Source organism: Papaver somniferum, chromosome 7 (genome assembly GCF_003573695.1).
Source record: "Papaver somniferum cultivar HN1 chromosome 7, ASM357369v1, whole genome shotgun sequence".
NCBI classification, from domain to species: Eukaryota; Viridiplantae; Streptophyta; class Magnoliopsida; order Ranunculales; family Papaveraceae; genus Papaver; species Papaver somniferum.
In genome coordinates, this window is record NC_039364.1 from 110,338,488 (window position 1) to 110,482,666 (window position 144,179).

General features: G+C 36.7%; 7 protein-coding genes, 1 long non-coding RNA gene and 1 pseudogene across 22 annotated transcripts; 4 read left to right on the plus strand and 5 right to left on the minus strand.

Annotated features, from left to right (window-relative positions):
- The first annotated feature begins 29,704 nt into the window (after positions 1-29,704).
- On the plus strand, positions 29,705-32,142 carry LOC113298113 (protein NRT1/ PTR FAMILY 5.6-like). 2 transcript variants are annotated; one of them, XM_026546787.1, is made up of 4 exons: positions 29,705-30,198; positions 30,307-30,524; positions 30,635-31,161; positions 31,248-32,142. In XM_026546787.1, exons 1-4 carry the CDS (start codon positions 30,075-30,077, stop codon positions 32,104-32,106), a joined length of 1,728 nt encoding a protein of 575 aa, XP_026402572.1. In that variant the 5' UTR covers positions 29,705-30,074; the 3' UTR covers positions 32,107-32,142. The 2 variants fall into 2 exon arrangements, with proteins under 2 accessions (XP_026402572.1, XP_026402573.1); XM_026546788.1 differs by having other exon boundaries at positions 30,324-30,524.
- Positions 32,143-32,232: 90 nt separating this feature from the next.
- LOC113298114 (probable signal peptidase complex subunit 1) lies at positions 32,233-32,796 on the minus strand. The gene is made up of 2 exons (XM_026546789.1): positions 32,723-32,796; positions 32,233-32,632 (listed from the first exon to the last, which is right to left on the minus strand). Exon 2 carries the CDS (start codon positions 32,630-32,632, stop codon positions 32,351-32,353), a length of 282 nt encoding a protein of 93 aa, XP_026402574.1. The 5' UTR covers positions 32,723-32,796; the 3' UTR covers positions 32,233-32,350.
- A 143-nt stretch (positions 32,797-32,939) lies between these two features.
- On the plus strand, positions 32,940-36,099 carry LOC113298115 (UPF0235 protein At5g63440). 2 transcript variants are annotated; one of them, XM_026546790.1, is made up of 7 exons: positions 32,940-33,149; positions 33,892-34,006; positions 34,141-34,294; positions 34,382-34,478; positions 35,202-35,290; positions 35,420-35,488; positions 35,769-36,099. In XM_026546790.1, the coding sequence occupies exons 1-7, from the start codon at positions 33,035-33,037 to the stop codon at positions 35,826-35,828; spliced, it is 699 nt and encodes a 232-aa protein (XP_026402575.1). In that variant the 5' UTR covers positions 32,940-33,034; the 3' UTR covers positions 35,829-36,099. The 2 variants fall into 2 exon arrangements, with proteins under 2 accessions (XP_026402575.1, XP_026402576.1); XM_026546791.1 differs by having other exon boundaries at positions 33,010-33,149; positions 33,900-34,006.
- Positions 36,100-38,412: 2,313 nt separating this feature from the next.
- Positions 38,413-40,657, plus strand: LOC113298116 (annotated as a pseudogene).
- Positions 40,430-41,939, minus strand: LOC113298117 (factor of DNA methylation 1-like). The gene is made up of 2 exons (XM_026546792.1): positions 41,375-41,939; positions 40,430-41,243 (listed from the first exon to the last, which is right to left on the minus strand). Exons 1-2 carry the CDS (start codon positions 41,838-41,840, stop codon positions 41,113-41,115), a joined length of 597 nt encoding a protein of 198 aa, XP_026402577.1. The 5' UTR covers positions 41,841-41,939; the 3' UTR covers positions 40,430-41,112.
- A 30,403-nt stretch (positions 41,940-72,342) lies between these two features.
- LOC113298119 lies at positions 72,343-76,558 on the minus strand. 13 transcript variants are annotated; one of them, XR_003334007.1, is made up of 10 exons: positions 76,151-76,558; positions 75,662-75,746; positions 75,037-75,112; positions 74,843-74,913; positions 74,581-74,703; positions 74,452-74,486; positions 73,415-73,482; positions 73,032-73,109; positions 72,761-72,948; positions 72,343-72,654 (listed from the first exon to the last, which is right to left on the minus strand). It is a non-coding gene; the product is annotated as an uncharacterized LOC113298119 (long non-coding RNA). The 13 variants fall into 13 exon arrangements; XR_003333999.1 differs by having other exon boundaries at positions 74,807-74,913; XR_003334005.1 differs by having other exon boundaries at positions 74,628-74,703; positions 74,843-74,947.
- Positions 76,559-77,014: 456 nt separating this feature from the next.
- On the minus strand, positions 77,015-78,814 carry LOC113293326. The gene is made up of 5 exons (XM_026541994.1): positions 78,698-78,814; positions 78,197-78,310; positions 78,040-78,111; positions 77,395-77,619; positions 77,015-77,304 (listed from the first exon to the last, which is right to left on the minus strand). The coding sequence occupies exons 2-5, from the start codon at positions 78,263-78,265 to the stop codon at positions 77,041-77,043; spliced, it is 630 nt and encodes a 209-aa protein (XP_026397779.1). The 5' UTR covers positions 78,266-78,310; positions 78,698-78,814; the 3' UTR covers positions 77,015-77,040.
- A 28,260-nt stretch (positions 78,815-107,074) lies between these two features.
- LOC113298120 (truncated transcription factor CAULIFLOWER A-like) lies at positions 107,075-115,549 on the minus strand. The gene is made up of 8 exons (XM_026546794.1): positions 115,054-115,549; positions 108,960-109,035; positions 108,776-108,840; positions 108,328-108,427; positions 108,155-108,196; positions 107,901-107,942; positions 107,696-107,811; positions 107,075-107,551 (listed from the first exon to the last, which is right to left on the minus strand). Exons 1-8 carry the CDS (start codon positions 115,236-115,238, stop codon positions 107,428-107,430), a joined length of 750 nt encoding a protein of 249 aa, XP_026402579.1. The 5' UTR covers positions 115,239-115,549; the 3' UTR covers positions 107,075-107,427.
- A 26,595-nt stretch (positions 115,550-142,144) lies between these two features.
- On the plus strand, positions 142,145-142,750 carry LOC113295071. The gene has a single exon (XM_026543429.1). The coding sequence runs from the start codon at positions 142,145-142,147 to the stop codon at positions 142,748-142,750; it is 606 nt and encodes a 201-aa protein (XP_026399214.1).
- The last annotated feature ends 1,429 nt before the right edge of the window (positions 142,751-144,179 follow it).

Here is a 144,179-nt window from a genome sequence, read left to right on the forward strand (position 1 = left end):
ATCCAACTATGAAGCGCCGATAATAGTTAGCTAAACCCAAGAAAGAACGAAGCTCTCCAAGATTCTTTGGCCCAGGCCAATCCATAATGGCCTCTACCTTTTTCTGGTCCATATGCACGCACCCTTGCGATATCACATGACCAAGGAAGTATTTGTGGTCTGGGAAAACTTACACTTTTCCTTCTTCACATACAAACTTGCTTCTCTAATCTTTGCAAACACTTTGCGAAGATGCATTGCATGCTCTTCCAAAGTCTCACTGTAAATGAGTATGTCATCCAAGTATACCACTACAAAGCGGTCAATGTACTCAGCAAACACATCATTCAGCAGGTTGCAAAATATTGCTGGAGCATTTTTTCAAGCCGAATGGCATTACACGGTACTCAAATGAGCCATACCTTGTTACCATTGCAGTCTTAGGATAATCTCCTTCTGTTATGCGCACTTGGTAATAACCTGAGCGCAAATCCATGAAGAATTTAGCCTTGGCCAACCGATCAAACAAGTCTGCCACTAGCGGAATTGGGTACTTGTTCTTCAGAGTTAGCTTGTTCAAAGCTCTATAATCAACACACATACTAAGCGATCCATCTTGCTTCTTTTGGAACAGAACCGGAGCACCAGATGGAGCTTTAGACGGTTGTATGTAACCTGCCTCCAGCAGTTCAGAAATATGCTTGCGCATCTCCCCAAGTTCTAGCGGAGACAAATATGGCTTAAATATTTTGTCTGGTTCACCATAGGGACAAAACATGGGTATTGAGGGTGTTGTATCAATATCCAATTTCTATGAGGTAATGGCGACGCCTTCGCCGCGCAAAAGAAATTCATGCCCAAAATCAGGTCATAATCATCCATGACCATTACTAGAAAATCTAGTTTTCCTTTCCATTCCCCAACTTGCACATCTGCATTGCGAACTTTCCCTCGACTGGCTTGTGGTTCCGCGTTAACAGTTTTGATGGTGCTAGCCGCGCTAGTAACTGTTAATTTCAATGCCATGGAAACGTTTGGATGAATGAAAGACTTTGTATCACCAGTATCAGCCATCACTAATACCCACTCTCCATTGGTCTTCAAATCAATGCACATCAGTCCATAAGACATTTTCTTCCTTGTGTGTGCTTTGCTCCCTAGCAAACGACTGATGTTACGATATTGGCCCCCGCCAACATCGTGCTAAGCCTTCCCAGCATTGTGTTGTTTCTCATCAGCACTTGCAGCGTCTCCGGTACCCTTAGTGCAGTTCTGATATGTAGAACAACTTGTTTTACCCTCATCAAGTTGTTCTGAGGACATTCTTCGTGTATGATTATTGCTTAAAGATTGTTGAAGATTAAATTCACATACCGTTAATGCAAACTTCTGGAGTGATCTTCGTCCCTTCCTTATCATGCCTCCGGCCATGCCTTACACTCTCAGTGTGGATCCTTCACTTCAAATGCAATTTGAGACAAACTTTAAGAACAACTACAAACTTAATCAGCCCTCAATATCTCAACGTGAACAGAGAGACCCATAACCTGGCACTGATACCTGAATTGTCACAGGTTCGCAACACCCAAATGCAAAACCAACTCTGACAATGGCAAATATGCTCCACAACACAATTTCAGCCAACTCGCACTTAGCCAATACTTCAACTTCTTGACTAATTCTCTATTAAGCCCATACTAAATAGAGGTTCTGCTCACAAATCTTCCAAGATTTCAACCAAATACGCACACTCCGCTTGATGCATAAACATAAGCCAAAACAAGGGACAAATGCACCAACAGAACTTAGCTTTAAACTAGGCCGTATCCTTTTATTTATTGCACACTTAGGGTTACAAACTCTTCTTGTTCCGGATTACCCAATCTCTTCACAAGATCAGGATTATATAGCCTTACAAAAGCTATTTACAAGTAACTGTCAGGCAGTTACAGATTTACTTTATGCCAGGCGGTTAGCCAACTGTGCCAACTGACGCCACTACTCTCTAAAGCTAGCCAAACAAGTCATAGCCTTCAGTTATGCATAAAGCAACTCTACTTCCGTGTAACCAACTCGAAACCGTCAAGTCCATGTGCCCGACACATGTCATCCATCCTTGTTGCATAATGATTGCGTCTGCCAGCTAAAGTAGCGCAATCATTGCTGAGCATCATTCTCATAATGATGCAAGTGTGCCAATGCAAGTCTTGCTTGCATGCCTGCGCGCCTCATTCATACAGTTTACTTGTCAAACTCATTTGGCATCTCTTGATGCTAATCTTGCATCTTTGGCCATGTCCAAACCCTGTTTGGCACATGTAATTGTCTAGCCGCAACTAAGACATGCACTCCGCATATCTGACACTTTGGCCAAGCCACTGATAATGCGCCACAGTGTCGCATTTTTACTTGGCCACTTGACAGCCATGTCATAGTAGACCACTTCATTAAAAGGGATTCAGAATTGAAAAATGCCAATATGATCAAGAACTCTAACTCTTTTGATTATGCCGCAGGTACAAGAGATGACAACTATTGTTCTGAGATGATTCAGTAACACCTTTTTGCTCACCCAACTTCTTAATCAAGAAAATGGAATCACCCCATCATGTACATAATATGAGGTGGGGAAAGCAACTGATAAGTAGTTTCTTTTATTTGTGTTTTTGGTTTTGCTTGTGATCTCTCTGTCATATGTCTTATCTATTTTTTATGTAATATTTGATAACCTTAAAAGATTTTTTCTTATTATGTTGAGTTTTACTCCATAGTTTTGAAATTGCATGTACATGAGTAAATCCGTCAGGGGTATCATAGTTGTCTCTTAAAGATACTTTTGGGTAACATGTATTTCAATATATAATACATCAGAGTATGTATCAATCAATCAAAGTATCACAAATTTTGGTAAAATACTTATCAGTACATCTCAGTTGTCGTATCTAATCAAGTGTTGGATATCTACTTTGTTGATAGTTTTTCGGGAATGATCCAAGCCCACTTAGCTTTTAAAAGGTATGTGTTCATGAACCTTCTTTATCTTCTCAAACTGTTCGCGAACGACAATTGGGAAAAAGCTAGAGTTACCGAACCAATTATTTTTCTTGTGCTTTTTGGTAAAGTTTTTCCTTTATATAGTTCTTAGATTCAAGGTTATTCCATGAATAAGGGCTTCAATTGAGGAAAGGGTTATCATACAAGGGTGCTTTCAAGTAAGTTTTATCCCTCATCTTCTTCATTTTGCTATTTTTAGTAAAAGATTATGAGAGTAAGAGGTAATGGATTATCTAAGAAAAACTCTTAGGAATCTTATCAAGTAATGCATTATCACAAGAAGAAAAATTAATCTAGTAATCAATCTTCTTATACACTAGCCTTTGTAAATGATGATTGTTCTAATGCTTACAACAAAATTCTATCAAGAGGGTTTCTTCTTGAAAAGAAGTTGGTTAATGATCAATTGCATGCTAGTGAACTATCTTGTTTTGAAAAGTATAATCTTGGTGACATCTTTGATGATCATGGTAAAGGATTTGATGTTCTAACAAAAGTGTTTTATAAAAATGTCCATGATGTTAATCTTGATAAATTCTCCTTCAAAAACATGGTTGGAAGAAGAGTTCTTGAAGTAAATAAAGAAGTTTTGGCTACTATTACTAGTATTTTTACCTTTCCTAGACCAAGGGAAGAAAAGCCATCCTGTGAAAATATTTCTCTTCAACTTGGTGGAAGATACCTTAGTTGGAAGAATTGGAAATTTTCAACCAAAGATCTCTCTATGGCATTATGATTTTTTGAGCAATCTGGGATTCCAAATCTTTGTCCATCTACTATTGAAAATGACCGTTGGGGCCGGGATTTTGCGGATTTGGTTTATTTTCTTGATGTGGGAGATCAAGGACTTGATGTATGTGGATGGATTATACAAGTAATGGTCACCATTAAGCTCTATGAAAAGAAGCTAGGTTTTCTTGCCTTGTTCGTAAAATTTGTCAACACTTTGAAGTCGCACCAATTGGAATCTCAATTGGATCTCCCTCTCCCATTCTCAATACCTCATATAATCGTATGAGATGCAATGATCTCAAAAGAAGAAAACGTTCTTCTCCATCCTCATTCGGTACTTGTGATCCTACTTCCTAGGGACTTTTACACAAAAATCTTAAATGGGTTAAAAAGGTAGACAACAAGGTAAAATATGTACGTGAACAAATTGAAAACGCGAGGGTACCAAAATACACCACCAACTTTTGCTTAGGAAATCTGTATGGACAAACTCAATACGACTCCGAGAGTTCAACTCAATCGAGGAATAATATCTATAGTTATATCTCTCTCTCTCTTCCGATTAGAATGTTTACAGAATCATATCCGTGAACCTGATCACAAAGAGATTACTTGGACGGTACCAAAGACCAATGTCCAAGAAGCAATCAAGTCGTATCCAACAAACTAGGTCGGATGTATCTACTATGATTGATCACACAACTTATAATATTTCTATTATAAAAAATCAAAGATAAAAATATAATGTGGAAAAAAAAATAACACAAACGCCATAAGTTTTGTTGACGAGGAAACCGCAATTGCAGAAAAACCCTTGGGACCTAGTTCATATTGAATACCAAACTGTATTAAGCCGCTACAGACACTAGCCTACTACCAATTAGCTTCGATCTGGAATGTAGTTGAGCCCTAAAAGGCATCCCACCGATTAAGGTATAGTAGTGCTCTTTACGCCTCTTGAATACCAGCAAGACTCCGCGCAATTGATTCCCTAAGATGACGTCACACCGACTAAGAGTTTCTTCAACTCAATTGAAGACTTTAAACCAAATCTGCCTCCCACATATTAAGCCTATATATGATTTCCTTTTACAATAAATTTTTTTGATCAAAGGTGATGGAAATCGATAGCAATAGACAAAGTCTAGCTAACCTCAAAATCCGGACTTATGCAACCCGAAGTACAACCTAGATTATTATTCACCTCACAAGTATAAAACTTTTAGAATCAACAAAGTTTGAGACGAAGAGAATTTTGATGATTTCTATCTATCTTTATCGAGTGAGCATCTCAAAAATCGATCAAGATCAGGATACTCGAGTTATCAAGGAAAGATATCTTGACATGGCTTCACGAATCCCTATGAATTCTTTATAGTCGCTAAACCCTAAAAGGGTTAGGAAGAGGACGACACTAGTTACAACTAGGACACACCAAAAAGTAGTGTCGGGATTCAAAGATCCCAGTTGCTTGAAGTTCCACTTTTATAGACATTCAAAGCATAGATTGCTTTAGGTTTAAGCTAAGATATCTTTGGAACAAAGCAAACAATATCCACTGTTATATGAATCTTTGAATCTGATTTACATAAACAAGATATACACTCTGGTTAGGTGAAACCGTAACCGAACCGTGTACAAAGACTATGTTCAAGGTGGTTATCCAAAACTAGACGATTTGAACTTAAAAGCTTAATATTCATTTTCATGAACACTTAAGACATTAACCTTGAGTCACAATCATGTGATCAAATAAGTCTAGTATTTTGGAGAATTAATCAAATGCTAATTATCTCTTAGAATTAATTACACTTGAAAATAATCGATATGGTTAGTAAGTGTACAATTTACAAAGTACAAATACCATAGACGTTCGTGAGTCGGTTCAATCACAGTACGTGCACCGGTTTGTAAGCTAACGAGCCAAACCAAGTTCCGGAATTAACAAACAATTTAGGTATGCCTACCGGTATGGATACCTTAAGACTATCACCGGTTTCGGAGTCCACAAAACTATTTTGGTTTCCGTACCGTTTCGGATACACAACCGAGTTCAGGAACACATAACTATTTTGGTACGTGTACCAGTTTGGATACCAACCCCGTTCTGTGACCACAGTACCTAATACGAGTATGCGTACCGATGCGATTCACGATTTTAACAGATTTTTCACATGGTGTACATAAGAATATGCATACCACAAATATGTAAGTCGATATATATCTACTCCGCTACGTGTACGAGTAAATGTAACACGGCTTCAGAAATATAACAGTTTTCCCCAGTTTGTAAGACCGATAACACTGTCTTGTATCCGAATATGTAGTAGTTTTATGTTTTTCACTAAATCGATACGAAACATTCCCGGATAACATTAATGACACAAATATATCGCTGTTCCAGGCTATTTTCAAATGATAAAACTTGAATCATGATTTTGATTTCGAGCAATAAATTGTCCTTAACCGAAATTCATCAAGTATGAACAAATGTTCATTAAGCTTAGTCATTATATTTCGAGAACTAATTATCAAGATAAACTTGACTCGAAATTCTTGTATATGCATAATAGTCTAATTAGTCGACATCGTCTCAATGATAGAAAATTGAATATAACTTGAGAAATAGGTGGTTCAGTCTTCACTTACCTTTTGTTGATGAAGTTCTCCAAAAGCTTCGATTAATCTTCGCCTTCAAACGGTAGAATGCAATGATGTCTGTCGTGATCCACTGTTTCTCAACTACATTTATATCATAGTCCAAGACTTAACTAATTGTGACTGGAAATCAAGATATAGTTTTGACAACTAAATTTGACAACAAGCTTGAGATAGCAATACTTGTGAGTTCGACCGACCAATGTGCTCTAACAATCCCCCCCTTTGTCAATTTTAGTGACAAAACTAGCAATATATATGGATAGAAAATAAAGCTTTGAAAAATCCTCGAATCCATCATGCTTGATTTCCTTGGTTTCTTTAACTCCGTGAACTCTTCGTAATTTCAAGTTGCAATGATACTGAACGTGTTCAACTAAACATCATTGTTGTTGAAGATCTGTAGTGATAACAACATTGAAAACAAATATTCTCAAACGTCGTTATACAGAAATATAATATTATTAATTTCTCCAAAGTTCAACTATATCCCAACTCTGAAGTAATACTACGGTGATATGTTTTCCCCATAATCAATACTTACATCTTTTGCATAATAGGTGTAACCTATAGATTATTGATTCACTTCCCCTTACATAATGATCCGTAAACCATATGTATATAGTATGAAACTACTAAAAAATTCTCCCCCTTTTTATCAATAAAATTAACAAATTAAGGTACAAAATTGTGGATCGTTATGAATACAACCAAAAGATATGTCAAGTTTTAAGGAAGTTTGAGATTCTACATTATAACATAGTTAAAATGCAACTCCTCATATCAACTTTTTTAGATGATATCACATAATAAGAAATACTTAGAGCTCATCTAGGAGATTTAAGATGCAATCATCCCCTCCAAATTCTACAACCACAGTCCCCACAAAGATATAGCAATTAAGCACAAGTTCATTTAAGAACTCTCACTTGTTAGATGTAATTCCCAAGAGAACAACATGAGTGACCCTTCTTTATGAAAAAGAAGGATTTTGTTGGACATTAACAAATCACATGGATTTGTATCCGAAAATCAACTTAAATTAATCTCTACGGAGTGTGTCAAGCAGTAAAAGCACGAGTAAATAAAAACAAACAAAGAAATAAACACGCAAATCAAGGATATAAAGATATTGGTTAAGGATTCGTTTCATTCACAAACATGTTCTTGTCTTAATAACTAAAATTGATATTTAATCTCTCATTATCAAAATCCCTAAGATATCTAGTCGAAACAATATCTCGCATTTTCCTGATTTTATCACAGATACATGTTAACCGATGCAAGTATGAATTCTACCAAAAGAATAACCTAACACCTTGCGCTAATCAAGTTCAATTTCTATGGAGCATTAAGATTCATGAAATTAGGCTAATAAATGCAATTGAAATACATTGCGCAAACAATCGAACAAAGATCATGGTTCACATATGATTACAAGGATATATCACTATAAGCTATAACTATATTTATGATACTTGTGTTCAAGGATTATCGCTCGATGATCAACCCTAAACTAGCAATAGATGTAATTACAAGTTCTACCAATTTGCAACTTGACAAAACAAACAATCAATCGTGTTGCAATACGTCAATCATACAACTATATTTTTAGAGAATCATGAACGATAAATATGAGACAAAACTAATATATTGACTCAAAGAACAATGTTTGCAAAATCCGACTCAAACCTTAAACCAATAATAAAACTAGGTAAACATAATGGAGTTCATCACAAGAAGAAAGAGAAAATCTATCATGTTGTAAACCCTAGATCAAAAGTAGAAGAAGAGATAAAATCCTAAGATAAAGAGCCCTCCCCTTTTTATATACTCTCTTAAATTCCTATGTTTAGGTCACGGCCAACCTTGCTGGTTGTTCTCTCGAGCAGATTTAGTCCAAATAAAGCTCAAAGCTCTTCTCAAACTGGTCTACAAGAAATTAAGCCCAGAGCCCATTAACTTGATATACTTGTTCAATGGTCAGTTCTCTGGAACTGACAGTGCATTCTATCCTTCATTCCACCTCCAGGCCACGACAATTTTAACCAACTCATTCCTTGCTGCTGCTTCCTAACAACCATTGCAACACATCCTGCACTTCAGTTCATACACCAAGAAACTGCATCAGTCCCAGTTCTCCTTTTACTGCTTCCTATGGCCTTCAACAACAATAGATCGTACTCCTCTGCCAACACAGATTAACTCCAGCCAATTTCTTCCATTCTATGACCACCAGCAACATGGCTAACTGACTGCACAAGACCAAGGCTTGGCGACCATAACAAGTTCATCTCAATTATCTCACTGTTGCTTTCAAATCTCAGCTACCTCCATCATCGCAACAACATCACCTTCCGTCTTGCATCATCTGTAACAATAGCAACTCAAACTTCATTCACCTGCAATATTTCAGCTCCTTCCTTGGGATCCAACTACAGGCAACAACACCATCAGCTTCATTATTCTCCAGTCCCATAACACCACAAACCCAGTTCAAGCCATTCTTTACATTGCAGCAACACAATCACTCCTTTCCTGCAATACAACAAAACCACCTCAAGACCATTTGCATTCTTTTGCACACATACAAGCATCACTTCCATGTACCATTTGGCATTCAACCCAACGCTCAACTCCTTCTCCATATCAACAACATCAAACCCTCCTACTGCAGTTCCATTCTCAGCTTACCCTAACTGCAATTCCAGCACACTGCACCATTTCCTACTCTCCCTGCATATTCGCAACCGCCGATGCCAATCTCAAGTTCTGATCTCTTGTTTTCTGCATTGCACAATCACCTCTTCAGTTCACCTGCAGCAATCAGAAATCATATTCCTTATCTGCTTACAGGCTTCAGTTTAAGTCCTTCGCATTTGTGTTACACAGCCAATACAATCACCAGCTGCACAACCCGAACATAACTGCAGAAACCCATCTGTGCTACTGCTTCACCTGTGCCTCAGACTTGTTCTCACTGAATCATCTGTTGGAATATTTTCAACGCCGCTAACCAAAGGGGGGTCCTGGAACAACCTGAAGGTTTCATATTACCAGGCCAAGAGAAGAAAGTTTGCAAGTTAGTGAAATCTCTCTATGGTTTGAAGCAAGCCCCTATGCAATGGCATGAGAAGTTTGATAAAGTAGTTTTGTCATATGGTTTTGTGGTGAATGATGCGGACAAATGTATCTATAGTAAGCATGATAGTTCTGGTTGTGTGATTCTCTGTTTGTATGTTGATGATATGTTAATCTTTGGGTCTGACATATCTGTTGTGGAAGAAACAAAGAAGTTTCTTAGTTCTAACTTTGATATGAAGGATTTAGGAGAGGCTGATGTAATCTTGGGAATTAAGATCCTAAGAAAGGGAGATGAGTTGGTTTTAACTCAATCTCATTATATTGAGAAATTTCTCAAGAAATATGGTCACTTTGATGACAATCCAGCACCTACTCCTTTAGACCATACTATCAAGTTAATAAAGAACACCGGCCGTACTCATGCTCAACTTGAGTATTCTAGTGTTATTGGGAGTCTTATGTACGCTATGCATTGCACAAGACCGGACATAGCCCAAGCCGTGGGAATATTATGTCGTTTCTCAAGTAATCCAGGATATGAACACTGGAAAGCAGTTTCAAGAGTTATGGCGTACTTGAAAGGAACAATAAATTTTGGTTTGCATTACCAAGGCTATCCCGCTGCACTAGAGGGGTACAGCGATGCTAACTGGAACAATGTAGAATCAAATTCCAAGTCAACTTCTGGATGGATTTTTACATTAGGGGGTGCTGCTGTGTCTTGGAGTTCCAAGAAGCAGACTTGTATTTCTGATTCAACAATGTTGTCAGAATTGATAGCTTTAACTGATGCATGTAAGGAGGCAGATTGGTTTAGAAACCTACTTATGGAAATTCCTTTTTGGAAGAAGCCAACTCCGGCGGTCTTGATTAATTGTGATAATCAAGCTACAATCTATAATGTCTCTAATAAGACTTATAATGGAAAGTCTAGACATGCAAGTCTTAGACACTACATGGTTAGGCAACTACTCAAGAGGGGAGTAGTTACGGTTAACTTTATTGAATCAAAGAGGAATTTGGCAGACCCATTTACGAAAAGTCTACCAAGTTCAGTGGTTTCAATAAAAAGGAAAGAAATGGGACTAAGGTCTGTGAAGGAAGTTTGATCTCCCATAGCAGAAACCCAACCTATGTTTTGAAAAGGATAAACAAGGTTCAATGTGGTACCAACAAGTTATGGATGTGGATTATGGAGCACTAATATAAAAACTTCCCATTTCTTATTAGTGCTGGTTTCTGCAAGAAAATAGGATGGATGTAAATCCTTAATGAGTCTATGATTAGTAAAAGGTGTATCGCAGAAACACCTTCGAGACTTACCTATATGAGTATGGAAATAATGCCGTTTCCTAAGAGAAGAAGACCGTTCTCTAAAGAAGACTCATGAACAAGGATATAAGCACATGGCCATTAACGTGCTTGGCTACAGAACACATGATTTTATGAAATCAATATGTGTGGAGACTCCGGTTTTATCATAGGGGGTACTTGGTTCAAGACTGGTTTCACCATAGAACCTCGATAAGGCTTTGAGTTTCTTACACTAAGTGAAGGTTCAAATCCAAAAAATACCTATCATTTATGTGTTGATTTCAACGATGATGCTTAGTCTCAATTGTGCTTGAACTACGTTGGCTTGATCCCACTCGGGTACGTAGGCAGTCACTTCGGTGATGCAGTCACTCTGATTTAAAAATTTTAACTTTGTTTTATGGTTTTTGAAAATAGGGGGAGAATGTTGGAATATTTTCAACGCCGCTAACCAAAGGGGGCGATAAAAGCCTGTTCGAAAATTTCGAATCCAAAAGACACCATTGATGTCTGTTGATGAAGGAACCTGACGTTTCGTGAATAGAAACCTGTTGGCGAATAAAAAACCTATTCCCAACAGGTGCAAAACCCTTTATAAATAGCTTCTCCAAGTTTCGTTTAACATATAAGAAAAATCAATCTGTTTTCTCTATTTCAAAAAAGCATCATCAGTAATCAGAAATCTCTTTGTGTGTTCTTGATTGAATCAAGGGGTACAAACCTTGAATTCAGTTTTCGTTGCAGGGCTTTCATTGTATCCTGAAGGCAATATTTTGCATACCTGTTGTAATCGCCAATTGTTATTGGGAGGGTAGAAATATTTGTCTAAAAGAAATTTATACAAGCCTTGAAAGTTTTGGAGTGCAACAATTTCTTCTCTGTGTCATTCATCCTTTGTGAAACCCATTTTTTTTCCAACATCATCACAAACCCATTCTTTCCTATCGAATTCTTGATTGTAATCACACCAGAACCCATTATTCCTTCAGTCAGAAACAACAACTCTTCATAACATTTCTCTGCCATACCCGGAATCACATCAACCCCTCAATTTTTGTTTCCACCAAACCCTAATTGACATTAATCTTCACTGAATCGACTTGATTTCTTTAGTTTCTTGCTTTTAGAGATAAAGTCAGCAGCAACCCCATCTCTTCTATCCATTACCAACCCTAAATTTCCATTAATCTTCATCAAATCCTCCATCTGATTTCTCCCCAAATCAACAGAAAGAAACCATCTTCATTTGCAGTAACAACCTAGCCTTCCATGATGTTTCAATGCATAAATCCACTTCTAACACAGTCAAACCTACTTTGTTCTTCATCACAGGTTCGTCTGAGTCTCCATCTCCAACACCACTCCCAGACAGTCGTCTAACTTTCAGGTGAAAAATACTGAATTGGAATGAGAGAATTCTCACCATCTCTCGAATTTAGGGCAAGCCAATCATTGGGTTTACTAGAGCACCCAGTTTCTGGATACTGGAAGCCAAAGATGTCTGCCCCTTTGATACTTTTATGAGGATTCCAGCTGATAACCCCCTATCCGTGGATGAGCTCCATATAGCTTTCTCCAGCGAAATGAAAAAAACTCCCTTTATGCTCTAAATGGCTCCAAGGTACCTAAAAACTCAAAATCAAACATAAGAATACATAATTTACAAGAAAAATAACAAAGAAAGCATAAATACTAGATATAAAATTAAGTGTTTTAGACACCTATCAGATTCCCCCACACTTAGACTTTGCTAGTCCTCGAGCAAATCAAACAAAATAATTCTAAAACATACATACAACTCCGTGTCGTCGAGGCTACGGTCACACTTAGCACGTATAACAAGCCTTTAAACCCCTAGATGTCCCTAGTGGACGAGTTTTAGTCACGTGAAGGTTTACAAGAGGTATATCTACAAAACCTATATTTCTAACTCCAGCCACATGTGACAATTTAAGAATGACACTAAATATTTTTATTAATTGGCATACTATCAATGATTACAAGAGGAAGTACCCACTTTCAAATCCAATTCATAAATTAGTGATATAACTTCATTAAGAAAGTTGAACACAACCACAATACTCGGAATCTAATCAACCACAATCACATGAAAAGATTAAGAAGATGGATATAAAAATTAGATGGTGGCGGACTGTTGACTAAGGTGAACGGTGCTTCCCATATCTGTCTGAAGGTCACTTCCAAAACAAACCTAAAAATCATATTGGATTGAGCTACTGGTCTGAATACTAATATCAACACGACTGGACAAGGGAACCAGTGGTCGACAAATTTAATTACAGGTCAATTCACTGACATATACAAGGGAACCAGTGATCGATTTTATTCAACACAATAATAATAATATTTTTTTTCAAATCAGCAACATGATTGGATCTTTTGTATCCAAGCGCATGATTCTTGTCAGTAGATTACATGGTAATTCCCATGGATCCTGCATTCCACGCTTGTTTAGGCGACAGAGATAGGGAGAACACACACATATTGCTATCCAAGTGTCAATCTTTTTTTTTTATTGATATATATGTGTACACCGTTTGGTCAAATTGGTCTGGTCTTTTTTCTTTTAATATATATATATTAACTCAATCACTCTATTTCATCCTAGCAGTGATAACAATTCGATGTTGGTGCCCCACCAAATCACTTAGAGAAACAATAGATAAATATGGAAAAATAAAAACAGAACGTGATATGGTGAAGACTCCGAGATATGGTGACAACTATCATGTTATTTGTTTTTATATTTTATTTATTTTTATATGAATATACTCTACTAATGGGTTCCTCAACTCCTACAGCCACGATGTTTCCATCAGTGTAAGGCACAAGTTTCTAGACTTAGGAGTTTATCATCTTTTTCTTTTCTTTCTTTTTTTAGTTTTTCTACTTTTTTTTTCTTCTTATAAGCACAAGGGAAAACTAAAAAGGCTAAAAACTCTATGTGAGAACACTCCCCTACACTTAAACTTTACATTGTCCTCAATGTAAAATTTAGTCAATCAAAGTAAAGTTCAAGATGGGAAATTCATAACATGATATATATACACGATAAGAAAATAAAATGCATAATAAAAACTGATACTCTAACTCATAGCTATTTATGAACAATAGAGGATAAACACTAAACAAGCTATTTAGTTGGCATCTAATCCCAACTCAGCCAATATATACCTCATCGTCAAGAAAAAATTCCATCTACTTAGAAAGGCTAGTGTTTATTCTAAATTGTTCAAAAATCTCTAAAAGTTGGAGTTTTGATATGCAAATATCCAAAATAAGAAAATAAATATAAAAGACTTGAGAAATAAAAAGATAGAGATAGATACACAAAATCAGTGGGTTGCCTCCCATTTAGTGCTTGGTTTAAAGTCGTCATTCCGACTTGCAAGACAAATTCCCCATACACCAATAATCTGAAAAGTTGGGGATCCATTCATAGCATCTGGTTCGCAAACACTAGCTTCACACAAATATTAGTAATATAAAACAGAAATGAAGCTATTAACCGATAAAAATTTCCCTCACACTTATTCTTGTCCACACTTAAAGTAAGTAAAGAATATATAATTCAAGAACTTCCACGGTTTCTTGTTCCAAAACCTGCATAGTATGAGAATCTAATGTTTCTAATGGTGGATGCCGAGAAACAAAGTCATTTAACAATGTTTCCGAAGTACATACATTCAAACCAATAAGAGGTAAAGGAGAAGAATCAATATGTAAAGGGTTAGACAAACATCGCACAATCTCTTGTAGCACGGAATCCTCTTCATCCTTGAAAAACTCAACTGAATTACTTACCTCTTGTATATCATGGTCCTCTATCAAACTTTGCAACCATTCTTCGTCCGTTTCTGCCTTAACCAAAGTCTCGACATTAACATCATCGTTACAATCATATGCAAGCTCAATTGGGTCTTCCACAATATGGATCAAATTGGTTTCATTCTCAACACACTCCTCTTTGTTGCAAGGTACATACTCCATTGCGGATTCAAGTCTCACCATAAGGAACTTTTTTAGAACACTCATTGCATCATCCTCAAGCTATACCTTTTGAATAGGTTCTTGATCGTTATAAAGATCAATGCTCGAGTAAGATACACTGGTGTCATCATACTCCTTTTCAACTTCACCTTGATCGCAAAAAGACTCCATTGTACACTCCTCGGGGATGTCACCATAAATTGGTTCAAGCGATGTATTTTCATAGTCATCATCACTATCATAGTTAACATAAGATTGGCTACCACTTCCCAAAGATTGGTCATTCGCATAATTTTGCATGTCCTCTTTGCATTCTTCAATACCTTGTCTTAAATTGGAAACACCTTTTCGAAGCTCTTGGAGTGATCCATCCAAATTCTGAATATAATGTTCCATTTGTTTGTAAAGCTCGTTCGACAAGGAAAAAGTAGAATCACTTACTTCAGTATTGCTAGGCAAATTATCTTCCCTTTGAATGGGTGAATGATCATAACTACGATCAGAAATTAGGCCAAACATACTATGAGCATATTCGGTCGATGAAACTGGCTCCATGCTTGGTTGTCTACAAACTGACTCCATGCTGACCATAAATTGTTGCATCTCATCTACCAAACTCGGAGAATATGAATAGGAGTACAACTAGTCTCCCCTCCTTGTGGTTGCTCACTTACATACCTACCATAAGAAGGTTGATATGTATGAGAATAAGACAAAGGGTACGTAGAATATTGACCATAACCAAAAGAATTGGTTTTGATTGTATTCCCCGCAAGGGTGATAGTTGTCATAATTTGTTGAGGTTGATAACCGTACCCATTGTTCCAATATGCTTCGTCCATAAAAATTGGTACCTGAAACAAGATTCTCAAAATAAGGTTAAAACCAGAAAACAAGAAAAAAAATAAAAACAAAACAAAAATAAAAATAAAATAAAATAAAATAAAATAAGAAACCAAAAACAAATGACAACCGCTGCTCCCCGGCAGCGGCGCCAAAATTTGATCGTTGTCGTAGGCGTCAAAAATAATTTCACTTTCTTACTACTCAAAATATATAATGAAGCAAGGGCAAGAAAGGATCGTTCCCACATAGAGGAGTAGGTTGTCAATATGTTTCGGTTTCTTATGTAAAGCAAGGGGGGATTTTTCTGATTTATGTAAACTAAAATAAAATAAAAACAAACAAAGAAATAAACACGCAAAACAAGGATATAAAGATATTGGTTAAGGATTCGTTTTCATTCACAAACATGTTCTTATCTTAATAACTAAAATTGATATTTAATCTCTCATTATCAAAAGCCCTAAGATATCTAGTCGAAAGAATATCCCGCAATTTCCTGATTTCGTCACACATACATAAAACGATGCAAGTATGAATTCTACCAAAAGAATAACCTAACGCCTTGCGCTAATCAATTTCAATTCCCATGGAGCATTAAGATTTATGAAATTAGGCTAATCAATGCAATTGAAATACATTGCGCAAACAATTCAAACAAAGATCATGGTTCACATATGATTACAAGGATGTATCACTATAAGCTATAACTATATTTATGATACTTGTGTTCAAGGATTATCGCTCGATGATCAACCCTAAACTAGCAATAAATGTAATTACAAGTTCTACCAATTTGCAACTTGACAAAACAAACAATCAATCGTGTTGCAATACGTCAATCATACAACTATATTTTTAGAGAATCATGAACGACAAATATGAGACAAAACTAATATATTGAATCAAAGAACAATGTTTGCAAAATCCGACTCAAACCTTAAACCAATAATAAAACTAGGTAAACATAATGGAGTTCATCACAAGAAAAAAGAGAAAATCTATCATGTTGTAAACCCTAGATCAAAAGTAGAAGAAGAGATAAAATCCTAAGATAAAGAGCCCTCCCCTTTTTATATACTCTCTCAAATTCCTATGTTTAGGTCACGGTCAACCTTGCTGGTTGTTCTCTCGATCAGATTTAGTCCAAATAAAGCTCAAAGCTCTTCTCAAACTGGTCTACAAGAAATTAAGCCCAGAGCCCATTAACTTGATATACTTGTTCAATAGTCAGTTCTCTGGAACTGACAGTGCATTCTATCCTTCATTCCACCTCCAGGCCACGACAATTTTAACCAACTCATTCCTTGCTGCTGCTTCCTAACAACCATTGAAACACATCCTGCACTTTAGTTCATACACCAAGAAACTGCATCAGTCCCAGTGCTCCTTTTACTGCTTCCTATGGCCTTCAACAACAATAGCTCGTACTCCTCTGCCAACACAGATTAACTCCAGCCAATTTCTTCCATTCTATGACCACCAGAAACATGGCTAACTGACTGCACAAGACCAAGGCTTAGCGACCATAACAAGTTCATCTCATTTATCTCACTATTGCTTTCACATCCCAGCTATCTCCATCATCGCAACAACATCACCTTCCGTCTTGCATCATCTGTAACAATAGCAACTCAAACTTCATTCACCTGCAATATTTCAGCTCCTGCCTTGGGATCCAACTACAGGCAACAACACCATCAGCTTCATTATTCTCCAGTCCCATAACACCACAAAACCAGTTCAAGCCATTCTTTACATTGCAGCAACACAAACTCTCCTTTCCTGCAATACAACAAAACCACCTCAAGACCATTTGCATTCTTTTGCACACATACAAGCATCACTTCCATGTACCATTTGGCATTCAACCCAAGGCTCAACTCCTTCTCCATATCAACAACATCAAACCCTCCTACTGCAGTTCCATTCTCAGCTTACCCTAACTGCAATTCCAGCACACTGCACCATTTCCTACTCTCCCTGCATATTCGCAACCGCCAATGCCAATCTCAAGTTCTGCTCTCTTGTTTTCTGCATTGCACAATCACCTCTTCAGTTCACCTGCAGTAATCAGAAATCATATTCCTTATCTGCTTACAGGCTTCAGTTTAAGTCCTTCGCATCTGTGTTACACAGCCAATACAATCACCAGCTGCACAACCCGAACATAACTGCAGAAACCCATCTGTGCTACTGCTTCACCTGTGCCTCAGACTTGTTCTCACTAAATCATCACAAACCCATTCTTTCCTATAGAATTCTTGATTGTAATCACACCAGAACCCATTATTCCTTCAGTCAGAAACAACAACTCTTCATAACATTTCTCTGTCATACTCGGAATCACATCAAACCCTCAATTTCTGTTTCCACCAAACCCTAATTGACATTAATCTTCACTGAATCGACTTGATTTCTTTAGTTTCTTGCTTTTAGAGATAAATTCAGCAGCAACCCAATCTCTTCTATCCATTACCAACCCTAAATTTCCATCAATCTTCATCAAATCCTCCATCTGATTTCTCCCCAAATCAACAGAAAGAAACCATCTTCATTTGCAGTAACAACCTAGCCTTCCATGATGTTTCAGTGCATAAATCCTCTTCTAACACAGTCGAACCTACTTTGTTCTTCATCACAGCTTCCTCTGAGTCTCCATCTCCAACACCACTCCCAGACAGCCGTCTAACTTTCAGGTGAAAAATACTGAATTGGAATGAGAGAATTCTCACCATCTATCGAATTTAGGGCAAGCCAATCATTGGGTTTACTAGAGCACCCAGTTTCTGGATACAGGAAGCCAAAGATGTCTGCCCCTTTGATACTTCTATGAGGATTCCAGCTGATAACCCCTTATCCGTGGACGAGCTCCATATAGCTTTCTCCAGCGAAATGACAAAAACTCCCTTTATGCTCTAAATGGCTCCAAGGTACCTAAAAACTCAAATCAAACATAAGAATACATAATTTACAAGATAAATAGCAAAGAAAGCATAAATACTAGATATAAAATTAGGTGTTTTAGACACCTATCAGATACTAAACCGTTGGTAATTAAGGGAAGGATATTATCAGAAACTGACAACACGTGTTCTTTTCCTATGGATTTGGAAGAATCAACTAAGGAGTTATCCTTTGAGGTAAGTCTCAGACACTTGGTGTAATCAAAATCGGCAGTAGACATTTTTTTTACGTGACTACAAATTCCACGAGATTTCCAAACACAGACTTATCAAGTCTTAACGTGTTTGACTGCTCTGATACCAATTGAAAACGAGGGGGGTACCAAAATTCACCACCAACTTTTTCTTAAGAAATCTGTATGGACAAACTAAATACGACTTCGAGAGTTCAACTCAATCAAGGAATAATATCCAGATTTATATCTCCCTTTCTCTTGCGATTAGAACGTTTACAAAATCAAATGCATGAACCTAATCACAAAGAAATACTTGGACGGTACCAAAGACCAATGTCCAAGAATCAATCAAGTCGTATCCAACAAACTAGGTCGTGTGTATCTACTATGATTGATAAACGCACAACTTGTGATATTTCAATAATAAAGATAAACAATATAATGCGGAAAAAGAAATAACACAGACACCATAAGTTTTGTTAACGAGGAAACCACTAATGTAGAAAAAACCCGAGACCTAGTCCAGATTGAACACCAAACTCTAGCCTACTACCAATTAACTTCGAACTGGAATGTAGTTGTGCCTTAAAATGTATCCCACCTATCAAGGTAAAGTCGCGCTCCTTACGCCTCTTGAATCCGAGCAGGACTCCGCGTAATTGATTCCCTTAGCTTACCTCACATTAACTAAGAGTTTCTTCAACTCAATTGAAGACCTTAAACCAAATCCGCCTCCCATAGATTAATCATATATATGATTTCCTTTTGCAATCAAAAAGTTTGATCAAAGGTGATGGAAATCGATAGCAATACACAAAGTCTAGCTAACCTCAAAATTCGGACTTATGCAACCCGAATTGCATCATATATTATTATTCACCTCTCAAATATAAAAATTGTGGAATCAACAAAGTTTGATACGAAGAGAACTTTGATGATTTCTATTTATCTTGATCGAGTGAGCAGCTCAAAAATCAATCAAGATCAGAATACTCGAGTTATCAAGGAAAGATAACTGGACCTGGCTTCACGAATTCCTATGAAGTCTTTGTAGTCGCTAAACCCTAAAAGGATTGGGAAGAGGACGACTCTAGTTAAAACTAGGACACACCAAAAAATAGTGTCGAGATTCAAAGATCCCGGTTACTTGAAGTTCCCCTTTTATAGACATTCAAAGCATAGGTTGCTTTAGGTTTAAGCTAAGATAGCTTTGGAACCAAACAAACAATATCCACCGTTATATGAATCTTTGAATATGATTTACATAAACAAGATATACACTTTGGTTAGGTGAAATCGTAACCGAACCATGTACAAAGACTATGTTCAAGGTGGTTAGCCGAAAGCCGATTTGAACTTAAAAGCTTAATATTCATTTTCATGAACACTTAAAACATTAATCTTAAGTCACAATCATGTGATCAAATAAGTATAGTGTTTTATAGAATTAATCAAATGCTAATTATCTCGTAGAAATAATTTAATCACACTTGAAAATAATCGACATGGTTAGTAGGTGTACAAAGTACAAATACCATAGCCGTTCGTGAGTCGTTTCAGTCACAGTACGTGTACCGGTTTGTAAGCTAATTAACGAGCCAAACCAAGTTCCGGAATTAAGAGTACTTTATGGTATGCGTGCCAGTATGATACCTTAAAACTATCACCGGTTTCGGAGTCCACAAAAATATTTTTGTTTGCGTACCGGTATGGATACACAATCGAGTTCGGGAACACATAACTATTTTGGTACGTGTACCGGTTTGGATACTAACCCGGCTCCGTGACCACAATTCCTAAAATGGGTTGCATACGAGTGTGCGTACCGATCCGGTTCACGAGTTGAACCGATTTTTCACATGGTGTGCAAAAGAATATGCATACCACAAATCTGTAAGTCGATATGTAGCTACTCCGCTACGTGTACGAGTACATGCAATACGTCTTCAAACATATAACAGTTTTCCCAGTTTGTAAGACTGATAACATTGTCTTGTATCCAAATTTATAATAGTTCTATATTTTTCTCTAAATCGATTCGAAACATTCCTGAATAACATCAATGACACATATCACTATTCCAGGCTATTTTAGAATGATAAAACTTGAATCATGATTTTGATTCCGAACAATAAATTGTCATTAACCTAAATTCATCAAGTATGAAAAAATGTTCATTAAGCTTAGTTATTATATTTCGAGAACTAATTATCAAGATAAACTTGACTCAAAATTCTTGTATATTCATAATAGTCTAATTAGCTATGCAACATCGTCTCAATGATAGAAAAGTGAATATAACTTGAGAAATGGGTGGCTCAGTTTTCACTTACCTTTTGTTGATGAAGTTTTCCAAAAACTTTGGTTGATCTTCGCCTTCAAACGATAGAACGTAATGATGGCTGCCGTGATCCACTGTTTCTCAACTACATTTCTATCCTAGTCCGAGACTTAACTAATTTTAGATTAGAAATCAAGATATAGTTTTGACAACTAAATTTGACAACAAGCTTAAGATAACAACATTTGTGAGTTCGACCAAGCAATGCTCTAACACAAATGTATTTACTTGGTACAAAATTTCCCGAGATTAAGGATGATACAGAGAAGATTCAAGCTTAATGGAGTGAAGATGAAGATGATGCTTAGATCCTTCATATATTTTTACTAGTTAACTCCTTGTAGTTCTTATTTTCTAAGGAGGAATACTAGTTTTGGAGTAGTGCTGATATATTACATTGGTTTTTCCAAATACAATCATCTTGCATGTTTAAAGTTTATTTATTTAAATTTTATCTTGGAAGATGACTTGCGATACCTAATCTTCATGTAATATATATATTTCCTATTTTGTGAGATTTGTTCTTCGCTATCATATTCTGGTGATTAGAACATATATCTCATATTTTCTCAGAGGTTAAGATTTTAATTCTTGCAAAAGAGGAGTAAATTATTTTGAAAATGGCAGTATTGATATCTCCATGTTTACACTCCATGATTACACTTTTGTGAATATAGTGCTACAGGAGTCCATAAGATGTTATATATGAATATACTTACTTCCTTGATTGCATAACCGCCAGGGAATAATTAGTGAACTTTAATCTCTACGTTCGTACATAGCTAGAGAAGTTATAATTCTTATGTTGAGTCATATCGCACAAATATTCTCTTGTTCGTAACTGACGTAGAGAATAGTTTTTTTCGATGATTATTTTTCTCACGAAAATCTTGTATCTTAGTGCCTATAACATTAAGATCGTTATTTTTAACTTCTTTGTTCGTAACTGGCAAGATGAGAGAAAAATTGGAATACTTATTTACTTTGTTCGTAACTGGAAAATAAATTTGTATATACAAGGAAAATCCTTATCTTGTAACTAGAGTTAAGGTCACTCATGTTGTTCTTTCGAGAATGACATCAAATGGGAGAGAGTTCTTTTGAACTTGTGCTTTTATGGTAATATCTTTGTGGGGAGAGTGGATGCGGAATTGTAGGAGATTCTTGTACCTTTATATCTCCTTGACGCGAACCGAAGTTTCTTGGTGAAATCCTATAAACTAAATGTTGGTATGTGTTCTCTAGTCTTGTATACTCTTTTGTTTAATTCATATTGATCCCTATATTTCGCCTTTGCTAATTTTGTTGACAAAAAGGGGGAGAACTATTCAGTAATATCTTATTACATTACATATATATTTTCGGAGCATCATGTAAGGGGGAGTGGATTATTATCATTGGGTTTTACCTATTTTGTAAAAGAAGTACGTTTGAATAAGGGGGAGAACGTATCACCATAGTATTGCTTCGAAGTTGTGGTGCAATTGAACTTTGAGGAAGGTAACAATAATATGTTTTTTTTATAATAACTGATGAGTAGAGTGTGGTTACCTCATTCTAACAGAGCTCTTTTTGAGAATTATCATAAGTTGTTATCTCTACGGATCTTCAATAACAAAGGTGCTAAATGAATACACGCAGAACCACAGAAGAACTTGAAGTCCGAAGAATTCAAGACGCTTAATGAAGAACCAAGGAAATCAAGCATAGTGGATTAACTTGAAAAGTTTATTTATTCGGAATCCATATGTATTGAATAGTTTTGTCACTAAAATTGACGAAGGAGGGGAGATTGTTAGAGCAATGCTCGGTTGAACCCACAAGTTTTGCTATCTCAAGCTTGTTGTTAATGTTAGATGATCAAAACTATATCTTGATTTGTAGTCGATTAAGCCAAGTCTCAGACTAGATTAAAATGTTGTAGTTGATTTTCAAACATCAACCTTGAAGACTGAAGATTGACGAAGACATTTGGAGAACTTCTGTATCAGGTATGTGAAGACTGAACCATTCTATTTTACTCACTATTTTACGATTATATTTTTTTGAGACGATGTCGTATGATTTCTAGTAGATTTACAAAGAAGAAATTTTGAGTCAAGCTTTTCTTGTTAAAAATCTCGAAATATGATTCTAGCTTTTCTTGTTTAAAAATATCTAAACAATTTATTATGTGAATTAATTTGTGGATCAATTGAAAATTTCCTATTTAAATGATTTTATCACGTGGGTATGTTTCAAACATCATAAGAGAGAAATATTGAACTATCTTATATTTCTTCTCAAGGTAGGTTGGCGATCCAGTTCGCAAACAATAGATATCTGAGTTTCAGAAATACAGGAGGGTTGGCGAACCAGTTCGTAAACTGTAAGTTCAGATGGGAACAATTTACGAACCCAGTTCACGAAGTGTTGTGAGCTGATTTATAAATTTGGTATTATAGCTTAACACTTGGAAAACCCGGTTCACGTACCGTAATCAAATGATTTCAGTAATCTAGTAGGGTTTGCGAACCCAGTTCATGAACCGTTGTACCCTGACTCGTGAATAATCCTAACGGTTCGCGAACTGTTATACCAACTGTCCTAGTATATTTTAGCAGATTCTCAAAGACTTATTTTTTTTTTTGATATGTTTAGCATTGATAGAACATTTTCAAACACTTCTAAGACTTCATTGATCATTCAAACACTTATGTTTGTGCATCAAGATTGAATTCTTAGGTGTTTAAATGAACATCAAATTGATTTAGTTCTTTGGCATACTTTCCAAACCGAAAAATTATTATACACGGTTCCAGAATCGGTTCCTAGTGTATATTCTTCTATTGTATTTCAAGACCTAAAAGTGTTTGCTTGATTCTCAAATTATCTTAGGTTAAAATCTAAGCAACCCATAGTCTTTGAAAACTATAAATAGAGACGCTCTTTCAACTGGAAAATTCATCCCTAACACTATATGTCCCAGTTGATTCTAGAGTCGTCCTCTATAAACGTAGGTTTCCTCTGAGAAACATAATTAGGTCCACGACTAAAAGACTTCACTTTGGGGATTCGTGAAGCCAGGTGCGACTATCTTTACCTTGATAGATCGTGTATCATGATCTTACTTTTCTGTTATCAAGGTTTTCGTAATCTCTTTCAGGATAGATAGATAGTAATCGCAAAATTCTCGTCGTCTCAGACTTTGTGATTCCTCAATATAAATATCTGAAAACTGATCTTAGTTGATCTTTTGAAGATTGTTTTTGAGAGGTGGTCGAGAATCTAGGCTGCTCCTTGGGAGTCGTATGCTCCGGATTTGTGATGTTTGCTAGCTTTGTCTATTGCAAACAGATTTCTCACCTTGATCTTTGATCTAAACGAAAATCAAATATGCTTATCTATTAGAGACATATATGTATATATATCAAAATCCTTCACTTCGATCGGCTGAAACAACCGTTAGGATGTAAAGGACATCAGCTAAGGGAGTCAATTGCGTATAACCTTGCGAGGTTAAAGAGACGTAAGAGCACGACTATAACTGAATTGCTTAGAGGATGGATTTGGTCTTAACTACATTCCAGTCCGAAGTCTGATAGTAGGATAGTGTCTATAGAAACTTAATACAGTTTGATGTTAAAATCTGTACGAGGTCTCGGGGTTTTTCTGAAGTTGCGGTTTCCTCGTTAGCAACACTTATGGTGTATTGTGTTTTTCCTTTTCTGCATTATATTATTTATCTTTATAATTTGATTTACGCAAGTTGTACGTATTCAACCTTAGTAGATATTTTTATCTAATTGTGATCGATTACGAGACTCGTTCATGTAGATTCGTATCATGAAAGATAACAAGTTTAATTACTTGGCAGAAATCTGATTGGATTATTTGGATTTCACTAGATTGATCTTGGATACTGATTTTTGAGATCTTCCAAGTACCCTTCTTAACAACCAGGTTCACGGACTCCTTGTCTACACACTAATTGAGAAGAGGTTAGAGATATAAACTATATAGTGTGTGAATAAGGTTATGATTATTTCAAGTACACATACCGCTACACCAATCCTTTGGTGTAGACTTGGAATGTTTCGTTATGATTATTTCAATAACTTGAAAATTGCTTTGATGCTAATAGTGTGTGAAAACGGTTATTGTCATCCTCTAAGAAAGTTTCAATGATTGAAATAAGAGATTAGAATACTTAACCATCATTGGATTTTAAACATATTGTGCATTCTTGCATGTATGTGATCCATGATCGGAACTAAAGTATGCATACGTATGCGTACTTGAAGTTGTGAAATTCCGTGTACCAAGTACACATACCGGTATGCGTACTTGCGTAAGGTATAGGTCTGGGAATTTCTGATGGGATTTGGAAGTGTACTAAGTATGCGTACCCGTTTGCATAATGGCGAACCCAAACTCAGACCGGTTACTTAAGTATGCGTACCCGTTTGCATACTTGAGTGGTTAAAGTTCTAAAATTGGTTGGCTCATAAACTAATACATTTATATATAACGAAAGCATTCTTTGCAAACCTTGGCTATAATGTTCAAGAATTGATTCGAGTGAATCCAACCGATTTTGCTTCAATTGTGTTCTTGTATACTTCTATGAGAATATAGCAATTGAATAACTCTTTAACTAGGTTCATTTGAGTCATTTGAACTAGTTATTGGTTAAGATGAATAAGGTTGATATGAGAGTGTTCATACAGCTAACCTCAGTTAACTGCGGTTGAGCCAACATGGTGTACACGTTTAGGTACAGTTAATAAACCTAAATGAGGGTACATTTCATTTGTGTATAAAAAGCTAAGTTCGATCTAACGGTTGAAAGACATTAGCTTGAATCTAATCAGGTTTTCATCTAACGGTAAATATTGAATGCTTTGTTACCAAGGTAACTTAGATTGTAAACCCTGATTTGAAAACTATATAAAGAAGAAATCTAGCAACTGGGAAATCTAATCTCCACACCTCCTGTGTGATACTAGTTGCATAAGCTAGAGTTGATTCTCCTTTAACCTTAGGTTTTTCAAGAAACCCTGTAGGTTAACTACTTGAAGACTTTATTGGGATTGTGAAGACAGACCCAACTATTTTCTCTGTAGTTGCGTGATCTGATCTTGTTGTTTCTATCGTGTTTGAGTACTATCTTCTTTAAGATTGGCTCGAGATTTAATCTCCGATAGGCAAGATAAAAAGTAATCAGAAACATCTTTGTCTCATCGTTTATGATTCCACAATATCTTGTTTCGCTACCATATGATTAAGATTATTGTGAGGTGATTGATATTTCTAGGCTGTTCTTCGATAACATAAGTCCGGTATATCAATTGGTTCCACCTTGATTTATCAAAAGACGGAACAAAACTCGTAGGTATTTCTGTGGGAGACAAATTTATCTATTCCTATAGACTTTTCTGTGTGAGACCGTTTTTTTTATCAAGTCTTCGACTTTGGGTCGTAGCAACTCTTGGTTGTGGGTGAGATCAACTAAGGGTATCAAGTGCGTAGTATCCTGCTGGGATCATAGACATAAGGAGCGCAACTGTACCTTGAATCAGTGTGAGATTGATTAGGGTTCAACTACAGTCCAGTCTGAAGTTCACTGGTAGTAGGCTAGTGTCTGTAGCGGCTTAATACAGTGTGGTGTTCAAATCTGGACTAGGTCCCGGGGTTTTTCCTGTATTTGCGGTTTTCTCGCTAACAACATTTCTGGTGTCTGTGTTATTTATTTTCCGCATTATATTTTGTTATATAATTGAATATCACAGGTTGTGCGTTGAAGCGATCAATTGGGAAATCCAACCTCTGGTTGTTGATTGAAATTGATTGATCCTTGAACATTGGTATTTGGTACCGTTCAAGTTAATTCTCTTATATTCAATCGGGCTCGCAAATTCCTATTTGCTGATTGCAGATTGAATTGAGAAAGAGAGATACAAAACTTTTTGATATACTTTTCTCTAGATTGAGTCTGACTGTCTAGTTGATTCTCTTGAAAGTATATTGGAGTTTGTCTATTCAGATTGCCAAACGAATTGTTGGGTGTGGTTATTAGACCCCCGCTTTTTCACAGTTGTTCTGTATGAGGTGCACCTCTTTACTTACAAAAAAAAGAAAAGAAAATAAAGTGAATAAAGACGAAGGGCCTTTTTATGCCTTCCTAGCTTGGGGCCTAGTGTGATTATTTGGGGCCTATAGTTTTCTTCAACCAACCTAGAGTGGGGGATATGGGGTGTCCAAAATATAATAAAATACTACAATACCCTTTAAAGAAACATTAATAATTTCTAAAAAATACAAAATCATAATAATTTCTATTAACAAATTATTCCCTGGAGAAAAGAGATCATAAAAATATTTAATCAAAACAAATACAATAATCTTTAATCAAAACCCATTTTTTTTCAATTTCCATCAAAATCAAAAACTAAAACCTAATCACAAACAACAATCGAATTCTCATTTTTTTTGGTTTTTGAAGGAATATTCGTCGACAAACAATTCAAGTGATTGATCCCTTTAATATGTTCCTTTTAAGAGGTATATATCAATGATTTAACTATGAATCTCTAAAATTTCCTCATCAAATTTTCTAAAATCAATCCAGAATTGGTTTATGTGTGCATTAGCGTAAACCAATCGTGGTTGATATTACCATGAATCGGTATTTGTTGTACACATACATAAACTGATTCTGGGTTGACGTGATGAACATCAACAATAATCGGTTTATGCTAATGCACACATAAACTGATTATGGGTTCAAGTTTGGATTTGTAGAGAAATCTAGAATCGGTCTTTATATGCCTCACATATAAACCGATGATGGAAAGATAGATATTTCCCATTATTCCAAATTCACAATTGGACTATTCATGCGTCTATATAATCCGATTATTACTGTAAACGACTATTTATTTATTTTGAAATTATAGCCATTGGTCCCTTATGTATATAAAGATGATAACCTATTCTTTACCATACACTACCTTATTCAAAGAAAGTTTTCTCCATCCATCATCATCAACTACCAACTCATTTGAACACATACTTAGAAGATGCAAACGAACTACTCCATCATCATCAACTACCAATTCATTTGAAGACATACTATAATCTTAAACGGGCATCCAAACTTCTTTGATTTACTCATGTATTCCCTTGTCGTCTTCTTCACGTACAGTCTGTCCTTTGCCCATTGACTTTCTTGCTTTCCACCTCTCTCACAACCAAATTCCGAACTATCACGATTTGAATGACGACCTAAAACTAATGCGCATTTGATGTCTATGACCTTGTTAACCATTGCTTTGCATCGTTCCTATCTTCCCATTTCAAATCGGTGTAATAGTGGGCAGAGGTATCAGGACCCAGCAGAGATACGGGTTCGGGCTGATCTTCGTCGAGCACCACAACACTGTACACCATATATCGACAAGTTATTGATTTATAATCGGTTTATGTGTCACAATCGAGACAACTGATTGTCAAGAATCGGTTTATATGTACAATTATAAAATCCGATTAAGGACTTGATGATTTCAGAGAAAAATCCCCAAAGTTCACAATCGGTTCACGTTGCGTAACATGTAATCCGATTTATCTCCTCATTTTCCTATAACATTTCATATGCACAATCAGATTACATATACACGTAAATAACCTGATTGTGAGCTTTGTGTATTTACGTAAATATCCAAGTAAAGGAATCGACATATGTGCATCACCAACAAAAAACGATTTTTGTCACGTACCTATCGCACCAAAAGTGTACTACAGTCGGTTTGTATGGCGATAAACAACGACCGGTTGTCGTTCTCAATTAGGGGATTAAACCCAGAGTAGGTTTACGTGGTGCTACTGAATAAACTGATTCTGGGTTGAAAATTTGAATTTTTCCCCTTTTTGGGCGATTGTGACATGCAAATACATGTTTGTAGATCATTACAACTCATACCTGCCCATTGGAAGCATTATCACCTTCTTCTTCCCGACGATATTGTTCTTGTACTACAATAATATCCACAAGCATGCTTTGGTTGACATGCTCTTCTTCATTCAACAAATAATCCAAATCGGCAAGATTGAAATCAAGATTATCTGTTGCACCCACTTCGTCATTACTACTAGAGTCTTCATCGTCACTATAAAGTTTCATTTTTGCTAAGAAAATCACAAACCCTTATTTTTCCTTTTTCCTCACTATTTCTTCTTCTTCTCCAAATCTTAGAAGAGGAAATGAATTTCTACTCATTAGCCATTAACATAAATAGGTAGATAAAGATTTCTAGAGATTACTTCTTGACACCATTTTTTTCTTTTAGTAACAGACACCAAATCACTAGACCCCACACTCGAAAGGTTTTATGGCATTTTATTAAGGGTCCATAACTCTTTCTATTCTGCACTTCTTTCTAATAAATTAAGGCATTTTATTAAGGGTCCATAACTCTTTCTATTCTACACTTCTTTCTAAGTTTGTCGGTTCAATAGGCTTTGTTGCAAAATAAGGTAAAGAATAAAATCAGTCTTTAGATGCCCAAACTTTATTCAGTTGCTTCTCGAGCAGTTATAAGGCACTTTTAGCTGAATGCCGAAACTTTACTCGGTTGCTTCTTGACCAGTTGCAAGGCACTTTAAGCTAACCAAGAAATAAGAACACTATTCACATGGCCAATTTGGTCTATATAAAAACTGTTTGAGCTCTTTATAGGTTGCTTCAAACACAAAATTGGAATCTAAGAGGTACTTGCTTTTGACAAGTTGGTTCTCCTTCTTCACAAAAGATCTCTGCTTATCTATGGTGTTCTTTCTTTCAAGTAATGATGGGCCTTCCTTCCAAGCTGCTTTGCTTATTACAACAATCTGTACAAACAACGACAATCCTGTCAATACACGATGATTACAGACTAGATGTTAGCCAACTACACATTCAGGATTGTAAATGGTCTGATACCGATGAGACTTCCATTTTTCTACATATGCTGGAAATTTTTTCGGTTGTTCCAAGGATGGAAAGTTGCTTCCTTTGTCTTAGGTAACTAATTTCGCTGATAAAGAACAATGAAAATTTCTCTTAAATCTATATATACAAGTAACCTGATGTAACATATCTATTCGTAATAGTGTGTTTGTTTTCTAACAGGTTTAGTATTTTCTCAGAGTCTATCTCATATCGTAGCCATCTCCAACTTGATGCCCTACCTTATAAATGTATTGGAAGAGAAGCTCCCACTAGCTGCAGCAACTGCAAACTTAAGAACAGGAATCACAGCCATAATGGCGATCTTTGGAGCCCATCTTTCTGACGCTTATACTGGGTTCTACCGATTGATATTTTACTCCACAATAATATATATAACAGTAAGTTCCCAATCTCAGAAATAACTCAACCTTCTCTACAACTGAACTTTGAGTTCTCTAGTTTGGTCTCTGACATATGTATTGTTCCCTTTGAATGCCTTTGCATAAAGGGATTGTTGCTATTAACAATTTCAGCTTTTAAACTACATCCGGAAGCCACAAGTGCATATGGAAGCTCGGATAGGCTCTGGGTTTTCCGAATGGCATTGTTACTAGTGGCACTTGGCAAAGCTGGCCATACACCAATGTTAAAAGCCTTTGGAGCTTGTCAGCTGAAGTCTAGAGGAGCAGAAGATGATGAAAGTGATGATAAAGTTCATGCTAGGTTAAACTGTTGGTGGTGCATAGGTGTGAATGCTGGTGCCTTTTGTGGCATTCTGCTACTTGCCATTGTTGAAGGTAGGCAGTACTGGGTAGCTGGTTATGGTGTATTGACACTGACAATGTGCATCGCCTTCTGTATATTTGTTCTTGGTAAACCGTTATACAAATGTGTTGAACCACGTGGGAGTCTTCTCTCACGTGCATCACGTGTTTTGGTGGCTGCATTCTTCAAAAGACATCTTGATGTTCCTACAGATGCCAGTCAGCTGTACCATGGAGACAGTAATCAGTTACTTCACACAGATAGCTTAAGGTATGTGTAAGGGTTTTTGTTTCCGTGTCTGTGTGTGTCACTATATGAGCCTCTACTGTAAAACCCTAAGTTTACATGTACTGCAGGTGCTTGGACAAGGCTGCCATTGTAGAATCACAGAGTTCTGAACTCAACGAAGACAGAACCAAAAGGAGACTTTGCACAGTTATGGAAGTAGAAGAAACTAAGCTTCTCTTGAGGATGTTTCCAATATGGACTACCTTCCTTAACTATGGCCTAGTGAAATCCCTGGGGAGCACTTTCTTTCTTCAGCAAGGAAGCAACATGGACCGAAAATACAGCCTAGGAAACGTTCCACTTCCATTCCTCTTAATATTTACCAGATATGTAAGTGGACAAATAATTTGGCTAAATAAGAGACTATCAAAAGCATACCCAGAATTGGAACAAGTGATGACACCGCTGGTAAGAATAGGAATAGGGTTGATCTTTGGCATACTTTGTTGCAGTATCGCCTCATCAGTGGAGGCTAAAAGGTTCGATATCGTTAAGAGACATGATTTACAAGACAGACCTAAAGAGACTCTACCCATCAATGTCTTTTGGCTAACTCCTCAGTTCATGTTATTAGGTGCTATGGATGGATTCACTTATCCAGGCATCAAAGATTTCTATTACAACCAAGTTCCTAAGTCAATGTGGTCGTTTGGACCTTCGTTTACCTTAAGTGTGATTGGATTCGGAAGTCTACTCAGTGTAATTGACATAGCTGCAACAGATAAAGCAAGTAAACAAGGAGGACGAACAAGTTGGTTTGCTGATTCCATCAATAAGAGTCGTCTAGATATTTTCTATCTATCACTAGTGATATTAAGCTGTATCAACCTAGTTTTCTATGGTTTTCTAGCACGCAAATATACCTACAAGAAAGCTGTTTCTGAAGATGACCCAGATTCTGGCGTCATCGATACAATGAGTTTTTAACATCCAAATCATATAGAGAACTTCATTCTTCCTTCTATAACATCTCCTACATTACAAAATTCATAAATTATCCTGTATCATTCTATTTTAACAATTCAGTTAACCAAAATCAATACAGAAAATGTATTAAAAATTCAAAACCAACAAAAAAAACCTCAGATTTCAAAATATAGAAATGAACGAGAATTATCTGAATTTTCAGTCTAACAACATTATTAAAGCATCAAAAGCTAACAAATTTCTACTATTTCTTAACAGATTTAGTGACCTTTTTCTTGGAAACTAAGATCTCAGGTTTAGGGCTGTTTTCAAATTCAATTGGATCCAACCATTTCAAAGGATGGCGATTATAAAAACCCCAATTAGGAACTGAAATCAAAGTAGTAATAACAACACCAGCAGCATAAACAAGAAGCATCATTTGATAAGAACCTTTTGAATAACCAGCAATGAACCCCAAAATTGAGAAACCTAATAACATGATCATCATCAATTGCTCGCACAGTTTTTGCCCTTGCCAATCCATCTACACAAACAAAAACAATAAAATTCAAGTAATCAGACAAAACCAACTGAACCCCAAATACTCTAATTCCAGTCAAGACTAGTTGCTTACGCTGTTGAAGTTCGATGTCCGAAAGAGAGAGTGAGAGCTGTGAGAGGTGAGAAAAGTGAAAAACGCGAAGTAAATCTTTCTGTCTCTCTTTTCCAACTAATAAGAACACGCCACCTGTATCTAAAAAGTCATCGAACCGGAAAAGAAGATAAGTGGGACCCGTTTAGTGGGAGTACGCTAGGATTCATATGTACGTGTTGTGTGGAATCATCCTGCTCAACTGCTAAGCGGAAAAGGGTTCTTGAGTGTGTTTTCTATCTTCTCTTCTGGAGTTTAACTGAGAAGTGAATTGGAGGTGTAGAGAAAAAAGAGATGCCGAAGAGAACAACACACACGTACTCAAGTGAAGATGCAGCACCAGATGGTCCAGAATCTGATCTCTTTGTTTATTACTGTAAACATTGTGGTTCTCATGTTCTAATCACTGGTGATCTCTCTCTCTCTCTCTCTGTTTATTATTAGGGTTTTGTTTATTTTCTTCTCTTTGTTATAGCTGTAAATTCGATTTGTTATCAACTGTTATTGTGATTTTCAAATAAATTTGCTTCCTTTTGTCAATTTGATGATATTTCAGATTAATCAGATAAATTGGGGATTTTAGTTTGTTTTATTGGATGGGTTGTTTTGGTTTGTGAGATTATTATTTTCTTGAAAAAAGTGGGTAAAAGCCCCTTTGTTAAGATTTATAGATTGTTCAAGTTGTAGTCTTGTTGTTCAGGTCTTGACTAATTTTCCATGTGGTCTTGGATGGTCTTGAGTTCTATCTGGCTAAGCTAACTAAGACCGTAATGCTGGATTTTCTTACAAACATAAAGAAACTGAAATAATCTTAGTGCATGATTTTGGATGTTGTCGTCGTTGTTGTTTATTAACCTTATGAGAATACACCCAACACTTCATCTTTTAATATTCTGCCAAACTTGGTGTGCTTTTTAAGTCCAAGCTGGTTCCTTTATTGGTTTCTTTGATCTCTAGCTTATACAGATTTGTTAGTGGCACAACCTTGAGATGGTTGTCTAACTGGAATCACACAATTTAATAGTTTCATTGTGCAACCATCACTCATTGATGTTTGAAAGAGTACTGTTTCTTATAATAATGTTTTCATTTTGAAAGAGTTATCTGCTTTTTAGTTGTGGTTCTTCTTACTGAAATGTGTTTGCTCTAAGATACGCAGTTACAGAAGATGCCAAGGCGGAAGACAGACAGATCATCTGTGTTGGATAAACAGAAATATCTCGCTAGGCTCAACATTAGCGAGGCAGGAAAGGTTCTTCTAAAGCGGTAAGGCTATTCACTTTTATACACTTTATCACAGCTCTTCCCTGATACAACCAGTGTAATTATATTTTATAGAATATCACTTTAACTAATTGTTTTCAAACTCATGAACAAATACTGTATCTTATCTTGTCCAGTGGCGAAGGAAAATTGGAAAAGCAATTCCGTATGGCTTGTATTGGTTGCGGACTTTTTGTTTGCTATCGCTCAGAAGAAGATTTGGAATCAGCTACTTTCATTTATGTGGTTGATGCTGCACTTAGTTCAGTTGCAGCTGAAACCAATCCTCAGGTACTTTGTACTTTTCTTTATTCATGTATCTTTCTTTTACTGCAAAGTGATTAGAAATTCATTATCTTAATCTGACATATGATGTAGGATGCTCCTGTTCCACCCTGCATATCACAATTAGAAGGTGGTCTTGTTCAAGTGGCAATAGAAGTAGAAGACCGTGCTCAACGTTCTGCCATTACAAGTAAATCGTTTAATTGTTTATTAAATTTACAAAATCAACTCTTACTTCAGTTCACTTGATGTATACTAGCTAGTTGCACACGTTGCTCGCCTGATCAAAGCATTTCAAGAATTCCAACCTTAATTTGATATAAGTAGTTTTGCTACAGTGATCCCATCCACATAATGTTTTGAGACCCATGGAGAAACTTGTGTTATTTCCGGTTACCTTCTTTTCTAGTTCCTCCTTTTACTTCTGCGGTTTGATCCAATGGATGCTGATGCCACAGATGAGTAACCTCTAGAGCTGTTTAAGAACATAAAAGTATGATGCTAAGATAACATAGTAAATTTGATACCTAGTCGTACTGTAAAAATAAACGTATTAAAATGATAGGTGTGGTTTATCTTAATAGTAGAGATTGAGATGTTGACCCCGTAAAATGCTAACTTGAATAGGATTTTAAGCTTGCTTTGTGGAAGGATTAGCCGGTAATTTCACTCCTGTCCAAAAGAGTATGGTCGAAAGTTCCTTCTTCTTGATCATTACGGATGTTGAATGTTAAATAGTGATAATTCCTGGACATCCTGGTTATCAAAAATGAATTAAATTGATCATTATGGATATTGTCCGTTAATTTTTTTATTAGCTTTATTCCCCATTATTGTCTAAATTGAATATACAATTGTAGGATTTGAATGTTTCTTGAACAATGCAACTTAATGGTTGTAATTCGTATCTCAGGGGTAAATGCTGATGATGTTCGGGTAGCTGTTGCTGCACCAGCTGCTCGTGGAGAAGCAAACAACGAGCTGTTAGAATTTATGGGCAAGGTACGTTACAGTCTGTCACTGTGTGGTTTTAATGTTGATAGTACCTCTTTTTTAGGAACGAAGGTAGTATCATTTATTGTTGAAAAGCTTCTAACTTATTGTGATCCTCCATGCGCTATGATGGAACAGGTGCTAAGTCTTAGGTTAAGCCAGATGACTCTTCAGAGAGGATGGAATAGTAAATCCAAACTTCTTGTGGTGAGTTTGCCTTCATAAACTCTTTGAGTTTTTTAACTGTTTCTTTGTTTTTACCACTTAGACACAGAGTCAACATTATACCTGTACCATGTCATTGATTATCAAGTTTCGAGCAAACTAAGTGTCTATTTACAGTCTTTAATTTATAGTACCTAAATGACTGGTTTCAGACTTTGAGTCGTGAACCACATGTGGAGTCCTGTTTTAAGGTAGTGTCTAATTCGTGAAATTTGTCCGAGTATTATGGCCAAGTAGAGTTAATACTTGATGCTTGAATCAGGTGGAGGACTTGTCTGCCAGAGAGGTATATGAGAAGCTTCTCGAGGCTGTGCAACCTTGAAGCTTTTCTCCACATAATCAGTACGGCATCCAACCTTGCTTGTGGAATATGACGGGTATCAACCTTCTACGTTATTCCCTACTCTACTGCTACTTGTGGTCATGCCGTCAACTAGGTTCTACAACACCAATTTATCGTGTGCAACTAATTGTAGCATGCGGTCTATTAGAGCTCTGCTGAAATTGTATTTTGATAATGACCCTAATTTGTAACCAACAGACATGATAATTCATTTGATCTGAAGAAGCACTTTGTTTACTTTTCAAGGTTTAAAGACGGGTACAAGTGAGGCAAATCACCTAATTTTTGGTAGGTACCTGACAAGTTGCTTTCCGTTGAGAAACTTACAATGGCAGGGAGTACTGTGGAAGTCTTCCCGTAAATCCCTGAGAAGCAAGTAGTACCATGGCAAAAGCACCTGTCTAGAGAACTTTTCATGCTTGGTTCCAGGGAGGCTGGCTTTGGTAGGTATCCAAGAGCTACCAAAGCCTTGGCTTCTGGAGATATCCAAGCCTTGGTTCCAGGGAGGCTGGCAAAAATACCCGAATGATTATTTTCCTGGAATGACCATGGAGCTTGGCTTCTGGAGATATCCAAGAGGGATTTCCATGTTGATCTTTGGTAGTAGGTATGCCGTATTTCTAAGTTGCTGTACTAGCAGCATCTAACACACAGAATAAGAAGATTGGTAGTAGGTATGCCGCATGCAATTGGATACTAGCAGGCAAGAAACATTATGTCATGAAAATCTTCATGGATGGGGTGAAAATCTCGAAAGCAACTTTCGGAAAGAAAAAAAAAAAGTCCTTTGAAATAGCAAAACCAGAACTTCAAAAGCAAACTTGAGGCTATACTACAAAACCCAAATTTGTCAAAAAGTTGGTACGTTAACAACACTTAGCGCACAGTTTTGAAATTCCCTAACTAGTAGAATACAACCCTTAAGTAGAGAGTCTTAAAGCAAACCGTGGTATGGAAAATCAGAAAATGAAAAACAAGAAAAACCATTACCATAAATAATCAAATTTAGAGCGCTACATCCTAGAGTGTCATAAACTCAAGTTTTCTTAATTAAACTATAATCAAACCCTTAATTGGAGATATAAAGTTGATTAAGTAAACTAATCAAACCCTAAGTAGATACCTAATCACACCCTTAATCTGTTCTCTCACAAATTTAAGACAACACTTTTCTGTGATTGGCAGATTGTTCAAGAAAAAGGTTTGGTGACTCTATGACATTGAAGCTTGGGTTTTATACTAGTTTAAAGAATAAAAAGGCAATCCCACCACCACCACAAATCAGTGGAGAGACAGACATGTGTGCACCATACTTTCACTCTTTTTCTACTCTTCACGTCCTTTGAGAAAAGCAAAGAAAAAACAAGAAAAATGGTTAACTTAACAAGGTCTTATCCAATAGACAAAGCACTTTCTAGGTTTGAGCTTCCTTTGTCATTTGTCTGTGCTTAATTAAGCATTTCTTTTAACCATGAAATTAGTTAAAAATGGTTTGATTAAGATGTGGGTTGTTGTGATCTATGAATCTATTATGATCACATAGATTAGATTAGATATAGGTTTATGAGCTTAAACTAGTGGCATTTCTTAATTGGTTACCATACCCTAGGAGCTACACATAGTCCACTAGGTTTACGCCAAATGTCGCCACACCATACGATGATAGCACTTGTATTAAACAACTACTAATTTTGATTAAAAATGAATTAGGACAGATTTGATTGTATTTGTCATATACTAGTATGTTTCTTTGATTAAGATTACTTTGGGGGTAATGCAAGTTACAACCCATTGGAATGCAAAGTTTCAGGCCCTGTTTCTTTGTTAAAATATTTGCAACTAGCCGCTAATTAGACATTACTTTGTCGTTTTGCACTAAGTTTTCGGATAGTTGTTTTCGGGCAAAGCCAATTTCATTAACTCCAAGCAAAGGAAACAATGCATATGCTCGAAAGATACCAAATTGCAACAGGGGACAGTATCGTAATCCATCGATTAGGTTAATACATTCCATTGGAATGCAAAGTCTCCAAACATCTTTTCCTTTGGAAGTGATTGTGAAAAACAACAGCTGTTTTTTGCCCTACATTACCAACTAGTACTAAGTAATGGTACCAGTTGGTGCTTCAAATCTTGTTTCTTTAGACCTAAAATGTGTGTGTGAGGATTGCTTTATGCACCCATTCTGGTTATAAGCTATAATAATGCCGAGAATTTAAGCACATGGAATAATGGCACTCATTAATAGAACAAGTGTTTTATTGGCCGGTAGGTAATAGTTGCTAGTAAATCTTGAATTATGGTGTATTCATCTCAAATAAATCGCTTGGGTGTTTCCATGCTGGAGCACTCCAGTCCGGTAGTTGCGATTACAAATGCTCAAGAGTGCAGGTGAGTGTATATGCACTCGGGAAGTTTATTTTTTCCCGTCTGTCGACATCCAGTAACGGTACCTTTCAGGAAATTCTCGTTATTAGTTCGCCACATCATCTACTTACATTGTTAACAGAAAGCCACATTCCAGTAACCAACTTTGCATTGCAGCTCCTGAAAAGGATATTTGTTGGTTACTCAACGATTTCCTAAATTCTTAGATTGACACAGTAGAGTTCCTCTCTCTTTCTCTCTATTGTGAACCTTTTCTGAATCTAAAAATGTCTTCTCCTTCAATTAATAATTTAATAAAACTTTAACGTATATTTTAATCCACAAATTGCTGAGACTAATTTATTCAGCGATAAATAAAATCCATGGGAAATCAAATTCAAACCCTCACAATTGTTATTACATTTCCACAAAACTCATTTCAATTCTCTCCTCCTCTTCTCACTATTTCTTCTTCTTCTTCTTCTTCCTTTCATGGCCGCCTCCTCCTTATGTTTAAATCTAAGGTTTTTCGTTTCTCTCTAGAAAAGAATCTCCCCATATACATTTGGAATAACAACAAGAGTCAACAGCCGTATTAATCAACCTCTATGAACATTATTCTCAATCATTCATTGCTTATTTGGTAAGCTTCTGTTTCTGTCTCTGATTGTAAAATGGGCTTGTTTGTATCTTCATTTTAGAACAACCTACAAATTGAAAATCTAATCTTCTTCTGGTTTGATTTAAGGTTTTATTTATTTTTGTATTTGGTGATTTGGGTATACTGTGAATTGGGGGTCTTGGGTATTTTCATTTTTGAAGCTTTTATTGATTGAGGATTGACAAGAATTCCGCTATCATTGAGGAAATTGATTAGTCAGTAAACTAAAGTTTTGATTTTTATCTATTTCTAAATCTGAGTTTTAAAATTTTGGATTTTGCTTTAGTATGTCTAAAGAGGAGGAATTTAGTAGTAGTAGGAAGAATGTTGATGATGCGGGTTGTAGTAATCCATCTAAATTGATTAGGTATAGTGAGAATCCTTTGGGTTTCAACAAGAACTTATCAGAAATATCAGTTTCAAATGAGGGTGAAATTGGTGGTTCTTCAAATGTAGTACCTCAAGATGATGTAGATTATACTTGTGTTCCGTCCCTCAGTGATGAACTTGTTCTTCACATACTAGCTAGGTTTCCAAGATCAGAATACTGGAAACTCAGTTTCGTAAACAAATGGTTTTTATCGGTACTCAAAAGCGGGGAGCTATACAAGTTAAGGAAAGAGTATAGAGCAACAGAGCCATCTGTTTTTATACTGCCATTAGCGACTGGGGATCCTCAATGGTGGTCACTTGATCAGAAATTCAGGTCTTGTAGGAAACTACCTGTATTACCGTCAGACTCGTGTTTTGCAGCTGGAGATAAGGAATCACTTTGTGCAGGAACTCATCTTCTTGTTTCCGGTAAAGAGATTGATGGTGTTGTTATTTGGAGGTACGAGTTAGCAATGAATAGATGGTACAAAGGTCCTTCGATGAATAATCCTAGATGCTTATTTGCCTCGGCTAGTGGAGGTGATGTTGCTTATGTTGCTGGTGGGATTGGGTTGAGGAATAATATGGAGATTTTAAATACAGCTGAGCTTTATAACCCGGAAACTAAGTCATGGGAGCCACTGCCGAGGATGCAAAACAGACGAGAAAGCTATGTGCTGGCTGTTATCTTGATAACAAGTTTTATGTCATTGGGGGGCAAGGTGTAGATGGTGGTGATCTAACTTGTGGGGAGTGTTTTGATGCTGAAAAGAACACATGGGAGTTGATACCAGACATGATTAAAGATGTTCCAATTCCGGCGTCAAGGTCTCCTCTTGTTGCTGTAGTAAATAATGAACTCTACACACTCGAAGCGTCTTCAAACAAGCTGAAAGTTTACATGAAGAAGAGTAATTGTTGGAAAGAGTTGGGGACAGTACCGGTAAGAGCTGATCATAGTAGAGGATGGGGGGTAGCTTTTAAGACTTTGGGGAATGAATTGCTTGTTATTGGTGGAACTTCAACGGCAGGACAAAGGATGATTATATGCACTTGTTCGCCAGATCCTGAAGTCAAGGATTTGAATTGGAGGAATGTTGGTGCAGGTCGTAATAGAATGAGCCACTTCATTTTAAATTGTTCTGTTATGATAGCTTGAAGTTTGAGGCCCCCCCCCCCCCCCCCCGGAAATAGCTTATAGATGACATAATAGCTTAGTGGAAATAAAAACAGTCTTGGGGAAGCACTGGGGATGGATCCGAAATGACTGCAAGCTTGCATTTGCTGCTGGATTACATATATGATATACTTCTTTTATTTGTAAGAAACTAGGTTTTTACTCAGAAAAGCAAACACATGGTTGGATACTTTAATTGTCTTAATGCATTTGCAGATCTTTGTTATTGGTTTATATGCTCTCTGATCTGAGCTTTCTCATACTTAGTTGTGGTTGAGTCACAAAAATTCTTTACTTTGTGGGAACTAATGTGTTCAACAATGACAGTATTGGATTTTGTTAATGCCAGTTGACCACTTTCATTCGTTACTTGATTAATCTCAACAGTAATTGCTTATGAATCACAGATGATGCATTCTTACAAGCACAGTAATCAATTGCCTTACAAATGTTGCCCAACAGAAAAAAAAAATAATCTCATAAGCTAAAGCTACTACATGACTTGAATTCTGTATACAGTTTTTTATGTTTCTGGCGGTTTCACAGTGCGTTAATGGCAAAGCGTAGCTTCATATCTTGATCGGTGCCGGTAACAGCTTCGGAGCACCAAAATCTGCAACCTGGTTTTAGCATTCAATTCCAACTCCTCAACCAACTAATTTCAGTTCATTTCTGTGAAGGTATACCTAAAAATACTTCCTCCGTTTGTATTTGCTCAACCTTTGAATACCCTCCTTTAGCGTTGCCCTTCTTTCCTCTTTGAAGTTCCATAGTTCCGGAACTATATACCTCCCACTCCCATTATAATCATTCATCTCTGTTAGTGCAGTTGTTACAGCTTTAAAAACGTCATCACCCAGGTCGTTATCTCATTTATAATTTCCTTATAGTTATTACTCTCAACCTCAATGTTTACGAATGGAAACCAATTTGAGTCTCTAACATTACCTTCCCATAAGCTGCAGAGCTCAGTAGCTTTGACATCTGCTTCTTCACCCCTGAATCGCTTCTTACATTCCTTCTGGAAAGGTTTAGAATCAAGTTCTCCCATTCTCTTATAGCGGATGCTAGCACGAGTATTACCAGTTGCTTTCAGTTGATTAACCAATTCTTTACGGGCTTCCTGCAATTCATCATTACTTCTGCGTTCTTTGATAATAAGAGTCTGATTAAGATCTTCCAGACTTTCCAATTTTTCCTCCTTGTCCTCCAATTTCTGAGTCAGTTCCTCTATCTTACATTTTGATGCTTTAACTTGTAATTTCAGTTCATCTAGACTGGCTTCCAACTCTTTCTCACGCTTCTCAAATTCTTTCTCGCGCATCTCAATTTTATTTCCGTCAGTTTGATTTTGTGGTGATCCACGGAGATATTGGAAAGCAATGTGAATCACCTGGCTCAAAGATTTCACCATATCTGTAATACCTCTGGAAAAATTTGATGATGAAGAGTCTAATTGAAGAATGAAGCCCTAGGTTTGTTTACGGCGAATATTTTATATTTGCAGAGATTATTTTTTTGTTTGTTTCTTGTAAGTAGGATACAGAGGGTCCTGTCATCAGCGCGTAATAACCCAACAACACAATGATCATGACTTCCATACCGTTAGATTCCACATCTATGTATATTAGCAAATCTGACGATTCAAAGATTGATGCACATGGGATGGGCCTATGAAGGGGCTAGCTCAGGCTCCAGCCCGTTCCTCCATTAGCCTTACTTTTTCATTTATTTCTTTAGCAAATATGAACTATTAAGCTTGTCAATGCACCTGAAGAAGAAAACAGACTTCTTGTAGCTGTCCCTACTAATGAAGAGATCTTCTCAGTTCTTAAGAGTATGGAAAACTGGTCTGCACCTGGTCCTGAGGGTTTTCAAGCAGGTTTCTATAAATCCCAATGGAGTATAGTTGGAGAGGATGTCTGTGATATGGTTAAAAGTTTTTTCACCTCTAAGCACATGTGTCTTGCACTCAAAAAAACTTATATCTCCTTAATTACCAAGACAAAAAAACCCTCTTCACCATCTGAATTCAGACCAATAAGCCTATGTAATACTTCATACAAGATTCTTTCTAAAATACTAGTTGCTAGAATGAAGCCCTTAATGGACAGAATTGTCTCACCCTATCAAGCAGCTTATGTTTCTGGAAGACTTATCAATGATAACACAATTATCGCTCATGAATTGATTCATTCCATGAAGAAAAAGGAGGGAGAGAGTGGTTGGTTGGCTCTAAAAGTAGACATGTCAAAAGCTTTTGATAGATTGGAATGGTGTTTTATTTTGAAGGTTATGAAAAGTTTTGGCTTTTGTGATGAATGGATACAGCTTGTTGAGCAGTGTATCAGTACTACTTCTCTTTCAGTTTTACTTAATGGCTCTCCATGTGAGGAATTCAAGCCTACAAGAGGTATCAGACAAGGGGATCCATTGTCTCCTTATCTTTTTATTTTGGCAATGGAATGGTTTTCAAGGTCTCTATCTGAAGCTCATAAATCCAAGAAAATCCCAGGCATTAAAGCAGCTAGAAATGCCCCTCCTGTTAATCATCTCCTCTTTGCTGATGATTGTCTTATCTTTACTCATGCCAAATTAACCAGTTTGAATAATCTCCTTCAACTTATTGAAGGTTTTAGCTCACAATATGGTCAAGTCATTAATTTTGACAAATCTTCCATTTTATTTAGCAGTAATATGGATCCTTCTAAGTGTGATGATCTTAGTCACATTCTTGGAGTAAAGAACATGGACAACAAAGAGAAGTATCTAGGTTCTTCTTTGCTTATTGGTAAATCTAAAGTTAACTCATTTGAAGACATTAACTTGGCTTTTGAAAGAAGATTAGATAATTGGCAGGGAGGTACTATGTGTCAAGCAGGGAGGGGCACCATGGTTAAAGTTGTTCTAAATGTTGTGCCTATGTACCAGATGAGTACTTTCAAGATACCAGGAAAACTAATTAAGAAGCTTGACTCTCAGCAAAGGAAATTTTTCTGGGGTTTTAAATCCAATAGAGGTAATAATCCTGTTTCTTGGAGTAGTCTATGTGTTCCAAAATAAATTGGAGGTTTAGCTTTCAGAAATCTTGAAAAACTTAATCATTCTCTTCTCACCAAGGTTGCATGGAGAATAAGTACTCATCCTGACTTATTATGCGTTAAGATTCTGAAATCCAAGTACTTCAAGGATGAGGAATTCCTACATATTCAAAAAGAGAAGAACAACTCTAGTTGGATTTGGAAGGGTGTGGAAATTGGGCTTCAAAATCTACAACAGAATGTTTGTATGGAAATAAAAAATTAGAGGAAAACTAGAATCTGGTATGATAACTGGATTATTAATCTTGAGTCTAAGCCTACTCCATCTTGTCCTATGCATCTTGGTTTTGAGTTTGTTTCTGAACTGCTACAACCCAATACTGCAGAATGGAATACAGACTTGCTCTATATTCTCTTCTCTTCTGATGTTGTGGATTTTTTTTTAAAAATGCAAGTTCATTTGGAGGAGGAAGACATAATCAGATGGAGGCATACAAGAGATGGGTCATTCACAGTTAAGAGTGCATATAACAAGCTGGTTGAAAGTAATTTTCTGCAACAAGAAGCCATCAATACAGTTCCCAAGGATGTTTGGAAAGCACTGTGGAAGATGGAAATTCCTCACAGGGTCAAACTATTTATATGGAAGTGTCTTAAAGAAATTGTGCAAACAAAAGATAAGGTTTCAAGATATAATAATGTCGTGGAAACTACTTGCACAATCTGCAATCAACAAGATGAATCCATCTTTCATCTATTGCTACAATGTCAGCATGCAAGGATAGTCTGGAGACACTTGGGTATTAATGTGGACCAGGTTGCCCTAAACTTCGGTAGCATAAAAAATCGGATTATCTCTTGGTTCAATGCTCCCCACACAAATGGAAGAGATGAAAACCAAATTTGGCTAATTACTTTGATGGTTGGTTGTTGGGTTATATGGAAGGAAAGATGTGAACATGTCTTTCAACAAAAACTTCTAAATCCTCTTTCTACTGTTTCTAGAATTAATCTCCATCTTCATAATTTCTCTCTTGCAACCAAGAATAACATGCCTGTCCAGCCAGTCCCTTCTAATAAACCTGTGAACTTAGATCATATTACAAAGATTTTTGTAGATGCTTCTTTTGACTATCTGACACTCACTTCTGGCACTGGCATGGTGCTATTGTCTTCTGCAGGTACTTTTGATGGAGTTAAGGGATCGTATGCAGACGGAGTAATCGACTCAGAAGCTGCAGAATGCATGGCTATCCTGGAGGCTCTTAGTTGGATCAAGTCTCTTAACATCTCTAAAGTCCAACTCATGGCAAGGCGGAAATGGTTGTGCGGTCTATTTCCTCCAATAATATGTTAGTCAGATGGGAGAATAACCAATTGATTAAAGACATGAAATCTCTTATTTCTTCTTTCAAAGTTTGTAAAATCTCTCATGTAAAGAGAGATTTCAATAGTTTAGCTGATAGTGTAGCTAAAAAAGTTAGGAAGGACAAACTTCATCTAGAGGAATATGTGGTCTACTCTCCATGGATTTCCTCTTTGTTTCATAGGCTTGCAGTGCCTGAAACTGCTTAAGTAATACTACTCTCTGTTTATCAAAAAAAAAAAAGCCTGTCAATGCTAATTTTAGCCATAATTAGGTTCATCCCACACAAGTTTGTTTCAGTAGATTAAAACTAGTCAAGCTTAATAGTTCATATATATGTTAGGATTGAGTAAATCAGTAATTGAGTTAGTCAATACTAGACGCGAGTTATGCCTCGTTTCAAAAAAGAAATAAAAAAATCGAGACCTTCAACAACCTACCTAATCAATGAACTTCCAGCCCTATCTAAACAGAATTCATGAGTCTGTTCCTGTGGTACATTCGAGTGTGTGATAGCACTAGTCTAAGATTTAGATTTTAGTTTTTTACGAAAACATTAGCGGAGCTATCTAATAATGGATAGTCCACTCTCCCCTCATATTGGATCTACAATCTAATACAGTTTAGAGAAACGTTAACTTTATTTTACTATATTACAGTAAGTTTTAGTTTCTTTTATAGTTAGCATCCAAAAATGTAGGGAATTAAGAAGTATGTTTTAGAGTGAATGACAAGTGATAATGAAGATTAAAAATGTCCCACCTAAAGTTTCTTTTATGATCGGGGTAACTGTACGGAAATTTTCATCAATTCTTGGTATATTTAAGGCTCGTGGAAATAACTAGGGATGTACATAAATCGTGACAGGGAAACCGAACCGATTAGTCATAACCGAATCAAAACCATTGACTTAGTTTCTAAATTATTAGGAAAATATAAACCCCCAAGTATAATTACTAGATTATACACAACTAGGAATTATATGGAACTGATTCCAAAGATTATCATTGATGAAGAAAATGAAAAGCTAAAAACAGTACCTACTGTTAGAGCGAATGCTCGATTGAACCTACATACTTTGGTATGTCAAGTATGTTATCATATTTTAGGTGCCAAAACTATCTCTTAATATTAGTTTACTAGAGTCAGCTTCAGTTTGGAACAAATTAGGTAGTAGAGTCTTAGTATTTTCCAAGTTACTTAATACATATGAAAAATTAAAGATCAAACGAAGACATTAATTTGAGGAAGCTCAATCGAGGTAAGTAATGGAGACTATTCTTTTCCTATTGAACTCGTTTCCATATATCTATCTATAAATCATATAAAAGTCGAAGACTTTAATAGTTGATCATAATTCAAATAAGATCATATCACGGATTAGGTTTTCTCTAAGTCTACCGATGTTTCGACTATCAAGCACTTTCTTGTCTAGAACTGAAAACTAAGCCTGAAAGAAAAGGGCAAGCGTTATTGAAAATTTCAAGACTTACGAAATCATTCTTGAGCTTATAAGATTTTGTTTTGGTAGTTTACTATTAACGATCTTCATTCAGTTGAGTTTAAAAACCTAAGAACTTAGTTTGTGAACCTAAGGCTTATTGGACTCAAAGCTCAAGGAAAATAAGGTCTTTGAATTTGTGAACCTATCACGGAGAGTTCACGAACTTATTTTGGAGAAATTCTCTGAGAAATTTTGTCTTTTGAGTTAGTGAACCTATTACGGTAAGCTTGAAAACTTAAGAATAAATTTTTTTATGAGATTTTAATGTATTTGAGTTCGCGAACCATATAGTGAGTTCGTGAGCTTCTCATGAGACTTATAGAATATTTGAGTTCGCTAACCTAATATGGTGAGTTCGCAAACCTAATAAAGAAATAACGCTTCTGAAACTTATTTGCGTTTGAGTTCGCGAACCTAACAAGTTTTGGTTTCTCCTGTAATTTAATTTTCCTTTGAGTTCGTGAACCTACCTATTTGAGGTTGCGAACCTACAATCCTAATAAATTATATTTTATCTCTTTCGATCCAAATACTTAACTGTGAGTTCATGGACCTGAAAGCATAATGAGCCAAACCCATAACACATGTCTCTTCGGGCTCATTGGTTCTTTTTTGTATTTCAATGAGAACTTTCTACACTCTTACGAACTGATATTCATTAGCTAATTCCTTTGTTTAGAAAGTTTATTTTTTCTTGAAAGTTTGAAGTTATCTTTAGTAGTAATTTTTGTCATGATGATTAACTTGGGCCGACAATTATCTACAAACTTTAAACCATAAAGATAAGGTCATTACAAGCCCAGTCCTTTCCAATAAAACAAATTTAGAAACCGACTTTGATTTATTAATTGAAATTAAATTGTGTTGTAAGAAATTCATTTCTTACATATCTTTACAACCCAACCTTGATTGATTGTTATAAATAGGAGACACTAGTGACACGTAAAACCCAATCCTTAGGCCCCTTCCTATGGGTGTGGCAAACATGATTGTTTGCCATTTAAGCACCCACTATGGAGGGGGCAAACTGGACAACTGGCCTGGATAAGTGGAAAATTTGCCACTTAGTCTCCTTGTGTAGCCTACTTTCATTGCATCGCCTTGAATCCATATCCACGGGATTTGATATAAGCTTATTGTACTCTTCTGGATGTGTTGCTGGGATGCACATGGACGAAATATTCTGGACAGCGAAGAGATAGGAATGAAAGAGTTATGTTGTTTATCGCGGCTCCCTATGTTTCTTCAGAAAAATGTTTCAGCCGAATCTCTGGGGTTATCTCATGACTCTTTGATGGTCATCGGGATGGACTGCGACGAGCAGGCCCCAGTCGCACTATTCTTTAGTTTCTGAAGTTGTTTCTTCTGAGTAGGCTTGGGATCTACCGCGGCCTCGTAAAGTGTTGCAGGTGTCTTCTAGACAGAGAGGTGATGATATTCTTATGCTACACCCTTGAAGAGTAAATGACCTCGTCGTGACTATGACTTTTTGGTTGACCGTGTCTTCTAAGCTTTGACAGTGAAGGGAGTCCGTGTAGATCCTCAGTCCCAAATGCGGTTTACATGTTTCCATCTTTGTAGTGATCGTGTTTTGGTGAAACTCTCGCTGGTACCAACAAACGAGCGACACTGGTTCTTGGCAGCAGATGTGATCAAAAGAGACTACATTGTCATGGCAACAAAGTAGGTTGGCTGGATGCTTAAGCGAGCAAACTGTCCATGACCACGAGCTTTGGAGAGAAGGAGGCGTTGAAGCGGCTTCGGTTCTTGGAGAAGACATTGAAACTTATAGAACAAAATCGCTGAAGATTCGTCTTCGGATCCTGGAGCAGCTTATGGAGAGAATGCTGAAGCGGAGAGACTGCTAGAGTGAACGTCAAAGCGGAGCGGCTGATGAAGCGAACGTTGAAGCGGAGCGGATGCTGAAGCTAACGTTGAAGAGGAGAAGCTTCGTCGATCAGTATGCTTTCAAACTGGACACCCTTCAAGCAAACATTGATTAAGAGTCCCCAGTTCCATCTATCAATCGTGCTTTCCAAAAGAGGTTGGGGTTTGGGAACGACTTCCTGGTTGGAAACAGTTGTTTTCCTGATGCAGTGCGGTTGAGGGCTGCAATTATGTCTTGACGATGCGCCTTGGAGAAATATAGAATCTCACATAAATGTTTCATCATAGACTGTACGATTTTGAGGGAGAAGTCCCCAGAAATCATGCATTTCCTGATAGGAAAAGAGTCTTTGAGAACTCAGGGGGGTTGCTGATTTTTTTTGCTTCGATTTTGGAGAAGTCGTTCTTTATCTTCACGTGTGATGAAATTGGATTGCTGATTCCCTTCTACTGGGCTTTCAAGAGAAACGCTGGAAGGATGCAAGCTGCTGATGCTGGGAAGATGCAAGCTGTTAGCGATGGAAGGATGCAAGCTGCTGGCACCGGAAAGGATGCAAGCTGGCGCTGGAAAGGTGCAAGCTGTTAGCGCTGGAAGGATGCAAGCTGCTGGCGCTGGAAAGGTGCAAGCTGTTAGCGCTGGAAGGATGCAAGCTGCTGGCGCTGGATCGGCTTGGAATGGGCGCTGGCTTGGAATGGGCGCTGGCTTGGCATGGACGCTGGCTTGGCGTGGACGCTGGCTTGGCATGGACGCTGACTGTTGTCTTGGCGTGGCATTGGCTTGGCACAGCGCTGGCTTGGCGTGGAGCGACTTGTTCTTACGGGCCCAGTTGCCTCTTTCCATACATAGCTCAAATAGGAAATGATTTCCTTACTCAAATTCCAAAAGTGTTATGCATATGAAAGGGGTTGGCTCTCCTTTTTTATCTCGTATCTTTGTTCTCACGTCCTGGTGTTAGCGGTAGCAATAGGGTGGGCAAGCATATTCCATCTATGTACTCCAGCGTTTCTCTTTCAATTTGTTTTCTTGTTTTCTTGTGTTGGTGCAAACCCTAGCCATGGGTATGCCTTCCATAAATCTGTAAAAATATTGTTCTTCTGAACTGGTGTAAAACCTAGCCATGGGTATGCCTTTCATAAACTTGTAGAAATACTTAATCATAAACAATTCCTCTTCGAATATCACCGTAGTAACATCGGCTACCTCATGAATAGTGACGGGTAATCATTATTATGCAAAGTGGGCACGTACGGGTAGGTGAACCCTTTTTTTTGAAAGGAAAACAAAGTGCCTGGTTTATGGGTTGATTTGAATTGATAGATAACTGTTATCTATGAAGGTTTTGGATTATTCTGTTGTAATGAATTGTTTTTAGAATAATGTTTTCTTGGTTACGATTGCAAGTGACGCAAACATCCAAGGAAAACCATGGGACCGTGAGCGTTGCGCGACGGTAGAGAGCATGGGATGAAACATAACATGGCTATTGGTTTTTATTTCCCCTGTGAAGACTTGAGGTAGTAGACCATGTATTTTGTCTAGCAAGACTTACTCGGTTTTTCAGATCTTCTGGTGAAAAAGGAATCTCCCGGATGTAAGACCGAGTTTTTTGGGAAACATCGCCATGACTGTGGAAAGTCCCTAGTCATTCCTTGTCGTGCCTCCGATACCTGGTTGGATCATTTGCTTTTAACCCCTCGGAAGTCCCTAGTCGTCCCTTGCCGTGTTACGACTGGTAATCGAGCCGTCTGGTAGCTGAGTCGTCGATTCCTGAGCAGATCGTTTGATTCTACTGTCCTGACGTCCGGGTCGAGGTATGAGATCGAGGATTGAAAACTGACGTCGTGACCGAAAGATCAGTCTCCCACTGCGGTCGCCAATTGTTTGAGGGTGAAAACGGTTTCTGCTGATTTTGGTAATTTCGGGTATGTGGGTGAGATACAAATTTAAACCCTAAACAATGTACTGCAAGGGAGTACTTTAGATTCGAGAGATCAATCTGTACAAATCCAGCCTAAACCAAGAAATGGCTGTTTCAGACTTGCTTCGGTCACAAAGTTGTTGATGGTGGATTTTTGTTCAAGGCTAAAATTGTAAAAGCCGAACTTAATACGCTGACATCCTGCAGAGGATAAAGCTATCCGAGTGATGAATACTTCTTCACTTTACAAATTCACCTAGAATGGAGCATGTGGCAACAATCCCAGTATTCTGTGAATTAAATACACCCAGAACGGAGCATGTAGCAACAATCCCGATATTCTGTGGATTTATAGCATTATTAATTAATGCATGATTAGCCTTGTATTTCATGTGTTGTTCCCGCAGAACTCTCATTATTGGTGCGGCATGACGACTGTGTGTTTATCTTAACATAGAAACACGAATCTCCAAGTGTCGATAGTGAGGCATGCACGAAATATCCGTACAAGATACATCTCTCGGTGTGTTATACTAGCCCGATTGAGCATACATCTCTCAATGTGTTATACTAGCCCGATTGAGCATATTTCTCTCGGTGTGTTATACTATCCCAATTGAGCATATTTATCTCGGTGTGTTATACTAGCCCGATTGAGCATATTTCTCTCGGTGTGTTATACTAGCCCGATTGAGCATATTTCCTAAGGGAAATCTGGGCTGTCCATGTCAGTCTCAGAAACAATCACGACCACGCAAGTTGGCCGCATGATTTAACCAGCCTAGACGATCCTCAGTAGGAGAAGGCTACCACCTTAATGACCACCAGCGGGCACGTTTTTTCCCTGGTCGGTCGAATACATACCACGCCTCCAAAACAACCACCGAACGCCAGCCTAAAGTAGGATGGTTGGGCTGGTGTGGAGAAGCTTAGAAAAGCTTGTACGCACAAGACTGCCAATGTCGGTCTCAAAACAGATCGCGGCCATCCAACTTCGCTCGCATGGTTGGACGACATAGATCGTCCCATGACCGGTTGGACAAGCGTTGTCCTGCACATCGGCGGGCCCTCTTTTTACTTACTTGAACGACCTTCTCACGACCTAGCCAGGAAGGAGCAAACGCTTGCTCGAAGTTCGGCTGGCGTGATGCTTTAAGGGTCACAGGAAAGTCCACTAGTGTCTTTAATTGATCACAACCATCCAACTTCACCGGCATGTTTGGATGGCTTAGATCAAGCCTATGACCGTTAGGTTGAAGTCGTGCACACACGACCGATCCAAAACCCTAATTAGGGTTTGCGGCATGTTACATGTGTCGCTAATTGATCACGAGCGTCCATCTTCGCAAGCATGGATTGAGGGTGTATATGTAGACTTATAAGGTCCCGAGCATGTCAACATGATCACCGTGGGACCGTCTACATGCATGACGGATCGACCAAGCCCAATCATGGATGAACGTCTGTAAACGCGCGTCCGAAGTAGGCATGTCGCGGGGCTTCCAACTCCTTTGCGGTAACGGATTTCTGCCGCAAACCGATCTTAACCACTCAACTTTTCCGGACAAATTGAGTGGATTAGATCACATCTTCATGGGACGGTGAGGTGACCAAGCTGAAGAGTGATGCTTGCGCACCTCTTCAAAACCCTAAAACTTCATCAACGGTCGCAGATGAGCGTCATATATCATCTCGTCCGTCCAACTCTACCAGCTTGGTTAGGCAGCCCAGGCTAGGAGTTAGTTGGCCAATAATGTGTCTTGGTGATCACCATCCATCACTCTACCACATCATGTGATCGGCCAAGGGAGGGATTGCCTACGCAGCCTCCAAACGATCACTTGAAGGTAGCTATGCGTGCAACTGTTTTGAGACGCTTAATCCGCGGCTTACTCCGATAAGATTTAAAACAACGATGCTTCATGCATATTGAATATATTCGATGCATTACATGCATAGAATACACACGATATTTCATAAATATCGGTTTCCCAAATAACTTAGTTATCTAACTTAGCACCGTATGCTACCTTCTGTGGGTCCCACGATCCACACAATCGAGACATCAAGCATGTCACAAACTGGGGGATGCATACCGGGGTATTGGTCTGGCGGTTTACAGCGTGCAGCGTGCAACGCGCCATCACAAGAACGTGTCGGGATGACATGGACGGTTAGTAATGATTGGAGAAGTGGGCAAAGACTGATCGTGTGACACTAACACGACTCCACTACTCCATCACTCCACTTCCTCCACTTCCCACGAGAGATGAGGGTTAGGCTCAATGACTTGTATAAATAGGTTCTCCTCCCTATTTCCAAAAAAGGGACAAGGCAGAAACCAAGTGTTGATACAACGTATTCAAACACACAAAGCTTTGCTTAAATTATTGCAAGCCAGTTCGGTATTCTGATAGAAGTCATAAACAGCCAACACCTTCACGATCTCAACACATTCTTCGCTTCCCTTCCTAAGATCAACCCCATCTCCTTCACTTTGTGACCGAAGCAAGTCTGGAACGACCATTTCTTGGTTTAGGCCAGAATTGTATAGATTGATCTCTAGAATCAAAAGCACTCCCGTGCAGTGCATTTGTTTAGGGTTTGGATTCATTTCTCATCCACACATCCCAAATTACCAAAACCAGCAGAAATAGTTTTCACCCATAAACAATTGGCGACCACAGTGGGAGATTAATCTCTCAGTTGTGAAGTCAATTTCTTCAATACCAATTCAATTTTACTGATTTCGAAAATGGTGGATCTTAGGTCTGGATCAGCAACCAATCCTGACGGGACTAGCGCTGACAACACTCTCGGTGTTGATATCCCAGGTGTCACCGTGCAGCCAGTCAATACCATCAATGTATCTCGTGGAATTACTTCCTCTACTACCAGCACCAGCGGAGCAGGAGGAGATATTCCATTGGGCGCGACACCTCCTATCACCAGAGCCAGAGCAGCTGCAAACCCTGGCATCTCCTCAAGTGTAACGCCTCCAGCCGTCACCAGAGTAACTGCCACTCCTCCATCGGGACGAGGAGATGGAGGAGCCAGAGGAGGACAACCCCCTATTACCATAGTGGATTTGATGGAGAGACGAGAAATCCTTTCTAAGGCATAGACATACATGGCTACAACTCAGGAAGAGGTACTCACTTTTATTAAGACATTAACTGATCGATTGCCACGAGCACCGTGAAAGCCTCTGGAGCCAACAAGGAACGCATTCAACGCACCCAGAGAAAGTACTTCAGCGGCGCGGGTCTACATGGACCTGATCAAAGAAGCGATAAACGACATACTCGATTTCCTCATCAAGATGACATCAGATATGAGCGGTCCTGTCATGGAGAATCCTACACTGGGGACTGATCCTCACAACGATCCTTCTCAAGTCAATATCTTCACTATGAACCAGAGGTCGGTGGATCAGGAAGAGGCTTCAACGGAAAGTTTATGCGAACTTTTACACCTCTCGAAGAATCAGCGGGCGGAGACGTTTGCTGCAATCAACCAGAGGAAGGTCACAAACGTGCCATACATGTTACCGCACGCATCAAGGATTCAGAGTTCAAGAGGGCCCTTATCGACACAGGAGCGTCTTCGAATGTGATTACTCTCAAGACTTTCAGGACAGCCAAGGTTCGCCAGGGCAAGATCGTACGGAAGCCTACTACAATGACATACTTCGAGGAAAATTCGAAGTCATAGAAAGAGAGCCAGATTACCACATGATATTGGGGAGACCGTGGCTTCATGACAGTATGATTGTCCCTTCGGCATATCACCAGTGCCTGAAGACTATGCTGAATAAAGAAGTCGTTCGTATCCCTGCATCGTTGTCTCCCTATACACCAATATGTGGAGTGGAATTGTTTGAACCAAGAGAAGCTCCGCAGGAAGGATCAGACAAAGTTCATTGCATCCCACTCCCCACGTGGGCGTCAATTCAGGAGGAGGACCGACTCGCATCATTGAGGTCTAAGCCCCACGATGCATCTTTGCTGACAAGGCATTCTTCTTCATCCGGTGAAGCCGCAACCCACGCTCACGCTAAGAGGGAACGAACTTTTGTGGAAAGCCGTGACCAGAAAAGGAAAAAGGTATACTGACGCCGCTGTTAGCAATGAGCAGGAGAGACTGTTACCCAGTCTTCCCGCCCAACGGAATGCTACAACAACGATCCACATGAAGAGGTGCTGGATGCTCCACGACAGCTGCAAGACGACACCAACTCCACAACTGATGAGATCGAAATCGTTAACATCGAGAATGAGGAATCTCATAGGCCTATCTCCACCAGCTCAACCTTATGTACGGATGAACGCATGAAGCTTGTACAACTTCTCAAAGAATACCAGGACATATTCGCTTGGACATACGAATAAATTCCCGGTCCAGATGAAAAATTGGTCACCCACCATCTACATGTCATACCTGGAGCCAAGCTGATCAAGCAATCTCCGAGGCAGTTCAGGCATGAGGCAGAAGAGCAAATCAAGACTGAGATTCAGAAGTTGCTTGCTGCTGGCTTCATTAAGCTCATCCATCATATGACCTGGTTGGCTAATGTGGTCCAGGTGAAAAGAAAAACGGACAGATCAGGTGCTGCGTGGATTTCAGAGACTTGAACAAATGCTGTCCCAAAGACGATTTTGCTCTACCTAACATTGACATGTTAGTAGACTCCATCAGCGGACACGACATGTTCTTCTTCATGGATGGATATAGCGGGTACAATCAGAGAAGGATGTACGAGCATGGCGCAAAATTCCGGTGCAACATATCAACGCTCTATGACGACAATCTTCCTTTGGAGCCGATACCTCAAGGGAGCAGCCTCAAGAAGATAACGATGTCCGCGCGTCATGTCGAGAAAGATCCGGGCGAATCACTCTATCAGACGATAGTGCATGTCTATCGTGCTATGTTGGAAAATCTGCGCTTTTGGTCATCCTCTGGACTTCGTGAAGCTGTTGAACGCTCATCTACAACAACATATGCCCTGCTAGAAAGAACCAGCAAGAGAAAAGCCACCGAGATACAACATCCTGCGCGTCCAAAATTGCCAACTTCAACTCTATTACCACATGCACGACTGCCACAATGATGAAACAATGTCTAAGATATTCCATATCTGGATCGACGGTAACTACACCAGTGAGAGACGCTTTCAGAATTTTTCTCCCGTGGAAGAAGTAGTTGCGTTACCAAAGGAGATTGCACCTGGGACTTAAGAGGTACATACAAATCCTCCATGTCAATAGCTTCACCATATCAACGACCACTACGTACAAAAGACCCATCGATCATACAAGATGGAGCCACGTAGACCACGTTTGGCGACTGAGGCTCAGCATGAAATTCCTTCGCCGTCAGTCAAGAACTTCTTCAACACAAGAGAGATGGTCAATCAAGAAGCATGTAATTCGCAAGGGGAAACCAAAATGAAGAAGAGGCCGCTTCAACCTTCTCTCCAGCAAAAGCCGCTTCAACGCTCTCCGGTACCTGCTCGCTCTAGAAGCTGCTTCAACGCTCTCCGGGACCTGCTCTCTCCAGAAGCTGCTTCAACGCTCTCCGGGACCTGCTCGCTCCAGAAGCTGCTTCAACGCTCTTTGCAGGATCCACATTCACATTTGAGCACACAAGGTTCATTTTCGAGCGAAGCAAGCACGCGGTGGGTCCCACGTTCGAGCGAAGCAGGCAGCAAGGCCGGTGTTTGGTCAAGGTAGCAAGGCCGGTGTTTGGTCAAGATAACAGGGTCGGTGTTTGGTCGAAGTAGCAAGGATGACACTCGAGCAAGCACATCAATCGTACGGGCAAAGAAGGCACAAGACATGGCCGACGTTTGAAACATGTACACGGTGGACCCGTGTTTGATCGAAGCATGCACATCTGCCCATGTTCGAAGCAAGCATGCTCACATCGGGTCCCACGTTCGACCAAAGCAGGCACGCAGTGGACCCACGTTTAACCGAAGCAGGCACACCAAGCCCACGTTCGATCAAGCCGGCTGATGAGTGCCAAATAATGTATATATCTATCCCTTTTTGTTGGCATTTAACTCATCTTTTGTGCAGAAATTCTACATTTTATCCCATATTCTGTATTTTCATTGTTTTCAAGAATAAATATTTTTCTTACTTAATTTTGCATTTTTAGGTAATAAATAAAGTCTGGATAACTTGCGGAGCGGAAAAGAGCTGAAGAGTGGTGAAAAGCCGGAAGAAATTACGCAAGGAAGCCGCGAAGAATGTTGTGCACAAGACCAAGAGGCTAGGAATGGGCTTGAAGAGGAAGAATTGTTTTTAAAGAAGATATGGGTTTGGCATACCCAAGCCCGTATCGGATTTCAGCCGTCAGATTGGATCATCTCAACATCTAACGGTCGCTCCCTTGCTGTTCATCAAAGTTTGATACATCCGCTTCACACTACAACACCTAACTCCATCTGGTGTCGTTAATTTTGTTGTATTCTATAATCCAACGGTCGCTGCAGGATCCACTTCATCTCACCGTCGGATTGATCTTTCATCTCCATATCCCACGGTCGAGATTCGCCAAACATAGAACTCGATGATCCCGATACACACCATAGGTATCGAACACCTATACCCATCGCCAAACAGCCCCTTCTTCCCATTCTATCGACCTCCTCCTTCTTCTCCATCCCTCTGCAGAGAAACTACCACCACCACCATACCTCACCTGCTACCAACTCTGCCACAACCACACCACCTTCTTTATCATCACCACCACCTACCGCACATGGTAACTTTCAATCAACTTCATCAACATCACACGATTTCAGTGACGTGTGGAATTGATGAGAATGATTGCATGTTATCAATCGAAGCTAGAAAAGGCATGGGAAGGAGCAGTGAAGTCAGAGGAATGATGGGTCAGCGATTGATTGAAGAAATTGCGCCATCAAAGTAAGATTTTACGAAACCCTAATTTCTCAATTTTTGGGATTTTTATAGAAAACCCTAATTTTCTGTTAGGAAGGCATGGAGGAGCTAGAATAGGGATGTGGGTTCGAATTAGACTCATTACATTAGGTAAAATCATATACCTAATTTTACTGTTCAATTGGGTAAATTTGGGAATTGGGTGTAAGAACCCTAAAATGTAAATTGGGTATAAAAAGGGGACTGTGGTGTGTGTAATTTTCATGCCTGGACTAGCCAGTGTCCAGAACTTTGTTCTGTTAATGTTCACTTTTTTTGCTGTTCATATTAAGTTCTGTTCTGAGTTTCTCCATTTTGTTCTCTGTTCCTGTTAATGTGTGCTGTTAATGTTTAAATGTTCATGTATTGTTCTGTTGCCATCTATCTTGTTTGTTTTGTCTGATGTTTAGGATATTTGATCTCATGCAATGTTTTAATTATGTTTAATTTTAATGTCATGTTAGTGCCATGTTAGTTCACTGTAAATGTTTAATGTTATGTTTAGTTCACTGTTAGGTTTAATTCACTGTCAAGAAGTGGAATGCTAGGTTAGAGCTTTGAAGCATTGGATTGATTGAGCATTGGGGAGAAACTAGTGCTCACTAGTGACTGTGAGCAAACTAGTTCTCTTCCCACTCTAGTAGTATGCCTAGGCTCACCTTCACCATTTCATCTTCACCATTTCACCTTCACTGTTATGTGCTTCCCATGTTATGTTATTGTGTTTAAATTCATGTTTTGTTCACTGATTAGTGGTAGAAGTTTAGCTTTGAGGCACTGTATTGATTGAGCAGTGGGGAGAAACTAGTGCTCACTAGTGACTGTGAGCAAACTAGTTCTCTTCCCACTCTAGTAGTTTGCCTAGGCTCTCTTGTTTTGTCACCACTGTTAGCTTCTCATCTTCACTGCCCTTGGCTTAGGCCTTGGTATGTAACTGTTTCCAGTCACTGTCATCACCTAGTAGTTTCTTTGATGTTTTTTTTTAGTGTACTTGTTCATTGTCTCACATTTTGTCACTTTCATTGTCACCTTAACTTTTACTTTGTTCCACTCTGTTTTGCTTTTGTTTTCTGTTTAGTCTCATTGTTTAGTTTCACTTCCATTCTGTTTAGTTTCATTGTTTTGCTTTTGTTTAGTTTCACTTTGTTCCATTCTGTTTAGTTTCATTGATCTGTTTACTTTTGTTCTGTTTAGTTCATTTTGTTCATAGTTACTGTTTACTTTTGATTCTGTTCACTGTCCAAATTCAATTCTATTTTCTGTCACAAAAGCCCACTGTAAATTCTTAAGGTTATTACCTGTCTGTAGAGGTCACTTCTTTTCTTCTTGACCAAAAACTCTCTAAGCCCACTGTCCATTGTTTGTACAAACTGAAGCCCAGTTCAATCCAAAGATCAAGCCCAGTTCAATTCACATCAGAAACCAAATGAACCCAAGTTCAGCCCATCAAAACCACTGAAAGCCCAACTCATTCCAAGGGTATTCATAACCCATTAGCACTCAAAAGCCCATTGATTATTCATAGCCCAATAACAAATTAGAGCCCAAAATAGCTAGAGAACTCCAAAACACACCCAGTCTCTGTGGATCGACCCGTACTTGCACGAGCTACAACTGACGACCGTGCACTTGCGGTATTACTGTAGGCCCGCATTTTTATTACGCTTATTTTTTCACGCTTCTCCGGGCCCACCAAGTTTTTGGCGCCGTTGCCGGGGACCATTTTGCATTTAAATATAATATCTTTGAGGCCTACCAAGTTTTTGGCGCCGCTGCCGGGGACTGGTGCTGTGTTTTTCTTGTTGTTTTATTAGCTATTTTTGCATTTCACTGCATAGCATTTGAATCTGCTTCACTTCATTTGCTGTTGGACCTGCTGTTCTGAACCTGTTTTTCCTCTGCTGGGACGCCACCAAGGAAAAGAACTAAAGCCCAACTGGGTTTTTGCAACAATATCAGAGCAGCTGGGCTGTGCTTAAAAGGTAACCCATTTAAGAGAACCCGAATTGTGGGCTTCCAATTTTTTAATTGTGGGCTTGTAATATTAAAGCCAATTTTTGGGCTTCTCTTATTTTCTGTTGGGTTTGTAATAATTTATTTGTGGGCTTGTTTGTTTAATTTGTGGGCTTGTATTTAATTTTTGTGAGCTTGTTTAAATTGGACTTGTATCTTGTATTCTGGGTTTAAACCCAGCTGAGCTTGTAACCGATCACGCTAGTTGAACTCGTTAGTGGGCCGAGTACCCAAATTCTAGGCCGAGATTTTGGACTCAGTTCCACCAAAAGTTTTCAACCAAGCGGAGCCAAAGCAGACACAAAACAAACAGTGGGCTTGCTCCCATTCAAAAACCAAATTTTATTTTCTTTTTTTTAAAAAAAAAAAAAAAAAAAAAAAAAAAAAACCAAATTTTACTTGCTCCCATTTTAAACCAAATTTTTTCTTTATCCCATCTTAAACCAAAAGTTTTATTTTACTCCCATTTCAAAACCAAATTTTCAAATGTCTCCCACCAAAACCAAATTTTTCCCAAAAATCCAAACCCTTTAAAAAACCAAATTTTGGGCTTTGTAACATAGTTACTTAGCTTTTGAGCCAATCATGTCTGGATTTTGGTCTGCTCCTGGGGATGGAAATAAAACTCTTAGAGAACTTGCTTATGGGCATGTGCCACGTTATGAACCTTCCACGGACCATGATGTCAATAGTCATAGGAATTATTATGGACACTTTCAAAGTCCCGAGCCGCAATACATGAACCCTAATGACTATTCATACATGCATCATTCATCGCAACGTGAAAATGAACATTTTGCTAGTGCCTCACTCACACAATCATCACTTATGGATCAAATAGAAGCTCGAATCACAGCTTTAGAAATGCAATCACATGAGGAATCTGTCACATCTAATTTTCTTAGGCAACCTGAAATCTATGCATGTCCCGCATGTGGTAGTTTAGACCACCCTGTTGAGAATTGTCATATTTTGCATAATTTTAGGCAATGTAGAGAAAATCCAAGGTATGAAATGCCCATAAATTGTGAGAATGGTAGTCATTGGGACCATAATCAATCCTTTGAGGATTGCGATCAATATTTTGTAAACCCTAATGACCATGCACACATGTACCATTCACCACAATTTGAACATGAAGAATTTTGTACTCCCATGAATTTAGACTCCACCACAGAAGCTTTAAGACTCTGCAAGCAAGACTATGATAGATCTACATCACGAATTCATGCACATTTAGATCAGATTTTGCTTCACCTACAAAAGGAGGAAATTCATGAGGAAATGTATGTTGTCCCTAATGAAGTGTCTAGTCCCATTCATGTAAATAATGTTGAATATGAACCTAATTTAGAGGAACATGAATCGACTAATGACACCACCACTGTTAATGAGGACCAATATGCATGCTACCATGATGATGATTATGATGATATGTTAGAAGAACATGAAAATATTGTGGAACCTGTTGGTTCAAAAACATATGGCTTCTCGCCCTCGACCTTCATGAATGTTGTTTTTTCTAATACTCATTGTAATTCATACGATTTTGATATTGACATGGGATTCGTACAATTATTCTGTGAAGATGAGCATGACATATGAATAGTTGAATCTTCTGTAGACACTAATATGCATGAAAATATATTTGATGTGTCTGATTCTCTACCTAGGTCACATTGTGATATTTCTCCTGATTTGCCGATGCATGAGAATAAATTTGTTGATGATGTTGATGATTCTGAGTGTGAACTTGCTAAACTGATTGATTGTGAGCATGATGTGACATGTGTAGATGATTTAGGAGATTTGATTGATTAATAATGACGCACTATTCTCCTACATGAGTCACAATCTGTGGCCTTCCACCCAACCTAGATTTGGTTTGTACCATATTGTAAACCAATTTTTCTGAGAATCCCAACTAGGTTTGGAACTGTGTGCTTCCCAAGTCCTCTTGGACTATTTTGCTTCTAAGTATAATACATTTGAGGAACCACAGTTGGAATTAGCATGTTTGCCCGTCCCTAGCACAGTTCATTTCGAGCTAGACCTTGCATGATGAACCCCCAAACTGCGAGATTTTGTTTTCAAAATTATATCCGTAAAATCCAGGTTTGGGGGTAGCTCATTTTGTTTCACAGTTTCACTTGCGTTTATTCCTGTTATATTGTGTGAAGCTGTTGAAACCTCTACACTTTGTCTTTTGGGTTGATCCTCAACTCTTTAGATTGTTAGTGTATGGTGAATTTTTGTATATAATCCAGTAGATAAATTTCTTAAAAACCCTTTTGTTCCTTTTGTATATATTTTGCTAATCCAATATGATCTCGGCTGAAATATGTTGGATTTTTGCCTTGAATAACGGAGTTTTAATTCTGCTTTCGCCGAAATCGGGTATTCTCTCTTTTTCTCTACTCAGCATGTCCCTTCATATTTGTTATAATTCTTTCCATATTTTGAAACATTGAGGACAATGTTTAGTTTAGGTTTGGGGGTATAGAGTAGATACCATGATAATTGCCATAATTGAAAACGAACTCCTTCTTCTTTTTGAAAAAATTGAAAAATTCCAAAAAAAAAAAATTGAAAATCAAAATTAAAATTAAAAAATTAAAAAATCATAAAAATGGAGCTCATTTACCTTGAAATGTTGACTCTTGTGCAAATATGTATTTTTATTAGGAGTCTTAGTCTAGATATTTAGGCACCCTGATTCTAGCACAATTCACATAGTGATAAGAAATTTGCACGCGCACGATCTACCAATACATGTATGGCCTCGATCTTCAAGGTGTTTGATAGGAAGTTACGATTGCCAATCACTTTAGAATACTGAACGAAACTTGACTAGCTTGTTCTTTGGTTGGTTGGGATAGAAGGTGGAGGTTACATTAAGAAAGACAACCATCGAATTTAACTGGGTGCATCAAAAAGGGCTACCTCTTGCAAAGTGTCATGTAATCTTTTGTTTCCTTTTGTATTGTATCAAAAGTGTTTCCTTATTCAAAAAAAAAAAAAAAAAAAAAAAAAAAAAAAAAAAAACGATGTATATATTCAGAAAAAAAAAATCAGAAAAATACAAAAAAAAAATCAAGTATTTATCAATTCCATCCTCTCTTGTTCCAAAAATAAAAGAGAATAGTCAATGTAAATAAGAGTCATGTAAATAGTCATTTTGTTGTTTCATTGTAATAAGCAAGGAGGGTGTATGCCATTGATGTACAACGCGAGTAATTGTGAAATACCTCCAACTCATTCACAATTCTCGTAAAGTCCGGACAGCTAGCTAGATTTCGACCTTGGTTCGTAGCCTGAGAAACTATCTCTTGGTGATTAGTAGTCATAACTTCAGATCTTTCTTTACACATGTGTAGATACACTTTACACTCTTATCACATGTCTTTTTTTGTTATCAGTGCTAGGATTGCGCCTTCGATAGCTAGATTGACATCTCCATTTTGCTGTGAGCTTAAACTGTTTTGCACATGTCACATTTGATGGAATCTGAGCTTATATTTTGACCTAGAACTTTGTAGGTACGTTCTAAGCAAACCTTCACGAGACTTCAACTCGTCCACTAGGGACACTTAGTGGTTTAAAAGGCTTAGTGCATACGCTAAATGCATTCGAGAGACCAGCGACAGTGGTATAGTTAGGATTTCCTTAGTTTTGTTTTACTTGAGGACAAGTAAAATTCAGGTTTGGGGGTATTTGATGAGTGCCAAATAATGTATATATCTATCCCTTTTTGTTGGCATTTAACTCATCTTTTGTGCAGTAATTCTACATTTTATCCCATATTCTGTATTTTCATTGTTTTCAAGAATAAATATTTTTCTTACTTAATTTTGTATTTTTAGGTAATAAATAAAGTCTGGATAACTTGCGGAGCGGAAAAGAGCTGAAGAGTGGTGAAAAGCCAGAAGAAATTACGCAAGGAAGCCGCGAAGAATGTTGTGCACAAGACCAAGAGGCTAGGAATGGGCTTGAAGAGGAAGAATTGTTTTTAAAGAAGATATGGGTTTGGCATACCCAAGCCCGTATCGGATTTCAGCCGTCAGATTGGATCATCTCAACATCTAACGGTCGCTCCCTTGCTGTTCATCAAAGTTTGATACATCCGCTTCACACTACAACACCTAACTCCATCTGGTGTCGTTAATTTTGTTGTATTCTATAATCCAACGGTCGCTGCAGGATCCACTTCATCTCACCGTCGGATTGATCTTTCATCTCCATATCCCACGGTCGAGATTCGCCAAACATAGAACTCGATGATCCCGATACACACCATAGGTGTCGAACACCTATACTCATCGCCAAACAGCCCCTTCTTCCCATTCTATCGACCTCCTCCTTCTTCTCCATCCCTCTGCAGAGAAACTACCACCACCACCATACCTCACCTGCTACCAACTCTGCCACAACCACACCACCTTCTTTATCATCACCACCACCTACCGCACATGGTAACTTTCAATCAACTTCATCAACATCACACGATTTCAGTGACGTGTGGAATTGATGAGAATGATTGCATGTTATCAATCGAAGCTAGAAAAGGCATGGGAAGGAGCAGTGAAGTCAGAGGAATGATGGGTCAGCGATTGATTGAAGAAATTGCGCCATCAAAGTAAGATTTTACGAAACCCTAATTTCTCAATTTTTGGGATTTTTATAGAAAACCCTAATTTTCTGTTAGGAAGGCATGGAGGAGCTAGAATAGGGATGTGGGTTCGAATTAGACCCATTAAATTAGGTAAAATCATATACCTAATTTTACTGTTCAATTGGGTAAATTTGGGAATTAGGTGTAAGAACCCTAAAATGTAAATTGGGTATAAAAAGGGGACTGTGGTGTGTGTAATTTTCATGCCTGGACTAGCCAGTGTCCAGAACTTTGTTCTGTTAATGTTCACTTTTTTTGTTGTTCATATTAAGTTCTGTTCTGAGTTTCTCCATTTTGTTCTCTGTTCCTGTTAATGTGTGCTGTTAATGTTTAAATGTTCATGTATTGTTCTGTTGCCATCTATCTTGTTTGTTTTGTCTGATGTTTAGGATATTTGATCTCATGCAATGTTTTAATTATGTTTAATTTTAATGTCATGTTAGTGCCATGTTAGTTCACTGTAAATGTTTAATGTTATGTTTAGTTCACTGTTAGGTTTAATTCACTGTCAAGAAGTGGAATGCTAGGTTAGAGCTTTGAAGCATTGGATTGATTGAGCATTGGGGAGAAACTAGTGCTCACTAGTGACTGCGAGCAAACTAGTTCTCTTCCCACTCTAGTAGTATGCCTAGGCTCACCTTCACCATTTCACCTTCACCATTTCACCTTCACTGTTATGTGCTTCCCATGTTATGTTATTGTGTTTAAATTCATGTTTTGTTCACTGATTAGTGGTAGAAGTTTAGCTTTGAGGCACTGTATTGATTGAGCAGTGGGGAGAAACTAGTGCTCACTAGTGACTGTGAGAAAACTAGTTCTCTTCCCACTCTAGTAGTTTGCCTAGGCTCTCTTGTTTTGTCACCACTGTTAGCTTCTCATCTTCACTGCCCTTGGCTTAGGCCTTGGTATGTAACTGTTTCCAGTCACTGTCATCACCTAGTAGTTTCTTTGATGTTTTTTTTTAGTGTACTTGTTCATTGTCTCACATTTTGTCACTTTCATTGTCACCTTAACTTTTACTTTGTTCCACTCTGTTTTGCTTTTTTTTTCTGTTTAGTCTCATTGTTTAGTTTCACTTCCATTCTGTTTAGTTTCATTGTTTTGCTTTTGTTTAGTTTCACTTTGTTCCATTCTGTTTAGTTTCATTGATCTGTTTACTTTTGTTCTGTTTAGTTCATTTTGTTCATAGTTACTGTTTACTTTTGATTCTGTTCACTGTCCAAATTCAATTCTATTTGCTGTCACAAAAGCCCACTGTAAATTCTTAAGGTTATTACCTGTCTGTAGAGGTCACTTCTTTTCTTCTTGACCAAAAACTCTCTAAGCCCACTGTCCATTGTTTGTACAAACTGAAGCCCAGTTCAATCCAAAGATCAAGCCCAGTTCAATTCACATCAGAAACCAACTGAACCCAAGTTCAGCCCATCAAAACCACTGAAAGCCCAACTCATTCCAAGGGTATTCATAACCCATTAGCACTCAAAAGCCCATTGATTATTCATAGCCCAATAACAAATTAGAGCCCAAAATAGCTAGAGAACTCCAAAACACACCCAGTCTCTGTGGATCGACCCGTACTTGCACGAGCTACAACTGACGACCGTGCACTTGCGGTATTACTGTAGGCCCGCATTTTTATTACGCTTATTTTTTCACGCTTCTCCGGGCCCACCAAGTTTTTGGCGCCGTTGCCGGGGACCATTTTGCATTTAAATATAATATCTTTGAGGCCTACCACCGGCGCATGATGAGTCCCACGGTTGAGCGAAGTAGGCGGGCCCACATGCCTATCAAACAGGTGCAACAAGGTGACGTTTGGTCGAAGCATATACATGGTGGGGTCCATATTCGTCCAGGGTTACATGCACGGTTTTCTATGGGAAGAGGAGCATACAAGTTCTATTTCCTTCTTGGCTCGAATACCCGAAGGAGGAAACCGGTCCCACCAACGTCGTGGTCACACCTGGCATACTCACACGGATGATTGCCAACACGGCTGGCCAGAGTCCCTCCAGGTAAACTTCCTTTATCTTGTCTTCTTACGTGCATACTGTCACCATCTCATGCCTACCCCACAATGATGTAACCATTGTGTTCTAGGCAAGGGAATTAATGTTGTTGGTGGATTTTTGTTCAAGGCTAAAATTGTAAAAGCCGAACTTAATACGCTGACATCCTGCAGAGGATAAAGCTATCCGAGTGATGAATACTTCTTCACTTTACTAATTCACCTAGAATGAAGCATGTGGCAACAATACCAGTATTCTGTGAATTAAATACACCCAGAACGGAGCATGTAGCAACAATCCCGATATTCAGTGGATTTATAGCATTATTAATTAATGCATAATTAGCCTTGTATTTCCTGTGTTGTTCCCGCGGAACTCTCATTATTGGTGCGGCATGACGACTGAGTGTTTCTCTTAGCAGAGCAACACGAATCTCCAAGTTTCGATAGTGAGGCATGCACGAAATACCCGTACATGCTACATCTCTCGGTGTGTTATACTAGCCCGATTGAGCATATTTGTCTTGGTGTGTTATACTAGCCCGATTGAGCATATTTCTCTCGGTGTGTTATACTAGCCCAATTGAGAATATTTCTCTCGATGTGTTATACTATCCCGATTGAGCATATTTCTCTCAGTGTGTTATACTAGCCCGATTGAGCATATTTCCTAAGGGAAATCTGGGCTGTCCATGTCAGTCTCAGAAACAATCACGACCACGCAAGTTGGCCGCATGATTTAACCATCCTAGACGCTCCTCAGAAGGAGAAGGCTACCACCTTAATGACCACCAGCGGGCCCGTTTTTGCCCTGGTCGGTCGAATACATACCACGCCTCCAAAACAACCACCGAACGCCAGCCTAAAGTAGGATGGTTGGGCTGGTGTGGAGAAGCTTGTACGCACAAGACTTCCAATGTCGGTCTCAAAACAGATCGCGGCCGTCCAACTTCGCCCGCATGGTTGGACGACATAGATCGTCCCATGACCGGTTGGACAAGCGTTGTCCTGCACACCGGCATGCCCCCTTTTTACTTACTTGACTGACTTTCTGACGACCTATCCAGGGAGGAGAAAACGCTTGCTCGAAGTTCGGCCTGCGTGATGCTTTAAGGGTCACAGGAAAGTCCACTAGTGTCTTAAATTGATCACAACCATCCAACTTCACCGACATGTTTGGATGGCTTAGATCAAGCCTATGACCGTGGGACAAGTACACACATGCTCACCACCGGCTCAATATGGGTCCCACATGGTCGGCCTCCTCAAAGGAGGAGCATAGCTTTCCAAACCGTTAGGTTGAAGTCGTGTACACACGACCGATCCAAAACCCTAATTAGGGTTTGCGGCATGTTACATGTGTCGCTAATTGATCACGAGCGTCCATCTTCGCAAGCATGGATGGAGGGTGTAGATGTAGGCTTAAAAGGTCCCGAGCATGTCAACATGATCACCGTGGGCCCATCTACACGCATGACCGATCGACCAAGGCCAATTATGGCTGAACGTCTTGAAACGCACGCCCGAAGTAGGCATGTCGCGCGGCTTCCAAATCCTTTGCGGCAACGGATATCTGCCGCAAACCGATCTCAACCACTCAACTTTTCCGGACAAATTGAGTGGCTTAGATCACATCTTCATGGGACGGTGAGGTACAGGCGTCTACACCGGCAAACCGTCTACACGCATGCCCGGCGGTCCTGCCAAAAACGTCTCCCATGCTTGGATTCGACCAAGCTGAAGAGTGATGCTTGTGCACCTCTTCAAAACCCTAAAACTTCATCAACGGTCGCAGATGAGCGTCATATATCATCTCGTCCGTCCAACTCTACCAGCTTGGTTAGGCAGCCCAGGCTAGGAGTTAATTGGCCAATAATGTGTCGTGGTGATCACCATACATCACTCTACCACATCATGTGATCGTCCAAGGGAGGGCTTGACTACGTAGCCTCCAAACGATCACTTGAAGGTAGCTATGCGTGCAGCTGTTTTGAGACGCTTAATCCTCGACTTGCTCCGATAAGCTTTAAAACAGCGATGTTTCATGCATATTGAATATATTCGATGCATTACATGCATAGAATACACACGATATTTCATAAATATCAGTTTCCCAAATAACTTAGTTATTTAACCTAGCACTATATGCTACATTCTGTGGGTCCCACGATCCACATAATCGAGACATCAAGCATGTCACAAACTGGGGGATACATACCGGGGTATTGGTATGGCGGTTTACAACGTGCAATGCGCCATCACAAGAACGTGTACGGAAGACATGGATGGTTAGTAATGATGGGAGAAGTGGGAAAAGACTGATCGTGTGACACTAAGACGACTTCACTACTCCATCACTCCACTTCCCCCACTTCCCACGAGAGATGAGGGTTAGGCTCAATGACTTGTATAAATGGGTTCTCTTCCCTATTTCAAAAAAAGGGACAAGACATAAATCAAGTGTTGGTACAACGGATTCAAACACACAGAGCTTTGCTTACATTATTGCAAGCCAGTTCGGTATTCTGATACAAGTCATAAATAGCCAACACCTTCACGATCTCAACACCTTCTTCGCTTCCCTCCCTAAGATCAACCCCATCTCCTTCACTTTGTGACCGAAGCAAGTCTGGAACGACCATTTCTTGGTTTAGGCCAGAATTGTATAGATTGATCTCTCGAATCAAAAGCACTCCCGTGAAGTACATTTGTTTAGGGTTTAGATTCATTTCTCATCCACACACCCCAAATTACCAAAACCAGCAGAAATAGTTTTCACCTATGAAGGAGAAGGGTTGGTTTTGGGAAGGGAAGCGAAGAAAGTGTTGAGACCAGAATAGTTGATTCTGGAAGAGTAGTTGTTTTATACGACTTATATCAGAAAGTGGGAAGCTAACAGATGTTAAGCTAGCAAATGTTTTCTGAGTGTTGTATGTTCCTGACCTGAACTTGTTGTTTGGTGGAAATAGGTAATGCCTATTTATACAAGTCGAAGTGAAATGTACTCTGGTCTCATTAAGAAATGGAAAACAGGTGAGTAAATGGGAGGATGTGGTAACCGGTAACGCCTGGAATTGATGTTCCATAAAAGAAAGCGTTTCACCATTACTCCCTGTATTTACTAACCGCCTCATCCTTATGATACTTTCTTATAACAGGCGTAGTGTACGCCGCACGCTGTGAACCGCCAAACCAATACCCCATTAGCATCCCCCAGTTTGTGACATGAGTTGATGTATCGAGTGTTTTCATGGAAAACATGTAGCATGTTGTTGTCGTCTGGAAAGTCGAGCTTGGGAGACTTGCCGGCTCGGTGACCTTCGACGGTCGAGATTTTGCATCTTAAGAGGAAAGGTAGCCGTTGATTATTGCAACCCTTCGTCTGGTAGCCAGTGGCATGAAATCATGCTCGGTATGGATTTTATATGGCCTGGTTTAGGCGCGGCCAAAAGTTAGGGTTTTGGCTTTGTTTAGGCGCGACCAAACTAGGGCCAAAAGTTGCCATGCGTTAGCTGGTAACCTTGGACGGCTAAGATCTGCATCTTAGATGAAAAGGTGGTCGTTGATCGTTGCAGGCCTTCGTTTTGGCATCAGCATAGGGAAGGCCGATATGGCGTGGCACGGAAAGGTGGTTGGCATGCCATTGGCACATGTGGCATGGCTTGGCCTGGCCAAAACTAGGGTTTTGGGACAAAGGTTACCATGCGTTGTCTGGCGACCTTGGACAGCTAGGATTTGCATCTAGGATTGAAGGGTGGCCGTTGATCGTCGCACGCCTTCGTTTTGGTAGCCGCATAGGGAAGGCCGGCATGGTATGGTGCGACAAGGTGGTTGGCATGCCATTGGCACATGTGGCATGGCATGCCTTGGCGCGGTTTGGCATGGCCAAAACTAGGATTTTGGGCCAAAGGTTACCATGCGTTATCTGGCGACATTGGACGAGTAGGATTTTCATCTAGGATTGAAGGGTGGTCGTTGATCGTCGACGCCTTCGTTTTGGTAGCCGCATAGGGAAGGCCGGCATGGTATAGTAAGGCATAATGGTGTGGACGACTTGGCATAGTGGGGCCGAGGCAGAATGGTGTGGGCGGATTGGCGTAGTGGGGCCAAGGCAGAATGGTGCGGATGGGTTAGCATAGTGGGGCCTAGGAAGAATGGTGCGGGCATCTTGGCATAGTGAGGCCAAGGCAGAATGGTGCGGGCGGATTGGCATAGTGGGGCCAAGACAAAATGGTGCGGATGGCTTGGCATAGTGGAGCTAAGGGTTTGGACGGCTTGGCATGGTAGGGCCAAGGCAAGGTGAGGTTTGCTTGGCATGGTAGGGCCAAGGCAAGGTGCGGTTGGCTTGGCATGGTGGGGCCAAGGGTTTGGCATGCTATTGGCGCATGGTGCGGCCAGCACTGCTAGGGCCAAGGCAAGGTGCAGTTGGCTTGGCATGGTGGGGCCAAGGGTTTGGACGGATTGGCATGGTGGGGCCAAGGCAAGGTGTGGTCGGCTTGGCATGGTGGGGCCAAGGGTCTGGCATGCCATTGGTCCGCGGTGCGGCCAGCATGGCTAGGGCCAAGGGTTTGGCATGCCATTGGCGCATGGTGCGTCCAGCATGTCTAGGGCCAAGGGTTTGGCATGCCATTGGCGCATGGTGCGGCCAGCATGGCTGGCATGCCTTGGCGCGGTAAACGTGGCTGGCATGGTTTGCCATTGGCACAGTGGTGCGGCTGGTATGGTTGGCATGCCTTGGCGCGAAGATGTGGCTGGCATGGTTTGCCATTGGCACAGTGGTGCGGCTGGCATGCCTTGGCGCGAAGATGTGGCTGGCATGGTTTTCCATTGGCACAGTGGTGCGGCTGGCATGGTTGGCATGCCTTGGCGCGGTAGCATGAGAATTAGGGTTTGGCATGGATGATGTTAGTCAATGTTAAGGGTTTTGCCGTGGAACATGACACATGTATATAAAAAAAAAGGTACCATGGTAATTCTTACATAGGCATGCTGATTGATTCAATGAATGCGCTAGTGGTCAAAGTGACGTCATGTCAGATGTACGGTTTTACGATTTTAACCCTAAGCTAGAAACCACCATCAACATTGGTGTAACCGATCCTAGTGACTGGTATGACCGATTAGATACCATGTGTAGATGGAACCGATCCTTGTAATTGGTATGACCGATCCTAGTGACTGGTGTGACAGATCACAAGTAGGTACCGTATTAAGGTATAACCGATCCCAGTGATTGGTATAACCGATTCGAACCCATGTATGTGACTTGGTAGGACCGATCACAACTAACCATTGTGATTTAGTATGAAAAATCACACAGTAGTCTTGGAATACCGGCAAACCAATAATAAACTTGTTTGGAAGTGTGGTAGAACCGATTCCAAGAAGCAAATCCATGTAAATATGAAATAAGGATTTGTAGTGAAAAGATGTCAATATACTTTGAACGCGAGCAGTAACTCTTATCATTTATTGTTCAAAGATATTCCTTGGTACTTAAGGTGATCCTGTGCCGAAATAAATTAAGAATCTTTTAATTAAGATTTTTGGTTTTATATGCTTTAATTACCAGTAATTAATGCATAGCTCTAGAAAATAAAAATTAGTAATGTGCATTTACTAATTGGATATTTTCTATTGAGAGATTTCGGGAAATATTGAACAAGCATTTATTGGAATCAGAAAAACCGAATTTGGGCATTCATTGCATATCTTGAGAATATTTTAGGTTTTGGAAATTCCTTAGTCCAGAAGGGGCTCTAAATCACGCATGAAATCTGTTATAAAACATAGTTTATCACGGTTTTTATCCGTTATTAGAATCGTTATTTATTTGGTGTGACTTTTTTAAAATGACAAATTGGAGATGCTATTAAATACAACGTCTAAAATTCGTGATTTAAAATCACATACATAATCTGTTATTAAATATCACGCTAATTGTATGTGACATTAAATAACTGTTGATTTGTGTCATATAAGAATAACGGTTAATATATGTGAAATATAATAATGGTTGAGGCATGCCATTAAAAAAAACACGGTTATTAGGTGTGAAATAAAACAATGGTTCATAACCGTTATAATTGGAGGTATTTTCATTAGAAAAAAACTACCAATTCTAATGAGACTGTTTCGTCATTAAAAAAACAGCAATTCCGCGACCGCCAGGACACATCATTTATACGAGTTAAACGACCTGTTCTAGGGTTCTCTGAATGGGTCGTTTATAAAGCGTTTTTTAATTGCACGACCCTTATTGCGTGGGTCTCTGAACAGAGACCGTTTCCTACAGTCACTATAAGCTGACCCGCGACACTGGTCGTATATTTGAATTATAATATAAAAAAAATCAGATTCGGATCAGCTGAAATGTCTGAATGGTTGAATCTGAATTAATCTTACTGGCATTTTAGTCAAACAGTCAAGTTAAGACAAACAGTCAAGTCAAGTTAAACTACAGTCGAGTCAAATTAATGTCAAACTGAAATTCAAATGCAACCTCAAATTTAACTTAAATTCAAATGCAACTCAAACTTAACTGATATTCAAGTTCAAATTTAACTGAAATTTATAATCAAACTGAGAATTTTAACATTCATTCATTTTAACCATTGAGTGTAAAATTACACAAAAAAGGATGAAATACTGAGTTCAGAGAATCATGTCCAAGATAGCTAGTACATTCTAACAAAAACCTGTGATTCAATCACGAAGAACTAAGTAAGATACAATTATATTATATGCCAACACAATCTTTAGATACGAATTAAATGTGTACAACGAGACTAAACCCCAGTATGATCTGCAAGCTTGCAGCTACAATCAGGACTCCTTGAGTTTCCATCATACTGTGTAAAAATCTCTGCAAGTAGAGAATACAGGTGCATAAAACTAGCTGAATCGTCAAATTTAAGAAACATAAATGGAAAGAGGTGGAGAGATAATCAAAGTTTGTCTGCAGAACTTACTTCATGAGGTTCAGTGATTCGTTGTAGAGATGAGTCTCTAATAATGCAAAGGATAGGTACAGTATCAGCAGAAGAACCACCAATGACTGCCGGTAACCTGGTCCCAAACAAAACTTGCAGAAATATGCTTATGCCAGAGACAAATAGTGGTGTTTGTATCACTCGTATCTTGACACACTGAATGGAGCCTACGAAGATAAAAATCTTCCATTAAAACCAAAATCCAAAATTGAATATATCAATACACAAGAAAGGGACTATTGATTCTTACAAAGGTACCACCAAGCTTGACAATCATCCAATGCTTAAGCGCATTGAGCCTCTTCAAATGCTTCTTTAACCCTCTTTCCTGTTACCACACTAAAATTAGTACACATAGATTTATGTCAAACTCAGGGAATCCAAATATACAGTCCTGTAATTTCATAAATATCCTATCCCTACAAAGGGAACCAAAGCAAAAATATGAGCATATCTCATAAGACATTGTTGCGGAACTTGTCCAAGGAGACTACATCAACTCAAGGTAATATACAAATAACAGTAATGTATGCAGTAGGTGTTAACTAAAAACACTTGTAACCGGACCCAAGGATCAGAATACCACTGAAAGTTGCTGAGTTCATCTCTATGAAAGAAGTAAAGTATACGTACCTAGAAAGCTACACACTACAGTGTCACTCTCTAGAGCGGATTTAGCTGTACTCATGCCCCCACCGTACCTGCATCGAGAATCACTATAGAGTTAGAGTCACTATACATAAACATTGGAAGATCCAGTTTTCATTAATGCATAACAAACTACGAACTATGTTGTCAAAGGCCTAGGCGTCAAAGTGGCCTTATTGTGAACTTGGGCGCCACGCAGTGGGTAATGAAATGCCACTTTAAAAAGTGGCGCCCAGGCGTCGCCTTTCTAGGCGTTCAGGCCAAGGCGCCAGTTTTTTGGGCGCAAAAGGGGCATTTTATGCCAAAAAAGGAAAAAAAAATATAACCAAAATTTTTTGAAAATCTTTTTCATTAAGTCATACATTAATATTTTAAAACCCAAGCTAATTATGTTAAGAAACAGATCATTCCTAGCTATACTTTAACAATAGTGAAGGAAAAAAAACCTTTTCAAATATTTCGCAAATCTTTTTCATTAAGATTTACAAGCTAATATAGGAAATCCTAAGCTAATTATCTGTTATGTCAAGAACATAAACCTATGGGGAATCATTTTTCTACGCCGCGGCTTCGCCACGCCTCGCTGCGGCTCGGGATTTTACGCCCAACACCAACGCGGTGCCTTACGCCCATGACAACCTAGACTACGAATACACTCGTAGAGAAAGCTGTATGTTTAACAGAACTACACAGTATAAACCTAATATGACCTAGCTAAATTTCCTGCTACTGAATAATGAGAAAAGTTACTCAAAATTAGAAAGTTAGGTTGAAAGTATCTTAGGTTACCCTGTAATTTCTAGCTAAATCATCATTCTAAATCATGGGACAAGAAGTGTTCTGTACATTCTTCTATACTTGAATAACATCAAATGTCAGAAAGCTAATGTTTAGTTGGAAAATAAAATAAAAGGCTCATCTTTAAATAAAAAATCTAAATAAAAAAACATCACATTGTGTTATTACTAGATAACTTCACTTAGGTTTGTTCAGTTAACATTCCATAAGAATATTGCCCCAACCTTTTCTTCGGATTTCAGAGACACCGAGTCAGGATCTGTGAAAATTTGAAAAAGAGAAACAAAAATTATAAATTAATTCATTATTAACGAAATCAATGCAGTAGATATAACTTTTGAAAAAACCCTAACCTACAAGTGCATTTTGGGGGTTTGAATAGTAATATCCATAAACACACCATCATATCACTAGAACCACTAGCAAGTTGTCTACCATCAGGCTCAATTCAACAGTTATAACCTTTCCTTCATGACCTATACAAGGAAAAAGTAAACAACAAACTTAATCAGCATCCACAAAACTACATCTTCTTGAAGTACCAAAATTATAACAGAAAGTCAAATTGAAATCTTATACTAGCTTCTTATCGATTCCAATGGGTTCCCAACGAACATGGTTCTTAAATTTCTCCATTGGAATGTTGACAGGAACCTTGTGTTTTGCATCTAGGCCTCCAACAAGTTCTGCATAATATTCAAAACATCCAACAACATCATCCTGGATTGAAATAAAAAATAAGGTGAGGCAAATATCCATAAGAGATTAAACCCCTAGAATTCTTATGAAAATATGCATTGCTAGCATACCATGTCATATGCTTCTTCATCCAATAGTTCAAACATGATCTCCTATCCTAACCAACTCAGATTTTCTTTCAATTACCTGCAAAGAGAGATGAGAGAAATGCTTCAGCATACAAAAAAAATGTTAAAAGATTTTTCACACAAACACGTAAATACTAGTACACTAACAAACACTTTCAACTCAATAACTTGCTGCAGATTCCCGCTTACTAATCTTTGAAACCAACGCGACTTCCTAATCTTTGAAACCATAGAAACACACACAATGAGTCTCAACCTTCTAATATGTTCAAGATAAATTCCTTCACTTTCATTAAGACAGACCCAATGGAAGATTTACAATGGAGACTCATACGACCATTCACAGAGCAACAAAACACAATCAAACAAACTTCTAAAGACCAAGCTTCAAACAACTTCCAAAGACCAGTAGTAGAGCAAACTACTTCTACCTTTAAACAAACTAAACCATAACCTAAACTGAAATTAAAAAAATTAGCCATGATTTGAAACCACAATAAAACATAAGTAACATACACAAAATAGCAAAATCTTTACAAAATAAGTTATATCGAGATAAAACCCCATCGATCTGTGAGACCCTATTAATTTATTTAGAAGTCAATACCTTACAGCCTCTGTAACTAAGATAAAACCCACCAAAAGCTCTACATATAAATTGATATCCACTGGTAGAATTCAATATAATCCCTCTGCAAATTAAAAACAAATCCACCATTAACTAAACAACAAACTCCTTATCCAACGAATCAAACCCTAAGGTCCCTAACTTAAATAGTGAAATTAGAGGAAAAAAATTGCAAATCCTAACATCACCTGATACAGTTTGAAGAAAATCAAACACTAATTAAATGACTTCGTTTACAGAAAATCAGACACGACCCAAAGAATTTTGATACCAAATCAAAAGAAAAATGAATGAAAATTTCTACAAACACAATTTAATGAAACCCTAAAAAAAAAACCCAAATCAAATCCTTAATTTCATTCCAAGTTTAAGAAGAAACCCTAAATTCTATAAAATAAAATCTGGATCTAATAACTTCGCTAACAGAAAATCGAATTGAATCAAGTAAAAATGAGGGAGAAATTATACCTGAGGATTTTCAATTAATTTAAATCAAAATATTCATCTTCAATTGAATTGAAGACTAGACTCCAATCAATCTAAATCTTCAAAGAACGGCTCCAGATTCTCAAACCCTAGAAAAGCAAAAGCTGTAGCAGTAATCATTCATAAGATTTTATTTAGATATAGTTAGAGAAACCCTAGAATGAAAACAAAAAAAACTTCGATTGAATCTGTTCCCAGCAGATTTGAGATTTATAACTTGACCAATGAGTTGAGGGATTTTAACATCTAAGGTTTACTGAAGACGGGGAAAGGGGTTGGGTTTCAGAGAAATGATTTAATTGATTTCTTCTGAGTTTTCTTTTTTTCAGTTTCGCTTGAGTGGTGAAGAAGATGGATAAGAGAGGCGAGGAGGAGACCGAGAGCAGAATAAGAAAGAGAAATGGGAGAGAGAAATAGGTATTTATATGCAAATAATAAAAAATTATCACATCTAAATCGGTTTTCATGGGTCGCGGGATCGGTAGCAGTTTTAGGGCAAAAGAGTAATTATTCAGAGACTGCTATTAATCCTCTCTGAATTTTTACGGCTTTTTTTTATATCACAGACGGCTATTTTTGGTCAATGGTCTAACTACAGTCAATGAGGGTCTCTGATGTGGGTGGTAAAGCACTCATTTTCCACTAGTACGGATTCAGATTTTGGAATCTGAATGAAATCAATTCAGAATTATAATTAGTGTATCAGATATCCAACCAGATTAAAAAAAGAAAAGAAAATAGACGTTAAAGAATTAATTATTATTTATTAAAAGAGAATATAATATTCAAACATAGATTGACAGACATATCCTAGCAACTCCAAGTTACATCCTGAAAATTAAAAAACTAATCAATCTATTCTCACCACCATTCTAACTTGATGGCTCTCCTACAATAGTCACATAGGCCTTGGGCCACTTAAGAAACTCGCTTATTTTAACATTCCCAAGTACAACATCATCATCTCTATCGCACAATATCGCAGTTGGATTAATAATTTCCTCAATCATGCAGTCGTAGTAGTCATCAATCAGTAGCTTAGTATCAACATATGCAAGTGCAACAACCTTTTTTCTGAAGTTCCTCAAACAACAAAGACCAAACGACGAAGGAAAGGACGAAGGGATCCCAATACCCTGTATATGTAACAGGACAAACTTTAAGATACCATAATAGCAGCATCGTATACATCTGACTATACATTACTAAGAGATAATCGAGGTCACCTGTTGATAAGAGCTATCATAGATCTGACCATGCACTGCAGTGCTGTTTTTATGTCTTTCAGCATCCAACTGCGCTTTCAAAGCTTCGTTTTTCTGCATCTCTTTCCGCAACTTGTTCCTCACTTCCTGCAACTTGGCCTTCATAAACTCAGCAGCAAGAAACTGAGATTTAGAAATACCAGCACCCATTCCGCGTAAGTATCCCTTTTTATCAGCGACATATATCTAGCCATATACATGAATCAAATTCAAATTTATTGAAATTCGGTCAAATAATTAATGTAACATAAGGGAATTTTTTAGACTACTACTATGCAGATGGTCACAAGGCGGCAATTACAGTATACCCATAAAGGGAAACTTCGGCCAATACAGTCTAGCACTTATGTCTTCAATCATATGTTACATCTTATCACGAGTTCGAGGATACTACTTGAAAAACTAGTGAAACCTACATAGCGGTGCTGACTACTTGAATATAGATGCAACAGTATTATAGTGTAGTAATATGATTATATGAGAGAAAACAAATTTCAAACTAAATCAGCAAGCAGTAATATAAGAAAGCAACGTAATCACTACCACCATCCAATATGAAAATTCAAGAAGTAAAAAGATTCATGTAACAACAAATTCACCACTAACCTCGGTGACAACGTCAGTGCCCAAACACTTTTGTGCTGAAGGATTTTTATCATATGCCTCCTTCACTAGTGCCTACACATCAACAGAAGCCAACCAGATTCAGAGACTAACTGACATCATCAATATCAATAAACAATATAAAAATAGAAGAACTTACAAGTTTTGCAGCTGCCTGTGATTTAGAAGACAAGGGATCATCATCTGGGGTGGCTCTATGTGTTTTCATAAACACATCTGGCCTATATATTTGACCAGTGGGGCTTTCCTTTTCCTGTGGAAAAACAATGCATTAAATACTTGCAAAATTTTGCATCACAAGACAACATTTGTGAGCCATAATAAAGAAGAGGTTTACTGACAAGATGAGTGCATCAAAATTTAATTAGTTGCTAAGGTAAGTAATTATCCTACATCAACAATCCTTGAAATCTAACCAGCTGGGTTTCTTCGGCTATTATTGCACTTTAAAAACCAAATGGATTGAAAATAACAACTTCCAGTCGGAAGCAATAATGATCTGAATGAGCAAGAACCAATGAAACTAGTGTAAAGAAGGACTATAGGCATACCAAAAACATCATATGCTATCCAATTAGGGAAACAAATGAAATAACATAAGAATAATAGCTTAAAATGCAATACAGTGTTAAGAACTTACCAATTCATTCCACCTTGTAGGGACACCGATTTAGATAATCTGTAAGACTATGAAGTATCAAATCAAATAAAACTCTCAGACACACTCATAAACCAATGATGTCTGACTCAACGAAATGCAAGGATTCTGACTTAGAACACAGGGATACAGAGTACACGCACACAAACTTACGCCAATGATTGCCTGGCAAATAAGATGCAGCAAGCTTATTATCCAGAGCATCCTACAAAAGGCGACTACAAATACTACAAAAATTATGTACCACAGGAGCCGGTCAGCTTCTCTTACAATGCAACACATGTTAAAAATAGAAGTGATAAAACTAAAGGAGCAGCGAATAGTGAATTACTGGACACAACTACAAGAATTTAATAATTACAGATAGAAATTGAACGTTTTCATTCACCCAGATAATTATAATCCTTAACCAATTACAAAACCTCATACCAATAAGAAAATAATGAACTTAATCCAATACATGGATCAATAATCAAAGCAGACATTAATCAAATACAGTAATCATTAAATTGTCTGAAGAAAAAGGGCTTTTCAGAAACACATGAAAGTATACACTTAATGATTATGCCAATTTATCAACATCAATGATGTAAAGCTGGTGATATATGTAAGAAACCAGTTGCAACACGCATTTACACTAAAAGAGCCTTGTTGTTTTTGCCAAGAAAAACGAGTGAAAATGGGAAAGGGAAAAGGAACGTGGGTGATGCCAAATCTAATGATGGTCTAATAATCACAATGGGAGACCCTACTAAACCCCTAAAGAAAGATGGTCCAAGTCAGAGAGTGGTGTACAAGTATAATGCAGACAAAGCTTCAGTCAGATGGTTCCTACCCCACATTAAGGGAGTTTCAAAACTAATCTCAATATTATGAACCAGTCATAATTCATCTCTAAGTCTTGTTCTCAAAAAATGAAGTAGCTAAAGATGTCAACAAGTTAAAAAAATTAAGATATAATAAGTGTACTTAATATCAAGATGATTACCTGGAAGAAGGAAAAATCCAGATGAGATTAATAAAGATATCGATTAAATGTTTCAATCTCATTCCAGCTCAACTTGCATAACAGGCAATAGAAACTTTTAAGATGGTCTAATCCGGATTACTAGGTGAAGTTAATGTTTAACTCGAATATAGATTATCACATATCTCAAGTGAAGAAACAAACAGAAACAAGTTTTCAGATCTTTAGTATGCTTAAGCCACTAGAACAAATATCTAAGTTCAGAAAACATAAAGAGAGGACACGGTTTTTGATAATTACTATTTGACCAATTTTGATTGTTAGCCATATGAATACCCCACAGTGTATCGGCAAAATAGGCTCACATTGTGGTATACTGAGTTGGGAAGACCGACTAGTCTCACTGATGATGTTTATTTCCAATCCCCAAACTTCGATGCCCAATGGCTGGATGATCCTAACTTTTGAGAGAACTTCAGATAGATGACATTTGCAATCCGCTCAAGATAAGAGTGTCACTGGATACTACGCAATATGATTACAGTACTAAGATAGAATAAAATGAGGAGCAGCATTACACTATAATGCTAACAAAACAAGCTTTCAGCTTGGTACTTCAAATATTACACGAACTTCTAGAATACATATACGAAATAATACCTAAGCTCAATCTATGTAAGTCTCACAGATAAGAAGGCACGACACTTGCGAGAAAAAGGGGCTTATGACTCTTGCTCCAAACTCCATGGGTGGAGGTGGAGCTGACAAAGCTATAATGAGTGTCGGGAACAGAATTAATCGTGAACAAGTGCAGGGTCTCCTCAGGTTGATGCAATTAAGCTGTTAGTGAGCTCGCTGGGCATCTTGGGGGTACTCTCTTGGAGATAGTTACAGGAACAAGCCCAAGAACCCCATTTCTCATGTCGGATTTTAACTTTTTAAGATCAGTAAGTGGCCTCAGACTGATTACTCACTCATAAACTAACCTCAGAAAATTGACCATCTCATACCAACAAAGTTTGAACAAGAGAAGCACATCAGGAAAACAAACTCACTTAATGATCAATGGAAAAATAGAATTGGAATGACTTGAGATTTTCAAGGTATCCAATTCTCCCATAAAACTCAAACCAATTTATCAAACCAAAATCTCTGCAATTTTCGATTCTTAATGGTTCAAATTCATGCATTAAAACTAAATAAATTCATTCCTTTCCAATTTCTACATTAACCAATTTATCAAATTAACCAAAATCTTTGAATCTTATTAGATAATCATTTGGCCTCCGAAAATCAATTTATTGATTAATAAGACAGAAGCTTAAGCAAAAAAACCGAATGAAAGATGAGAAGGGATTTGAAATTTACTTTAATTTGATATCTTCTTCTTCTTCGATCTCCTCTTAGGTTTGTCTAGCAAAATAACAGAGAGACAAGTCTGACAAAGTGAATTCAGAAACCACTTTCATGCAATCAAACTAATCAAAATTATTCCTTCCCAATTTCTAATTTAACCTTTGCATATACAAGTTTGGTCTCCAAAATCAATTTTTTAAGGAACAGAGAAACTTGAGAAAAACCCAGAATACAAATGAATTGAAACTTACTTAATATCGTCGTGTCTTCTTCTTCTAAGTTAGTCTCCTCGGGTAGTTAGGTTTCTGGAGGGGGAAAAACCGACGGCGTCGTGAAGAGATGAACTAAGAACTTCTCTTTTGGTTCTATGAAGTTTTATCCTTTTTGGTGTCGGGGTTTGCTAGAATGGGACCCGGAACCGATACGGCGCTATAGACATATGGCAAGTAAGCCGGTGTCTTTGCTCAGCCAGTGGTTATCCATTTTTATGGTGCGCAACTGAATATTAGTGGGGCGTATACAATATCCAACAATTTTAATCCGTGATTTAATGGTTCTTGAAAAATCACGCACCTACAGATTTATCACATTTGAAAATAACGATTTTTTTGTGTTAAATAATGGGTCCCACTATTTTTATATTATATGACATAATTTGTTTGTCATACCCTAATCACACAATTAATCTGTCATTTAAAAACGTGATTTATAGCCTCTTTTGGACTAGTGCTTGGTGTCCAAACATCCATGGTCTAGAAATACTTAAGTTTGCATTTCTAGCAAACTATCTAAGAGCCAGGCAACTTCATTTCTTGTTGTTTCCGGTGGAGCCATTTATTCGGAGAGGAAGGTATCCTAATTAGGTGAATTCTCTTAAGACCGCTCGTTTAAAGACTTTTGTGAGATCAAGAAGCTCTATGAGTACCATTGGTGGGAAACTAGATGATTGCAATGTTATTAGTTTTCGATTTGATTTGATTGACCAACGGTTGTTGAAAATTTGATTGCACCTAGTTTGTTTATGCTTGAGAATCTTCTCTTCTGATATAAGATTCACTCAGACTAGATCAAAGTATCGACGGGATCTTTAGAACTGTTGTTAGATCTAAATACATCTTGTGATAATCCATTGTTAACAGACTCCGTTCTGTGTGTGATTTATCATTAACGATTCAAGTGGTGTTGTGTAGGTTTTAATTGCAGATTATAGAAGATTTGAAGACGAAGAAGATTTCTTATTGGTTTCTCATATCTTTGTGTTGCACAAACCTTGATCGATTGGGATCCAACTAGAATCGTATTTATTTGATTGATTAGTTGCGTGAGATCGGTAACACCTAATAGTTCTCTTGAGATCTATTTTGATTGTTACAAAATCCGAATCTTATTACTTAGGTAATAAATATTGGATTGATCTAACCAGGCAAATGAGTTTATTAGTTTAAACGGAAGAGCCTTTGCATATGACTTGAGATATATTTATCTTAAAGAATCAATAGAGTTGTTTCCAAACAGATTTGTTGTTCCTTTCCAGTTTGGAATACGATCCAAAGGAATTTTTCCAGTGCGTGCGCTCATCGAAGTCGGAAGCGCAGGGATACCGAAGAAACTAAGTGAACTAGGGTTAGTTGCTTGGTCTCAACTATACGAAGATAGTTTAGATTTGTATAGAGGCTTAATTCTGAGAGTATTCAATTCTGGACTAGGTCTCGGGGTTTTTTTGCATTTGCGGTTTCCTCGTTAACAAAATCTTGTCGTGTCATTTACTTTTCCTTTCCGCAATTATAATTGTTGTTACTATACTTTAAAGTAAATCACACAAATATTAACTCTGCTTTACTTTATAGTGATCCTATAGAGTTTGGTTAAGTCTGAACCTATTATCAAGTAGTCACACTTTGGTTATCGTATTGTTTCGATCTCGTATCCATAGACGATCACACAAAGTGTGAATACCGATTTTTCGTATTGTCTCAACTTTGTCCATAGACAATCACTTTCGGTAAGAGGACTTATGGGTGGATAAATAAAAGACTATGGTGTATTTGGGTACCCTCGTCTTTTCAATTGGTATCAGAGCAGGCAAACACGAAAAGATTTAACAATCTGTGTTTGGTGCGATCCAACCTATAAGAATTGAATATAATGTCTGATTCGATTAACGTTATGCAAGAGTATGAATACTCAAATGTTGAAGATGTTACTACTTTGTTAACTCATGATCCAGGAGTTACGAAAACATCTGAGTCTATCTCTGATGGAAAGGAAGATGCTGATAAAGAGTTGTCAAAATTCCTAAAGCCTATAAGATCTATGTCTACAAGGATGCTAATATTAAAGACATAATCTAATCTTCTCAAGCAAGTGATCAGAGAAAAATACGTGCCACTAAAATTCTAGCCAAAGAGAATATGGATCTCATTGTGAAAGTAGAAGCTCTTGGTAAATCTCTTACTCAAGATCAAGAGATTCATCCTATGATTCTGACTAATGATTCTGTTATAATTTCTTCTGATGAGAAAAACAAAAGTCCTTGCTCGACTTTTACAGATCGTGATAACAAGACTTGTTTGATCACATCTAAAACAGATCGATGATGGAAGGTTGTCTAACTACATCAAGTCAGAAGAGAATGAAGAACCATATTCTATAGCTACTGATGATCAAACGAAATCTTGTCCAATGGAAACTTTGAACCGATTCCGTGAAAAGGATCTTAAGGAATACAACTTTCAGTCACTTGACAGGAAACTATACTTCTTCAAAACACTGTGGTAAAAGTATTAAAAGAAGTTTCTTGTCTTAAAAAACTGAAAGATCATTCCTCAATGGAAAGACAGAATATATCCCAAACTGATAAGATCAACTCAAAAGAATCCTAAGTAAAAGTTGATAATCACTTATGGAAAAAGGTTCCACCTCAATCATGTCGACACAGTCTTTGTTTACATGAAGAACGATTCCAGAAGAAAGGGAAAGAGAAAAACTCTGCGAATGGAAACAATCAGGAATTTCTGATAACTGTTTCAGATAATCATACTGATGTGCATAATAAGTAAATCCTTAGAATGAGAAAATCTTATGAAAATCTCATTGACAGAATTAAGAGAGATCTTTCTATCTCTGAAAATTCTCACATCAATATTATTTCTCCTCATAGATCAAGGAAGGATCATCTTCTTGGGAGAAAATACTTTGGGCAGAAATTTCCAAAGAGAAACATGAATTACGTTTCTGATACTCGTTGTAAGCAATAAAAAGGTTTACTCTAATACAACCTAGTTGTATAGAGGATTGTGCACTCTCATCCTAGTTCGTGCTCATAACTTTTGGGATGAGAAAGCACATAAAACGAGAGCACAGTTTTTTTGTTTGTCTTTTTATCAGAAAAATCGGTGACAATTTCTGGATAGCTGCGAATCCATTTTTGTCTAAAATTTTTTCATGTTTATCATGATCTTCCAAAAATAGGTTTTATTTGAAATTTTCAAATTTTAATAAACCTTCCAGCATGAGAAGTTCAGACATATGAAACAAAATATATTCTGTGTATATTTTAGGAATTTCTCGTGTATTTTCGGTCCGAAAAGTTGTCTCCTCTTAAGAGAAACTCTCTCTTGCTTGTATTGAGAAACCCTGACTAATTCTTATTTAAGTCCCTGAGCATGCCTCCAACAACTCGCAGTATTACAAAGGCAAATAAAGAGGAAGCTCAAAAGGTTAAGGATTGTCAAGGAATCAATATAGAAAGGAAGAAGGAGATCATATCAAAAAATCATGTTTGATTATGATACCGATAGTTCTGCTGGATCCCAAGATGAGTCATGTATGTTGGCTTACAACCTTCAAGATCCAACAAAAACCAAGTAGATACCTTCTGATAGTATGATTGACTATATCCATGGTTTTGAAGAACTAAGAACCAATCTCATAATGACGGTTTGAAATCAAGATTGGCTCAAGGATAGGATTGAGGAAACAAAAGCTGATCTTGCAGATATGAAGGTTCCAGTTGAAAAGCTTGAAAAACATGAAGTGGTTGCAGACAAGTCTCTCGAGACATGCTTCAAGAGTTTGAACACTGAAGAAACCTCAGTGAACAATAAGAGCACCACTAGGGATTAAGTTATACGCTGTAACACTTAATCCAAGAAAATAGACATCAGTTATTGATTTATTTCGATTATTGTATAAGGTTTATTTCTGAATAAAACTATCAATTATTTATGAATAAAATTATTATTTTATAATTTTTTTTTGTGATAGTCTCCGATTACATAGCCTGTGCTTGAATGTCTATATTTTTGCTATGTATTTTCGGTTTATGGGATATCTGATTTCGGTTTTCATAACCTTAATATTCGATCTCATATGATGTGAACCCTTATGGTTTGTGTGACTTTTTGATTTAGAGGGATTAAGTTCTTGTAGTTGCAGGAAATCCTACACTACACCCCTCATATGATTTCATTATTACTCAACTCATTTTTAGGTTTACACTCTTAATTTTATTGATCAATCTTTGAATGCTCTTACAAGAAAAGATAAAGGAATCAAGAATGACCTCTTTTCTAGACTTTCTCTCTCCTATTTACTTGTTTCTTACTTAAAAAGATCTTCCCCTCCTTCTTTACAACTTGAACGACTATTTATAGGGAAATACATAGTGGATGACAGCTAATCTTTCCTTTATTTTCGGGTATGGTCTGCGACATTCTCGCAACCTTACACATGTTAATTTCGCAAGCTCTCTAATTTTCGCAGGACTATCACATCTTTCTCGTGATTCTAGCTGACGTCGTTTATCGTATCATTTCTGAAATTGTTCTGCGACGCTGTTGTGTTGTGTTGTGTTGTTGATAATTTCGCTGAGACATTATCGTTGCGAGATTCTGATCCTACAGTTCTAGCTCATGTTGGTAGGCTTTATCAAAGGATCATAAGGTGTTCCGATTGAAACTCATATGTGAAAGGTCACAATATGTTGAATCAATTTGTGTTTACATGAGTTGTGTTTAGCATAAACATATGTGTTTCGGGTTTTCAAATTTTGTTATTGGCATGCATTAGTTAAAAACGATTCAATCTTTCTCTGGTAAAGGTTGCTCTTATTGTTGTTCTTTTGTTCTTACGAGAGGATGACAACATACTGGGGGAGAGTTCTTACTTGAACTTGCGCTTAATGATATATATTTCTGGGGAGAAAAGGATACGGAATCTGAGGTAACGAATTTTTTAGTTAATCGTTTTCCTGTTTAAGAAAAGCCTGTTTATATTGCATATATTTTTCTTTTGCTTAACAAAATTTCGGTACAATTGATATATTCCATTATGATGTATGTGTGTGTGTGTGATTCAACTTATTCCGGTTAAGAAAAACTGTGTCAATTTATTTGGCTTATTGTTTGGTATCTTCTTTATTGTTGGGTATTAAGTGTTTTTGTATAACGATATTTCAGTGCAATTGCGGTGCTATAATGTCTATGTTTGTTTCAATTGCTTCCGGTTAAGAAAATAATTGTGCAAGTCAATTTATTTTGGTTTGTATGTATTTTTTATGGCTTAACAAAATACGAGATCATTTGTTTAGTCCAATTCGATTCCGGATAAGAGAAACTAAGTTAATTCTGATCTTAGTTAGACTTATCAAATTTAAGGATTCGGTTATTCAAGTCTAATCGAATGCCTTATCAAGAAATACTAGTTAACTAACCTAGTACTTGTCTTGACTAAAGAGAAAGGTCTAAGTTATTGTCTGAATAATTAGAACCTGATGAAAGAATAAAGTTAATTCTGATCTTTATTTTGGTCTTATCGAAATAAACGATTGTATGTGTACAATTGGTTTAACAAGGGAACTAAGTTTCTTATTCAATTTGTTAAACTATTAGGGAAAATTGCTTTGGGAAATAGTTTTCCTTGATAACATATTAAAACTAAATTACTTGTAGTTTCAGTTTTAATATTGGTTATCTAAAGTGGTATGTGAAACCTTCGTGCTTAACTCTTATAGGTTGTTTACAAGTCTTCTGGATTTGTAAGATCCTTTCGGTTTGACCTGCATTTGCTCGAACCTTTGGATTTGTAAGATCCTTTCAGTTTGACATGTATTTGCTCGAACCTTTGTCATTTTGTGTAGTCATTCTGTACTACAAAAGGGGAATAAAAAAGATGTTCGGATTGAATATCTATCTATCTTACCTTTAGGGGGAGTATAAGCTTTGTTATTGACAAACAAGCTTGAGATAGCAACGCTTGCGAGTTCGACCGAGCAGTGCTCTAACAACTTGAGAAATCTTTATCTGGAAATAATCAATAGAGTTGTTACCAAACAGATTTGTTGTTCCTTTACTGTTTGGAATACAATCCAAAGGAATTGTTCCAGTGCGTGCACTCATCGAAGCTGGAAGCGCAGGGATACTGAAGAAACTAAGTGAACTAGGGTTAGTTTCTTGGTCTCAACTATACGAAGTTGGTTCAGATTTTCTATAACGGCTTAACTCTGAGAGTATTCAATTCTGGACTAGGTACCGAGGTTTTTCTTCCTTTGCGGTTTCCTCGTTAACAAAATCTTGTTGTGTCATTTACTTTTCCTTTCCGCAATTATAAATGTTGTTATTATAATTTAAAGTAAATTACAAAAATGTTAACTCCGGTTTACTTGATATTGATCCTATAGAGTTTGGTTAAGTCTGAACCTATTATCAAGTAATCACACTTTGGTTGTCGTATTGTCTCAATCTCGTATCCATAGACGATCATACAAAGTGTGAATACCAATTTGTCGTATTGTCTCTAATTTGTCCATAGACAATCACTTTCGGTAAGAGGACTTATAGGTGGATAAATAAAAGATTGTGGTGTATTTGGGTACCCTCGTATTTTCTAGCCGACAATTTGCAAACGGGTACGCAAACTTTAGCTCCGGATCGAACTCAGTTGAAACCGTTTTCGAACGGGTACGCAAACTTGGTTCACGGACTTCAACAATTAAATCAGTTTGCGAAAGGGTATGCAAAATTAAGTACCCTAATTTAAACAGTTGAATAAGTTTGCGAAGGGGCATGCAAACTTAACTTCTGATCCTGAATTCCATTAAAACAGTTCGTACATTTAGTACACAAATGGTAATGTATCCATGCATGGGTTTTAGCTCTTAACTCCCATTTCAATCATTGAAACATTCTTAGAAGACGACAATAACTGTCTCATACAAACTATTAGCTTATAAGCAATTTTCAAGTGATCGAATGATCAATACGAAACATTCTGAGTCTATATCAAATGACTGTATCACACAAATCATGTAAGATGTTGCCAGGCGATTTTCACATGATCATCTTTTGACTTTTCTCAAGAATAATGATGAACATAGTTAAAGCAAAAATCTTTCCAACACATATTTCGAGAAAGATATAAGCGAGTTAAACTCAGCTCGAAATATCAAATCAAATGTGTATAATGTAAATTCTATATAGCTATACGACTTTGTCTCAATAAGAGATAGAATAGAATAGACTTCTGAGTGATAGATGAGTTCAAGTCTCCACATACCTTTTGTTGATGAAGTTCCATAAGCTCCCCTTAGTAGTTCTTCGTCTACAATCGATAAACGCCGTGAAGTCTAAAGCTCAACTACACATTCTATCATAATCCGAGACATATCTATAAGTAGACTATAAATCAAGACTTATAGTATTGACAACTAAACTTGACAAACAAGATTGAGATAGCAACACTTACGAGTTCGACCGAGCAGTGCTCTAATAATCTCCCCCTTTGTCAATTTTAGTGACAAAACTATCAATACATATGGTTTACAAAATAAATAAACTTTATAGTTTCTCATCAAAATGCTTGATTTCCTTGGTTCTTCAACATTTCTTGAATTCTTCGTCACTCCAAGTACTCCAGTGATTCTGAACGTGTTCAACTCAGCATCATAGTTGTTGAAGATCCGTAGCCATAACAATAATTACACAAGATTTTTTTTTACTGTTATACAATGTCGTAGTATTATTACACAACATCAAAGTTCAATTGAATCACTATGCTCTTCATTGTTTTGCCAGGAAGAAACAAATTTCTAATCTCCATAATTTGCTTCTTTCTATCGTCATTGGAGTAAATCGTCTGACGAAGTCTACGGTGAATCTCTTGCCTGAATAAAATCAGAAATCTTATAAAAATGATCTCTTTTCAAGAACTCATCACAAGTTACGTGTTCCTCATTATGGCACAAACTCTTATGCCACTAATGAAGACTTTCGTTGTGGTTATAAGAACAAGTCTGGTAAGTCTAGATCAAGAAAATGGAAATCCTCCAAATTCCTTATTCCGGAACCGATTTCTGGAGGTCCTAGACTCAGTCCTCAGAAAAATCCTTCTAATGGACTTTTGAAAGGGTTTGTGACAAATTCCTCTGGAATATGTTATAATTGAAGGAAAGAAGGGAATATACAAGTAGAACGGTCAAACAACTTGTACAATCCTTCTCCCATGTTTGGTAGTGAGATCACTACCCCTTTACCCAAATCTAGGTAACCTCATCCTTGAATCTATCTTGAGAGGTACAAGGATGATGACTATGGGAGTCTCAAGATTTGTTGTACATTTGTGTGTGATTTCATTAGGATCCTGTTCTTGTACCTTTGCCAATATTATTGACAAAAAGGGGGAGAATTAATATGTAGTTCACACTACAAATACATATGGTTTTCGGATCATTATGTAAGGGGGAGTGGTTTCCATGTGAGATGGAGTATTGACTAAGGGGGAGTAATACATATCACCATAGTATTGTTGTTGAAGTTGTGATACAAATGGACTTTGACGCTGTGTAATGATACTATGACACTGTATAACAATGATTGAGGATTATTGTTTTTTTGTTGTTATAGCTACAGATTTTCAACAACGACGATACTAAACTTACAACCTTTGGGATCATTGGAGTACTTGGATGTGACTAAGATTTCGAGTAATGTTGAAGATTAGGCATGTGGAATAGGAGCTACAAAAGTTAATTTATTATTTTTTTGTATTCCATATGTATATTTGTCACTAAAATTGACAAAGGGGGAGATTTTTAAAGCATTGCTCGGTCGAACTCGCATGCGTTGCTATCTCAAGAATGTTTGTCAATGTTAGTGATCAAAACTATAAATCTTGATTTCTAGCCTATATAGCTAAAGGTCTCGGACTAGGATAGAAAGTGTAGTTGAGATCAAGACTCCATGGAAATCATCATACAAAACGAAAGACTACTCAAGGAACTGGTGGATCTTCATCGACTAAAAGGTATGTGGAGACTTCAACTTATCTGTCACTCAAAAGTCTATCTACTCTATCTCCTACTCTTGAGACAAAAGTCGTGTTGATATATAGTCTTTCATTATACACATTTGCTATTTCGAGCCGAGTGTAACTCTCCCATCTATTTCTCGAAATATGTGTTGGTCAGCTTTCACTTTAGCCAAATTCATCTTTACCTAGTGACGAATGTCATTTTATGTTCCAATCACTTTGGAAATTGCTCAGACGAAAAATGGTCTGTGAATAACGGCTATATAACGTCCTCTGAGAATGTTTCAATGATTGAAATGAGAGTTTAGATTAAATAACCATTGGTAGGATATAAGCATTGTTGTGGAAACATATATATGTATAAGTCCTTATTCCTTGAACCAAAGTTTGCGAACTTTGTTGATCAAGAGAAACGAAATGTGGCGTGAGCCAAGTCCGCGAACTGGCGGAAGTTCTCGACACGAGAATTTCTGCTGGAGTTTGTGAACTCCTTCCGTGAGCTTAAGTCCGCAAACCCAGTCCGCGAACTTGAGCAGGTTATATCTAAAATCGGTTGTTCTTGAACTCATGTTTATATAAACTAAGGAATGGTTTTGAAAATCGTGGCTATAAAGTTCATGAACCGATTCGAGTGAATCAACCCGTTTTTGCTTCGATTTTGTCTTGTGTAGTTACATAAGATCTAAGCAATTGAACAACTCTCTAACTAGTTCATTTGAGTCATTTGAACTAGTTATGGTGAAGAAGAATATGGTGGATATGAAAGTGATCATATGGCTAACCATTTGGTTAACTATTGTTGAACCAACAAATGTTAATGTTTGGGAACGGCTACAGAAACCAAAAATTGGACATTTCATTTGTGTGTAACAAGATAAGTTTTCGATCCAACGGTTGAGAAATATTAGCTTGAATTTAATCAGGTTCATCTAACGGTGAATATTGAATGCTTTGTTACCAAGCTAACATTGATTGCAAACCCTGATTTGAAAGACTATATAAGGGAGAACTCTAGCAACTGAGAAACCTAATCCCCACACCTTACGTGTGATACTAGTTGCATATCTAGTGTTGATTCTCCTTTAACCTTTGGTTTCTTCTTCTAAAACCAGGTTAACGACTTAAAGACTTCATTGGGATTGTGAAGCCAGACCGATACTACTTTTCTTGTAGTTGTGTGATCTGATCTTGCATCTTCTATCGTTACGAATACAATTGTAATAATTGGCCCGAGATTTATATCTCCGAGAGGTAAGATAGAAAAGTAATCACAAACACTTCGTCTCATCGTTTGTGATTCCACAATATCTTTTTTCGTTGCGTCGGTTAGGGTTATTGTGAGGTGATTGATAATACTAGGCTGTTCTTCAGGAATATAAGTCCGGTTTATCAATTGGTTCATGTTCACCTTGATTTATCAAAAGACTGAACAAAACTTGTAGGTATATTCGTGGGCGACGAATTTATCTATTACCGTAAACTTTTCTGTGTGATACAAATTTGTTTATTAAAGTCTCCGACTTTGGGTCGTAGCAACTCTTAGTTATGGGTGAGATCAGCTAAGGGAATCAAGTATGTAGCATCCTGCTGGGATCAAAGACGTAGGAGCATAACTGTACCTTGGATCAGTGTGAGATTGATTGGGGTTCAAATATAGTCCAGACCGAAGTTAGTTTGGAGTAGGCTAGTGTCTGTAGCGGCTTAATACAGTGTGTGTTCAATCTGGACTAGGTCCCGGGGTTTTTCTGCATTTGCGGTTTCCTCGTTAACAAAATTCTGGTGTCTGTGTTATTTCTTTTCCGCATTATATTTTGTCATATAACTGAAATATCACAGGTTGTGCGTTGTTCAATCAATTAGAATATCCGACCTTTCGGTTGTTGATTTAAATTGATTGATACTTGGATATTGGTCTTTGGTACCATCCAAGTTATCTCTCTAGTATTTGATAAAGACTCGCAGATTTCTATTTGCTTGAGTATATATCAAATCGAGAGATTGAGATATAAACTCTTTGATAATACTTTTTATCTAGATTGAGTCTGACTGTATAGTTGATTCTCTAGAAAGTATATTGGAGTTTGTCCATACAGATTGCTAAGTGAAATATTCGGTGTGGTTGTTGTACCCCCACTTTTCAACTGGTACACAAGAACGGTTTACTAATTGTGGGTTCTAAAACGAATAAGTGAATATGCCTGTAATATTGCATATGCCCCGGGCATTTATAGGAAGGTTGTTACGCATAACCTATCCTTAGACACCATCTGTAACCTTTGATGGTAGCTTGTGCGAGACCATGGGGTGAGGATGTTCTACACTAATCCTATTAAACATGCAATATTCATCAAGTCCTTTTAATGTAAATATCTAGCATTGACAAGGTTGGTCAGTATATGTTCTAGTATTGTTTCAAAAACGCATTATTTCTTGTGATCAATAACTAATTAAACACTTCGAATCATCCAGCGGAGCTATAAATCACTTGAATGGTCCGCATTCTGCATGGGTATGTTCACAAATATCACCTTGTTTCTTTTGAAAGAATGGATTGTTTACCATTTTCATCTTAGGATGGTCTTAATCATTTTTACTAAAGAATGACTTCGTGAGTTACATGCTTTGTTACTTTAACAACATAATGTGAGGGGAAGTGGCGTTTCTAGTACTTTAGAAAGAGTTGACTGTGAAAGATTCCCTCACTTTGCATTCTTTCAATCTTTGTAATTACCATTTTCTTCTTCACTCAACTAAAAGGATGTCCATTTGAGTTCTTTCAAAACAGAACATCATATCACAACCAAAGTCTCTCTATGGTTATGTCAAAACCTGAATGAGTCAATTCCCAACATTACATTTTCGGTGACGATATGGATTCAATTATCCAAGTATTAGTGATTTAAAATTCACTAGACTAATTGGAGGTAATTTGTAGATGCATTCCCATTCTCATAGTTAGTTTTCATACAATAACCGTTGCACAGACTTCGGAGAAACTTAACAAAGTGACTAGCTCTTGGCTCTTACAGAGCCCATGTAACTTTTAATCTTTATACCAATTAGGAAACAAAGATTGAGTATTTCTTCGCTCGGCTATTACTCGTGATGATCCAATCATCGCATGGTATTATATAAGAAAATAATTTAACAATCAGTTTAATATATTTCCTTAGGAGTTTCGTGTAATAAGTGGCGTGGCTTTATACCAAGTTTCCAACTCTCATTTAAACGAGTCAGAATTACATCTCTGCCTCATGGTCGATAGATACATTTACTTTGTATCGTTATTACTTGAGCCAGAATTACATATCAGGTCCTATTTTAGCAAAGACTTATATATTTGTTTTCGGGTAAAAACTGATTCTGTTGTTTTTGGTAAATTTGGGTGTGTTGATGACAAACGAATTCAAACCCTAAACAAATGTACTGCACATGAGTACCTTTAGATTCGAGAGATCAATTTGTAAGACTCTGGCCTAAACCAAGAAATGTCCGTTCCAGATTCAATTCGGTCACAAAGTGAAGTAGAAGGGTTGATCTTAGGGAGGGAAGCGAAGAAGGTGTTTAAAGAATGTTGAATTATGAAGGTATGGTTGTTTATGACTTGTATCATAATATTGTTTCTGGATACTTGTGTTGATAACACTTGTGTTCTTTTTGAAATAGGTTGAAATCCTATTTATACAAGTCATGTTCGAGCACACCCTGATCTAGAAGTGGAGGTGATTAAGCAGTTGAGAAGTGGGGTTGTGTAAAAACTGGTGATCACCACGTTTCCATTACGAGGGAAAACTAGTCACACTTTAACCCACTACTCTCGTTGATGTTAACCGTCCGTCATTTCCTGACACTTTCTCGTAATGGGCGCGTTGCATGCCGCATGCTGTAAACCGTCAGACCAATACCCAGTGAGCATCCCCCAGTTTGTGATATGTTTGATGTCTCGAGTAAATGGGTCAAGTCGTGAGACTCGCCGCTAAAAGCAGCACATAGTGCTTTTAGGTCAAATAATAAAATTATTTGTGAAATCAATATTTATAAATTATTGCTTATAATCGATGTATATAAAGCATCACTTTTAAACAAGCAGCTGAAAATGATCGATGTGCAGGAAACATCGTTGTTTTAGCTCGTTCAAATTAGTCGCGAATTGAACGTCTCAAAAAAGTAGCATAACCGGCCACCTTTGGGCGATCGTTTGAGAACCCTATGGGTGAGCTACCACTTGGTCGATCTCTCCCTGTGGAGGAAGGGTGGCCGATGATCACAGGGTTACCATGTTGGCCTCCTGAAAATAAATCTAAACCATCCGACTTGGCTAGCGAAGTTGGATGGACGAGATGATTTGTCGTAGTTGCCTACTGCCGTTGATTTAAATTAGGGTTTAGAAGCCGTGTGCCAACCCTATTTTGGCTGATCGATTGAAAGCGCTGGGCGCTAGTTTGAGCAAGTCGATCGGCCATGTGCAAAGGTGGGTTGCCAGTTAGCACGTTGATATCTTCGGGGCCGCCTGAAATTGAATCTAATCCACTCGATTTGGCCGACGAAGATGGACGGTTGTGATCAATTTGCGACAGCAGTACGTTGTCGCAACACAAACTAGGGCTTCCAAAACAGCGCGTTCACCCTACTTTGGGGAAAACGGTTTGGTGCCCTCTTGACTCGCCGTGGGTAGGTCGATCGACCATGGGTAGAGTTGAGTCGCTGGTGAACATGTTAGCACTTACTTAATTATTCGAAGGAAGATCTAAGCCGTCCAACTAGGCTAGCTAAGTTGGGCGGTCGTGATGTTTTTTGAGACCGTTTTTGCCGGTCTTAGCTAGTTTGAGCTCATTTTTTAACAGAGCGATCACCCATGTTCTGGCTAACGTTTGAGGGTGTTGCGGTTGAACTAAATGGATTCCGACCGTCTGGGATGTTAGTGGGCCCGCCGGTGGTCATCATGATGATCGCCTAGCTCCGCTAGGAGTAGGCTAGGCTTGTTGAATCGCGTGGACAAATCGTGCGGCCGTGATCTTTTTTAAGACTGACATGGGCAGTGTAGATTTTCCTTAAGGAATTAAGCGCGTCAATTGTGCTAACTTCCAATTAAAGGCGCATTAACACGAAAATCTCTTTATCAGAGAGTGGCATAGCCTACGTGAGTGTTTTCATGCGGGTCTCAATACTGACACTTCGGGAGATTCATGCTACTCCGCTGCGAGTGAACATTAATCGTCATGTCATGCCAATATTGAGAGTTCGGCTGGGAACATTGCATAGGAAAATACTAGGCAGGTCAATGCATTAGCGAATAATGCAGTAGAATAGACTTTACAGAATATCTGGGATCGTTGCTTCATGCACCATTCTGGATAAATTTCATAAATATGTTGAATTGCTCAATACATATGTAAGTAAAGAGTTTTGGACACTTATTACTTTTTGAATGGCTCAGTCCCTTTGCAGAATGACGGCGCATTAAATACATGGTTTTACACTTTTAACCTTGAAATAAAAACCACCATCAACAATCTTCTACCATAATTTATGTGTATTCTTTCACATGTTCTAGTATACCAATATTGGTATGATTTAGCACGTCTAACCCTCTGTTCTTCGAGGTTCTTTCCATATTTATCCTTGCCACAGTTACCTTAAGTTTGAGAAATTTCATTATCCCAACAGGTATACGTTGTTGTTAAAGAGAATCTCACATGCCTCCCAACCACTTACATTGGGTTGAATATCTTACTAACGACCATGAATCTCTTGTTAACACACTTCAACATCTACTGTTACTCTAGTATAATGGATGATGTTGAAAAGATAAAAATCGAAAGATTTTTCTGACTAATGTCACCTTTCGTTGTTTCGATAAAAGTTTGAGGTGCTAATTTGAAACATATTGCTATTCTTATTGACTCTTTTATAGTCTAACAAGTGGGATCCATCCCATTGAATATTCAAATTTTCGGGGGAAAAATTTCATGAATGTTTCAAAAACTTCTTTCAGAGCATTTGATCGCCTGAAGTCAATATGCTGCCTTGAAAACATAAAAGCTACGCCTTCATCTTTTGAACAATACATCGGCATCGGTTGAAGGTTTTTATGATGGAAGTATATCCCTTTGTAGACACAAATGACTCTTGTATCAGAGACTCTTTAATGGCGCTCAAGTACTTTTGAATCCAAAAGGTCAAATTCGAATCGAGTTGGGTTAGTCAAAACTCGGTTAACTGTTTGGCCAACGCCCGGTCCGTTGGGTTGACTTGGTCATGGTTAAAAAAAGTTCCTATATATGGTCCATTATATATGAAGTAATCATGCCCAAATAAACTTGAAACTATTATCATAGATGCCCAAATATATTGTTAACCCTAAATTGAGAATTTCATCATCCAATTGTAGTGATCAGAAACCAATTGCCCGATGATGATGATAGTTCTACAGTAGATTAATCATAATGTTTCTACAAACATAATTAAATATCAAAGACATGCAACTACTAGATAAAAAGATATTCATGACCCGTTTGACTATTCCAATTAACGTTTCTGTGGACACAGCTGGAAATATCATGTACTATGGAGTACTTCCCATGGTTGGATCTTATGAAATTTTTACGGTGCGACAATAAGGACAATTTTTAAACCATATTGGAAAAACAGCATAATCCAACGACTGAAATTCTTAAAAGTTAAGGTTTATTACGCTATTATAAAATAGGATTTTTCTGAATGTACACAGATTCACTAAAATCAAGTTTTGGAGATGGCATCATATTCCGATTTGATTGAAATTTTACCCGAGTAATTAATATATAATTGGGTTGAACATACTAAAATTTCATGAAAATCTAACGGTTAAATATCTATGTTTGATAATCATATATATGTGGAACCCTAGAAGATACTATGAAAACGAGATTCTTTTGTGGAACGAGAATATCTGGTAACACATCCATAATAAAAATTAATCTTCATCAGAACCACGCTAATATATTTGTGAAGGAATCCATGATTGATCTCGAGAGATAAAACTAAAAAAAATTGCACAAAATGGTAGAGTCGTGCTAATAACGTGTTGAAGGAGAAATATAAAGAAGAGAGATCTTATTCATTAGATATCAATATAGTATTACATACGAATAAACCTCTATTTATAGGCTAGGGTATTAACCCTGCTTTCATATAGAGGTGACCCACACATAAGCCAAAGGCAGGCCCGGCTTTGGGGCCCGTCAACCTGTGCTGCTCACATGGTGGCTAATTTTTTACTTCTTGTGAGTTAGTATTTTGGTGCCCAACTTTTATTTTGTCTGAATCTAATCATGGAACATGTTAACATTAAGCAATGATGTTATGCTCAAAATCTGGTTCGACTTTAATGTTTAGACCGTGTAAGTTCCCATGGGCTCAAGTATGACGAGCTTTTAGTTCGATTATTATTTAATTTTTTTTTAATTTTTTTCTAATGAAGGTTCTTTTTAGTTCAACTGTTAGTGAACTATTGGTGAAAATTTGTCTATTTTATTTCATTCATTTTGTGTCAATATTATTAAGTTTTTTCTAATTATTAATCTAACTATCATGCTTTGGTTTTGTTTTTACTTCCTAGGTTTATCTAATAGATTTATTAGTTTGAGTTCCTGTTTTGCTTGTATAACTGTATGACTATGATAGTACTTAAAATTCATGTTAATGAATTGAGTCAATAATTCCCAGAGAGAGTTGTTAACTGACAGCTAGTGTATATCTTCCTATAGGGGGTGCGATGAAGTATCTAAATCAATTGGTGAATGTTTGGGATTGAATTCGTTGTCAGAGATAGCCCTGGACAAAGGCCCTACAACATAAAATATATTCTTTGTATATTTTGTATCTTTGTATTCCTTGTACTCTAAGGAATATCTCTATAATCTTTAATATTATAAACATACAAGATTTTCTTGTGTTTCCCATTCATTGAGAACACCTAAATTATAGTCTCAACTCGGTATCACCTTGGTTTCCAAGGGCCTGTGTTCTGTTTTTTTTTTCTTTTTTTTTTTTCGATCCTTTCTTTTTCAACCCATTTTTTTAGGTCATCATGACTACCATGGAAGGATCATATAAATCTCCTCAAATCGATATTACCGATGAGGTTTCTTCTTCTTGGATTGAGATTCCTTTTGCCAGACTCCATGAAGTTATTTTAGAAAAGCTCAATGGTAATAACTTTCTTCTTTGGAAAGCTCAATTTTACCATCTTTGCAAGGTTATGGTCTTGAAGGTTTTGTTAATGGCTCCATCAACTGTCCGCCGTCTCAACTTGATAAGTCTCCAAAACCTAAGTTGCTATCTTGCGTTCGAACTGACTGTTGACTGCACACATGTTGAAGTGACTTCGTCTGTCGACTGCACAAATGACGACCACAGGAACCTGGACTCCATGCCTTTGTCACAACCAGCAACATTATTTTTAAATGATCAGTTAGTCCATTCAGTTCTACAATGAGTGATTACAAATTACCATCCAATGGTAACACGGGGAAAGGATAATATTTTTCAAAAGAAAGTTCTTGTTGTTTCCAAACATGCTAAAATCACTGATGGTTTGTTTGAGCCTTCGTATTATTCTCGGGACAAAAATGATCCTAAATGACGTCTTCCTATGGATTTGGAAATTTATGCGCTTATAAAGAATGAGACTTGGTCTATAGTTCCACCTCCTCTTAATCAAATATTATTGGTCGCAAATGGCTTTACCGAGTTTAAAGACGAGCTGATAGTACAGTCGAGCGTCGCAAAACTCGTCTAGTTTCCAAGGGGTTTAATCAACAAAAAAGTATTGATTATGGTGAGACTTTTAGTCCGGTTATTAAGCCATGCACTATTCGTATTATATTGACGTTAGCCTTGTCTTACCATTGGCATGTTCATCAACTAGATGTTCAAAATGCTTTTCTAAATGGCTTTCTCACTGAGGAAGTTTACATGAAATAACCTCCTGGTTATACAGATCCTCAGTTTCCAGATTACGTTTGCAAATCTCATCAGTCTATTTATGGCCTTAAACATGCTCCTCGTGCATGGTATACTCGTCTCAGTTCTTTTCTTCAGAAACTTGGCTTCGTTATCTCGGTTTCTGATACCTCTTTATTCATTCGACGATCAGCTGAGAGTATTATTGAAAAAGCGGGGGTTTAACAACCTCACCCAATATTTCGATTAGCAATCTGTATGGACTAACTCCAATATACTTTCTAGAGAATCAACTAGACATTCAGACCCAATCTAGATAAAAGTATATCAAAGAGTTAATATCTCAATCTCTCGATTTGATCTATACTCAAGCAAATGGAAATTTGCAAGTCTTTATCAAATACTAGAGAGATAAACTTGGATGGTACCAAAGACCAATATCCAAGTGTCAATCAATTTAAATCAACAACCAAAGGTTGGATATTCTAATTGATTGATCTTAATACACAACCTGTGATATTTCAATTATATAACAAAATATAATGCGGAATAAAAATAACACAGACACCAGAAATTTTGTTAACGAGGAACCGGAAATGCAGAAAAACCCCGGGACCTAGTCCAGATTGAACACCACACTGTATTAAGCCGCTACAGACACTAGCCTACTACAAACTAACTTCGGTCTGGACTGTAGTTGAATCCTAATCAATATCACACTGATTCAAGGTACAGTTACGCTCCTTACGTCTCTGATCCCAGCAGGATACTACGCACTTGATTCCCTTAGCTGATCCTACCCACAACCAAGAGTTGCTACGACCCAAAGTCGAAGACTTTAAAAAACAAATCTGTATCATACAGAAAAGTCGACGATGATAGATAAATCTGTCTCCCACAGATAAACCTAAGAGTTTTGTTCCGCCTTTTGATAAAATCAAGGTGAACAGAAACCAATCGATAACGTACTTATATTCCCGAAGAACAACCTAGAATTATCAATCAAATCACAATAATCTAAATCGTATGGTAGCGAAACTAGATATTGCGGAATCACAAACGATGAGACGAAGATGTTTGTGATTTTTTTTTATCTTGCCCTATCAGAGATATAATCTCAAGTTAAATATTCAATTGAACTCGTACGATAGAAAATGGAAAGATTAGATCGCTCAACTACAAGAGAAGTAGTTTTGTTTGGCTTCACAATCCCAATGAAGTCTTTCAGTCGTTAAACTACAGGGTCTCGAGAAGAAACCTAAGGTTAAAGGAGAATCGACTCTAGCAAAACCAACTAGTATCGCACAGGTGGTGTGGGGATTAGTTTTTCCAGTTGCTAGATGTCTCCTTTATAGGTTAAATTATGTTTGGAAGGCACATTTGGGGGTATATTTATGATCAATACCACGGATTCCAAATACTTATATAAAATACCCCCAGCTGTCCAATATACCAGAGCCGAGTATTATCTAATTAGCTAATTCCGAATATGTCCCAAAGAATCTGTCGCACGTATGTCGCGGTTCAATGACCCATATAAATCATGAAAGTACTATATTTTACCATTCCGTTTCTCTCTCTTCAAATATTGGGCGAGTATCTCCCAATAGAAAGCTTCAAACCCTAGTTTTTTTTGGTGCAAATTAGACCACGACATACGTGCTTTCACCCATCAAGTTCATTAAACGTAAGCTAAATTCCATCCCTACCGCGACCGCAACTCTAATTTCAGATTATTTTGTATGTTTTCCTAGCTTTTGCTTTTTGTTTGGATTGTGTCTAGGGTTTTGGGTTTTCGGCACTGGTAAAATCTTTTCCTTAAACTTATTTTAACACTCGCCCAATATCTGAATCCATGGATTTTTCATGGTTATTTCAATTCTGGAAGTAATAAATTACTAGTTATTTAGTTGTTTTATACTTATTTGTGTGTTTATTTTAGAATCGGAGAAACAACTCCATGGGTTTTTCATGGTTATTTCAATTCTGTAGATAATAAATTACTAATTATTTATTTGCTTTACACTTATTTGTGTGTTTGTCGCTGAATTTACTTTGTTTTTTCTAGACCATGGTTTAGTCCATCATCTTGAAAAAAAAGAAAATTGTTTCTCCTTTCAGATACTGACCCTATAAAACCATACATCTTAAATACAGATATTTATCCCTTGACATTTAACCCTGTTTAATCCTTTGCAAAATTAAGTATGTATAGTTCTCATAACAAACCCACTTAAACTTTTGACCGGATTGAGAGTGAATGTTATATCGTGTAGAGAATGAATTGATATGATGGTAAATTGATTGCTTATCCGTGGTGTTAGGAAAAGATGTCTGCTACTACAGCAGGAGGTGCAACAGATACTAACATCCAAGATGATGTCAGGTCCAAAGAATCGTTAGAGACAGCTGTTGCATCAGGAACCGAACCATTGTAAGTTTGTTTTATTAGTTTTAGTCTTTTAGGTTCATTAGTATTTGGGTTTTATAACTAGACTGGCGCTGAAACTGTGAGATGGTTTGAGGATAGCCATGTCAAAGAATCCTCTGCCCTTTCAAAATATTATAGTTGCTGCATATCCTCGGAAGAAACTGACTTGAAGCATCTCATGTGTATAGCAAGTTTGTTCACCTACAATAGTATCGGGACAACTTCCCGAAAGTAACAAATCACTCAGCCATGCTACTAATGTCCACCATCATGGGTCGTTTGAGCGATATGGCTTGCGCAGTATTTGCTTCAACGGCAGTTGGCCACTTTCTGGATATGCCTGATACCAAAAAAAGTGGTGCGATTTTGCATTATCTACTCTCACGAGAAATTGTGAGACAAGATGATGGTGATCCATTTTGTATGAACTTTGGGGTTGGAGGACATATCTTGAGGTTTGGGATGAAAGAATTCGCACTTGCTACATGACTTAATTTCAAGTTGACAGCGGCAGGAAAGGAAGATGTAATTAACACACTCCCAAAATCTATCATGGATTCACCAATCATGAAAACTCATTTCTCTAGGGAAAAAAGGTAACATTAATTGAAGCCCTGACGCGATTCGAAACGTGAGATTTGACCACTTGTACTAACGATGAGAACGCTAAGTTGGCAGTTCTCGTTTTGCTTTTGGGATTCCAGCATAGAGATGCAATAAACGGCGTATAATGCCATTTGGTGGATAACTTGGATACCTTCAACAAGTTCCTATGGGGCCATGTTACTCTCAAAAGAACCATCCACCGCTTTCGTTCAGCTCTGATGGTGAAGGATGGAAAGAAAACTAAGAAATCCAGTGTTGTCGAGAAAGACAAGGAACCAAAGAAAAGTGGTGGGTTGGGCTTTCCTCACTACAACTACAGATTGTTTGGACTGTCACCTGCTCTGACGGTAAGTTGACAATAGTTATATATATTTGTTAAAGTGGACTTATTCATCTTGTATTATTGGGAGGTTTAGTTTGTACAGTTCTAGTTCTTACTATTGTTGTTATTTCAGGCTTGGGCATTGGAAAGCATTCCTGCAATTAGGGGTTTATGTTGATGGGTTGTGTTGAAACATACAATCGGTAGAACACCACACTGTATTAAGCCGCTACAGACACTATCCTACTACAAACTAACTTCGGTCTGTACTGTAGTTGAACCCTAATCAATATCACACTGATTCAAGGTACAGTTGCGCTCCTTACGTCTCTGATCCCAGCAGGATACTACGCACTTGATTCCCTTAGCTGATCTCACCCACAACCAAGAGTTTCTACGACCCAAAGTCGAAGACTTTAATAAACAAATCTGTATCATACAGAAAATTCTACGATGATAGATAAATCTGTCTCCCACAGATAAACCTAAGAGTTTTGTTCCGTCTTTTGATAAAATCAAGGAGAACAGAAACCAATTGATAACCCGGACTTATATTCCCGAAGAACATCCTAGAATTATCAATCACCTCACAATAATCTAAATCGTATGGTAGCGAAACTAGATATTGCGGAATCACAAACGATGAGACAAAGATGTTTGTGATTTTTTTTATCTGGCCCTATCGGAGATATAATCTCAAGTCAATTATTCAATTGAACTCGTATGATAGAAAATGGCAAGATCAGATCGCTCAACTACAAGAGAAGTAGTTTCGTCTGGCTTCACAATCCCAATGAAGTCTTTCAGTCATTAAACTACAGGGTCTCGAGAAGAAACCTAAGGTTAAAGGAGAATCAACTGTAGTAAAACCAACTAGTATCACACAGGAGGTGTGGGGATTAATTTTTCCAGTTGTTATATGTCTCCTTTATATAGTTTTCAAATTAGGGTTTGGAATCCAAGTTACCTTGGTAACAAAGCATTCAATATTCACCGTCAGATGAAAAACCTGATTTAACCAAGCTAATATCTTTCAACCGTTAGATCGAAACTTAGCTTGTTACACACAAATAAAATGTATTTCATTTATGTTTGAGTAACCGTACCTAAACGTGTACACTTAGTTGGTTCACAAATAGTTAACCAATGGTTAGCCATATGAGTACTTTCATATTAACCGTACTCATCTTATTCACATAACTAGTTCAAATGACTCATAAGAACTAGTTGAAGAGTTGTTCCATTGCTTAGGTCTTTATGAATAAACACAATTGAAACAAAATCGGTTTGATTCACTTGAATCAATTCATGAACAATATAGCCACGGTTTTCAAAGATTGCACTCCTTATTGATTTATTGTTTAAGTTCATGATCTTCCGATTTGAGAAATATAACCAGCTTGGGTACGCGTACGGGTACGTGTACCATAGCTACCGGATTTGAGTTTAGAAACTCAGAAGAAATTTTCGGTCGAAAACTTCGGTGGGTACGCGTACGGGTATGCATACCTAAGGTGACTGGTTTAACAGTTTGCAAACTTACAAACTCAACAGAAATTTTCGGTTCGAAAACTTCCGCTGGTACGCGTACCTAACATGTCTCCTTCACCAATACCGTATGCACACATATGCACACACTTGATTTTCGGAACATGGATTTATACACTAATGTGCGAACACCCTATATATGCTTATATCCATAGTTGGTTACGTAATCTCAACTCTACATTTCAATCATTGAAACATTCTTCTATAATGTTATAACAGTCGTTATTCACAACTATCGTCATCAATTTTCAAGATTGAAACGTCATCATGACTTTCCTCACGGGTAAAGATGAAAAGTGGTTAAAGCGAAAGCTTACCAACATATATTTCGAGAAAAAGATAGGCGAGTAAACTCGGCTCGAAATAGCAAATGTGTATGTATGAAAACTATCATACTTATACGACTTTGTCTCAAGAGTAGGAGATATAGTAGATAGACTTTTGAGTGATAGATAAGTTCAAGTCTCTGCATACCTTTTAGTCGGATGAAGTTCCACTGGTTCCTTGAGTAGTTCTTCGTCTTCGTAAGATGATCACCATGGAGTCTGGAGCTCAACTACACTAAACTGTCCTAAACCGAGACTTAGCTATAAGTAGTCTAGAAATCAAGACATATAGTTTTGACAACTAAACTTGACAAACATGCTTGAGATAGCAACGCATGCGAGTTCGACCGAGCAATGCTCTAACAATTATAATTTCTTTTGGTTTATGTGGAAGACATAATTTTAACGGGTTATTCTATGGCATGTATACAATCCCTTTTGACTACTCTTCACAATAAGTTTTCTCTCAAGGATCTTGGCTCTCTTTCATATTTTCTTGGCATAGAGGTCGCACAAGTTTCTGGTGGGTTATTCCTTTCCCAACGTCTATACATTGAAGACCTTCTTGTTTGTGCCAACATGCAAGGAGCAAAACCAGTCACCACTTCGTTTAACACCTCCATTGAGCTCCACCCAGTTGATAGTCATCTCTTATCTGATGTTACTATGTACATGAGTTAGTTGGTGGTCTTCAGTATCTCTCTATGACAAGACCGTACATTGCCTTTGTTGTTAATAAGGTATGTCAATTAATGCATAAACCGACAGAAGCACATTTGGTTCTTGTCAAACGTATACTTCGATATTTGCATCATACTTCTACCTTTGGCATTCTACTTCTCCCGACCAAAATCTGCATGTTAGTTTTTCGGCATATACTGATGCTGATTGGGAGGGCGATCATCTTTATCGTCATTCCACGAGTGTTTATTGCGTTTATCTTGGTTTTAATCTCATTTCTTAGAGTTCCCGCAAGCAACAAACATTATCCCGGTCTAGTACTGAATATGAGTATTGTGGTTTGGCTATTACGACTGCTGAGTTAATGTGGATTGAATATCTTCTTCGTGAACTTCAGGTTGCTATTCATTTTCCTCCCACTCTTTGGTGTGACAACTTGGGAGCAACTTATTTTACCATCCAGTTTTTCATGGTCGTACAAAGCATATAGAAATTGATTATCACTTTGTCCATGAGAGAGTTCAAAGTGGGAAACTTGATGTTAGATTTGTTTCATCCAAGGATCAAATTGCAAATATTTTTACGAAGTCTACTCCAAAGGATCATTTTAGTAGGCTTCACTCTAAGCTCAATGTCATTGACAATCCACTTAGATCCAGGGGGAGTATCAGACTTATAACAGACATGACTCAACAAGTCACGACTGTATCTGTTTTCTTTAATATATTTTGTATTATATGCAATATTTTTGTAAAATATATTCTTTGTATTTTTTCTTTGTTTCATCTACTTGTATCATGCCCTCATGACAAATCTTTATGGAATTCTCTCCACATCAATATTGCTTAAGTCATGGAAAACTGCAAGTCTGTCAGAGAATGGATCATCTCTTGGTTCTCACTAGTCAATCATACAAGTATTGAAGAATTGGACAGATGGAGGAAAACACTTATGGTAGCATGCTGGATAATCTGGAAAGAAAGATGTGACTGTATCTTTCAAAATAAAATCCTCAACACTGCTAATATTGTTTCTAGAATTAATTACTAGTTAGTTAGTTTTAGTAGCATGAGTTGTTCTCAAGTCATATGTAGGAATAATCTATTAGATTGTACTTCATCTATAAATCATCTGCATTCTGACATTACAACATGTACAATATATGTTGATGCTTCTTTTGATCACCATACTAACAATTGTGGCACTGGTATGGTGCCTTTTTCAGGGGCAGGTGAAACCAAAGGATTCAAAGGTTCCTATGCAGATAGAGTGACAGATTCAGAAGCTGGAGAATGTATGGCGATATTGGAAGCACTTAGCTGGATCAAAGATTCAAGGATAAATAATGTCAAAGTGATAGCAGATGCAGAAATTGTAGTTAACTCTATCTTACCGAATAATTCCTTTGTTATATGGGAGAACAGGAAGATTGTCAGAGATATCAAACTTCTTATGAGCTCCTTTATTAGTTGTCGGTTTACTAATGTTAAGAGAGACATCAATAATTTGGCAGATGCCATTGCTAAGAAAGTGAGAAGAGAGAAAGTTTCTACTGAAGTTTCTCACAATGTATTAAGTTGTTTACAAACCTTCTTACGCAGGCATATTGAGCCTGCCAATATTTAATAAAATGCTTCTTATTATAAAAAAAAAAACAAGGAATATCTATGTAATCTTTAATATTAATATTATAAATATACAAGATTTCTTTGTGTTTCTCATTCATTGAGAATACCTAAATTACAATCTCAACTCAAATGATATGTATTTGATTAAACATGATAGGTGAGAAGATAGGAGTTTGATTTACCCAGTAACTAGTAACATTAATCATTGAAGTAAAAAGATCAACAGTTTCCTAATAAGTCCATTGTGTAAAATACGCCCATAGGTTCTAAATTATAGAACAAAGTCTTTGTGCACTTCTCACATCCAATTGACATAACCACTTTTGGTTGGTGTGTTGCAGTACATCATCATTGTCGTAGTAAAATATATAAGAATAGAGATACAACATTACATGCATGGTACATTGAACTATTAGCTAGAGAAGGGATAGTGAGATGAGAAGAGATGATAATACATTTCATCTCTTATCTATGTATAACATTTATGATTATGCCTATGTCATAACTAAGTACACAGACACGATTGCGACGGATAGACACCCAAAAATTTACAAGAAATGTAAGACGAGATAGATATGAGATTATTCGGTTACTTTCATTCATTAACATGGCGAAGCATCCATGGCGGCATAAGTGTAGCAGTGTTGGTTCTAGTAGTCTGAGTTCGATTCCCTTCTTCGTTCCCGTTGTCTCCTCCTCTCGCCTGGTAACTTCCGCTTCTGTTTCAAAAAAATGTTCACTTAGTAGTATTCACATGTATTCAAGTTTGTTCAGTTACGTTGTGTTTGCTTTGCTGACTTCAGGTAGGAGTCAGGCGTTCCATATACTGAAAAATAAACATGACAGAGAAGAAGAGAGAGTACCCAATATTTAAGGAAGGAAGCGACTGAGACAGTAGGAAGGAGGGAGAGGATTGGCCTTGACTAAACTGCGAAGCCTGTTGCTGCTGTGCTGCTACTTCCTTCTCCTTTTCTTTGAGCTGAATTTGATAATATCACATAATTTAGTTGAATGCAGTAATCTCTCGCATAAGAGAAGAAAAATTAAAAAGGAGAGTTATCCATTTACCTGCTTTCCTAGTTTGTTGTTCTGCTCCTGCAGTGCTTTCTCCTGTTAGACACAAATCATCCACAGTTTAAGAATCACGTGAACTTAAATCAAATATATGAGTACCTTAGAAGGGTCCAAAGATGATAAATTAAGAAAGCACGAGCCTTAAGCAAAAGAACGGTATTTGAAAAAGAGTAGTAAAATTTGGGGCCATATGTAGAGTAATGATGATCGTTGATCATTTATATGGAAAAGCTTAAGAAAGGTCTTACCTTTTTCTGAAGCTCAGAAATGGATTCATACATGAGTTGGTTCTGCATGAGAAAAGAATAGTTACTATTCAATTTTGTAACCTAATTGACCACTACAATACAAAAACGTTATTAAATTGAGTCGGGAACTGTAGATTTTTTATTTTTTAATTCAAGGTTAGAAAATAATCTACCTTTCTTGACCTAATCTGTTTCAGTGCAACATCTAGCTGTTGTTCTAGATTTTGGAGCTCTTTAAGACTCATGGATTGTAAGTCTTCCCCCATAAAATGCCTGCAAAGAATACACCACAAACCCAATTCAGTCAAGAAAACTATAAAGATTCTTACTCATCATAAGATAAATATTCCCTTAACAATGATAGTTGTATGATATGGTGTTCAACACGCCAGTAAAGGGTTGTTGGGCACGATTAGTTAAGGGAAAAATACAGACACAACCTTATTGCATGCATATGTTTGCTTTGTCAGTTTGTAACAATGCTTAGTAGAATCTTATCATTCTATAGTTATAGAAACAACTGTATTGATCTAAAGAAAGTACACATTATCTAGAAGCAAGTGCTGTATACAAGTATCACTGGGTTAACGTGGAAAACATCTTGAAAGAGGAGTGTGTTACCTCTGGTTTTTCTGTAAGATTTCAATCTTTGATTTAAGCTTGCTATACTCTAGGGACCAGTTTCCCTGCACAGTACAGTAATGAAGCAATATAAGAGGAATTTGACACAAGAAAAGAAAAGAAAAAGACAAAAAGCGAGAAGCATCATTGGCTTTCGGAGGATTTATTAGTTTATCATTTATACCTGATCAATTTCAGTTGTGACAAGCTCCCGTTCAGCATACGAGTACCTCTCATAGCGCTCAAGGATCCTATCCATGCTGTTGATATCATGAAAACCAAATGAAATGAAAATTTGCTGGTTTAAGTATGAAAGTAGAAAAGATGTCCGATAAAATATGACAAGGAAATGAGATTCATGGTTATAGATATAAAAGCATGGAACCAAAAAGATAACTGGGTACATTGCAAGAAATCAGGAATTTGAGAAAGGTACTTCTAGGTTTTAAATTATCAGACCAACTAAACCAAATGTGCAAAGGCCCTAGTTTTCTATGATCTTTGCATTATTTCATTCTTTGTTTGGATCGGCTCGTCTCCTTGTTTTTGCCCAGCACCATACTCTATAAGCATCAAAAAGAGATCAATCCTTCTTACTTTGTAAATAAAAGAATGGAATATAACTAACTCTAAGAGAACAGGTAGTTATAGCTGATACTAACCCTGCAAAACAAGCATGTCAAGAACTCAAGGAGTTCTAACAATCTAACCCTAGCTAGGAGTTCTAACCTTGAGGAGTTCTAACCTTGAGCCTTGTTAGGGTCTAACTCGAGCAGCTTCCTCTGAGCCCTTGAGCCTTGTCTGCCCAGTTGGGGTCTAATTCCACACTCACCTGAGTCAGGGAAGACAACTAAAACTAACTTTTGGCTAACTATGAGCTATGCACCTGTGTTCCACACCACTTAACTCAGTCCTACTTTAGGAGATTCCATGACTTATTAGTCTCCACAAAGAACTCCACTTATTCCATGTGGGAGTAATCCAAATCAGTAACCGATCTTCTTCTTAAATCTCAGTTGCATCCTACCTGTAGCCTATACTACATGCAAGCAGGAGGTAATCCACAACAGAGGTCAATATAGATGCATGTCCTGTTGTCGGTTAGGGTATTATTTCCCTTCTAATAATGGTGAAACGTCTTTGGGACTCAGAATTTCTTGACAGTTATGCCGACCAAGAAGGATACTGGTTGTAATATAAGCAACAGATGCAAACCCTAATTGAGCCGAGGAATGCAAATTATATTAGTAAAAGACATGGAATTATGATCACTTCATTTCATGATAGGAACCAATTTTATTTTATTTTGTTAAATTGCAGTGTACCTATCTCCAACTTGCAAGGAAAGCATCGTCCAAGGCTTGTAGGTCGTAGAAATCTAGTGTGCCCAAGCAATGTAAGAGTACTAAATTTTACAATTCATCCTTCACTAACACGTAGATCTCTAAATGCTATCTCTATCTAGAACAAGTCAAGAACACTTAACAGAGTTCTCTTTCTACCCACATCATGATAGTAGAACCTGAAGATAATCAACAACTATCCAAATCTGAAACACAACATCCCTCCATTTAACCGTTCGTACATTGACTAATTCAGCTCACTCCATAACCAATAGTTGACTTACTGAATACCTTGCTCAGTAGTTCAGTTTCATGCTTCAAACAAGTAACTAGCTAAGTTGCACTAAACTCAAAACGTACCCCTAGTTTTGCTAAGGAAAAATGAGGGGGGTATTTATATAATGCTTCCAATTACCACTAGCATTATTAGTGAATTGCGCTTATTGAAATTGATAACTGGCCTCGTTGGCACTCATGCCTAGCTATTCGTACCCATGCATGTCACCATACCTAGTGGTTCGCCAAGGGTTAACCCAGCACAATCATTTAATGAGAGCAAAATTAACGCCAAAGGCAATTCAGTTACCTGTGTGTTTTCAAGAGCTTGACTAAGGCTGCTTGAGTTTTCAAACAAATGGGTTTTCATCAATTAGCTGGTTCTACTTACTTTGCCTAATATTCATGTGGCTTAGTAGTATCTATTGTGTCCATTATGCACTTATGTATACCAACTCAGAGAAACTTTCTAATCACACCCAGGAGCTTCTAAGAGAATAGTGCCATTTCCAAGTTATTCTCTCTTCGGAAACAAGGACAACCTGATTTTTCAAAATTTCTAAAATGAGCAATTTTGATAATAACTTGAGCTTTTGCTTCAGTGGCTGCTGTGACATTGTAGGTGAATGAAGCCTAGTTTAAAACCACAGGAAATGTGAGGGGGCAAGTAAAGAGTAGAATTATTTGCCTATTTTAAAAGCCTAAAATATGTTAACGCCTGTTCCAGTTCCCTTCACGGAAATAAAGATTGTAAACGAAAAATAGCATGTGCGACAGCATACATGCGTGTATAAATTTTTTTTGTAAGTGGGTTCCCTAAACCTCTCACCATTTTTCCTATACTAACAAATCATAAAGAAGTACTAACCTTGGAACGAATTACTTGATGTGCACAAAATAGAGGATATGCATTCTTGCTATCAGTAACAAGGGTTATAACAGATAATGCCAAAATTCAAATCGTTTCTAATTTTATGCACTACAGAGCTCCAACTATATGTATTAGATTAACTTATATGCTTATAATTATAGCAACTGGAGAAGCTTTCACCTGGCTGCATGTAGTGGGAGCAGTGATGACTTATCTATATACTTTTTTTTTGAAAAATGCAAAATTCAATATAATAAGAAAGGGTGCAAAGGTAGCATCCTCAAAAGATACAAAAAGAGATGAGCAGCGACCATATAGAGAGCTTACAACAAATTAGTCTCTAACTTATCTATATACTTATTATAACTAAAACATCTATCACCGAACAATTGCACTTTCCTATATACTTTTTTTAGGCAGTCTGAGTTATTGGTCACTAAAGTTGGTGTGCAAATTTTGGAGATGAGGTCGTAAAAATATCACCACCTGAAACTGTAGTACTGTACCATCTCTATAGGCATTTAAAATTTTCAATTTATATTTATTATATGCATTCATGCAAGATAAATTGATCTTTGCAACAAAATCGTTCTTGCAAGAGAATCAGCAACGTGAAGTTCAATTCTAGCAAACAAAGAACAAAATTTTAACAGAAGAAAAATATGAAGTTGAATTGAATGAGGGGATGTGTCTAGTGGTAGTAATTAAAGTAGTTGAGTGATGACACCCACCACCTGAAGTCGAACCTCTTATTCCATAATTTACCGATCAAAGAGTCGAAAACAATGATAATAAGCTGTACTATTCGACTTGCATCCCATTAACAGAAACGAGGTTGTCAATTTCTGAACAAGATTGAAGTTGCAGGGAAATAAATGACTTAAATCCGCGGTCCATCTACAAGTATATTTAAGAAGTTTGATCTACATCCTATCTCCTATCTAAGTTCACTCCTTATATTATATATATGCATCTCTCATAACCACAGCAAGGCCTTTAATCAGCAGCACTTACAATTAATTATCACCACTCTAGAGTATATATAGCTTTTCAACTAGTAAATCAACATTTGTATAACACGTACAGATTTAGTTACTTGTATACATACCTTTTGTACGTTGTAAACCATTAACCAGATATGACGGCTATACTTTAAATCTTTAAATTAAACATAAACTCATAGAAATATCAAGTTCCTATTTCTGCTGGTAATCACATTATACTATGATCATCGACACATGCTAATCCTGGGTGACTCATTATGTGAATAAAAAGTTACTAGCTGCATGCAAATTATCAGCTCGAGTTCTTAAACTATGTTTCTAACAATATGAGCCAGAAGCTGTTCAGGCTACGCTAGCTACACATATTATCTCTGAGTTAAAAATGAGCACCACAATTCTATATGTATATATATATATACAAAAGGAATTAGCAACAAATTCTATTTTTGCAAAAGAAGATGAAATTTATTAATAAAGAACAAAAATAGAAAGAAGTGAAAATTTGAATAATAGAACCAACAGAAAGGATTATAAGGTAATACCAAAGTAAACCAACCATTTATGTAGCTTAATCTAAAGCAACCCAGCGATGATCAGAGCTAAACTATAATATTGGCTTTCTTAATTAAGCTAATTAAGTTTATCTTAATTAATTATACATAAATCAAGTAACGGCAATTATATTATTTAGTGAACGTACAACAAATCAAATTTCTACACAAATGTCAATTGTGTTGAAGTAACCTCGAGGACAATGAAGTCATACAAATGTATATCATCAAGAACCAAAGTAAACAAACTAAGACACTAACTAAATTTTTTGAAATGTTATCAATGCAATTGTTTTTTTTTTTTCTTTCCCTATTTTACTAGCTGATCATGAATCTAGCTCCAATCAACACATCAATTAGTCCATCCCTAAAACACAAACAAGAATGGGAAATAAATAATCAGACAACTAACTAGGTGAGTTGTGTATAAATCTTAATTTGTAAACAAAACAATTAAGGAAAAAGGAAGAACAAAATTAGAATAGTGCTACATGCAGATATTTACTACTTGTTCTCTTTTCCTTAAAATGTACACACACTCTCTCTGTCTCTCTCTCTCCAACTATCTATCTATCCATCTCTATATCTTCTGATACAAAAATATCAGTACATATATACATGTGCGCGAATGACCATATAATGCATGTCCCTTTCATCATGCATGGATATAAATATATACGTATATTGCTCCCTTGGGATTCACTTAACAATCATCGTACAACCAAAAAAAAAGAACCCAAAGCTGCATATAGCTACCTAAAAAGCTACTTCCATACTGTTAACATTGGAAAAACTTAGTTCTGCTGGATTGTTTGTTGTCTTTTTCTTTCTCTGTTGGTTAATAACTCTATAACGGACTATGCAGATATATATAGAGCGTAGGATTACTATTACTATATAAAAGTAAAATTAAAAATAAAACTAATAGAATACGCATGCAAATACAAAGTACAACCTACTTACGTATACATAGCTCATCAAAACATTTCCCATTGCTTCCAATCCGTACTAGTTTACACCATCACTTTTTTTTTATGGAAGTACTACTACGTTTTTTATGACTTAGCTATCCTCAAAAAGTTTTTTTGGGCAAACATCATCTGAGAGAGATAGGTAGAGAAAAAGAGGTGCAAAACCTAAAACTCATTCTCATTAAGGAGAAAAAAACAACAGAAGCAACTTATCAGATCTCCTGGCCAGAGAGGAAAATGGAACCCGTAGAATGAGACAGAGAATTGTGAAGCCCAAATTTAGATAGATAGAAATATGCAAAAAGAAAGCCCTAGGAGATACTACTGAGTAGTGAGGATGATGTAGTAGGATAATCAACTCAGACCTATTATAGATAGGGAAAGGAAATGCAAAAACAAACCAGTAAACAGAAGATATATGTCATCAATCAAGATTAAAGATGAAATACAAAACAAAGAAGTTAGAGAAGAGACCATATCAAATCAAATATCAAATTAAGAAGAAATAAATGGTAGCGAGAGAGATTGGTGGGTAACTCAGACTTGGTCATTGCTATATATATATATATATACTCTCAGATGATATTTAAATAGTAATAGAAAAATAAGGAATGGAGGGAAGAGACTATAATTGCCAAAACTGCTTAATAAGTTTTGCATGAATTTACCAAAATAAGAAAAAACATCCAATGATCTTCACACAGATTAAGTCTATCAATAAAAACAAAAGTTATAGAAAATTGTTATTATATTTTATTCTTCCACTACACTACTATCATGATTTGGACTAATTAAATAATTATAAATCAGATTAGATGCTTTTCTCTTCACAATATTAGAAAAGGAAAAATCAACTCAAGAAGAAGAAAAGTTTACCACTTTGTTTCCTAAAATGAAATGAGATATATGCGATAATAAGAAGAAGATAACGAAAAATGTTACTAGCTATTTTGATACAATGTTTGAGATCTTATTTATACATATAATTGAACAAAAAACCAATCATTTACACACAAAAGCCATATATAGAGGATCATAAAAGTTGTAGTGGAATGAACAAACCGAAATGTAACCGTCACCATCGTAATTCTAAACCTGAAAAAATTGGATCCTAGCTACAAAAAAACATCCACGATTTCAAAATTTTAAGAGAAATGGAGAGATGAAAATAACAAGGATCATAAAATCTTAGAAACGATAAATAAAAACATGCGGTTAATCAGAAAAAGAGAGAAGAGAAAAATGGAAGAAGATGAAAGTACCCGGAATCAGTAGAATATTCAAAGAGTTTTCCCTTAGTAGAGAAAACAATCAAAGCAACTTCAGCATCACAAAGAACTGAAATTTCATGTGCTTTCTTCAACAATCCTGATCTTCTCTTTGAAAACGTCACTTGTCTATTTATCTTGTTTTCGATTCTCTTCAGCTGAACCCTTCCTCTACCCATACTTAATTAATTATTACTTAATAACCGTCTTATTTGATTTTTAGTTCAGGCCAAAGAAGAAGAAGAGAAACCCTAAAAGTAGAATATATAAGGAGTAGTAGTTGAGTTCTTGACACAAGTAAAGATAAAAGAAGAGGAGAAAGAAACAGAAAAAGAAAAATGGAAAGAAATCTGTGCGTCTTCTTAGAAGAATTTTGAAATGTAATATAAATAGCAAGTTTATAGTCTAGGTTTGTTTATATGGGAATGGGAGAGAGAGAAGAATGGAGTTTGGAAAATGGGGGAAATACCGCTTTGGAATAAGAAAAGTAGTTTCAGATGCAAAAGATAAAGTGGTTTTAAGAAACCATGGTGGTGGGTTTTGGCAGAAACGTTGTCGAGTTCTCATTGGTCAATACACTATTTAACAGTGTTATTGTCCCGTATTAGAGCCACAGATTTCTGACAAATCTAAAACACGTCCGTACAGTTTAAGGATTTCTAGGTAAATAACCAAATAATTCAGGGATTTGATTTGCTGTAAGAGCATTATATACCTTTCTAGTTTCTGGTAGACTAGTGTCCGAATTTTTAAGTGTTAACTGCGGTACCCTACTTCACCATTTTTCTCTCTTTTTCCATTTATAGCCGAAGGAATAAGGTTTGAAAAGCGGACCATCACAAAGATCGTTTGCCTGTGTCCGTGATTGTTCAGAGAGTTTTAATGGAAGTGGGCACGTTTACTATGAAGCTGCATTATTTAGCTTACAAAAAGTTTTTCAAGCCGTTTTTACGGTGAAATAGAAAAGGAAAAATAAAATTGAATAGAGATTTGTATTTAAGTGTTATAATGGGCTTTATTACGTATTACTTAACGGGGATAGTCCAGTTGGCTAGAAGTTGAACTTCCAAGTTATTATATATAGGTTATTAGGGGTTCAACTCCCGCTGCTGATTAAAAAAAAAGGCGTTAGTATGTGTTTTTTATTTTTTCAAAGGTATAGATTTTGACTTCCTTCGGTATAAATTTAGGAGTCAAATGACAATTAAATTTTTTACTTTTTACGATGTGCTTTTCTTTATAATGCATTTTCTTTTCTTTTTCCTTTGACAAGATACGATTTATTAAGTATGTGATAGGAAAAGAAAGTGCCTTTCGTTATTTTGTCTTCGGTGTTGATGCCCTTAAATGATAGTCATTTTTCAGAAAAAGCCCTTTTCTGTAAATTAAGTGTATGAGGAAAAATAATTTTTCATTTTCATTATCAATCGTTCTAACGATGACATCTGATGAAAAACGGAGTATATAATTCTAAAATTGATTAGGATAACGATGATGAAGATGGTTATGATGATGAAGATGCTTATGATGATGGTGGTACTAAAGGCAACAAGTTTTAACATGAAGATTAGTAATTTAGTATGATGAAGGTCTCGACATCTAAGAATAACCAGTGGACAATAACATCGACAATACTTGAATCAGGGTGGTATTGGTAGTTAGTTTATTTATCAACAATCCTATGTTGACCGGGATTGTGTCTCGGGAGAAATTTTGCAGGATAAATCTCCTAGGAGCCCATTACAAAGAATTATAAGTGGTGCTTACCCCATGTGGGCCCATCGGGGCTATGTCTTATGGAATTTTCCCCGGAATTACAACCAAGTAAATTATTATGTTGTTTAACTATCAAATTTCAAAATTAGTTTATTAATTATGTTGTTTTATAAAAATTTAACTCTATAACCATGTGTATATTTTGTATTATATTTTCATTATTTAATTTATTTCTTGGATTTTCGAATAATAATTTATTTGTAAAAACATCTTTCACATGCTTATAACGTCCCAAAAATAACTCTTAATAACAATCGTCTAAAACACTTATCACAATTGTTATGATTTGAAAATATCTATAAATGAGGAGCGTATTGTTGTTATATAATTAATGTTAGGGCCATAAGGTCAATTCTCAGGTTCGTGATTGTTTTCACGGATATACTTCCAGGCTGAGTATTAATTTATTTAGTTAATATCTACTTGAATTCGTAATTTCGTAATTCGATATAGGTAATTAGGATAATCATATAATTTTAGCCAAATTGGGATATATTAAGGTTAACTCAGTGTGGTTATTGGTATTGAAAAGACGAGGGTACCCAAATACATCACGATCTTTAATTTATCCACCTATAAGTCCTCTTACCGAAAGTGATTGTTTATGGACAAAGTCGAGACAATACTACAAATCGGTATTCACACTTTGTGTGATTGTCTATGGATACGAGATCGAGACAATACGAGTACCAAAGTGTGATTACTTGATAATAGGTTCGGACTTAACCAAACTCTATAGGATCACTATCAAGTATATCGGAGTTAACGTTTGTGTATTTTACTGTTAATTATAATAAACAACTATAATTGCGGAAATAGAAAAGTAAATGACATAACTAGATTTTGCTAACGAGGAAAACTGCAAATGCAGAAAAATCTCGGGACCAAGTCTGTAATATCCATCCCAAATTCAAGGGTATTTTTGTCTTTTACTAAAAGGGTATTTTTGTAATTTACTTAAGAGAGTATTTTGGTATTTTTAAATTATGGTTCACGTGACATGTCAAATTTATATCTTACTTGTTAAATCTAAAATTGACACTTGTCCACACAGTATTGGTTTTTTTTTAAGAGTATTATAATTATTTTTTTTGTTATTTTTTTTTAATTTAATGGCCTTCTTGTTTTAGACTTTTAGTGGAATGGAAATTAGGTGTGGTTAGACTCACACAATCAGTGGACCGAACAAAGGAATTTGAGCTTCTCTTTTTATTTTATTTTTACTTCTTGCCATGTGTCATTATTTAATAGGGCACGCATGACATTCCTTGCGGTAAATCTTGTTTACATTTCGTTGGTGAAAATTCATGTGTGCGTGTAAACAGTGTATTTTGGTTGACTTAGAAAACTCTGACCGAGTTGTTCGTATTAGCTTAAAAATGTATATTTAATGCTAGGTGTCGCTACATCATTAGTTAAGAATTATTAGGGTTTAATGAATTTTGGCTATATATATCAAACAAGAGGAGGTGCGGCAGTCGTGGAAGTTTTAGAAAAAAAAAGTTTAAGCCTCCGTTCAATGCCTAGGTTTCCATATTCGTAGAAGAAAAAGAAAACGAAACTGATTTGGCTACTTTAAAATTATTTTTATTATATCATACAAATCATCAAGGATAGTTGGGAGATTTTTTTAGCACCAGCTGGTTTGGAGATTTCAGAATTCGTGCTAATATTACTAGCGTTTGAGTAGGCGCAACACAATCAAAAACCTTCTTTTTAATTAAGTTTCTTTTAATTAATTTTATTTTGTAAGTTTTGATTCATATATGAATGATAATCGATGTTGTGAGTATGATTATGTATGTTGGGCTGCGGTCCATAGATTGTGATTCTTAAAAACAACTATGATGGGATACGAGATATCCTTGGGAACGGTTTTGTTCCCTAAACCCACGTGGGGCTCCCTGAGGCGAGCGTATTTGATGTGATTGATTTGATTGTTCTTATGGATGTGGTGTTTCCATGTATTTGTGATGCTATTAACCATGCTAGTTGTTTTAAAAAGAATTGAAAATGTTTGATAAAATGTTTTGTTGCTTCTTTTCCTACTGGGTGTCACAACTCACGTCGTTTAATGACAAAAAATTCCAGATTTTATGGCACCACAAGGAGTTAATGGCGGAAAAGCGTAGAGATCGGTTTTGGTGCTATTATTAGTAGTTTGCATAGGATTTATGATTGGGATTGTAATAAAATATCATCAACTCTTTTAGATGATTTAATTAGTTATTTATTGGTTATTAAAGCTTTAAAGATTATTGGGTTAATGTATAATCAAAGAAAACAATGCTTTGTTTAGACTACTCTATTTGATTGAATAATGGAAATTTCTGGATCATGTCAGTTTGACTGTCTATCATAATTATTATATAATACTTTTTTGTCTCTTTTTTTTATGTTACATGTAAAAATCTCTCAATATGTACATATAAAAATTTCATAATTTTCTGAGTTCCAGAAGTATTTTTAAATCAATTGTTTTCACTGTACAAGGATCAGACGTTTTCTGTCAGATTCAATTTTACTGAAGTTGTCTATTTTTTTTAAATATTCTATGTCATGTTTTAGCCTTTAGAGTCTACTGAAAACTCAAATATGGTTCTTTTATCTTTTCATAATGATCGACCAAAGAAAATTTGAAGTTGTGAGTGAATTGATATGATTTTTCTAAAACGAATCGTCACTGTTGTGCGTTTCTGCAGTACTGGTCAACTACTCGTTTGACTATGGTCAAAAGGTATTTAAGATAAACTAAAAATCCTAGAAATTTTATTACTGGAAAGGAGATAAGTTAGGATTCAGAATATATAATTATAATAATTTATGGATTCGTATTGGACTCGGTAAAATTATTTGAGTGACTTGGCGTCAGTTTCTGTTTTATGAATCTTTCTTAAAAACGTAATTATTTTGGATTTAATCTGGAACTTTTAACGGTGAAATTAATTTTTCTGATAAAGTATATTTCTTTAGGGTTCATGTAAATTAAAAACCACGTCAAGTTAACGGTTAGATGTTCCGAAAAGAATTTTTATGTATCCGCTGCAACAGGATTTCGGAATTAAACATAAATAAAGATTAAACAAAGAATTAGTCGTTTGGACTTGGGCCAAGTATGGAAGTCAGGGCCTGATATTTAAGGTAGCATTTTGGATTTTGGGTTTTGGATTTGGTTTGAAATCCAGGCCCGAAATTTGGGTTGTTACAGTTTGGTATCAGAGCCAGGTATTTTTGTCTTTTACTAAAAGGGTATTTTTGTAATTTACTTAAGAGAGTATTTTGGTATTTTTAAATTATGGTTCACGTGACATGTCAAATTTATATCTTACTTGTTAAATCTAAAATTGACACTTGTCCACACAGTATTGGTTTTTTTTTAAGAGTATTATAATTATTTTTTTTGTTATTTTTTTTTTAATTTAATGGCCTTCTTGTTTTAGACTTTTAGTGGAATGGAAATTAGGTGTGGTTAGACTCACACAATCAGTGGACCGAACAAAGGAATTTGAGCTTCTCTTTTTATTTTATTTTTACTTCTTGCCATGTGTCATTATTTAATAGGGCACGCATGACATTCCTTGCGGTAAATCTTGTTTACATTTCGTTGGTGAAAATTCATGTGTGCGTGTAAACAGTGTATTTTGGTTGACTTAGAAAACTCTGACCGAGTTGTTCGTATTAGCTTAAAAATGTATATTTAATGCTAGGTGTCGCTACATCATTAGTTAAGAATTATTAGGGTTTAATGAATTTTGGCTATATATATCAAACAAGAGGAGGTGCGGCAGTCGTGGAAGTTTTAGAAAAAAAAAGTTTAAGCCTCCGTTCAATGCCTAGGTTTCCATATTCGTAGAAGAAAAAGAAAACGAAACTGATTTGGCTACTTTAAAATTATTTTTATTAAATCATACAAATCATCAAGGATAGTTGGGAGATTTTTTTAGCACCAGCTGGTTTGGAGATTTCAGAATTCGTGCTAATATTACTAGCGTTTGAGTAGGCGCAACACAATCAAAAACCTTCTTTTTAATTAAGTTTCTTTTAATTAATTTTATTTTGTAAGTTTTGATTCATATATGAATGATAATCGATGTTGTGAGTATGATTATGTATGTTGGGCTGCGGTCCATAGATTGTGATTCTTAAAAACAACTATGATGGGATACGAGATATCCTTGGGAACGGTTTTGTTCCCTAAACCCACGTGGGGCTCCCTGAGGCGAGCGTATTTGATGTGATTGATTTGATTGTTCTTATGGATGTGGTGTTTCCATGTATTTGTGATGCTATTAACCATGCTAGTTGTTTTAAAAAGAATTGAAAATGTTTGATAAAATGTTTTGTTGCTTCTTTTCCTACTGGGTGTCACAACTCACGTCGTTTAATGACAAAAAATTCCAGATTTTATGGCACCACAAGGAGTTAATGGCGGAAAAGCGTAGAGATCGGTTTTGGTGCTATTATTAGTAGTTTGCATAGGATTTATGATTGGGATTGTAATAAAATATCATCAACTCTTTTAGATGATTTAATTAGTTATTTTTGGTTATTAAAGCTTTAAGATTATTGGGTTAATGTATAATCAAAGAAAACAATGCTTTGTTTAGACTACTCTATTTGATTGAATAATGGAAATTTCTGGATCATGTCAGTTTGACTGTCTATCATAATATATATAATACTTTTTTGTCTTTTTTTTATGTTACATGTAAAAATCTCTCAATATGTACATATAAAAATTTCATAATTTTCTGAGTTCCAGAAGTATTTTTAAATCAATTGTTTTCACTGTACAAGGATCAGACGTTTCTGTCAGATTCAATTTTACTGAAGTTGTCTATTTTTTTAAAATTCTATGTCATGTTTTAGCCTTTAGAGTCTACTGAAAACTCAAAGATGGTTCTTTTTATTTTCATAATGATCGACCAAAGAAAATTTGAAGTTGTGAGTGAATTGATATGATTTTTTTAAAACGAATCGTCACTGTTGTACGTTTCTGCAGTACTGGTCAACTACTCGTTTGACTATGGTCAAAAGGTATTTAAGATAAACTAAAAATCCTAGAAATTTTATTACTGGAAAGGAGATAAGTTAGGATTCAGAATATATAATTATAATAATTTATGGATTCGTATTGGACTCAGTAAAATTATTTGAGTGACCTGGCGTCAGTTTCTGTTTTATGAATCTTTCTTAAAAACGTAATTATTTTGGATTTAATCTGGAACTTTTAACGGTGAAATTAATTTTTCTGATAAAGTATATTTCTTTAGGGTTCATGTAAATTAAAAACACGTCAAATTAACGGTTAGATGTTCCGAAAAGAATTTTTATGTATCCGCTGCAACAGAATTTCGAATTAAACATAAATAAAGATTAAACAAAGAATTAGTCGTTTGGACTTGGGCCAAGTATGGAAGTCAGGGCCTGATATTTAAGGTAGCATTTTGGATTTTGGGTTTTGGATTTGGTTGAAATCCAGGCCCGAAACGGGGTGTTACAGTTTGGTATCAGAGCAGCAATTAGATCCTTTCGGAGCTAGTTGTTGCGAAAACAATAATAGTAAATGTTAATTGTGTTTCGATAAATTTGGTTATGTGTTTTTCTTTTTAGCTTGCATTTTTTTTGTCGCGTTACTTTAAATTTAGGGACTAAATTTCTTGAAGTGTGTGAGGTTGTAATATCCATCCCAAATTCAAGGGTATTTTTGTCTTTTACTAAAAGGGTATTTTTGTAATTTACTTAAGAGAGTATTTTGGTATTTTTAAATTATGGTTCACGTGACATGTCAAATTTATATCTTACTTGTTAAATCTAAAATTGACACTTGTCCACACAGTATTGGTTTTTTTTTAAGAGTATTATAATTATTTTTTTTGTTATTTTTTTTTTAATTTAATGGCCTTCTTGTTTTAGACTTTTAGTGGAATGGAAATTAGGTGTGGTTAGACTCACACAATCAGTGGACCGAACAAAGGAATTTGAGCTTCTCTTTTTATTTTATTTTTACTTCTTGCCATGTGTCATTATTTAATAGGGCACGCATGACATTCCTTGCGGTAAATCTTGTTTACATTTCGTTGGTGAAAATTCATGTGTGCGTGTAAACAGTGTATTTTGGTTGACTTAGAAAACTCTGACCGAGTTGTTCGTATTAGCTTAAAAATGTATATTTAATGCTAGGTGTCGCTACATCATTAGTTAAGAATTATTAGGGTTTAATGAATTTTGGCTATATATATCAAACAAGAGGAGGTGCGGCAGTCGTGGAAGTTTTAGAAAAAAAAAGTTTAAGCCTCCGTTCAATGCCTAGGTTTCCATATTCGTAGAAGAAAAAGAAAACGAAACTGATTTGGCTACTTTAAAATTATTTTTATTAAATCATACAAATCATCAAGGATAGTTGGGAGATTTTTTTAGCACCAGCTGGTTTGGAGATTTCAGAATTCGTGCTAATATTACTAGCGTTTGAGTAGGCGCAACACAATCAAAAACCTTCTTTTTAATTAAGTTTCTTTTAATTAATTTTATTTTGTAAGTTTTGATTCATATATGAATGATAATCGATGTTGTGAGTATGATTATGTATGTTGGGCTGCGGTCCATAGATTGTGATTCTTAAAAACAACTATGATGGGATACGAGATATCCTTGGGAACGGTTTTGTTCCCTAAACCCACGTGGGGCTCCCTGAGGCGAGCGTATTTGATGTGATTGATTTGATTGTTCTTATGGATGTGGTGTTTCCATGTATTTGTGATGCTATTAACCATGCTAGTTGTTTTAAAAAGAATTGAAAATGTTTGATAAAATGTTTTGTTGCTTCTTTTCCTACTGGGTGTCACAACTCACGTCGTTTAATGACAAAAAATTCCAGATTTTATGGCACCACAAGGAGTTAATGGCGGAAAAGCGTAGAGATCGGTTTTGGTGCTATTATTAGTAGTTTGCATAGGATTTATGATTGGGATTGTAATAAAATATCATCAACTCTTTTAGATGATTTAATTAGTTATTTATTGGTTATTAAAGCTTTAAAGATTATTGGGTTAATGTATAATCAAAGAAAACAATGCTTTGTTTAGACTACTCTATTTGATTGAATAATGGAAATTTCTGGATCATGTCAGTTTGACTGTCTATCATAATTATTATATAATACTTTTTTGTCTCTTTTTTTTATGTTACATGTAAAAATCTCTCAATATGTACATATAAAAATTTCATAATTTTCTGAGTTCCAGAAGTATTTTTAAATCAATTGTTTTCACTGTACAAGGATCAGACGTTTTCTGTCAGATTCAATTTTACTGAAGTTGTCTATTTTTTTAAATATTCTATGTCATGTTTTAGCCTTTAGAGTCTACTGAAAACTCAAAGATGGTTCTTTTATATTTTCATAATGATCGACCAAAGAAAATTTGAAGTTGTGAGTGAATTGATATGATTTGTTTAAAACGAATCGTCACTGTTGTATGTTTCTGCAGTACTGGTCAACTACTCGTTTGACTATGGTCAAAAGGTATTTAAGATAAACTAAAAATCCTAGAAATTTTATTACTGGAAAGGAGATAAGTTAGGATTCAGAATATATAATTATAATAATTTATGGATTCGTATTGGACTCGGTAAAATTATTTGAGTGACTTGGCGTCAGTTTCTGTTTTATGAATCTTTCTTAAAAACGTAATTATTTTGGATTTAATCTGGAACTTTTAACGGTGAAATTAATTTTTCTGATAAAGTATATTTCTTTAGGGTTCATGTAAATTAAAAACCACGTCAAGTTAACGGTTAGATGTTCCGAAAAGAATTTTTATGTATCCGTTGCAACAGGATTTCGGAATTAAACATAAATAAAGATTAAACAAAGAATTAGTCGTTTAGACTTGGGCCAAGTATGGAAGTCAGGGCCTGATATTTAAGGTAGCATTTTGGATTTTGGGTTTTGGATTTGGTTTGAAATCCAGGCCCGAAAATCGGGGTGTTACAGTTTGGTATCAGAGCAGCAATTAGATCCTTTCGGAGCTAGTTGTTGCGAAAACAATAATAGTAAATGTTAATTGTGTTTCGATAAATTTGGTTATGTGTTTTTCTTTTTAGCTTGCATTTTTTTTTGTCGCGTTACTTTAAATTTAGGGACTAAATTTCTTGAAGTGTGTGAGGTTGTAATATCCATCCCAAATTCAAGGGTATTTTTGTCTTTTACTAAAAGGGTATTTTTGTAATTTACTTAAGAGAGTATTTTGGTATTTTTAAATTATGGTTCACGTGACATGTCAAATTTATATCTTACTTGTTAAATCTAAAATTGACACTTGTCCACACAGTATTGGTTTTTTTTTAAGAGTATTATAATTATTTTTTTTGTTATTTTTTTTTTTAAATTTAATGGCCTTCTTGTTTTAGACTTTTAGTGGAATGGAAATTAGGTGTGGTTAGACTCACACAATCAGTGGACCGAACAAAGGAATTTGAGCTTCTCTTTTTATTTTATTTTTACTTCTTGCCATGTGTCATTATTTAATAGGGCACGCATGACATTCCTTGCGGTAAATCTTGTTTACATTTCGTTGGTGAAAATTCATGTGTGCGTGTAAACAGTGTATTTTGGTTGACTTAGAAAACTCTGACCGAGTTGTTCGTATTAGCTTAAAAATGTATATTTAATGCTAGGTGTCGCTACATCATTAGTTAAGAATTATTAGGGTTTAATGAATTTTGGCTATATATATCAAACAAGAGGAGGTGCGGCAGTCGTGGAAGTTTTAGAAAAAAAAAGTTTAAGCCTCCGTTCAATGCCTAGGTTTCCATATTCGTAGAAGAAAAAGAAAACGAAACTGATTTGGCTACTTTAAAATTATTTTTATTAAATCATACAAATCATCAAGGATAGTTGGGAGATTTTTTTAGCACCAGCTGGTTTGGAGATTTCAGAATTCGTGCTAATATTACTAGCGTTTGAGTAGGCGCAACACAATCAAAAACCTTCTTTTTAATTAAGTTTCTTTTAATTAATTTTATTTTGTAAGTTTTGATTCATATATGAATGATAATCGATGTTGTGAGTATGATTATGTATGTTGGGCTGCGGTCCATAGATTGTGATTCTTAAAAACAACTATGATGGGATACGAGATATCCTTGGGAACGGTTTTGTTCCCTAAACCCACGTGGGGCTCCCTGAGGCGAGCGTATTTGATGTGATTGATTTGATTGTTCTTATGGATGTGGTGTTTCCATGTATTTGTGATGCTATTAACCATGCTAGTTGTTTTAAAAAGAATTGAAAATGTTTGATAAAATGTTTTGTTGCTTCTTTTCCTACTGGGTGTCACAACTCACGTCGTTTAATGACAAAAAATTCCAGATTTTATGGCACCACAAGGAGTTAATGGCGGAAAAGCGTAGAGATCGGTTTTGGTGCTATTATTAGTAGTTTGCATAGGATTTATGATTGGGATTGTAATAAAATATCATCAACTCTTTTAGATGATTTAATTAGTTATTTATTGGTTATTAAAGCTTTAAAGATTATTGGGTTAATGTATAATCAAAGAAAACAATGCTTTGTTTAGACTACTCTATTTGATTGAATAATGGAAATTTCTGGATCATGTCAGTTTGACTGTCTATCATAATTATTATATAATACTTTTTTGTCTCTTTTTTTTATGTTACATGTAAAAATCTCTCAATATGTACATATAAAAATTTCATAATTTTCTGAGTTCCAGAAGTATTTTTAAATCAATTGTTTTCACTGTACAAGGATCAGACGTTTTCTGTCAGATTCAATTTTACTGAAGTTGTCTATTTTTTTTTAAATATTCTATGTCATGTTTTAGCCTTTAGAGTCTACTGAAAACTCAAAGATGGTTCTTTTATATTTTCATAATGATCGACCAAAGAAAATTTGAAGTTGTGAGTGAATTGATATGATTTGTTTAAAACGAATCGTCACTGTTGTATGTTTCTGCAGTACTGGTCAACTACTCGTTTGATTATGGTCAAAAGGTATTTAAGATAAACTAAAAATCCTAGAAATTTTATTACTGGAAAGGAGATAAGTTAGGATTCAGAATATATAATTATAATAATTTATGGATTCGTATTGGACTCGGTAAAATTATTTGAGTGACTTGGCGTCAGTTTCTGTTTTATGAATCTTTCTTAAAAACGTAATTATTTTGGATTTAATCTGGAACTTTTAACGGTGAAATTAATTTTTCTGATAAAGTATATTTCTTTAGGGTTCATGTAAATTAAAAACCACGTCAAGTTAACGGTTAGATGTTCCGAAAAGAATTTTTATGTATCCGCTGCAACAGGATTTCGGAATTAAACATAAATAAAGATTAAACAAAGAATTAGTCGTTTGGACTTGGGCCAAGTATGGAAGTCAGGGCCTGATATTTAAGGTAGCATTTTGGATTTTGGGTTTTGGATTTGGTTTGAAATCCAGGCCCGAAATTTGGGTTGTTACAAAGTCCATAATTGAATGCTCTCATAATTAAGCAGCTATACAAAATCTAAACTAACTTCGTATAGTTGAGACCAAGCAACAACCCCTAGTTCACTTAGTTTCCTCAGTATCCCTGCGCTTCCTACTTCGATGAGTGCACGCACTGGAACAATTCCTTTGGATCGTATTCCAAACAGTAAAGGAACAACAAATCTGTTTGGTAACAACTCTATTGATTCTTTAAGATAAGATATCTCAAGTCATATGCAAAGTCTCTTCCATTTAAGCTAATAAACTCCTTTTCCTGGTTAGATCAATCCAATCTCTATAACTGAAGTAAGATTTAGATTTGTAACAATCAAAATAGATCTCAAGAGAACTATTAGGCATTACCGATCTCATGCAACTATTAATCGAATAAATCCGATTCTAGTTGGATCTCAGCCGATCAAGGTTTGTGCAACACAAAAATATGAGAAACCAATAAGAAATCTTCTTCGTCTTCAAATCTTCTTTAATTTTCAATTAAACCTTCACAACACCACTTGAATCTCTTGTGATCAATCACGCACAGAACAGAGTCAGCTAACAATGGATTTTCACAAGATGTCTTTAGACCAACAAACAGTTCTAAAGATCCCGTCGATACTTCGATCTAGTTTGAGTGAATCTTATATCAGAAGAGAAGATTCTCAACAATAAACAAACTAGGTGCAATCAAAGTTTCAACAACCGATAGTCAATCAAATCAATAGAAAAATAATAACACCGCAATTATCTAGTTTCCCACCAACGGTACTCGTAGAGATTCTTGATCCCACAAAAGTTTTTAAATGAGCGGTCGTAAGAGATTTCGCCAAATTACGGTACTCTCCTCTCCGGATAGACGGCTCCATCAGAAACAACAAAAATAGTAAGTTTGCCTGGCTCTTAGGATGGTTTGCTAGAAATGCAAACTTAGGTATTTATAGACCAAGGATGTTTGGACACCAAGGAATTTCCAAAACCGAAAATATTCTCAAGATATGCAATGAGTGGCAAAATTCGGTTTTCATAATTCCAGTAAATGCTTGTCCAATATTTACCGAAATCACTTAATAGAAAATCTCCGGTTAGTAAATGCACATTACTAATTTTTATTCTCTAGAGATATACATTTAATTGCTGGTCATTAAAAGCATATATAACCAAAAACCTTAATTAAAAGATTCTCAATTAATTTCGGTATAGGATCTCCTTGAGTACGAAGGAATATCTTTGAACAATAAATGATAAGAATTATTGTCCGTGTTCAAAGTATGTTGACATCTTTTCTCTGTAAATCATCTTTCATATTTACATTCTTGGAATCGGTTATACCACACTTCCAAACAAGTTTAGAATTGGTTCACATGTATTCCAAGACTTCTAAGTGATTGATCAAATATCAAATCACATCCATGGGTTCAATCGGTTCCACCAATCACTAGGATCGGTTACATCAGTTACCAGGATCGGTTATATCAGTTACCAGGATCGGTTATATCAATTACCAGGATCGGTTACCATATACTCATGGTATTGCTTGTGATCGATCACACCAGTCACTAGGATCGGTTACACCAATTACAAGGACCGGTTACACCAATTACAAGGATCGATTACACCAATTACAAGGATCGATTACACAACACTCTGTGATCGGTCGCACCAGTTACAAATATCGATCATACCGTCTCAGGTGATTACTTAGGATCGGTACTAATTAATCAAAACTAGTCATACCAAATCATAAATCAGGCATTGTGATTAGTTGTACCAAGATACATAACAAAGTTACGATCGGTTCTACCATCTCACACATATTGGTAATCCAAAGATTTGCAATGAATATCCATACCAATAAGCCTAGCGATTTCCCTTTCGATTCATAAAACAAGTTCATGAATGTACTTCCTTTAAACAAATGTAAAACATTGTTTCCTAGGATGAAATCTTCCTTATTACCCATTCACATAATCATAAAAGCATTCATAAGATTATGTCGACGTCATATCTACGAAGTTCAAAATATAAGCGTTATACTTCGTAGTCTAATTCCCTAATACTATGATCATGTGATCATGTCTCACTACTAGAGTAATATATATCCAATACACAGCTTCGTAGTTATGTTTTCAATATAGCACGACTTGAAAGATACGTTAGGAATGAAACAGTTCAAGTCAATATTACTAACCTCAAGAGGAAGGATGATGTCGTCGTTGTAGCTTGTTACTTCTTCACGTTCTTCAGGTCTTCGAGTAATACTTGTATGTCTCAACATTCCTAGAATTTCTAGTCTAACCTGAACGAAGTTATCTCTAGTACATAATCAAGCGACTCTTAGATGAGTTTTGACACAATAAAATATGACAACCAAACTTGACATACCAACACTTGGTGGGTTCAACCGAGCTGTGCTTTAACAGGTATAACTACAAAATTTTCACAGAATTAAGGCAAAAAAAGGTAATACATAGGTGGTTATTGGGAAAACTATGAAATTTTAATAGAAATGAGGTAAGCTAAGGTAAATCCAGGTGGTTTAGGGTACAAATTTTGGCCGAACATATTCTTTCCCGCTTATAAACAGATGCTGAAATCCAACTTAAAGCTACCTTATTCACATTTACAGACCTGCTAAGTTTTTTTTTTATTTTCGTACTTGAGCGTTGAAGTGTCTTTGTAGGTGCCTCCATATTACTGACATTATTGGAGAGATGTCATAATAGATAATTTATTGTCGATTTAATACATATACATCTTGAGGAGTTTCGAGGTAGTATTTTCACATTAATTTTCGGTCGAAGAATTTTAGAAACCTAATGTAATTTATATATTTACAGATTTTACTATTTTGAAGTTTTAAAGAATTTTAATAAATTTTATGGTATGATTTTACTTTTGTTGGAACCCACATTTGGGGGGTGGGTTTTGTTATAAGTGGAAGTGTTGAGATTTATTTAATTTAGTCCTGCATTGTCTGGATCGTCCAAGATCCTGCGGTTTATCCTGAGGGCACTCCACTCATTGCCAATTGATTTTGAGTTGGATGCCCATATGCTAACATGATATCACAGCAGGCTATTTGTGTAGAGTCATTTGACGACTCCTTTATTCTGCATCACCCGATTTATTGTCCACGTGTTAGACCCAAACGAAACTACACGTGAGGGGGTGTGTTGAGATTAGTTATAATTAGTCCCTTATTGTCTGGGTTATCTAAGATCCTGCATTATATAATCCTTTGGGCACTCCACTCATTGCCAATTGGTTTTGAGTTGGATGTGCATGTTTCAACGGGAAGTTCTAGTGATGAAATTAAATACCTATACTAGGCTTTTACCTTTTTTGAAATTTTTGATACAATACCCCACTTTTAGAGTCTGACTTAATAACCTACCTCCGATATTTAAGACTTTTCAAAAGTGCCCCTTTTGTCTAGTTTCCATCAAAATTGAAATAAGTTAGTCAAACTACTTTTTAGAATTGAAACTGTCGTTGCTGAAAAAGAATATAAAGAAGAATATGAATGTATGGAGTAGCTGTTGGTTCGAATTTATCAGTGTATATTAACAAATAAATTTATTATTTTTATTAACCTAGTTGTTTGGTGATTAATGGATCAAATTCATATTGTTTCTTTGAAGTTCTGTCAATTTAAGATAATGAGTTTGTTTTAATTCATCTTTTTTGTGTTTGTTTGAACTTAAATTGATCAATCAGGGTTTATGAATGTTCAATTGGGGATTTCTTATAATTAAGGCTTTAAAGAAATTTTAGGGGTTTTATCCTATATCAGCCTGTGTTTCTAAATCATGAAATGGGTAATTTTATTTTTAGAGTTAATTAGGGTTTGGGTCCTAGATTTTGGTACCCTTTAGTGTTTGGGTCCTAAGTTTGTCCGTTTTAATGTTTGGGTCGTTGACTCGTTAGTCAACTAAGTCAATTAACAGTTTTGGTCAAACTGTTCGTTAAGGTTAGATACTTAACTATCTTTTGTTTTTTTTAATCTGGTTTTTGATTTTTCCTCCATTTTTCCTGAGAAGAGAAACTTGTCCTCCTTTGATTAGAATTTGTGGATCGTCGGCTAATAATCTTAACTTTGTTCATTCGGCACCAACTCATTATTTTTCCGGATCATAACAAGTACTGCTTGTTTCCATTACACAGTTCTAGTAAAGAAACAAGGAGGTTCAATGGCTGGTACATATTCATGGACAAGGAGGTAATCAAAGTCCTGTGCGGTTGGGAAGAAATAGATTGATCAGTATAAGTTGGATTAAAATTACTATTGCTTTAATTCTGGGTGTCGGACAAAATCTCCCTCTCTCTCTAATTGTCTGTATAAATATCGGTTTCAATGTAGACTATGAGTCACACCAGCCATGGTTCATTCATGTATAGAATTACTCTTGTTCGTTTTCTTCCTATATACTTTAGAGGTTGGTATTTGAATAGACTCTTCATACATAATTCAATACATATCAATATAGTTGCAGTAACAAACCGATAAGAAGAGAGGAGGCATTGCTGCCACTAAAGTAGATTTCTATGGTAAGATTGGGGGAATGTATGGTGGCAATTGATGTCTATTTAAGGATTATATGAATGTTCACAGATGCCCGGTTTATTTTGGATATGAGTTTGCAGGGAATTCGAGAGCAGTAGAAGATCACTCGTATGGACAACACCACTACCAGTCCTGCTCATCAGGTGTTTGACAGAAAACCCAACCAGTCGGCCTTTTTTTTTGGTACAACCATGAGTCATAACGAGCCCTGACCGTTTGACCCTTTGACTAACGGGTCTACGACCCAAACACTATAACGGACAAATTTAGGACCCAAACACTAAAGGATACCAAAATCTAGGACCCAAACACTAATTAACTCTTATTTTTATGATGTCGATTCTTCAATTTGAAGTTTGAGTCTCTAATTTCTAAAATTAGGTACTTCATTAGATTTATGGTTCTAAGGATTTGGGGAAGATCATGATTGAGGCAAATTGGGTAATTGATTGAGTTTGTACTGTTGTTTTTTTTTGTTATGGTTTCGATCTGGTTTCAATTTTTGGTCTCTAGATAGGTGATTTCGGGGTTTCTGGATGTGGTGTGTAGAAATGAGAGTTCTTATTGAATCATCGATTCCCTGCATGAGCTTGAAGAAGATGAAGATGAAGGTGGGTCACGTGCTGAGTCAAATCACGAACACTCCTAGGATCGACCAAACTCTAATGAGGGATTCATTGGACTTTTTATAGGTGACAACTAAGCATTAACGACTTTAGTGGGCCGTTTACTGCATTTTGAAAAAAATAGTCAAGATGAGAGCACTTTAGAAAAGTTCAAGAAAAGGGGGTATTTTAGCTGTATATATTTTTAGAATAGGGGTACTTTATAAAAATCCCCATATTTTCTAGTAAATAAATAATAAAAAAAAATGGCTTAAACCCTCATTCTTTTCTTATCTCAAAATCAAACCCAAATCTAAAAAACAAGTTACGTGCAATTACATCGAACAACGGGCATTTGAATGCATGACGAATGCCATAACGACTGTCACAATCAACATCAAATGCACGATGAATACAATGCCCGACAGAGGTATCAATAATCTAGTATGAAAATACACTTTTCCTGCATTGTCGATCAAAATTCAATCAATACCGACTGCACATTATTATAGCTGAGATTGATGGTATTTTATCGACTATGCCGATTATTTCCTGATAATTTGGGGAATAGGTTAGTCAGCATTGTCATATGATGAATATTATACCTACTTCTTTGGAATTGGCGTAGGATTCATCATTTAACAATAAGCCTAGGATTACCCAACCTTCCATATGGGAGTAAGCTTGTGAACCATTAAACCACTTGATAATTCTCTGTTTTCTGAGAGGTATGTACTGGAAGTTAAACCAAGATATGGTGATTTGGTTCGTGGATCAACATCATATGTTGATCCAGTTGAAGTGGATCAACTGCTGCTTTGACGCAGTCAAGTTGGATCAACATACGTTGTTGACACACCGTGTGATATTTGGAAGTTGGAGCTAACTTGAGAAGCAAGTTGTGTCGGTTGTTGTATTTAGAGTTTTACTATGTTTAGAGTTTCTTTGTTTTTCTAGAAGTGTGCTTTATTTAGAGTTTGATTTTATTAGGAAAGTACTTTGAGTGATTGTCAACTTTGTGAGACTATAAGTAGGCTATTGAGCCATGGAGAATTGTACACCAAACTGATTATCAATGTAATCGTTTATTTGCTTCCGCGTGTGCTCTCCTCTCTCTTGCTCGATCCTACATTTGGTATCAGAGCAAGGTGAGGGGAAGGGAGAGGAGAAGGAGAAAGAGTTAGAGAAGTTTTTCCACCGTTTTTTTTTCTTCATTTTAGGATTCAAGAGAAAGTTCTTTAAAATTTGTGAGAAGTTTTGAAGGTGTTGCATTAGAGTTTGAAGGTGCTGCGTTGGTGTTCTTGGTGTTTTTAGGGTTTCTATTTAAAAAAATTGTTTAAAAAAAGGTGAAGTCGTTGCTCAAAGTTCTGATGATAACTGTGAGCTAAGAAGAAGGCGTAGCCCATGTTGCTGCTCAAACTTGTTGCTTGTCAAGCATTGTCTATGAGTCTTCACCAAGGTTCGAGAGGTTTTGCAAAACAAATGTTTTATTAAAAAAGGAAACTAGGTCAAAGTTGGAGGTTATCGCCGGTAAATTAGGTGAAGAAGGAGAAGTATGTTACTGTTCGGAATAGAGATGAATGGATGCGATATTCAAGGTCTAGAGTTTACGAAGGATTTGAGTTGATTCTTGAAGCCGTGGCTGATATAAAGTCTGAGAGATAAATAGAAGAGTTATTTCCAGTCGTCGAGAAGGTAAAAGCTGGGTTAGGAGCAAGGTAGCAGATGCAAAGAAGAAATCTGGGTTGCTGCCGTGTTGAGTTTTTTCCGGAAAGCTTTTGAGACAAGAAGACGATCTTGTTGTCATTGCTACAAAGTGATGATGCTAGATGATGATGATGATGACGTGCATATATGGTGGATGTCGTTGTGAAGTTATCAAGATGAGATGGATAGAATTTTGTCCTGAGATGATTAGCTACGTCGTTTGAGGTGATGGTGATGGCAGACGAGCGAGCTTGGTGCTAGGAAGTGATATAAGCTGGAGCTTTTTGGTTGTTACCGAATGGAAGCGAAACTTCACAGTGTGGTCATGACAATCGGCAACAGAAGTGTTGAAGGCAGGGAGGATGCTCGAGTTGTACAAGGACAAGGTTGTTGCTGCTATTATTGGCAGTAGGTGTTGGTAGTGGTGACTGAGAAAGAGCTCGAGCTGGTGATGAAAATAGATGTAAGAGAAGAGAAGCTGTTGTTTGGAGTCGTTGGAGATGTGTTGTTGTTGCTGTTGATGGCAGTCCAAAGACGTGTGTGTGGTTTCATTTCAGCGAGATTAAGAACAAAACAGGGAAGCTTGAGTTCAAGTTTGGACAAAGCAGTTAGGGTTTCACGACCAAAAAAAAAAGGTGTTATTGGAAGATTGTTACAAAGGGTTTGTGTTACAGTTTCAGAAGAACTGTTACAGATGAACAAAAGTGTTATTAGATTTGTTACAGAAGAAAGTGTTACAGTTTGTGAATAAGTGTGCAAAGGTTTATAACAGTAATGAAGTGTGTCAGTTTTCTGTCAGACGTTGCAGAAAGCAGTTTTTGTGCATGTTGATGATTGTTGAGGTAGTTTAAGTAAGGGTTGCTCTGGCAAAGCATTGGCTGATTTTGGAAGGTGAATATGTTTTTGGGTGAGTGGTGTTTAAAGGGTTAAGTCATGAATTCAAAATCAATGAGGATAGAGGATCAACTGATATTGCAGTCAAGAAGGATTGGTACAGTTTGATGGTGGATCAAAGGTACTTCAGTAAAAAAGGACTGGTACGGTTTGATTAAGTTGACTCGAATTCAGAAGCTTAGAATGACAATGAATGTTGGGTGGATATGTTTGAGTTTAAGGGAGGATGTTGAAGGTTAAGCTCAAACATGGTGATTGAAGAGTTTGTGGCAGAAACTTGGAGATCTAACAAAGTGTGGCAGACTTTGTGTTAGTTATTGCTTGTGGCAGAAGCGTAGCAAGAGAAAGATTGTGAGAGAATCTTGAAAAGAAAATCAGTGTGAAGGTTTCGTAACAATAGCGTGGCTGGAACAAAGAAACAAAGAAGAAAAGAAGAAACAACAACACGGTTGTGAAGAAAGAGAAGTTAATCACCAGGTGGTGATGAGAGAGTGTTGAGTTTGAGACGTCACAAGGTTGTGTGCGTGAAACAAGATTGTAAGCGAGTAAAGTGTACAAGTTGAGTGAAGCAATCCCAGTGTGGATTTGGCTTAGATTTATGTGAAGCAATCCCAGTGGGGATTTGGCTTTGAGTTGTGTGAAGCAATCCCAGTGTGGATTTGTCTAGAGAAGTGAAGAAATTCTAGTGTGGAATTTGTTAAGTTTGAACAACAATAGTGGGTTAAACTCCCATGAGTTGTAAACTGAAATGATACCTATTAATATCGACAAATGAGGTGAGCTGGATCATTACAGTAAACTGAAAATGATACCTGTTAATATCGACAAATGAGGTGAGCTGGATCATTAGAGTAGTGATAAAGAATAAACAAGAGATGAGTTTGAGCTACAGTGCTCAGTGAAGAAAGTTGAAGATGAGCTACAATGCTCAATGATGAGTTAAAAAATTTGGTTTTATGTTTGTTTAGCAAGTTGTATAGAGCATAATGAGGTGTTTCTAGATTGTTAAGGCTAGTGTTCCGTTGCGACGAAGAAGAATGTGAAGTGAGTTTTTGATGATTTTTGTGAAGAAGATTGGTTTGTGAATTGAGTTTTTTGATTGGATAGTGATGACGGAATTCCGATATGAGAAAAGACAAGAACGTGTTAACGTTTATCAATGGAAGAAGAGGAATAGAAAATGATAAAAGACAAGAACGTGTTAACGTTTATCAATGGAAGAAGAGGAATGGTAAATGAGAAAAGACAAGGACATGTTAACGTCGATCAATGGAAGAAGAGGGTTACGGAATTATCGTTGAATGATATCTTGGTTTAAGGGAGGATGTTGGAAGTTAAACCAAGATATGGTGATTTGGTTCGTAGATCAACATCATATGCTGATCCAATTGAAGTGGATCAACTGCTGCAGTTAACGCAGTCTAGTTGGATCAACATACGTTGTTGACACACTATGTGATATTTGGAAGTTGGGGCTAACTTGAGAAGCAAGTTGTGTCGGTTGCTGTATTTAGAGTTTTACTATGTTTAGAGTTTCTTTGTGTTTCTAGAAGTGTGCTTTACTTAGAGTTTGATTTTATTAGGAAAGTACTTTGAGTGATTGTCAAGTTTGTGAGACTATAAGTAGGCTATTGAGCCATGGAGAATTGTACACCAAACTGATTATCAATGTAATCGTTTATTTGCTTCCGCGTGTGTTCTCATCTTTGTTGCTCGATCCTACAGTATGCTTTCAAACAGAGACGGAGCTACATGGAGCTCAAGGGTGGCCCCTGCCCCCTTATTTTTGCTAATTTATTATAAATCCTTCGAAGTTCTTAATATTTATAAGAAAAAAATATTAATTAGCCCCCCTTAAATATATTTATCGTGGATTAGCTCCATAGCTCCGTCCCTGCATTCAAACCCCTGTGAAAATTTATATTGAGTGTCTGGAGTGTTTCTTGGAAGTACTCCGGTTGCATTTATATTTATCAGGAGGAGAACATTAAGCATCAACATCAATCGAGATTGTTTGAGGTAAACCTATTTTTTCCCAAACAATTAGGTATTTAGCAATCATGATATCCTTTGTCTTCTCAAAACCTAGTAGGCCTGGATTTTGAGTGGAATGGGCTGTCGTGGTAAGTAAAATGGAAAATTTCTTGTTTGGTCCTAAGCCCATAAGGTTATTTATAGTAGGGTCCAACCGGATTTTATTCTTATCTTAGGGTCCAAAGTTTTTTGAAAACATGGAAATGACTAATATACCCTACTGGTTAAATATGTGTGAAATAACATACTTCTACCAAATCGAGATTTTATTTATCAGGAGGTCCAAATTTAATTAAAACATATAAAATACCACAAATTTGAGTACATATCTGCTACATTTGTGTTACAAATTTGAGTACATATCTGCCACACTGCTTACAAATTTGAGTACATATCTGCCACCATGCTTAAAAATAAATTTGAGTACATATCTGCTGCACTTTTTACAAATCTGAGTACATATCTGTTGTAATACTTACAAATCTGAGTATATATCTGCCGCACTGCTTACATATAGAGTGTGTATCCATTGGACATATGGAACCTGTAAATGCGATCAGAATATAACAATATTAAAACACATCAACAAAGCTACCATCTATTTCAGTATTTCGCATACGTACTCATGGGTCAAAAAAAAAAGTGGCAAAACTATGAACAAAACAGAATCAAAAGAAGTTTCTATCAGTACGTCATATACGTACTGCAGATTCATAAACTTAAAACTCAATTGCATGTCAAGAAGTGATGAATCCATGAATATAACCGAATCAAAGCACATATTTTAGTATCTCACATACGTACTCATGGATCAAACCAAAAGAAGTAGCAAAATTGTGAATAAAACAGAATTAGAAGAAGTTTATATCAGTTTGACATATACGTACTGCGGATTCATGAACTAAAAACTGAACTTCATGTCAAAGAAGTGGCCAAACTCAATTGCATGACAAGAATAGGTGACAGAACTATGAAAAATAAGAGGATCGAAACAAATATTATACTATTTCATATATGTACTGACGGATAAGATTAAAAAATGAGACAAAGCACATCCAGATAGCATTTCCTATCAGTATGCGACATATGTACTGAAGATTCATGAACAACAAATCAACTGCATGACAAGAATAGGTAATAGATCTATGAAAAATAAGAGGATCGAAACAAATATTACAGTATTTCGTATATGTACTGACGGATAAGACTAAAAAAGGTGACAAAACTTCAGTATTATACATACATACTCATGGATCGAACAAAAAAAACTGGAAAAACTTCGAATAAAACAAAATCAGAAGAGTACGCCATATATGTACTGTCAATTCATACCAAAAAAACACTGTAAAAAACTGAAACCAAACCTATAGATGCATAGTAAACACAGATTAACAGTACGTCATATACGTACTGATGGTTAATACACAAAAGCAAATTGAAACCAAACCAAAATCCAACAAAAAGAAACTAAAATATCAGATCTACTAACGAAATGAACATAAAACATGATTTTATAACTAGATCTGAACTATTTTCATCAAAAACCACCAGTACATCATATACGTACTGATGATTAATATACAAAATCAAACTAAAAACAAATCAAAGACCAACAAAATGAAATTAAAATATCAGATCTACTAATGAAATGAACATAAAACATGATTATCTATCTAGATCTGAAGTAATTTTTATCAAAATCGAAGTAAAAAGATTAAAAAATCAAGCATGAATATCGTAAGAACAAAAAATCCACCTACCGATTACACTTGCAGAGCTCGAACTCATGAATCGAACTCACGAATCGAACAAGGACCTCAAATAATCTTCACTTGCAGGGCTCTTCTCTGAAAACATAAATTGAGAGAATGAAAAAGAAACAAACGTCTCTATCCGTTTTTATATAGTGCAGGGTGTTTTGGGAATTATGATAATACGTCTCATGTGTCGCACACGTGTACAGGACCTAGACTTAAAAAATTAGGTCCAGTTTCATGTTTTCTTTTAATTATGGACATATGTTTACTGGGCTTTAGTGAGTGGACCTGCCACTAATTAGTATCACTAAACTAGTACCTATAGGTAATTCTTACAAGTAAGATCACTAGTATAGTAGTATTTGAAAATAGGTAAAAGCCCATAAAAAGTATGAACCATAAAGGCTTTTAAACACCCGGCAATATTTTTTTCTTTCCTCGATTCTTACTACAGTTTTTGCTTATTACTACTAACTACTGTGTGTTAAGTGGGTAATGCGTAGTGGTCTACTCCTTTTCTTCCACAGCGAAGAACTTTATTCTTTTTGGTGAAACGTTATAACAAAAGGGTAAATAATGATACATTTACTACTTAATTTGGATGGACATCCACATGCAATTATGGGGCGACGGATAAAGATTACGTTTTCTAAAAATAGTTCATATGAGTCGTATGGATGTAAGAGTACTGAAATCTTACTAAATATATTCCCACAAGAAAAAGTTACGCTTCAAGTTAGTTTTATATCCTTGTGTATAAGGTCCTGTTCAGACAATATTAAAATTTGAAGGCTGAAGCTTTTAGGTGGTCCTAGGATATGAACACACAGTCACAAACTATTATACAACTAAGATTGGATAAGTAGTTTAATTCATGAAAAAGTTGATTAAGCCAATAAAATTGTAATCGGTTAAATTCGACAAGTGCGGTGGTGTTAGAATTCTATTTCATGATTTCATCTATAGCTAAATTTACCCTTACTATATTTTTAATTCAAAATTTTAAAAAGTATATATGTTTGTTTTTGGTTTGATGAATGATGATATATCTCTAACTCGTTCAAATGATAGTTCAACCAATTCATATTTATCACTGAGAAATGTAATTCAGAAGCTTCTCTAACCTCAATAAATTATCCAAGTATCAATTTTATGTTCTTGAGAAATCCATCACACTAGTAGAAAACTTTATTCCAGGCTATCGGCAGTCAGGCAAGCCGGGTAACTAAACAGGCTACCGGGCAAACTAACAAGCTGGATTCCAATATTTGAACAAAAACCCGGTTCCGCCCACTTATAATTATCGGGCAGGCCGGGCAAGCCCATAACATGCTGTCGGGCGTCCATGGGCTCCTTCGGACCCAGGCGATACATGGCAGGCTGCAGGCTTCCGGACATTCTGTACACCCGTATCAGCGGGAAGGTATTGCGTTTCCCATGATAAACTATTTCTTCATTTTATTGTTTGATTACATCAAAATTAGGATTTTGACAAAATCTAATTAAAATCAAATTAATCATATTTTGTCTATTACACCTTTGATATACTACATTAAGCTCTTATTGGTAATTACATCCGGAATTATCTGAAATAATCGGGCCTTAGAAGTTTTTAATGTGTAACGTGGCGTCTACTTTGCTATTTAGGTGGTGCCACTCTTGTTGCTTGATTGAGCATTGCCACCACCGCCAACAACCAGAACCACCACCAATTCCAACATCAAGACCTACCACCGCTAGCTACGACAACTCTTATCAGTAATTGAATGTGTAAGATGTTTCTCGAAAAGTGATTATGGGATCCTGTGTTAATGTGAACTTAATTTGGTCAAGAAAACATGTGGTTTTTTTCTCCATGACAGCCATTTAAAACATCTTGATCTAATGACAACAGAGATTATTAAAAATTTAAAGGCTACCAATCGATCTCTCTCGAGATCCCACTGAACCGATTTTTCTTCGAATTAGGAAAGTTGGATTCCATTTGCATGCACATGCAGTAGATGGCAAGCTTTTCTAAATGCAACAATTGGATTGAGACATCGATATTATTAACAATGGCGAACTCGAGAGGTTAAAACTTAAAAACACAAACAATTATAGACTAATAGAAGTATAGAACATAGAACACTGTTACATCAACGTACGGTATCCTGGTGAGTAAGAAAGGAACCACAAATGAATGTGCGAGATTAATTATTTTTGTGTAAAAGATAAGATTCACTCGAAAAAGATGTGCTACCTCCAGCACGTAAGAGAAACACAGAAAAGTTGTCCATATATGGAAGAGTCGAAAACAGGTGATGCAAAGTACAACCTGGATACAAAAACAATCCCTTTCCCTCTTATATGTTGTTAAAAATGGCCGTTTTAAAACCCTAATCCGGCAAGAATTACACAAACTTATCCGGCATGAAATACACAAACTCAAATAGTCCAGAAGAATCGAAAATTCTACTATACCTTAATTTCCTCCCAACATTGCGATAGGGATGGAGCCATTTAGAGCATCTCTAATACGGGGTGAAAATATCCATTATTTTATATTTTTCTTGATTGGAAATAGAAATTCATTAAGAATTTAAACTGTTACATGACTTGTATCCTTTTGCAGCTTTCTTAATATGGGTTCTAAGAATATATATATGAGAAGTTAGGATAAGTGCTTCGGTGGAAAAAAAAGTGTGAAAAAGAATATATGAGAAGAGTGGGGTATCCCCAATATAGGTTCTAATTTATTCGAAGAACCCGCGAAAATATTGGTAAAAATGAAGAAGACCAATCCCTTATGTTTTCCCTCTTATGTTGAAAATTAAACCAAGATAGTGTGAACACGGTGTTTCATATATGGAAGGTAAAACTGGTTTTATAGTGTCAACACGGTTTTTTTTTTATATACCGAAGGTGCCAGTTTTAGGAAAGTGGTTTATAGTGTGAACACGGTTTTTTTTGTATACGAAAGGTGTCAGTTTTAGGAAACTTTGTTATCGAGGAGTGAGTTTGTTTGGCTTAAGAATTTTTTTTAGACTTTTGAGTTTTTATATGAATTCTATGTTTAGAGTTTGAGTTATATTAGGAAAGTATTTTCTTAGTCGTCAAGTCTATTAAACAATATATATAGGTTGTTGAGCCATGAGTTTGAATTACATCAATAAAGAGAATTGTTTGAGTTACGTTTGATATCAGATTTTCTACATCTGGTATCAGAGCACTGGTATCAAATTCTAAGGCTGTGGGTATGAGTTGTTGAGAGATGACGAGTTTAAGTTCAATCAAGGTATCGGTGTTTGAAGGTAAAAACTTTGAACACTGGAGGTTAGAGATGGAGAATATTTTCATATATCAAGAGGTGTGGGATATTGTGAAAGATGGTTATGATGAACCAACAGAAGGAGTTATTTTTACAGCAGAACAACAAACTGCTTTAACAGCAAACATGAAGAATAACTCTAAAGCAACCTATATTCTTCATCAGAGTATTCATGAGTCTCTCATGGATAGAGTTATCTATATTAAAGAAGCTAAAGCAGCATGGGATGTTTTGGTAAATTATTACAAGGGTTCTGAAAAAGTTAAGAAGGTGAGATTACAAACTTTGAAGCGTAAATATGAACCGTTACAGATGGAATCATCAGAGACAATATCAGACTTCTTCTCAAAGACATTGAATCTTGTCAATGAGATGAAAGTTAATGGTGACACCGTAGAAGACTCATCTATTGTGGAAAAGATCTTAAGAAGCTTACCTGAGAAGTTTGAAGCAAAAGTAACTGCTACAGAGGAATGTAGTACTGTTGCAACTATGACTCTTAATGGGTTATTAGGTTCATTACAGGCTTATGAACAGAGGTTACTTTAAAAAACAGCTGCTACAAAAACAGTAGAAGAAGCACTACAAAGTCAAGTTAGATGGACTAACAATCAAGGAAATTCTAGCTCTGAAGGAAGATCAAATAATGGAAGTTATCAGGGAAGATATAATTTTGGAGGAAGATCAAATAATGAAGGTTATCAGAGAAGAAAACCAGTAGATAAAGCAAAGCTTCAGTGTTATAATTGTGGAGATTTTGGACATTTTTCTTTTGATTGCCCAAAGCCTAGAAAAACAACAGAAAATAACTACAAAGCCAACTTCAAAGAAAATATAGTTGAGAGTTAAGAAGAAGAAGAAGAACAGAAAGCTGAAAACATGATACTTTCTTGTCATACTGCAGAATAACAACCTCAACTTAAGTGATACTTAGATACTGGTTGTAGCAATCATATGTGTAGAAGAAAAGACTTATTTTATAAGCTTGATGAGTCTGTAAGATCAACTGTGAAGTTTGGTAATAGTTCTACAATTCCTGTTATGGGAAAAGGAAGAATATGAATTGTTCTTAAGAATGGTTCAAAGGCATACATAATGGATGTATTTTATGTACCTGGTTTACATCAGAATTTGCTTAGCATGGGGCAGTTATCAGAGAGAGGTTACTCTATGAACATTTACAATGGTATCTATATCATTAGAGATAGAAGAAGAATACTGATAGAAAAAGTACAGATGACCAAAAACTGATTATTTCCTTTGAATATTCAGCATCAGAAGGAAAGTTGTTTCAGTACTCATGTGCATAATAATAGATGGTTATGGCACAAGAGAATGGGTCATGTAAACTTTAATAGTTTACAAGTCTTATCTAAGAAGGAGATGGTGTCAGGTCTACCAATTATAGAGCTTCCAGAGTCAAGATGTGAGAATTGTATATTTGTCAAGCAGCACAGAGATCCATTCCCAGTGAACAAAGATATAGAAGTGCTTAACAACATTTGGAGATAATACACAGTGACTTGTGTGGTCCTATTGAAGTTACATCACATGGAGGTAATAACTATTTCATAACTTTCATTGATGATTTTAGTAGAAAGGCTTGGGTGTATCTACTTAAACAAAAAAGTGATGCTTTTCATGCTTTTAGAAGTTTTAAAGCATATGCTGAGAAACAAATTGGTAAGAGCATCAAGATATTGGGAACTGATAGAGGAACATAATATACTATTGTTGATAGTTACATGGAAGAACATGGTATTCTACATCAGTTAACTGCTAGATATACACCTCAACAGAATGGTGTTGCTGAGAGAAAGAACAAAACTATAATGGAGATGGAAAGAACTATAAGAAGAACAAAAGATTTACCTAAGAATTTTTGGAGTTATGCAGTTGATACAGCAGTGTATTTACTTAACAGATGTCCTACAAATAACTTGAATAATAAGACACCAGAAGAAGCTTGGAGAGGAAT

Bases quoted from the DNA above. Each gene is read 5' to 3' on its own strand.
- LOC113298113 (XM_026546787.1), top strand. From the start codon at position 30,075: ATGTTAGCCAACTACACATTCAGGATTGTAAATGGTCTGATACCGATG. The intron at 30,525-30,634 runs GTAAGTTCCCAA...CTTTGCATAAAG, and splicing joins CCACAATAATATATATAACA to GGATTGTTGCTATTAACAAT. The intron at 31,162-31,247 runs GTATGTGTAAGG...CATGTACTGCAG, and splicing joins CTTCACACAGATAGCTTAAG to GTGCTTGGACAAGGCTGCCA.
- LOC113298114 (XM_026546789.1), bottom strand. From the start codon at position 32,632: ATGGATTGGCAAGGGCAAAAACTGTGCGAGCAATTGATGATGATCATG.
- LOC113298115 (XM_026546790.1), top strand. From the start codon at position 33,035: ATGCCGAAGAGAACAACACACACGTACTCAAGTGAAGATGCAGCACCA. The intron at 34,007-34,140 runs GTAAGGCTATTC...TATCTTGTCCAG, and splicing joins GGAAAGGTTCTTCTAAAGCG to TGGCGAAGGAAAATTGGAAA. The intron at 34,479-35,201 runs GTAAATCGTTTA...TTCGTATCTCAG, and splicing joins TCAACGTTCTGCCATTACAA to GGGTAAATGCTGATGATGTT.
- LOC113298117 (XM_026546792.1), bottom strand. From the start codon at position 41,840: ATGGTGAAATCTTTGAGCCAGGTGATTCACATTGCTTTCCAATATCTC. The intron at 41,244-41,374 runs GTAATGTTAGAG...CTGCACTAACAG, and splicing joins GCTCTGCAGCTTATGGGAAG to AGATGAATGATTATAATGGG.
- LOC113293326 (XM_026541994.1), bottom strand. From the start codon at position 78,265: ATGAAAACACATAGAGCCACCCCAGATGATGATCCCTTGTCTTCTAAA. The intron at 77,620-78,039 runs GTTAGTGGTGAA...GTATATGGCTAG, and splicing joins GCACTGACGTTGTCACCGAG to ATATATGTCGCTGATAAAAA. The intron at 77,305-77,394 runs GTGACCTCGATT...TTACATATACAG, and splicing joins ATGATAGCTCTTATCAACAG to GGTATTGGGATCCCTTCGTC.
- LOC113298120 (XM_026546794.1), bottom strand. From the start codon at position 115,238: ATGGGTAGAGGAAGGGTTCAGCTGAAGAGAATCGAAAACAAGATAAAT. The intron at 107,943-108,154 runs GTAAGACCTTTC...TGTGTCTAACAG, and splicing joins TTTCTGAGCTTCAGAAAAAG to GAGAAAGCACTGCAGGAGCA. The intron at 107,812-107,900 runs GTAAATGGATAA...TATCAAATTCAG, and splicing joins ACAACAAACTAGGAAAGCAG to CTCAAAGAAAAGGAGAAGGA.
- LOC113295071 (XM_026543429.1), top strand. From the start codon at position 142,145: ATGACGAGTTTAAGTTCAATCAAGGTATCGGTGTTTGAAGGTAAAAAC.